Raw genomic sequence first — 142,164 nt, 5'->3', positions numbered from 1 at the left:
GGTATCATTATCCTAACAGTGCAAAAGAAGAAACAGAGGATCAGAGAGGTGGCTCCAAGAGGCAGTAGAGTCCTCAGCGCTTGTTTTACGTTTCTTAGTTTCAAAGCCCCGGGTTTGCCATCACACTCTTGGGCCTCTGGTGGAAATATATGGCTTTGACAGAGACAGGTGAAGCCCTGGTAGCCTCCCATCCCCCAGACCAGCCTCCACCGAGTGCCTTGAGAGCCTGGTCGGGCTGCCCCTCTCCTGGTCCCTGGCTTTAGTGTTTCTGCAGAGGGAAGAGAGGGGATCAGTCAAGTTCATCTGTCATCTCAGGCCAAGGTGAATTGAGGTGGCAGGTGCTGGGGATGTGATGGGTGGGCCTTGGTCAGCCCTCCCGCTGGCCCCCACCATCCATGAAGCCCAAATCTGCTGACTGATATTTCCCGTGTTGGGCAATGAAGTCATGCCCAGTTCTGCCCTGGACTAAGCTGTGGGAACTGTGTTAGTGAGGAGGGTCTGTCCAATATCTTCTAATTACAAAGAGGGATGTGAGGCTTGGAGCCCAGGCAGAGATGAGAGACAAAGTCACAGCTTCCTCTACATCCTAAAGACCCAGGAACAGAACTTCCCAGAAGAAGTAATCTTGACTTCCTGTTACTCCAGCCCACCCGCAAGGCTTGTCAGTTCTAGCTCCAAAACAGGTCTTAAAACTGCTGCGCCTCCCTGGCTTTCTCACTGCCCCCAATGGAATCTCCCACCATCTTCCCCCGGGCTACCCCAGTAGCTTCCTTTCTTTGCCCTGCAAGCCTTTCTATATACAGCATATAAAAGAATCTCCTTCAATCATAAATATGGTCACAGCACTTCCTCGCCTAAGAAACTCATGGCCAACTCCTGTGTTTCGGATAAATGCTAACTTTGATCTGTGCTCTAACCCACGAGGGCTTCTGTGATCTGACTCTACCTGGCCTGGACCTGCTCTGCCCTGGATCACAAGATACCCCCAGGCTCACTTTTCCCAGTTTCTCAAATGCAGCAAGTTCTGTCCTAACCCTGGGCCTTTGCACACCTTCCCTCTCTACTGGAACCCTCCCCTGACCTTTCTCACCAAGGCCAACTTCTGCACAGGCTGCAGGCCTTTGCTTAAATGTCACTTCTTTGCAATACCTTATCACACTGGACCTTTTCCCCTTCCACAGCTATTCTCTGGAACGGTGCCTTGACTGTTTCTCTCAAAGCTCCTTCAATTACACATATGCCTTTATATATGCATTTGTCATTGACATTTTTCATCCCAGCCTCTCTCTGCATGGGACCCTCATCTGTGCTGCTCTCACCTTCAGGAACTTGCAGTCATGAGAGATGCTCCATACACCTTTGTAGAACGAATGAATGAATGAATGAACTGACCCCTGTCTCCTTTTCTGTAATTCAGAGACATCAGACTGCAAGTTGGACACTGAGCAGTGGAAAAAGCCAGGCTAGCCACCCAGAGCTGAGCTCTTTCCGCTCCGGGGCTCACTTGCCAGGTGACCTTGAACAACTCCCTCCCTGTCTTTCGGCTCTGGCTTCTTTTTATTTCTGTATTAAAACCGCTTGATTGAGACATGACTGCTATTCACAAAGTTGCACATTTTTAATGTCTACAACCTGACAAGTTTGGAGATGAGTCTACATCTGTCACTTATCATCACCGTCAACACCATGAACACGTCCGTCACCACTAGGCATCTGCCGCCTGTATTCTTCATGCTTCGGTTTCCTGATCTACGAGCAAGGACACTGGCCCAAGGAAGTGGTTTCCCCTTTTATTGCTGCGTATCTGGCCAAAAGCCCTACCCTCAGAAAAACAAAAAATTCTGCTTACTTTATTTTTACATTTTGTTCATTTAACAAACTGCCAAATGGTTACTGTCTCTCATGAGCAGCTGCCACGATCGGCCTGGGTGGCAGCCTCCAGGCAAGATGCCCTTATCTCAGGGAAGCAGATAATATTAGATCATTGTTCCTCATTTCCAAAGGCCCAAGACTCCAGGCACAGAAAACAACAGAAGCTGCCATTTACTGAGCACTTCCTATCCAGCTGACATTTTGTCCCCACAGCCTTATTTCAGGGTCTCTCAACCTTGATCCTGTTGACCTTTTCAACAGGATGATGCTTTGTGATCTTGTCCTGGGCATTGTGGGATCATCAGCAGCATCGCTGGCCTCTAGATGCCACTAACCCCCATCCCCCTTCCAGTTGTGGCAACCAAATGTGTCTGCAGACACGGCCAGATGTGCTGAGTGAGAGCACCCGCTGTATTTAATCTTCAGTCACACCATCCAAAGGGTATAATTATTTCCATCTTACCTATGAGGAAACAGAGGCTCTGCCAGAGTTAGTGTGGAGCATAAGGTCACGGAGCTCAGGGGACCCACTCACCTCTGCTGCCTTGGATACCTGAAACTGCAGAGGTGAGACTCCTTCAGAGCTTTGCAGCCCCCAAACCCCGAAACTCTAGAGTCCATCCTTTCCTCGCCTCACATGCCCTCAACCCCCGGGACCTCCCGTTGAGGCATCTGTACTTACCGTGTCCTGTAGCCAAGCGTGCACACAGTGGAGGTGGCAGTCCCTCGGGCTCAGGAAAGGGCAGAGGGCTGGCTGGATTGCAGCCAGCATTTGTCACTGACCACAGCCGGCCCTGTCTCCACCCCTCCCTAGCCCCGCCCCAGGCCAGCCCTTTCCTTTCCTGGCAGGTTTCCAGCCAGCAGGCCTGCCTGCAGACGCAGCTGCCTGCTCCAGAGGCTTTGACCACGATGCACACTCGCTGTCCCCCAAGACTTACGCCACCAACCAGGCCACCATTTGCCTGGAATGGCATGGGCACTCCTGAGAGACAAGACCAAAGAGCCTGTCCGTTGTTGGTATTCCAGAGACAGGGAAAGGGACAGCTCCAGCAAACCCTCTCTTTTTCCAGGCACTGTTTCTTGGTTTTCTACAGCGAATTTCTTGTGGATTAGTGGGGGCGTAGGCTTGAGCCTGAGAGCTCCCCACAGGCCTGCGATGCTGACTGGGTCATAGATCCCAACAGCTGGATTCTAGTGGGAATGGGAGGGATTGAGAGTCCTACCATGCCTGCAATGAATGGGTCGCTGTAGCCAAGCCTGTGATTGCACCAATCACTGAATTGGGGCTCTGAAGAATGAAGGGAATTCTCAAAGTCACGCACTTAATTAGGGGCAGAGCGGGGCTGGTGCCCAGGTGGCTGACTCTCAAGCCAGTGCTTGTTGCTGAGAAAGGAGCTGCATTCAGGATTTCTATGGGCTTGGGTGGATTCTCCCTTTCTACTTTGAAATCCGGGTTCCCCAACTCAGCCACACACTCTTAAGAGTATTTCCAAGACAGCGGTGCAGGGTGCTGTCTCAAACCTGGTTATGTTTCAAGGTCCCCATGCCTGGGGGACACGGTGTGTTCTGTATGGCCGTGATCATGGAAGGTTGTGTGGCTGCAGGTGGGGTGTGGAGCTGGTAGAGCAAATCGGAGGTAATACCTGGAAAGTGATCTTGATGTTCAGCAAACACTGCCCATCAACCTTTAAGACATTTCCTCTTCCTTCTTCATGGTTTTGGGACCCAATTATGGGGCTGCTGGATATCCACAGAAATAATAAGAACTAGTATTTATCCACACTTTTAAAAAGACCACGTATTACACCAAGTGCTTTACACACATTATGTCTTTTCATCCTTACAACAATCCTTCAAGGGAGACACTGATCTCAGCCCAGTCTAGAGATGAGCACTGGGTATCTAGAGCCAAGTCCAACTATGACTACCTCTCTAGAAGCATGCACAGTACTACTGGGTATCTAGAGGAAACACAATCACTACCGGGTATCTAAAGCCAGGTATGATCACTGCCACGTATCCAGAAGCAGGTGGGATTGCTACTGTAGGATATCCAGAAGCAGGCAGGATCGCTACTGGGTATCCAGAGGCAAGTCCTGCTACTACTAGGTATCTAGTCCTTAGTTTTTGCTCAGTGCCCTCACAGTTCATTCCTGTTGAATTGGAGAGAATACAGAACCGAGCAGGTCAGGGAATCAGCCCCAAATCCCACAGTTAAAAACAGGAGGCTCTAAGAAGGGAAGCTGAGTCCCCTCTTTTTAGGGTTGGCTTTCTTCCCATTACGCCATGTAACATGAGCAAGAGTCCATTATCTCATTGACCTAGAGATCCCTAAACCATACCTATAGGATGGAAATCAGCACCGCATACCAGTTATAGGTAGGTAATGGAACCCCAAAGATATCTGTGTCCTAATACCTAGGACCTGTGAATGTTATCTTCTATGACAAAAGGGACTTTGCAGATGTCATTAAGTTAAGGATCTTGAAGAGATTGTCGTGGATTATCCAGCTGGGTCCTAATTACAATCGTTAGGATCCTTGCAAGAAAGAGGCAGGAGATTGGAGTCAGAAGAAGGTGATGTGATGGTGGAAGCAGGAGAGGAAAAGTCAACGTGATGTCGGAGCCAGGTGCTGAGGAGTGAGGAAGCTTCTAGAAGCTGGAGAAGGCGAGGAATGGATCCTCCCCTAGAGTCTCCCAGAAAGAGTGGAGCCCTGCCAATATCTTCATTCTAGCCCAGTGAATTTTGTGTTATCTGAGCCACTGTTTGTGATAACTTCTTAGAGCAGCCATCAGAAACTAGGGCAACACCCCCCAAATGGGTTCCAGATGAAACTACTTTGGGAAAGGTGGGCTAACCAAGGTCCTGTGGGCCGTCTCCAGCCTGTGTGTGCTGTCTGTGCTCTGACCACCCAGGAGGGAAAGACATCACGTGCCGTTTCCCAAGCTTACACCGGAAGGAATGTCTTGAGAATTTGGGGGAAAGTCTGAGGTAACTCATGACTCCCACTGCCACATGGAAAGGACTCTGAAGGAATCAGGACTGAGAGGGGTGAGTTTTGACAGGAGAGATTTGGAAGGGGTCTCAGGGGCATGGCATCCCAGTCTATCAGTCTTCTCTGGCTGCTGTAACAAAATACCTCACGCTGGCCTGGGTTAAACACACACTGGCTTAAACAATAGAAATGTATTTTCTTACAGTTCTGGAGGCTGGAAATTAAAGCTCAAGGTGCTGTCAGGGTTGGTCTCCGGTGAAGGCTCTCTGCCTGTCTTGTAGATGGTTGCCTTCACTGTCCTCCCAGGGCCTCTTCCCGGTGAGCCCACACTGGACACACACATACATGCACACACACACACACACACACCAAGAGAGGGAGTGGACAGAGGGAGAGAGTGAGCTCTCTGGTTTCTCTTCCTCTTCTTAAAAGGACACCAGTCTTACCAGATTAGAGTGCCACCTTATAACCTTGTTTAACTTTAATTACTCCCTAAATGTTCAATCTCTACAAACAGTCATAACAAGTCCTATAAGCTAGGACTTCAACATAAGAAATTGCGGGAGATGCAATTCAGTCCATAACACCCAGGGTGCTTGCATAGGGGGAGCCAGTGGCCAGAATATGAGACTTTGGTGTCCTAGAGCCTAGCAGGGCATGGGAAGGGATCAAAGTGGGGAGGTGATTTCTGGGAGAAGGGCTGAGAAACCAATGCTGGCCCCTGTGATGCCTTGCCCTGCTGAGCACAGGTGGTCCTCTGCTTGGCCCTCAGCCTCCTTGCCCTCTGTTCCATGGTACTGGGCCTCATGGGGATTGAGTGAGACCAGTTCAAGGGCCTACAAGATGTCACTCAGGGCCTGGCTGATGCTTCTGCTCTGAAGTGGGGCACTGGTCTTAATCACTAGTAGGGTGACCAACCATTCCAATTTGCCTGGGACTGAGGAATTTCTGATGGTGTGGGATATTCAGTGCTAAAACTGGCAAAGACCTTGGCAAACTGGGATGGTTTGGCTACCTGAGTTATTAGGCTCTTCCCTTGTTCTGGGATCCAGCCTCTAGCTCCTGATCTAGGCCTTGTGTCTTAATAACTTTCCCATTTTTCTAGTCTTCTCAGTCTTTGTGGGGCTGTCAATCTTGCCTTAAACATCTGCTATGATCCTTCTATAATCAACCACCATGCTTCCCTCTGCCCATCATCTGCCTGCCTGCATGAGCTAAAACATACTGGTACTACCTTTCCCCTTCCTTCCTTCCTTCCTTCCTTCCTTCCTTCCTTCCATTCACCCATCCATCCACCCATTTATTCATACATTCTTCCATCCATCCATCCATCCATCCATTCATACATCTACCCACCCATCTATCCATTTTCCATCCATCCATCCATCCATCCATCCATCCATCCATCCATCTATCCATCCATCCATCCATCCATTTATCCTTATAGACTTCCATCCATCCTTCCTTCATTTCATCCCTCCAATATCAATGTTTATTGAGCTCTAACCATGTCCCAGAAAATACCCCTGGCCTCAAGAAAAGAGATCAATATCTCAATAGATGAACTAAAGACAGAGCGTCAATGCTCTGACACATGTCTCCACAGTAAAGACACACAGGGAGGCATAGTCCATTCTCCCGTGGTTGGAGAGAGGAATGGAATAGGAAAAACTTTGTGAAGTTGGTGACCTTGGATCTGGATTTTTGAACCTTGTCTAGGTTTTTATCAGCCCTGGCTGGGTGGAGAGAAGTGAACAGACAGAAGAGCTTACAGCACAGCAGCAGGAGGCTGCATTTTGGGCTGAGAGAACCACAGGAGTGATAGCAGTACAGCCTGAGGGTGTGGTGGGGCACCGGGAGCCTGTCAGAGAGGAGGAGGGGAGGACAGAGAGAAGCCAGATCAGGGCCAGATGAGGGGCTTGGAAGTCCTGCTGGGCTGGGAACCAGGGATGAACTTCATTCTGTAAGAGAAGGAAGGAGGAATTATCTTGGGCTGTCATGGGTATGGTTGCCTGGAGATCAAGACAGGACCAAGTGACACTGTTGTGGTAATCCAGGTGAGAGATGACGGTGGTGTGTGCCAAGGCACCAAGGGTGAGGCTGGAGAGGAGGGGACACATTAAGGAAGGAGAATGGACCTGGTGTCAGCTGAGGGGTAGGTTTTGGAAGCCTGTATGGAGGATGATGAGTTCAGTTTTGGACCTAGTGAGCCTGAAGGGCCTGTGGTGCCTACTGGCAGAGATGACACAGGTGAATGGGTCTAAAGAGAGATTTGGAGGCAAGAACAGAAACAGGAAATAAAGTGAAGGAAGCACCTGGGATCTGGGGGCCTCCTGGGGCAAGGAGAGGACAAGAAAAGAGGATGAAGCATAGAACTCTGAGACCCTCAGCATAAGCCTGAGCAGAGAGAGAGGGAGCTCACAAAGGTGGTGATGGCCGGGAAGGAGGAGGACCAGGGCAGATAACAAGGGAGGACAAGGGATGCCACTGTCAGTGTCAGATGCAGCAGAACATTCAAGTAGATAAGGATAGTCACTGGTCCACAGGAGCCACCAGGGTGATCTAGTTGGGGAGGTAGGAGCAGGATCCCAGGGCCAGCAGGCTGAGAAGTCAAGGGGATGGTCAAGGCAGATTGCTCCTTGATGAGAAGGCTGGGAAGGAGGTGGGGCAGAGGGAGCTGTGGCTTGGAGGGAGGGATTTCCCAGGTTTGGGGGAAGAACTGAAAGGGAGGTTAAAGGTGATTATTAATGGAAGGAGACTCCCCCAGGTAACAGGAGAACAAGAGAATACACAGCTGTGTGTCAAGAAGAGCAACACCTGTTCTTATGAAATTGGAAGAAAAGAGGAATGTTAGCTTGCTAGGGCTGCCATAATTAATCACCACAAACTGGGTGGCTTGAAACAATAGGAATTCACTCACAGTTCTGGAGGCCAGAAGTCTGAATCAAGGTGCTGGTGGAGCCGTGCTCCCATTGAAGTCAATCACCCCAGGAGAGCTAAACACTTGAGCAGGTGGCTCTGAGGATGTGCGAACTTGGCTGGCCCCATTTGGTCTGTTCTCCAGCCCTGTTCAGCATCTCAGCAGCCAGACAGCCAGTCAGGGCTGGTGAGGGCTGACCTCCACCGGCCTGGTGGGGTGGCCTCATTAACTCAGTCTTGATGGGCTTAGGCCTTGGCTTAAAGGAAATTGTGTCCTTTCTAGACCACATGGTTGGCTTCATGCCCAGTTCTTGTCAAATCAGCATTCTTCTTTCAGAATAGCTGTTAACCCTATCTAAGGACCAGGTAGCTCATGGTCGATTTTTTCCATTGACACCAAGAGCAACGAGGAGCTTTCACCTCCATAGGTGAGTTTCATGCCATAGATTATTATGTAACAATGTAGAGTAGAATGCCTTTAAATGGGGGCTCTTACTGTCTTGCCTGCCTGGGCCGCATCACTAGCAGCCCACTGTGTCTGTTTGGGTGACCTGCCCAGCTCTGGCAGGCATACCAGTTGTCACCCTCGTTCCAAAGCACACAGTTGTTACAAAAGATGAATGAGATAACAGCAGTTAACATTTGTAAGGCACTAATGCTGAACCACTAGCTTAAGTGTTTTACATACAGGAGCTCAGCAAACACCCACGATAGGCTTATGAGTTAGGTATTGTCATCTACATTCCATAGGTGAGGGAACTGAGGCACAGAGAGACCACCCAAGTCCCTCACCCAGTGTTATGAGTTGAATTGCTCCGACCCTCCAAATTCATGTGTTGAAGCCCATACCCGGAGTACCCCAGGATAGGACCTTATTTAGAAATACGGTCCTTGCAGATGTAATTAGTTAAAATGAGGTCATAATGGAGTAGAGTGGACCCCTACTCCAGTATTACTGGTGTTCTTTTACAAAGGAGGAATTTGGACACCAGCACTCATGAAGAAAGAACACCACAGGAGGAGGAAAGCAGAGATTGAGATGATGTTCCTACATTTAAGGGACGTTCAAGATTGCCAGAAAACCTTCAGAAGCTGGGGGAGAGGTGTGGAATAGATTCTTCCTCACTGATCTCAGATTCCTGGCCTCCAGAACTGAGAGACAATGTATTTCTGTTGGTTAAACCACACCTTTTGTGGTCCTTCCTTAGAGCAGCACTAGCAAACAAATACACTCAGTAATTGCGGATTTCAGATTTAGATTTAAGCATCCTGGCTCCAAAGTCCAGGTTCTATACTTGGATGTTTGTGGCCTCTTGATACCTCCTGGCAAGCACTCGGCACCATGCCTTGCCCATTGCAGGTGCTCAGAGCACGGGAGCTGTTCATATTAGTTCTGCCTCTTCTTCGAGAATGGCCTGCTCGTAGGCAGTCAGGGATGAAGCAGACCCGTGTGCCCTTCACCTGTTCCATGGAGTCAGAAGCCAAGGACTCCCAGGTCTGTGTCTTCAGCGGATCCCATGTCCATCCTCCCATTTCCACTGCCACAGCTGCAGTGGGTCGCTGTGCCCAGAGGACACCACCATGTACAGGTTAGGAAATTAAGACCCAAACAGGTAAAGCAATTGCCCCACAGTGTACTGTTAGTGAAGAAGTTGAGACCGCAGCCTTGTCTGAATCCAAATTTTACACTGGGGAGGTCCCTCTGGCTTCCTGGCTAGCAGCCTGTGAAACAGTGACATATTAATAATAAGAAATATACATTTAGTCTCTGGTTCGAGTTCCTGAGACAGTGCTTCTAGCACCCTTGTAGATAGGGATACTAAGAGAATTGTTTGTTTAGTATTTGGTCTTTGACCTGATTCCCAAGAGCTTAGTAATTTCCAGAGTGACAAGAGCATCTGATGAAGAGCTCCTGGATCCCTTGCAGTTTCTAGGGTGATAGGAACATCTTTTGTTCTAGTGAAGCAAGTCTTGGTGGGCTCCTGGGTAGGCTCATAAGGAATCTGGTTACCAGGGAAACCAACCATGGAATTAGAGGGTTGAAGCTTTCAGCCCACTCCCCTCCTCATGACCTCCCTAGATGGGGGAGAGGCTGCAGGTTGAGTTGATCACCAGTGGCCAATGATGTAATCAATCATGCCTATGTAATGAAACCTCCATAAAAACCCCAAAAAGGGCAGGGTTTAGGCACTTTGGGACAGCTGAAAGCATGGAGGCTCCTGGAAGGTGGTACACTGGGAGAGGACATGGAAGCTTTGTGCCCAGTACCCCATACCTGGCCCTCTGACTCTCATTTATCTGGCTGTTCATAGGTATGCTTTATTAATAAAATAGACCATTAAGCATCAGTATTTCCCTGAGTTCTGTGAGCCCTCCTAGCTAATGAACTGAACCTGAGGAGGGAGTTGTGGGAACCTCGCTTTATAGCCAGTTGGTCATAAAGTATAGGTGACAGCCTACTACTTGCAACTGGCATCTGAAGTGGGGGCAGTCTAGTGCGACAGAGCCCTAAACGGATGGGATCTGATGTTATCTCCAGGTATAAAGTGTTGGAATTGAATTGAATTGAACTGCAGGACACCCAGTTAGTGTCCGCTGGACAATTTGGTGGTTGGAGAAATTCCATACACATTTTGGTGACCAGAGGTGAACTGTAGTGTTGAGAACTTGGAAAAAGTTTGTTTTCTCCTATCTCAAACACGGCCAAAGCCCACTCTGTAACTAGCTGTTGAATGAAAGAATGAAAAACTGAATAAACCCATGCTGCATTTCTCTACACACCGATTTACTGTAGTCACGCAAACTTGTCACCTTCCACTAGGCTATATCACTGCCACTCACATTGGCTTTCTCTGCCCTTTCCCCCAGTTGCAAAGTACAGAAAGACCTTGTTTTTCTGCTGGAAGATAACTTCTGAACTCACAAACATGCAGGGTTCCTCCGAACGCTCACTGCTGCTATTGAGACATATACCTCTCTAGTGGTGTAACAAGGGCTACACAAATGAGAGCCCCCACAGGTGAGCAGCAATGGGAAAACTGGACTCAGGCACTGCTCTAAAGAGGCAAGATCTCCCGCATGAAGTCTTTTTAATTTTTATTTTTTTTTTTAACGCTCCAAAAGAGCGTTTTGAAATCTGAGGAGCTGAACTAAATATTTGTCCAATCAATTCCAGGGCCATGTCAAAGGGTGGTGATGCAGAACAAATAGTCGGTGACCTTGCTCCTGGCTCAACCTTTTCTATCCATTCATTCATTTATTCATTCGTTCATGCAACAAATACCAGTTGGGCCTCTCTCATATCCAGTTGGCACTGAGGCCAGGTGGGCTGAGGGAATGCAGGGTGAACAGGGCCCCACCTTTGAAATGTCTAATAGGGACGGTGGGGGTGGGGGCAGGCATTCTTATCAGGTCAACCATTCTGATGGTGGGATGACAGTCTGCCTTAGGGAGCCGAGGGGTTTCTGTGAGATCTTGAGAGAGTGCAGATTCTTAGAGGCGGGACGCTATGGGAAACCTGGCAAAACAAGACTTTCTGTGACTGCAGCCACTGGGTACATGAGAGCAAGAGGAGGAACTGAGGCAGAACAGGCAGGAGGTGACCAGATCAGGGAGGGCCTTGACTGTAGATAGAGGCTTTGAACCTTATTTTGTAGGCAATACGGAGCCATCGGCTATTTTTGAGTAGTGGAGGGTTGAGATTAATCAGAATAAGGAGGCTTCACTCTCAGGGCTGAGTCGAAGATGACTTGCTTCCTTTCTTTCTCCTTCATCACATCAGGGCTGCGGTCATTCAACATCACCACCCCCTGCCATGCTGTTGCCATAGTAACCCTAGACCTTGGCCTTCTTTCAGGCTTGTCTTCCACTCTGGAATTCGCTCACCCACCTGCCTCTGTGGGGGCAGAGGAGGGAGCGAGTCAGCCTGGGCCTTACTTTATTTCTTGCCTGATTGTTGAAAAACAGAATCCAACTTCCCAGAAGGCACAGGGGGAAATGAATCACTCTTTGAGCTAGCAGGTTTGCTTTTCAGCCAATAAAATCAAGGGGTAGAAACGAAGGCGTGCATTCCCCTGAGCCCCAGAGGCCTTGGGTGCCCTCAGGCACTTACTGGACAGCTTCTCCTGAGTGAAGCCCAGAGCTGGTATAACTAACTCAAAATGGCCTCGCCAGGCAATTTCCTTTACAGAACATTTCCTCGTCAAGTTCTCCTGACGCTGCACTCATGTCGAGCTCAGGGCTGTGTTTTAGGGGCAGGAAAGGAGAGGAACCCCTTTGGGCTTTCCCATTCCATCTTCCTCTCTTCTGCAAGGACTTTTCCACAATACAAGAGTAGTCTGTCTATTGCTCCAAATATCGGTTTCCTGGTTTCCTGGCAGCGAGCCTATTCCTGTGGTTGCAGCACTATTTGGGCCAGGGAACCCCATGTCACACAATTACTGGAATATTTTGACTCTTAAACAATCATCAACACTGGAGGCAGCTCTCCGGCCTGTTCCCCTGGTCACCTTCTCCTTGGTGAAAATTCTGGGTTTGTGACAGTAAGACATCCCGCTTGCCAGAGCCAAGAGCCTGGGCCAGCTGGGTCTTGTTCTAAAGTCCATGGCTGAGTTTTCAGTATCGGCCCTGGGCCTCCTGGACACTGAGCAAGTGCCCTAGAGTGCACATGGCAAGCAGCCACGATCCCCAAAGCCTAGAAGATTCTTTGAGCTGTTCCTAAAGTAACAGCGCCCAATCTTTCAGTCCAGGACAGACTCTGGGGGAAGATTCCGCCCCCACTAGATCTACCAAGAGAGGAGAGCTGAGAGCTGAACGCTTATTTAGAAAAACTTCCGGAAGCTCAGTTAGGAATTTCAGGCACCACTGTGGTGAGAAGGGCCTATAAATCTTCTGCCTTTTGGGAACTTCCCCTTGTGAGGATTCAGTGTCAATTTTCCTGAGTAGCGAAAGTGGCAACATGAAAAAGGTTTAGAGGCCCCAGATGGCAGTGGGATTTTGTGGAGAGACCCCCAGCTCAGAGCCTGTGGCGGCAGCACTGACTGTCAGGGCTGCTGGAATGAGGGTAATAATAATATAGCTAATGTTTGCATAGCACTGTTGTGAGACTTGACATATACAGTCACTGTTTAATCCTCCCAATAGCCCTATGAGGTCAGTAGTGTTATCATCATCCCAGTTTATAGATGAATATACTGAGGCCCAGAGATGTGAAATGACTTCCCCAGGATCACACAGCTTCTAAGGAGCACAGCTGGGACTTGAACCCAGGAATTCTGGTTTTGAACATGCTGGTAACCTGGACGCCACCGAGTGGGAGTGAAATGGCCTGCCTGGCAGGAGGATCAGCGCTGATAGGAGAGTGTGTGGGAACTGTTGTGCTGGCCCTGAAGGCACAGGGTGAGCTGGGCCGAGGAAAAGGAAAGGAGACGTTCTTCCTGGCTGGGTCGTTCCCAGCTCTTACTGTCCCGGGAACTCCGTGTCCATGGTCAAGGGCTGGAGACGGTGCTGGAACCCAGCTGCCTCTGATGTCCTGGCCACCAAGAAAACCACAGGGTCCGGCCCAGAGAAATGCATTTGCCAGACATCACCGAGGCTCAGAGCAAACAGAACCACATCCCATTCACCTGCCTTGCCCTGTGGAAGGGGTGGTTTATTCTCACAGACTCTGGGTGGGTCCACTCCACATACTCAACCAGTCTGAGCTGGACCACCTGGGTCAGAAATGTGGGGAAACTGAGGGCCAATAGGGCGAGGATTTGCCCGAAGATCCAGAGCACAGAGCCTGGATGCAAAAGCGAGAGCCTCTGGGTCTGCAATGTGCTCTGTGGCCACAGCCACTGTCCTGGGAGAGCCACGGGCCACATCTCCGTAGCCACAGGAGGGGGCAGTGCCTCACTGGGCTCTTCTGACCAGGTCCCTGTGGAAGCCGCCCTGGTGGTGTCTGCCCTTCCGTGGCTTTCTCAGCCCCTGCTCTGGAGCAAGCTACTAGCCCTGCCTGAGGCAGCTGACTGCCCACACCCTGTCCCCTTCCCATAAACCTGGGTAACCTGCTGGAGTGGGACTTGGAGCTCCTCATACCTTGTGTCTGGGACCAGGTCTGCCAGGGGAGTCTGGGGCAAACCCCGGAGGGGCAGGCAGAGGATGCATTTATTGAGTGTCTACCACATACGAGACACTGAACCAGGGTCTTCGTGGCATCGTGTTGTTTACTCGGAACAACCACCCTGTTGTAGAAAGGGCCCGCCCCCTTTCCAGAGGCAGAAACTTGCTCCAAGAGGTTGGATGCTCTGCCAGAGGCTGCACAGCGCCAGGGTGTGGAATGTCCAGGCCCTGCCCATCTCAGTGCCGCTCCCCACTCCCCACGGGCCAGCACCTGCTGTCCTGGACTCCTGGACATTCGGCGTCTTCCTCGTCCCCTACTCTAAACACAGAACTACTCACACCCAGCCCTCCCCTGCCGCATCCTCCTGCTCGGAACAGATGAGCAGCCCTGGGAGGGCTATGGTTTTGTGGGGTCGATGACCTTGCCCAGAAAGAGGACACTCTGGGTGCTGGTGGAAAAGATCACCACAAGGAAGGGCCGGTTGAACCGCAGGACATGGTGATTGGTCTGGGCAGAGAAGAATTTGACCGCAAAGCCGGTGGCTGCTGCAGCCTCGGTGCCAGCCTCATCCACATCCAAGGTGGCCTTGTGGAAACTCTGGGAGGAAAATCACAAGCATTATCTCCAAGCCAGCACGGGAGGGGGCCTGGACAAGACTGCGAGAGTCAGAAACTGCTAGGGAATACATTGCCCTTTATAGCCTGCGAGGTCACTTCTTGGGGATAACACAGTAAGAATTTCATTTGGGAGGATTTTTGAGCTGGAGACCTCCTGCCACACACAGTCACGGCAGCTCTCATTAAATGCTTGCTCTGTGCTCGGGGCTTTGCATGCATCTTATTTGATCTTCATAGCCATCCTATGAGGTCAGCAGTATGATGCCCATTTTAAAAGTGAGGAATATAAATTCAGAAACTAGTACCCCTTCAATAACATAAGAGGAAGAACCAGAATTCAGCTCAAACCCAAGGCTCTACCCCCTCGCGCACTTTTCTTAGCAGAAGTCTTTTTTTTTTTTTTTTTTTTTTTTGAGACGGAGTCTCGCTCTGTCGCCCAGGCTGGAGTGCAGTGGCTGGATCTTAGCTCACTGCAAGCTCCGCCTCCCGGGTTCCCGCCATTCTCCTGCCTCAGCCTCCCGAGCAGCTGGGACTACAGGCGCCCGCCACCTCACCCGGCTAGTTTTTTCTATTTTTTAGTAGAGACGGGGTTTCACCGTGTTAGCCAGGATGGTCTCGATCTCCTGACCTCGTGATCCGCCTGTCTCGGCCTCCCAAAGTGCTGGGATTACAGGCTTGAGCCACCGCGCCCGGCCTTAGCAGAAGTCTTGAGTCTCTTTCTCTCATCTACGAAGTCTCCCTCATACAGATGCACCCAATGCAGCCTCAGCTGTGTCTCTCCTCTCTGTTTCCTCCTTTTTTTTTCTTTATTTATTATTATTATTGTTTTTTGAGATGGAGTCTCATTCACTCTGTCACCCAGGCTGCAGTGCAGTGGCCTGATCTCTGGACACATTGCAACCTCCACCTCCCAGCCTCAAGTGATTCTCCTACCTCAGCCTCCTGAGTAGCTGGGATTACAGGTGCCCACCACCTGCCACCACACCAGGCTAATTTTTGTATTTTTAGTAGAGTTGGAGTTTCACCATTTTGGCCAGACTGGTCTCGAACTCCTGACCTCAAGTGATCTGCTCGCCTCTGCCTCCCAAAGTGCTGGGATTACAGGTGTGAGTTATCACGCCCGGCCCTGCCTCCATTTTCTATCATTGCATGTATCTCTCTATGAAGACGTTGTATCTCTGACTCGTCTGGGAGAGCTGTCTGAGTTGGGGGGCTGATTTGACACTATATCCCAGCACCGAGCACCACGTCCAGGGCTGGCTAATTGGTGGATGCTGATGTCTGTAGATGACTGAACACACTCAGGCTCTGAGACTCCATGGGGCAGCTTGGGAGCCCCATCACCCGGCAACTCCCATGGGCACAAGTGCCCCACCGAGTTCTCTAGGGGTTGATGACTTACTTTGGATGCCTCCAGTTTTCGCTGTTTGGTGATGCCAGATAAGTCAGCCCACTTGGAGAACAGATCCACGAAGCCCAGCCTGGGCAAAATCTGATCTAATACATAGGAGCCAGAAATGGAGAACTTGGGGAAATGCAACTCTAGCTTCTTGTAAAAATTCCTGAAAAGGGGCATTGGGTTAAAACATTAGATTAATGAACAAGCCAGGATCCCTGCTGGGCATAGCCCTCCTTGGTGGCCCTCTTTAGCTGGCTGTATTCCATCTGAGTTCTATCCCCACAAACAGCTTTGGCTCAGACTACCTCCCACAAACGGGTGTTGAAAGGCCAGGTTCCTTTGTCCTCAGGGCCTGCCATCTGTGGGATCTCCTGTCCGTGGTAGCCCCTCTTCAGAGGTTGTTTTCTGTGGGTGTTCAGGTGCCCAGGGAGACAGATGTAAGTCCCGCCAGGTGGCAGTTTTGCCCTTGCCTCTGTTACAGCCCTGTGGGTTTTATTCTTTGTGAACCAGCTAATTTCTTTGTATTGGATTCCCTCTACCATGAAAGTTGTGTGATTTTTCTATTCACATGTGCCCTTGGGCTAGGATGCTTTTCTTATATATGGTTGAAGACTTTTTCCAATCATAGCCAGCATGATGGGAAGCCTTCCTGTTAATTCCTTGGGTGGGTGGATGGAGTTTTTTTGAATCGCGCCATGGCAGCTTAGTCAACCTTCTGGGCCAGAGGGGCTACCTCTTCATTGCACAGAGGTAACCCCCCAAGAGTCAGAGTCACTTGACCCAAGTCTTGTGCAGTGGAAGAGCTATGTCTAGAACCAGGACTCTGAACTCCTACTGTGGTTCTTTTTTCCCTAACGAGGGAGAAGTCATATTTTAAATATAATAGGAGAGTTCATCATTTAACAGAAGCCCATGGAAGGTCTCAGAGCAAGTGAGAATTCTCTCATAATTGGCAATCGCTCCCTATTTTGGGGCACTGTCTTTCATTAGAAAGGTATATTTGATGGATAGTACTGTAGATTCAGCCCCCATAGCACACTGATTACCTCTTCTGCAACAAGTTGTTCCACCTCATTAGCATCTCTGGAGTCAAAACCTCTTCAATCTCCCTCATTTTGCCTTCGTTAGGGAGAATGAAAAACACAGTTGCGTCTCCTTTGTAATCCATCCGTAGCACTGAGCAGGGCAAGTATCTGTCATGAAGATACCAGTGGTGCTCCTGGTCCTGCAGCATCATGGGCACCTGGACTGTTGTATTCTCATCAACATAGAAGTCTTTGGGAGTGGTCCTCGAGGAAATGAATGGTTTCTCCCACAGGGCTGAAGAGAAGATGAAAAGAAGGTACAGGACATCTGTGGGCCACAGAGTCAGTCCTCCAGCCAGGGAAGGCCACCTGGTGTTCCGAGCTACTGAAAGAGTAGCTCCAGATCCTGCCCTATGAGCTCATCAAGGTGTCCCATTTTGACCATTCAAAACCTGACATGCCTGGGGAATGGATCCCTTAGGCCTCATTTAAATTTTAAAATGAGAGATAGCAGAGGATGTTCATTTTCTAATATGTGAATAGGATTGATAGAGAAGAAACCAGGGATGCTGGAAAGAGGGGTTCATTGTTAGGTAAGCATCCTTGAGAAGGAGAGAGGAGATAGCAGAGTGTGAGCAGAGGGGTTGGCCTTCCCTGAGAGGTGGGTCACTACTGCCATGATGAGAGGAGGACGTCTGAGCTTGTGGGTTCAAATGCAGGGAGGTGAGTAGATTTGGAGGTGAGAAGATTTGGAGGTGAGTAGATTTAGAGATGAGAGGATGAGAGATTTCCTGTTTAACTGATTCTATTTTCTCAATGACGAGTGAGACAAGATTTTTAAGTGAAAGTCGTGAGTGGGGAGGACATTTGAGAAGGATGAATCTGTTATTTTAGTAGTTTTGGAGAGTGGAGATATATAAGATATGTAAGTGGGATTGTTGGACAGTGTAGAGAGATCAATGAAGATTTACATTCACAAATATCAAATGAGACCATCAGTCTAGTTGGATGTTTTTCTTCAACCACATTCAGCTGCTGGGTGCAGATGTAGACGAGTTAGACCTTTAGGTTTAAGCAGGTTTGCAGTTTTGGAGGGTAAGTATGATAGAGGGAAGGAAAACCAAGGAAGTTAAGACTTCAGAGTGTTTGCAAGGAAGTGACCACAATGATGGCCATGCAGTGTGAGGAGGGAAGCAAGGACAGCAGGCGATGTGCAATGAGGTGGTGGCAGGTAGGGTGAATGGACTGAGGTCTCCATGCCAGGAATTTTCGTCCAGGGAAAAGCAAGGGATCTGGGATTATAATCAATGTCTTCCTGACAGTGAAACCCGTACTACTGTTTCTCTTCCTTCCTTAGTTAATTTTTTTTTTAAGTTTAAAAGTTTTGTTATTTCAAAGCAAAGTTTCTTTTTTGGAGATGGAGTCTCTTTCTGTCACCCAGGCCAGAGTGCAGTGTCGCAATCTCAGCAACCTCCACTTCCTGGGTTCAAGCGATTCTCCTGCCTCAGCCTCCTGAGTAGCTGGGATTACAGGCATGTGCCATGAAGCCTGGCTAATTTTTTTTTTTTTTGTATTATTAGTAGAGACAGGGTTTTGCCATGCTGGCCAGGCTGGTCTTGAACTCCTGATTTTAAGATATGCCTGCCTTGGCCTCCCAAAGTGCTAGAATTATAGGTGTGAGCCACTACGCCCAGCCTCAAAACAAAGTTTTTTTTAAAAAGTTTTCAATAGTGCATGAAAATTCCACATGCAAATTACATGGAATAACTAATTTGGCTGAATCATTAGGCTGGGAGTTGCTCCCTAGAATTTTATTCCCTGTAAATTCTGGGTTCAAGCTGGTTAGAACTGTGAGATTTCAAAGTAAATTGCTCTCTGAAGGCCCTGGTGGTCAGATATGACGATGGTCAGACTCAGCAGTGCTTTGTGTGCTCCAGTTTGCCCCTGCTTGTTTCCAAGCTCCTTTTCCCAACTCTAACCCCACTAAACAACAGCAGCCCCAGGCTACCACCAGAAACTACGCAGTGATGCTCCCCTCCATGGCGGCACTCTGATGGCTGGATGAGCCTGGCATATAGATTCCCCTACAAGCTCTGACTTGTCCGCTTGCATCGGCAACTTTCTCTCTGTCCTCCCAACTCTTCTTTCCTCTAGACCTTCACTTTCCCAGCCACAGTTGTGTGGGGCCTAATTCCTAGAACAATCTCCTTACCATTGACTTGAGATGGCTCTCCTTCTCTGATGAAACCCTGACTAATCCACACTGTACAAAATTGTTCGCACACTGTGATATCAACTGTGTGGACATATATGTGTGTGAATGGAAGGTGAAGAAAAGATGCTAAAACATTAACATTTGTTGCCTCTGAGTGGTAGGACTAGAGATTATGTCTACTTTCTCCTTTATGGTTTTACGTATTTGTAAAGCTTCAAAATGAGCATTGTTATCATTACATGAATTATAGTTGCTATTTACTGAGTACATAAAATGGTCAGGGGTCAACAAACAAAAAAGTTTATAGAGATATTAACTGTTTTAGGCACTGCAGATCATTCCATCTCTGCAGTAATGAATCAATCTGCCATTGTAGCACAAAATCAGCCACAGACAATACATAAATGAATGGGCCTGGCTGTGTGCCAATAAAACTTTATTTGCAAAACCAGTGGCTGAACACATTTGGCCCAGGAGCTGTAGTTTGTCCATCTCTTTAGATCCTTTTATAAGGAGTATACACATGGGTTAATCATTTGATCCTCAAAGCCAACTTTTGAAGTAGAGATTCGTCTTATCCCTGCTTTGAGCAAACAAGCTGACCTGTTTGCACTGTTGGTAGAGGCTGAGCTCAGATATGAATCCAGCAATTCAACTCATGATCACTGGCTAGAATGCATTTTGTACATTACTTTTATTAAGAAAATAAATAAGAAAATATGTCTAAAGATAGGAAGGAATGGAAACCTCAATACTACAGAGTCTTCAACATACAACATTCTAACATTGCATTTTCTGAGGGCTGCTTAACTCTATCAAACACAACCTTTTTACTTACCCTTTTGTAAAAATATATTTAACCAGTCAACAAATTAGGGGGTTGGAGGTAGGGGTGTGGATTTAGCACACACCAATGATCTGACTCTCACCTTTGAAGTAAATGTAATTCACCAGCACCATCAAGACGTCCTTCTTGAGCTCACTGACCAAATCCACAATCTTCCCTCGAGTTTCCTTCTTGACGTGGTCGTTGATAAGCTGGATTGTGCCCACAGTGTCGTAGAAGTTGGTGTGGAAGAGTTTGGCCTCATAGAAGGCCGTGGTGTCATTCAGGAATTTTGCAAGGAACTTCAGGTTGTGGCTCAGGAACAGAGCACTGCCCACGCGTGTTTCCAGCCCATGACCAGGGAGGCTGATAGTGTGCAGGAGGTGCTGGAAGCCCCTGTGGATGTCGGACTCAGACAGCTCCGTGAGGTTGAAGCCCAGGCCCTCGAGGATCTGACTGCGGCTGTGTGAGCAGGCCCCCAGGGAAAGCATAGCGTAGGCGGCCGAGATGCTCACGGGGGAGAAAAAGATGTTCTTCCCCGGGGTCTCCGAAGCGATCAGGTAGTAGAAGCGGAAGGCAAAGTCAGCATTGGCAGGGGCGATCTTGAGGCTGGGGGAGCCCTCACCTGTCTCCAGAATCTGCTGGTGGGAGCTGTTACTGCAACTCTCACCATCATGCTCAACGTGCAGCTGGCCATGAGAAAGGGCCAGTAGTCCAATCAGCAGGAGGAGCAGGTAGTCGATAAGATGCATCCTCTGCACTCTCAAGCCTATGGGAGGGAAGAGAATGCCCAGGAAATTCCCCCAGCAGAACACCTGGGCCTGCTGAGAAGGCGGGCAGTGGGCCAGCACCCAGAGATCGTGAGTGACACCCTCAACTCCTGCAGATGAGCTTGTGAAAGGCAATGTAACGCCCACCACCTTCCACATGTATGGTGACAGCAACACTATTGGATGGCAATGCTTTAGACATACAAGGCACCCTCCTCGCATCCATCATGTCATTGTGCTTCCCACCTGTGTGAGCTCTGCACAGCACTAGACTCCATTCTCACCCAACAGAGCAGGAAACAAAGACTCCCAAAGTGACTCACCCAAGTCACCTACCTGACAAATATCCTAGCCAGAACCCACATCCCCAGACTCAGGTGCTGCTTCTCCCACACTTCTCTTTCAGATGAGTTGATTTCATTAGCACAGTGATTTTGCACAGAGGATGGCAATCATCAGAGTTTAATTCAGTGTCTGCTCCACAAACATCTGTGGAGTGCTTTATATCGTTTACAAACCACTTTCATGCCATTTAGTTAGACCCTCCCACTCCTGTAGAGATCAGTAGAACTGGTCTTTGTATTGTTACCCTGTACAGATGAGGACATGGATGTTTAATAAGTGTCCTCACTTATTAAAGTGAGGATCAGGACAAAGTTGCGGGGATAGAATTGGTACCCTTTTCATAATGAACATCTGTCCAAGACAGGATGCTCCAGTTTCTCCCCCACATCTGCTCCTGCCCCATTAAATGGTCCCACCAGTATCTGGTTGTCAGGCCAAAAAGCCTCTAGCCTTCTATCCACCCACAATCCATTTAATCCACTTCCATGGCCTGCAGGGTTGGGTTTATTTTATTTTATTTTATTTTTTGAGACAGGGTCTCACTCTGTCACCCAAGCTGGAGTGCAATGGTGTAATCATGGCTCACTGCAGCCTTGACTTCCTGAGCTCCAGTGATCCTCCCACTTCAGCCTTCCAAGTAGCTGTAACCACAGGCGTGCACAGCCACACCCAGCTAAATTTTTGTAGAGTCAGGGTCTCACCATGCTGCCCAAGCTGGTCTCCAACTCCTAGACTTTCCTGTAGGTTCTTCAGCCTCTCCCCCGCTCCACTGCTATGATCCTCAACCAGGGCTCGGAAAACTTTTTCTGCAAAGCGCCAGATAGTAATATCTGTGGTTTTGCAGACCACACAGTCTGTGCTGCCACTACTCAACTCTGCTGTGGCAGCTGGAAACAGTCTCAGACATGCATGAACAGGCGTGGCTGTGTTTCAGTGAAACTTCACTTATGGACACTGAAATGTGAATTTCATATTATTTTCCTATGTCACAAAATGTTGTTCCTCTATTGATTTTTCAACCCTTTGTATATTTACCTTTTATACTTATCACTTATATTTTATATTTATATTTTATATCTTGCATTCTTAGCTCATGGGCGGTGGGCCAGATTTGACCTACAAGCTGTGGTTTGTTGACCCCTGACCTAGACCCTTGCAGAAAGCTTCCTAGTCTTTCTGCTCTCTGTTCTCCACTCAGCAGTTGGAGGGATCATTTAGAAACATACACAGGACCGCATCACTCACAGACACACCTCCCCTCCGGCATGAACTCCCCAAGATCACCTGGATTGGGAGCCAGAAGACCTTGGCCCCCAGTCAGCGCTGCCCTGTACCAGCTGTGTGTCCCTGGGGGAGGCTTTTCTGGGTCTCCAGGCACAGTCACCCACCAGTGCCCATAGATCTGAGGTCGGGGGCTTTCTAGCCTGAGTATTTCTCACCTCTAGCAAGAGTGACCAAGTGTCCCAGCTTGCCTGGGACTTTCCTGGTTTTAGCACTGAAAGTATGTCCTAGAAGAATTTTCAGTCTTGAGCAAAACAGAACAGTTTGTCACCCTCCCTCTAGAGGCTCTCTCGTCTCCATTGTCTCAGAGGGTTACTCACGGCACAGTCTGTCCTGGATTGGACCCCCTGGGTAGCTGTCTCAGCTCTGTCTTGTCAAGCCCAGGAGGACTGGTCAAACCAGGCCTTCTCAGTACCACCCACTGTCTCCCAACCAGGTAATTATTAACAAACAGGCCACGGGCGCAGCACTGCCTAGACAAGGAAAACTCACCAGAAGTTACTTCACCCCCTCCCAAAAGACACCCCACTTCCCACCTGGGGAACCCCAAGAGGGTTCACTTCTTCATGTTTGTACAGTGCATGGAGGTTCGCCTGGTGCTTGGTGCTCCCTGAGGGCCCGGGGAACCCCTTGGAAGGTCTGGTCTCCACCCGGCCCCTCACTGGCTGTGTGAAGTTGAGCTCATTTACTCCCTCTCTGAGCTTCAGTCATCCACCTCCCGCCTACAACATGAGGGGCTGGATCATACGGGGCAGCAAGCTCCAGCGCCTTCATAGACCAGCTAAAGAAGACTCCATGGTGCCACGGTGGGGAATGGTGGGGATGTGGGGAGACAGCCAGCTCTCTACAGGCCAGGCAAGACCCACTTGTGGGCGGGGCCTTGCAGCAGGGCCTCCAGTTTGCAATCCTGGACTCTGTGATTTCTGAGGATAGAGTCCACTGAGATCTCATAGGTCATACCATAAGGACAGTACATCCCAGGGCAAGGGTGGCATGGGGTGGGACCAGGAACCTCCTTTGGCCAGGAATTCAACTTGCATTTTTCTTCTTCAGCCATGGAATTGTTCTCTCCCCAGTAATCAAACCTCTGCACCTTTGCACCTTTATACTCTCCTGGGGCAGCCATTTCTCACACCATGTGGGGAAGGACTGCAGGGAGCAAAGTGGCCCTGGGTGTCCTGACTGAGATGACCATGACCATTCAGGCATCCTCTAGCAGACTTTCTGGGTGTGTTTCCAGCTTGCTGGGCCTTAAGGTAAGTGGAATATATACCACTGAGCAGCACAGTGCGCTGGGATCCCTGAGCGATGGAGACACATGGGATGGCAGAGCAAGCACAAGCACAGCCCTGGAACCAGCTGGCCTGAGGTCCAAAATGGGTCAACACCAGGACAAGAGAGGAAGCTGGTGGGTCAGGCAGAGTGAGAGCTACTGTCTCAGTGGATTCTCGCTTTCCCTCACTCATCTCTGTCTTTCTCTTGCCTACACACTCTAGGAGTACTATGCGTGGCCCATTTATAAATGAGACAATGTAAGCCTGAAGACATTGTTAGCTCAGATTCCAGAGTCAGAGTCTGCACTGGGGCCATTGAACATGAAGCTCATGTTCCTTCCCAGCACCTGCTGCTTCTCCATGTGGACAGACCTTTCCTGCCACCAGAATAGCAGCTCCTACTTTGCTCCCTGCTGTACCATGCACTAGAGCAGAATGTGGTGCAAGAGACATGCTCTATGGATGTTGACTGAGTGAGTCAGTGAGTGAAAGATGGCCATGGACTTTTGGTCTGATGGACGTGAAAATACATCATTCCCCTTACAATGGTCTACAGTCTGGGGTTTTGCTCTTTTAGTCTTGCTTCTTCAGTGAGTTAGGGGCTGATGCTACAGATTCCAGAGGTTAGTATGTACTTGGCTGCAGCCCAGGGGATGGACAGCTTGTCCCTGCCATGAGCACACAGTCACTGCCCTTTAGTTCCTAGTGCCTGCCCCTGGGACGCTCTGGACAGAGGTTGGGCTTTGGCATCAGACAGGCTCCCTCACTGCTGAGATGTGTGACTTCAGGCAAGTCACTCCACCTCTCCGAACCTCAGGTTTTCACCTGCCAAATGAGAGGCAATAATCACTAATCAGAAAAACTGATATGAAGGGCAGAGGCAGCACCCTCAAACCTTCCGAGCCCCACATCAGCCTCAATGGGTGCTACCTTCTTCCCTTCCCATCCCAGCAGTGGTGGACAGCCAGACTGTCTGTGTTGAATCTGGACTCCACCACTACTTAAGTTACCTAATTCTGCCTCAGTGTCCTCATCTGTAAACTGTGGGTAATAATTGCCCCTAAATCTCAGGGTTGTCAAGAAGAGTCAGCAAACTTACATCTGTAAAGTCCTAGAATAGCATCTGCCCATAGTGAGTGCAGTGGAAGCGTGAGTTAGTCCGTCGTATTATTCCAGATGGGTTGTACATTACTCATTTATCCCCAAAGGTGTACACATGGCTGAAACCATGTCGTTAAACTTTTTTGGAGTTGTGGTCCTGATTATCTCAAGAAAGTTTTGAACTCTCCCTGAAATATGCACAGATGCATGTTTTACAATTTAGGGAGATTCTTGAATCCCATGAAGTCTGTGCAGTCCCTGTGGGCTAGGGCAGTTATTTTTTCCTGCAAAGAGCAGGCCCATATAAAAGAAAGGTGGAAAGAACTCTCAGGCATGTAATGGGAGCCACTGACTTGGACCCTGCAGGAGAAGGAGGGAATGACTGCCATTGGTGTGGCTGCAGGCTGGGCTCAGTCGCTAGCTCCAGGCTCAGTCCTGCCTAGCAGTCTGGCTACTTCTTGTCTTAAGGTCTCTGGGAAGGCTTCAGGATTGTTGAACCCTCGCCTATCACATCTTGAAGGCCAAGCGTTTCTTGTTAATCATCTGTAAGGTCCCAGAGGACAATGAATTGTGCCACAGTCATACCTGGGCACATCAGAACAGGCCTGGCCTATAGAAGATGCGTAACAGAAGCCAGTCATTGAATGAATGAATGAATGAATGAATGAAGAATGAATGAATGAATGAAGAGATGCCAAAGGCCCCGCTCAAAGGTGCTGCTCAGGTGTTCCAGTGGCAAGATCCTAAAATCTGCAACACTCTCGGCAAGTACTGGTTTAAGGAAGCGGGGATCAGTTGCCTGACCAGGAAGGCCAGGGTGGATGTGGGGAAGAAGAGGGCTTGACTGTCTCTCTTTGCCCCTAGGAAATACCACTGGGCCAGGTGGGGCAGCTGCTGTGACACCATTGATGTCTCCGGCAGGAAGCCAGTTTTTCCAGCATCCCAGAAGCTGTCTGAACTGTGCTGTAGGCATGAATCGCACTCCCTGACACCCTCCTCTGCTCCACTGCATCCTAAATCATAGCCCAGCCCTTTCTCAATGGCTGTCTTGGTCTCCCATTCCAGCACAGGCTCCACTTATGCTGCCCTCCTGCTAACTGCTCCCAAACCCCTTCCCATTCCCTGGATTCCAAATGGAGCCAGGAATTTAATCTGCCCTTAAAAAGGCTGTCCTTGTTTTGAATTTGATGGGCAATGTAATAATAATGGTCATCATGAAAAATGTGGGAAAATAAAAAAATCTGGAGAAGAAAATAAAATCATTTGCAAACCTGGTGTTCAGCTTATGACTAGATATAATTGGTTTCCTTCCAGTCTTGTAAGAAATGGGTATGTGCTCATACAGAACAGCAACAACAAAGCTCTTCCAGTCTTGGTTTGGATGGAGGCACAAAGACTATAGATGGTATAGTCCAAAGAGAGCTCCATGCAAAAATTCCAGAGTAGGTTGTCAAGAACAGGTTTGATTCTTAATGATTCTTAAATGCTTTACTTATGTGAAAGAGGACTGAAAAGTGGTGAGAGGTGGGGACTGAGAAGGAATTACAAAGAGGAAAGAGGGAAGTGCTTCTCTCATGTTATCTTAAGAGTGCAGGGCTTCAACAAAACACTCATGCAACACAATATGTATCCCTGAAGTTAGAGAGGCTCAGGGGACTGGGGCTTGATGCTTGTCTGGAAATGCTAAAAGGTGTAGGTGGGCTGTTTAGACTCTCTAGGAACTCTACATCTAATTCTCTGTCCCTCTCTTAAACTCATCATTTTCTATCTGGCGTTTAGATACATGGATACACAGGATACCCATATGTCCTAGTTATGTATGGCTGGGAAACAAGCCACCCCAAATTTAGTGGCATAAAACAACAGCAGTTGTTTGTCATTATTATTGCTATCTCTACAGTTCTGGGAGTTGATTGGGCTCAGCTGGGTGGTTTTTGCTCAGGGTGTCTTATGAGGTTGCAGTTGGACAGGAGCTGAGACTAGAGTCGTCTTTAAGGTGGATATGCTTTCAGACCACCACATGTGATGTCCCTGTTGGACTATGGGCTTGTAGGAAGCAAGGAAAGTGTTTTATTCCTTTTTCTTCCTGAATTTGTGTCTTTCCCTCTAACTTTCATAGCTTAGCACATTGCTTAGCATAGAACAAGTCCTATGTTAGGGTCTGTTGAATAAAAAACAATAATTAGACTTCATTCAGGATCATCCTGGTGGATGGGAGGCAAGACTAGATTGCAACTGTGACTCGGATGGACAGAGCAGCATGCGGAGGCTTGCAGGGTGAATTTTAGTGCCAAAATGACTTCAAGAACAAACCAGGAATCCTGAGAGGACACACAGACCCTCTGAAGGAAGTGGACTGCCCCTGCAGAACCGGGAGACACCCCAAATACTGTGAGCACCCAAACTGCGGAAATGGGAAAGGGAGACCCTCCGCTATGAAACACACATTCCTACTGGGGAAAATGGAGGCGTAGTTTGTGGGAGAAGTTTCTGACCTTACCTGGAGTTGAGTCAATTTAGAGAGCCAAGAGAAATACAGGGGTAGAGAAAGCAGTGGGAAAGGCCCTGGGAGCTTGCTGGATCCCCAAGCAGGCTATTCCTGCCTGGCACCACAGGAGCCCTTCGGGAGAGTGGCCAGAGGTGTGGGGGAAAATGCCACAGGGAGAAGGAAGTCTCCAGATGAAATTTGTAACAACTTGAAGAGGGCAAGAAGCTTCCTGGCCAGAAGTCAGGGAAGGGTGCAAATCCAGTGTGCAGACTCCACAGGTAGGGGAAGAACCAAAGCCCTGTTCTTTCATGGTTGGGAGGTGGGTAACCTGGGGCAAGTTCTCAAGCCCTGCTCGCCCACTGCCTGGAAACAGACTCAGGGCTGTTAGCAGGGGCATGGTGGGAGTGAGACTGGCCCTTCAGATTGTTTGGGAGCTGGGTGAGGCCTGTGACTGCTGGCTTTCCCCCACTTTCCTGACCACCTGCATGACTCAGTAGAGGCAGCCGTAATCCTCCTAGGTACACAACTCCATTGACATGGGAACCTCACTCCCATCCCACACAGCAGCCGTAACAAGGTCCACCCAAGGAAAGTCAGAGCTCAGACACACCTAGCCCTGCCCCTCGATGGAGCTTCCCTATCCACCCTAATAGCTGAAAACAGAGAACATATACTCTTGGGAGTTCTAGAACCCCACCACGACCAGTTCCTTTCCATACTACCACAACTGATGCTCTCTGGAAAGCACCAGCTCCTGGCAGAAGGCCAACCAATACAAAAATAGAACATTAAACCACCAAAGCTAAACATCCTCACAGAGTCCATTTCATACCCCTGCCACCTCCACCAAAACAGGCGCTGGTATCCATGACTGAGACCCACAGACGGTTCACATCACAGGACTCTGTGCAGACAACCCCCAGTACCAGCCTGGAGCCGGGCAGACTTGCTGGGTGGCTAGACTCGGAAGAAAGATATCACTGCAGCTTGGCTCGCAGGAAGCCACATCCATAGGAAAAGGGGGAGAGTACTACATCAAGGGAACACAGTGTGGAACAAAAGAATCTGAACAACAGCCTTCAGCCCTAGACCTTCCCTCTGACGGAGCCTACCCAAATGAGAAGGAACCAGAAAACCAACTCTGGTAATATGACAAAACAGGGCTCTTCAACTCCCACCCCCCCACCCCACCACCCCACACTAGCTCACCAGTAATGGATCCAAACTAAGAAGAAATCCCTGATTTATCTAAAAAAGAATTCAGGAGGTTAGTTATTAATCTAATCAGGGAGGCACCAGAGAAAGGTGAAGTCCAATGCAAGGAAATAAAAAAATAATACAAGAAGTGAAGGGAGAAATACTAGAGGAAATAGATGGCATTAAAAAAAAATCAAAACTTCAGGCAACATTGAACACACTGATAGGCAACATTGAATACTGGATAGAAATACAAAATGCTCTGGAAAGTCTTACAATAGAATTGAACAAGTAGAAGAAAGAAATTCAGAGTTCAAAGACAGGTCTTCAAATTAACTCAATCCAACAAAGACAAAGAAAAAAGAATAAGAAAATATGAACAAAGCCTCCAAGAAGTGTGGGATTATGTTAAATGACCAAACCTAACAATAATTGGTGTTCCTGAGGAAGAAGAGAATATTCTCTGGGAATAATCAAGGAAATCTTCCCCAGTCTTGCTAAAGACCTAAATATCCAAATATAAGAAGCACAAAGAACACCTGGGAAATTCATTGCAAAAGATAATCACCTAGGCACATTGTCATCAGGGTTATCTAAAGTTAAGACAAAGAAAAGAATTTTAAGAGCTGTGACACAAAACCACCAGGCAACCTATAAAGGCAAACTCATCAGATTAACAGCAGATTTCTCAGCAGAGAAATCTACAAGCTAAAAGGGATTGGGGCCCTATCTTCAGCCTTCTCGAACAAAACAATTTTCAGCCAAACATGTTTATCTAGTGATATTAAGCATCAGCAAAAAAGGTAAAATACTTAGGAATATACCTAACCAAGGAGGCAAAAGACCTCTATTAGGAAAACTACAAAACACTCCTGAAAGAAATCACAGATGACAAAAACAAATGAAAACACATCTCATGCTTATGGATGGGTAGTATCAATATTGTGAAAATGACCATACTACCAAAAACATTCTACAAATTCAAGGCAATCCCCATCAAAATACCACCATCATTTTTCACAGAACTAGGAAAAACAATTCTAAAATTGACATGGAACTAAAAAAAGTGCCTGCATAGCCAAAGCAAGACTAAACAAAAAGAATAAATCTGGGGGCATCACACTACCTGATTTCAAGCTATACTGTAAGACCATAGTCACCAAAACAGCATGGTACTGGTTTAAAAATAGGCACATAGACCAATGGAACAGAATAGAGAGCCTAGAAATAAATCCAAATACTTACAGCCAACTGATCTTTGACAAAGCCAACAAAAAACATAAACTGGGGGAAAGGACACCCTTTTCAGAAACGGTGCTGGGATAATTAGCTACATGTAGAAGAATGAAACTGGATCCTCGTCTCTCATCTTAATACAAAAATCAAGTCAAGATGGATTAAGGACTTAAATCTAAGACCTGAAACTATAAAAATTCTGGAAGATAATATTGAAAAAACCCTTCTAGACATTGGCTTAGGCAAGAGTTTCATGACCAAGGACCCAAAAACAAATGCAATAAAAACAAAGATAAATAGTTGGGACCTAATTAAACTAAAGAGCTTTTGCATGGCAAAAGGACCCATCAGCAGAGTAAACAGCCCACAGAGTGGGAGAAAATTTTCACAATCTATACATCTGACAAAGAACTAATATCCAGAATCTACAGTGAACTCAAACACATCTGTAAGAACAAAACAAACAATCCCATCAAAAAGTGGGCTAATGATATGAATAGACAATTCTCAAAAGAAGATATACAAATGGCCAAGAAACATATGAAAAAATCCTCAATGTCACTAATGATCAGGGAAATGCAAATCAAAACCACAATGTGTTACCACCTTACTACTGCAAGAATGGCCATAATCATAAAATCAAAAAACAATAGATGTTGGCATGGATGCAGTGAACAGAGACCACATCTGCACAGCTGGTGGAAATGTAAATGAGTACAGCCACTATGGAAAATAGTGTGGAAATTCCTTAAAGAACTAAAAGTAGAACTACCATTTGATCCAGCAATCCCTCTACTGGGTAACTACCCAGAGGAAAAGAAGTCATTATATGAAAAAGATACTTGCACACACATGTTTATAGTAGCACAATTTGCAATTGCAAAATCATGGAAGCAGCCCAAATGCCCATCAGTGAATGGGTGAAGAAACTGTAGTAGGTATTCACAATGGAATACTACTCAGTCATAAAAAGGAATGAATTAACGGCATTTGCAGCGACCTTGATGAGACTGGAGACTTTATCCTAAGTGAGGTAATTCAGGAATGGAAAATCAAACATCGCATGTTCTCATTGATACGTGGGAACTAAGTTATGAGGATATACAGGCATAAGAACGATAAAGTGGACTTTGGGAACTTGGGGGAAGGGTGGGAGGGAGGCGAGGGATAAAAGACTACAAATATGGTACAGTGTATACTGCTCTGGTGATGTGTGTACCAAAATCTCACAAATCACCACTGAAGAACTTACTCATGTAACCAAATACCACCTGTATCCCAATAACCTATGGAAAAAAATAATAAAAATAACTATAATAATAACTACAACAAAACCAGCTCCTGTTTGTTGAGTTTTTGCAATGTACTGGGTCTTGTGTTTGATGATGTATTGACATTAAATCATCCTGGGAATCCCAACAGACATGCTTTATCCTCATTAAAGAGAGGAGGTGGTGGAGGCCCAGGGGGGGCTAAATATCTTCCTTGAGGTCATACAGCTCCAATATGGGAAAACTTAGATTTGAACCCAGAAATTTCTTTTCACCTCCATCTTGACTAGTACTGTTAGAAAGGAAATTTAATCTCAACCAATTGTGCAGCCACCCAGGGGCAGTCCCAACCCACACTTTCCTCTCAAAGAGGATAGGACTCTTTTCTTGGGTTATGTGGGTAGAGTGAGTCCCCTGTGGGCCTGTGACCCTGCAGGAAGCTGTGCATCTCCCAGGGAAATTCTGCTACCCTGAGGCCACACCCACAGTCACGGAGGCTAGGCCACTGCCCCCTAAGAACACAGAGGTGGAAACCAAAGAATTCAGCTGCTTTTTGCCCAAGACCAACATTCCTCAAAATGTGACGCTGGAGTCCTCCATAAGAGAGGTACTCGTTAATTATTTTTGAGACAGAATCTTGCTCTGTCACCCAGGCTGGAGGTCAGTGGCACGATCTTGGCTCACTACAGCCTCAACCTCCTGGCCTCCCACCACAGCCTCCCAAGTAACTGGGACTTCAGGCATGCACCACCACGCCCACCACAGCCTCCCAAGTAACTGGGACTTCAGGCATGCACCACCACGCCCAGCTAATTTTTGTACTTTTTGTAGAGACGAGGGTTTCACTGTGTTACCCAGGCTGGTCCGGAACTCCTGGGCTCAAGCCATCCATCCACCTTGGCCTCCCAAAATGCTAGGAGCCACTGTGCCTGGCCTAGAAGTTGTTATTAAAAGCAAAGAACCACAGGTTTTCCCCCAAGTCTCTTGAATCAGAATCACGGGTGTGGGCGTGCAGGGCGGGTCTTGGTGGGGGGGGGGGCCTGCACTTAATTCTTTCCCCAAGGGAGTCTTCAGAATCACCCACCGTCTCAGGGCAAGCGCTTGGCGGGGCCTGATCGCTGCAGTTTGAACTTTCACCACCAGAGGGCGCACCTCCATTTCTTAACCGCGCTGGCACCACCTCCACCTTTAGGCGCTCCTAAAACCCGCGCCCTGGGACTTTGGGTGGGAAACGGTGGCTTTTGCGTTTGGGAACACAGGGTTAGTCCTCTACTATTCTGAAAGTGTTAACACTAGCTCATCTAGCCAAACACCCCCTCTTACGTGAGGGACAGAACTTGACTAAGGCAAGTTAATGGAGGAGCTGGGCTCAGAAAGATTCGCAACAGCAGGGTCCACACCACACAGGCCCCTTCCTCTCCTGAGCTTAGACTTGTCGAAGGTTGGAGGGGAAAGAGAAATAGCCTCTGGCCCCGTGGGGAGAAGACTTCAGAGGACCCTGCGTTCATTCGTTCATTGATTCATGCACTTGTTCTCAGCTGCTTACTGAGCTCCTGCTGCAGTGAGCAAAATCACCCTGTTTTGGTTGGTGGGAGCCGCCCCTGCAGCTGCACAGTGTGGGCGGGCTCTGAAGAGGAGAGCAGGAGCTGGGATTGACGGCAATGGGGACTCGCTCCAGCTGGGGGAGGGGGCCTTCAGGAAGGGCTTCCTGGAGAAGGAGCGTTTGAGCTGAGCAGAATGACAAGGAGGTACCAAGTGTGGAACAGTGTTCCAGGTAGGGGAATAGCATGGGCAAATGTCCTGCAGAAGTATGGAGCATGGAATGATGATGGCTGTGCTCGGGGGCCGGGGCACATCCAGGACACAGACGTGAGCAACCTTGACCTTAGAGAGCAGCAAGGACATGGTGAGGCAGCCCCAGGTGCGGCCATAGGCCGTAGAGCAAGGGGAGGGAAGGGGAGATAGGGGCAGGCATCGTGGAGGAGGGGGTGTTAGGTTGATCCCGATTTGGTTTGATTTGAGGATGCTGATTCTGGCCATGCAGAGCAGGTATCACCTTAGCCATGAGGATTTTCTAACTGATGCTGAGCTGGTGATTTCAGAAGGCAGAGATATTTCTGAAATGAGGAGGGAGGGAGGGGATGGCGATTTCTGTTCTTCAAGGGCCTGCTTCATCCTCCAAACCCTATCCCTCTGCCCACCATGGCTGTAGCCCAGCCTTGCCGCCCTTCCTACCCCAGGCTTCCTGCATACGCTGCGGTCTCTGTGCAGTGCTAACCAAAGTCCAGACTCAGAGCAAACACCTGACCTTCTGCCCTGTCCTTCTGTACCCCTCAACTCAGGGCCTCCTAGGTCTCAGTGCTTTGGAGCTGTTGTGGATTGTAGCGTAAGGAGAGGAGCAGGTTTTCCGAACTCCTGTGCGGCTATGAAGGACTTGCAGCAGGCCCTTGGAATGCAGTCTGACTCCGTTTCTCGATGCTTGGCTGCTGACAGCTTTTAATCTTGGTTCCTCCCTCTCCCCTTTCTGCCCCACCTCTGGGCCCACTGATGGGATAGCCCAGTGCTTCTCAAACTGTGCTTGGGAATTCTCACCCCAGCCCCACATACTAACCACCATAAAACACCAAGACAGTCAGTCTTCCTTCCGTGATTTCTCAAGCCATGTTCAGAGCACCTTAGGCAACCTGCCCTGCCGTCCTGAGAAGCCTCATAGGGTGAGCATTACATCTTTCTATATCCTCGGGTGCATGTGTGTTGCTGTTGGTCTCAACATCCAGATCAAATTTGAGTGGGAGGTGTCCATCCTGCCTCTGGGTTGCAATCACCTCCCCTCTTCAGGATCTGCCCCGATACCTTGCACAGTCCCTAAGGCCATGGCCTGGGCTGTGCGTCTGTCCATGTATTAGTCCATTCTCAAGCTGCTAACAAAGACATCCCTGAGATTGGCTAATTTATAAAGGAAAGAGGTTTAATGGACTCACAGTTCCACATGGCTGGGGAGGCCTCACCATCATAGCAGAAGGTGAAGGAAGAGCAAAGTCACATCTTACATGGCAGCAGGCAAGAGAGCATGTGCAGAGGAAGCGCTCTTTATAAAACCATCAGATCTCCCGAGACTTACTCACTGTCATGAGAACAGCACAGGAAAAACCCACCCCCATGATTCAATTACCTCCCACCAGGTCTCTCCCATGACACGTGTGGATTATGGGCACTACAATTCAAGATGAGATTTGGGTGGGGACACAGCCAGACCGTACCAGTCCCTCAGGCTGGAGCTAGCAGCATACCTGAATGATAGGCCACTGAGTCTCTGTCCTGGAAAGTGAGATTTGAACGTGAGGCAAACAGTGAGCAAGACTCTTGAGTGCTGAGTTGCGGTTGCAGGAGAGCCTCAAAAGACAGCCCATAGCCCCCTGCGGCTGAGTCCCCAGAGCTGACTTTTCTGTGATCCAGTCCTTCCATGCTCTGTGAGGCTCACCCACAACCTGGCAGCCCTTCCAATATTTTTGTGTGTTTATTTGTTTAAGCAATCCAAAAGGGTCTCTAAGATTATGTTTTTGTAAGTATAACTTACAAAGTTATACTTTGTAACCGAAAGAAGTATAACTAGCACAGGTATTAGCATATTTCACAAGTTGGGCTGATATTCTCCCTCAATTTTGTCCTTAGTATTAGTTTCCACAGCAAACTCATCCTTTATCTTAGTCCATCGTTGTGCTTAGCCTTTTCGTGGATGATTGTAATCCTCAAATTAGTGGCACTCAGTGAGGCCTGATCCCATGGAGTAAACATTTATCCAAGTCTTTTTGGTGGCATCTGGGAAGGGATTTGTCCCTGTGGCGGATGATATATGGCTTCAAGGCCTTTGCTGCTCTTCCCATAAAAGGTGGAGTCTATTTCCCCTTTCTCTGAGTTTAGACATCAGTTGTGGCTTGTCTTAATACTATGGGAGAAGTGATACAACGTGAGGCTTAGCCTTAAGTTCTGCAGCTTCTGCTTTTACATGCTGGAATGCTCCTTTTGGGAAGCCAGCTGCCGTGTATGAAATCTGAGTGATCTGGAACTGCCATGTTGTGAGGAAGCCCAAGCTAACCAAATAGAGAGAGTGGTCTCATGGAAGAACACTTAGGCCCCAGACATGTGAGCAAAACCTCTGTGGCCTTCCAGGCCAGCTCAGCCAGTCATGGTATGAATGCAGCTAAGTGAACGACTCTGGCTGGCACTACATGGAGCCAAAGAACCGCTTGGCTAAGTCCTGAATTCCTAACCTACTGAATCTTCAGCAAATAAAGCCATTGTTGTTTTCAGCCACTGAGATTTGGGGTCATCTGTTACATTGCAATGGATTCTCCAAACAGTACCACACTTAAAAGACTTTTCAAGTCATTGTTCCTTTTCCTTTTTCTTTTTGAAGAACTCCAAAGCATAGCTTGCCTGACAGATACTACATAACCCAACATCACACCTGGATAAATGATGTTCCCACGGACTAGAAGGCTGAGATCTGGAAAGGAGACGTGGGGCCAGTTACTTAATCACTGGTTATTTATTGAGTACCTACTCTGTGGCAGTCACTGTGCAAGGCTCTGGAAATTGAGCATTGAGCAGGACAAAGTTTCTACCCTTGTGGAATGTATATTCTAGACAGAGTGGTGGGCAGTAAACAAATAAACAAATAATAGAATTTCAGCTTGTGCTAAGTGCCAGAAGAAGTCCAGCGGGGAGCAGGAGATAAAGAGTAATTAGGGGCAAAAGGTCAGTGACGTCCACTCTGAGGAAGTGGCATCTGAACCAAGAGCTGCATGGAGGGAGAGGACAAACCATATGAACAAGCATGGCTGAGCATTGTGGGCTCAGGGAAGAGCACAGGTTTCCCAGGCCACACAAGAAGTCAGCAGCAGAAGGAGGTGGCTGGGGCACCTAGGCCACACCAGGAAGTCTCTGGAGAAGAGGTAGCCTCTGCTTCATTCAGATGCCACAGCACCCGTTGCCGTGGAAACCATCTTGCAAAGAAAGTGATGGTCTCTGGCTCAGCAGCACCATAGAAACCACAAGGAGGGAGACGGTGAGGGGGTGGGTGCAGGGGGAGAACTGGGCGGTTGCCAACCTCCAAAAGGTGTGTGGGTGGGAAGACGAAAGGCTTCGGAGACAACTAGCTGAGCATCACACACAGCTGAAATGACGGGTTGCACTGCAGGGATGACTGGGTTGGATAAGCCTGCTGAGAGCTTGATCATAGTAAGTTAAAAAATTTTAAAAAAACAAAGGCAAACAACCTAAGGAACAGCAAGGCTACTCACATGGTGGGCTTGTGGCTCTGATTAGTCAGATGCCAGGCTGGCTGGACAGCGGGAGGGGATGGACCTGCCAATGACGTGCATTCCTGGTGGAAGTCGCTGCCCGCCCTCAGCTGGAGGCTGGAGACAGGCCCCTCCCCACAGGGCCAGATCAGCCCAGCATGGGACACACATTTACTAAAACACGGGGTCCTGGCAGCACTGAGGGAGCCCCTCCCTAGGGGCGGTCCCTGGTGGAGGGAGCTGGAGAGAAACTGAACTGGATCATGGGGGTAGGGGAGTGGCTGCCTGAAGCCACCCACCCCGGCTCAGATGAATGTCCTGGGAACAGGAGTCAGGAGGCCTGGATTCCAGTTCTACGTCTGCCATTGGTCACTAAGTTGTCTTCAGCAAGTCACATTCTCTCTCTGGGCCTCAGTTTCCTCCTCTGTAAATCAAGGTGGCTGGACCAGGAAAGGGTTGTAAACTGGACCATCTGGGGCCAGGTCATTAACATGACAAGGAGGCAGGTCACAGGAGCTCAGAGGAGAGCCTGCTGTCAGCTTCAGGAGGACCAGGATCCCTGACTGTGCCACTGCCATGTACATCACCAGTGCCTGGGGCTGTGTCCACATGGCACAGATGCTCCTTGAATACTTGTTAGAGGTGTAGATGAAACTGTGTGTCCAGTCTAATGACCATGTCAACGGATCTCCTGATTACACCAAAGAAGTTGGAAATTTGGGCATTTTAAATTATAAACTATCCCAATTTTTAACTGTGGACCTCTAATTTCAGTAAGTTAGGGACATTTGTACATACCAAACAGTACAGGTTTGTGTACGTTCAGCTTAAAGATCTTCAAGGCCTTTTCCAACTCTGCATTCTTTGGGGGATGAAAATGTTCATGTCACACTTGATCCCATAAAGGATTTGAGGCAGCTTTGAAGACCTCCCCAGTTTAAATTAAAAAAAATTAAAATTAGGCCGGGCATAGTGGCTCATGCCTGTAATCCCAGCACTTTGGGAGGCCGAGGCAGGTGGATCACCTGAGGTCAGAAGTTCGAGACCAGCCTGGCCAACATGGCAAAACTCTGTCTCTACTAAAAATACAAAAATTAGCCAGACGTGGTGGCGCACACCTATAATCCCAGCTACCTGGAAAGCTGAGGTAGGAGAATTGCTTGAACCCAGGAGGTGGAGGCTGCAGTGAGCCGAGATCATGCCACTGCACTCCCCCCAAAAAAATTAAAATTAAAAAGGCATACCTAAACAATCAGGAGAGATAAATCAAAACAGAATGCTGATCAAAGCAGTTATAAAAGAGAACAAAAGTAGAGGACTTACCCTACCTGACTTCAGGACTGACTACAAAGAACTGGTCAAGGAATTAGAACAGAATGCTGCAGCCAGGAGGCTGTGTGGACTCAGTGTGTAGACAGTGCGTGTTTACAGCTCGAAGGCGTCATGCAGCTCTTTGCCTCCAAGTTTCCAAGAGACCAAGGTCAAAAGCGTCATTCTCACTGTTATGATGAGAAAGGGATACTGGTTCTTCATGTCCCAGCCCCTAACTTGGAAGGAAAATTCTAACTTCAGAACATCCTGTGGCTCCTGCTGGTCGCACACCCACCTTCTCCTGCTTCAGGGCTGGACATGCCTGGGAAGGGCAGAGCCGGGGACCTGGGACTTATTCTTGGCAGCTCTGCCCTTAAATGAGAAGCAAGGGCTCCTTCTAATCCATGCCAGGTTGGCCTCACCATTCAGGATCACCCAGACAGCACCACCTGGCCCTGCCAGGATTACTCGTAGATTGCAGATCCCACCCCGCGGGTGCTGACTCAGCAGACCAGGACGGGGCGGGGTGGGGGGGGGGTGGGGAGGGTGGGCCAGGGATGTTTATTTGACTTGGTCTCTAGGGTGACGGGATGCCCATAGGGTTTGGGGATTTCTGGAGCAGCCAAGAGCAGGCCAGCACAGTTGTGCCATTGGGGGAACTCAGTGAATGTGTCAGGGATGCCAGGACACCCCTCAGGTGTCTCACCAACCTCATGACCAGCTCCCAAGGTGGCAGACGGGGCAAAGAGAAGCTGTGGTTGCCAGGAATGCCTTGGATTTAGATCTAGATTTCGACCTAGACAGCTCTGCTTTTCCATCTCCACGCCATGTCTCTGTAGGTGTTCACACCCGTGTGTAGCTGGTTACAGACAGGCCTGCACACGCTTCTACCTGCAGTTATCTCTCTCTTTCTATGGACATGGGTGATTTATGTTACACAGAGAGCCATGCATGCATAGAGTACTATATGACACATGTGAACACACACACACAGAGGAGGAGAGAGGAGATAGTAACTTATGACTTCATAAAAACAGGGCCCCCACATGCTAACATTGCTGGATTTTCTTCCCGCAGGAGGCCGGCTGGTGAATGGGCCTCAGGAAGTGGCAGTCAGGCCTCTGTAGGAGGCATTTGATTAAGGCCTGCTGGTGTCGTGGGGCATATCATGTTTGGGGCACCTACAGATACAGAGGCACAGGCAGTGATGGCAGACAGAGGCTTGGGGTGCCCCGACATTCAAGGCACACACGTTCTGCAGGTGGCATCACACCATCACACAGGAGTCTTCTTAGACTTGAGTCCTGTCCTTGCAGACGGGCTGGAGGTCCTCCACAGGGGGACAGGGTCATGCGCAAGCCACCTTCTTCAGCAAGCACTTTCTGGAAGCTAATGCTCTTTTCCTCTTGGTAGGCCCTGACCTTCAGGGCTCTCGGCAGACACCCCTGAACCTGGGATCCACACATCCTCTGTTGGTGGAAGAGCAGGCATGGGGAAGCAGGACTTTCGCAGGCTCTGGTGTTTAATCTGATTTGGGGGTCTACCCTGTCCACGTCCCCAGAAGCCTGTGGCAAGAAGTGCTTCCCTTCATATCGCACGACCACGCAGGTGCTCTCAATGCAGAGGCCACTGTGGGAGGGTGACGTGTCAGCGCCTGATTCCTGGGCTACAGTCAAAGCACTGCTTCTTCCTTCCAGTTGGAAACGCTTGTCTCAGTGAGTCATGGCACACGCTCTCTGCCTACTTACCAGTACATGATCAATTCTAGGCCTTGGAGGGGACACCTCTGTCTCTCCTCCCACGCACCCTCTGGCTCCAGGCAGCTGTGCTGTGCAAAATTTGCAGTTGGACAGAACTTCCATCAAGTCAGGCCCTACCACTGCTGTGTGCATGCCCAGGGGCAAGTGATTTCTCCAGCTGGGACTTAGTTTTCACATCTGGAAAATGGGAACCACCCTTCCTACCACAGAAGGTTGCTCTGAGGATTAGCTGGAAGAAGTAACCTAAAAGGGCTTTGTGAATTTTCAAGTTTTGCCCAAATGTACGGCCCGTGGGTACTCTATCTCCAACAGTTGTCACCCGAAGCACTGTGGTTGAAAGATGGTGAAAGTCGGTGCCCATGGTCCCAGGATACCTTCCTTCTTTTCCAGGAGCTGCTACTCTGCCATTCACCAGGTCTCCATTCACTGACTGCAACATTGGGTCCTTGAGGGAGGGAGGACAAGGCTTTGGGTTGCCAGAAGATGGCACAGAAATGCTTCTAAGGCTTCTGCAGATGCTGGCTTCCCTGTGTTTCCTGATTTACTCTCACAGCTGGATGACACTGGGGCTGAGAGGGACCTTAGAGCCATGGTTCTCAGCAGGGGGCAATTTTTGCTCCCTCTGGGGACATTTCTGGTTTTCACAACTGGAGGGGGGTGCTAGTGGCATCCAGGAGATACCAGGAATGCTGCTGGACATCCTAGCATGTACAGGACAGCCCTCCGTGAGAACGGATTATCCAGCCCAAAATGTCAATCATGCTGAGCCTGGAAAACTCCAGTTTACCGATAGATGAACTGAGGCCACAGTGGGGTAGCCTAGCAGTGTGTTGGCTTCCCACCATGGTTTCAGGATGTGGTTATAGGATGGGAAGAAACCTCTGCATGGCTGAGGTTTGAAGCACTGTGCACCATATTCTAAATAGTGTGCTTGTTAAGGAGTTGCATCCCATCACACACTGTCTTGCCCTCACCTTTGTGATGGTCAGAGCTGGGGGAGGCAAGGCCTTTTGGACATCATGAAATTAACTGGTCAATCAACAGACCTCCTTGTCCCTCTGAATGTTCAGGACGCCCTGCTCCTCTGTGCTTTGCACAATCTGTTCGCCCTCCAGCACAATCCCAGCTCTGCTTGCTTCACTCGACCCATGCATCTCCTTGAAGACCCCACTCAGACATCGTCCTTCCGGAAAAACTTTCCTGATTATTGGCCCTGCCCTGGCCTGGGCTCCTCTCCCATGACACACTGTCCTTTATTGCCCTACTGTGTGGAAGCCACAGGTTCTGAAAAGAGGAGGGCAGGAGAATGGAGCTGGGTTTCGAAGAGAAGCAAAGGTACAGATGGAGAGGTGGGGCAAAGCAGGGCAGATTCCCCGGAGCTTGTTCCCCAGGATCTCAGCTTCTCTCTCCATCCCATGCACATACTTCTCACTCCACAAAACTGAGAGTTCTGTAAAAGCCTCAGAAGTTCCATCAACACACAAAGCCTGTGAGTTTGGCTTTATGTCCTTGGAGGTTCTCATACGCATAAAATATCTAGATGTATTTAACCAGGCTATCTTAGAACTGATCACATTACAGTGACCTAAGCACATTATATTTTTAAAAACAACATTTTGGGCATCTCTAATTTCAACAAATGGGGGGTCTCAAACACAGTGCCTGATATTCTACTGGGCATTGTCCATACCTTTTCCTGTCAAACTGCATAACTTCCTTTGAAGGTTAAAGCAGATGATTCGTTTTGTAGATGAAAAAGCTGAGACTTGGGTGAGGTAAGGTGGCCCAGGACACACAGCTGATAGGTGACATGGGAGTGGAATCTGAGCTGGTTTCCACTCTTTCCAAGTCCTCTGGGTCCTAGCATCCACTTCCCAAGGTAAGGGAAGGGAAGTGACTATAGCAACGATGGAATGAAATAAAGTGCAGTGCATGACAGTATCGCTCTCTTCTCCACAACTCTTCCCCACTGCCACCAGCTCCACCATTGCTGACTCATGCTCCCTTTTATTTCCCAGGGGTGGTGTCTCCTTTACTGCTTTGGGAAAAAGAAATAAACAAATTAACTGAAAGAAATGCATCTGCCCAGGCCTGCCACCTTCCACTGGGATATTTCTGGTTCCTTTCATCTTTACTTTGCCTCTGCCCTCATGGTCCTACCCCGGGCTGACCCTCCTCTGCGGGTTCACTTTCATAGCTTCCTGACACATTTCTTGCCTTCCATACTCTCATTGGCTCTAGGCTGCAGGCTGCTTGATGGCAGAGGGCCTGGTTTCAGTGTCTCTCCCCAGTGCATTCCCCAGTAGTGCTCAGGAAGTCAGCTCAATTGACTTCTCCACACTGCAGGTGGATGATGGCTGTAGGTGCATCTCAGCACCACCTCCTGAAAAGCTCTTCTAATGGTCGCCTGGAGCACTGAGCTCAGTAGCACAGAATTCTAGGATTGACTACTAATGTCTGCTACTGGAGCAGAATAAGAGGATGGGAAATTCAGCCTGTTTGCTGGTCCTAGAATAGAGGATCAAAATACTGGGAGGAAAAGGTTGGGTTAGAGAGGATTTTCCTTATAAATCATAAGTCCTCTGAACTGATTCACTGTAAAACAAATAAACATCAAGATGCATTTAGAGGGTCATAATAAACAGTGGAAAATGGGTCATAAAGATTGGTTACAGAGATGTTTCAGTGTTTAATCTTTTGGGGCAGTGGTATGGTCTGGTTATGTGACCCCACCCAAATCTCATCTTGAATTGTAATCCAAATTGTAATCTCCATGTGTTGGGGAAGGGAACTCATGGGAGGTGATTAGATCATGGTGGCGGTCCCCCCATGCTGTCCTCGTGATAGTGAGTTCTCACGAGATCTGATGGTTTTCTTTTTTTTTTTTGAGGCGGAGTCTCGCTCTGTCGCCCAGGCTGGAGTGCAGTGGCGCGATCTCGGCTCACTGCAAGCTCCGCCTCCCGGGTTCCCGCCATTCTCCTGCCTCAGCCTCCCGAGTAGCTGGGACTACAGGCGCCGCCACCACGCCCGGCTAATTTTTTTGTATTTTTAGTGGAGACGGGGTTTCATTGTGTTAGCCAGGATGGTCTCGATCGGGGATTTTCCCCACTTCACTCAGCACTTCTCTCTCCTGCTGCTCTGGTGAAGAGGTGCCCTTCGCCATGATTGTAAGTTTCCTGAGGCCTCCTCAGCCATGTGGATCTGTAAGTCAATTAAGCCTCCTTCCTTTATAAATTACCCAGTCTTGGGTATTTATTCAAAGAAGCATGAAAGGGATGCTTACATTGTAACAAGATGGAGGCCCCTTTGCTGGCCAGAATTACTTTTCCAATGAACTCTGCCTTTGAGGAGGTGCTGATAGTTGCTCAGTTTGGTGCATCCAGTTACATTGTTGCTCACCACTTAGTCTGTGGCATTGAAAGCCTCACACCCCATTATATCCTGACTTCCATCTCTGCTACTGCTCAGCTTGACCAAGTCCCAAGCTAGCCTCAGGTTGCTTATCTGTGAAATAGGAGTAATAATTCTCTTGCAGCACTGTTGGCCAGATTTTCTGAGGTAAGGAAGGAGACATGTTTCATGAGCTTCAAAGAGCCACATACCTGTCAGGACCCATTTATGAACTGGGCAGCAACTGAACGATGTCATCATGAGGTAGGAGCCCCACAGGACTTATTGTTAAAACTGCAACTACTTTTACACCAACCTGATAATATTTCCCAGTCTCTGATGGATGAAGTGAAAAAATCAGCAGGAACCAGCAGGTGGTGCTGAAGGCAACCTCTAGTTGCCCTCACTGCTTATCAGCATAAGATACACCCACCAGCGCCATGATAGGTTACAAATGACGTGTCAGTAACCCAGAAGTTACCACCCCTTTCCATGGTGACAACCTGGAAATTACTGCCCCTTTCCTAGAGAGTTCTAAATAACCCACCTCTCAATTTGCATTAACCTGCCCCTTAATTTGCATGTAATTGAAGTTGGTACATCTGACTACAAAGAGAGTTGCCAACAACCCATGGGTTGCTGACTCTGGGTACACTGCAATGAGTTAGCCCTGATCACAAGAAGGAGTCCCACTCAATAAAATATTGCTAACACCACTGGCTCACCCTTGAATTCTCTCCTGGGTGCAGTCAACAACCTTCCTAGGCTAAGCCCCAATTTGGGGGCTGCCTGTCCTGCATCAATCACATCTCCCTATGAGAAGCATAATTGTGAGTGTTTTGTTGCTGGTTTGTTTTTGTCTTTGTTTCTTCAACCCTCAGAGGCTGTGAGGTTGAGAAACCTTTGGAACTTTTAGCCATAGCCCCACGTTTCTCTCATTTTATTGTCTCATATTTTTACTAGGTAATGACAGCCTTGGTTGGGTTGACTTTTCTAGAAATGATGTTGCAACAAGAGTTGTGGGTTTTTGGAGTTTTCCTCTGTGCTCCCCTGTGTGGTCTGTGCCCCTGCCTCCTGCTCCTGAGCCAGAGGAAGCTCCATCAGCAGCTGCCCCACCTGGGATTCCTTTCATTGTGTCTTGATCTGAAGAGACAACTCTTAGCTCTCACTACATTCCTCAAGGGGTTGCTCACCCCAAAATGGAGAATAACTAGCCAATTCCAAATATTCGGGGGAACTGAGGACCAGCAAGGTCTGTGGTGGTGCAACGCTAAGTAAGGCAGGATGGGATCACAGTTGCGTGAGGCTGAGATGGCTTACTCCCCCCTGCTCTCTCCACCTACATGTCATGGGGCCAGGTTGCTGCCATTTGCTGGGATAATGGCAGGTGGGAAAACAGAAGCAGAAGGTGAAAAAGGGAGTGACAGGACGTAGCCAAAGTGAGCCAGAGAGTGGCTGCCCAGAGAGGGGAGCAGAGCATGGCAGGTCCCCTCTGGGAAGGAGGCATTTGAACAGAGACCTCTGAAGCCAACCAGTATCTCTAGAAAGGGTGTGGTCTTCAGAGGCTACAGAACAAGGTCAGAATCTCAGCTCTGTTTCTAAACAGCCAGTGACAGTTCAAGTCACTCAGATCTCTGAGCCTCAGATTTCTCACTTATATGTGGGGACACCTACCCCACAGGGCTGTGGTAAATGCAATAATCTACAAAATCTGCAATAATCTACGTAATCCACAATAATCTGCCTGGCCCATAGTAGGTGCTCAATTGATGCTCCTCTGCTTGTGTCGTACCTATAAGTTGCATTGAAAGCAAACAGAATCTAGAATAAGGGTGATGGAAGTCCTCTATCCTCTACCTGCTTCTGACCCTGCCTGGAGCAGAGTCCCAAAATAAGTACTCCCTCCTGCAGGCAGAGACAATGGGAATGTGCCTGGAGAATATAGACAGGGATGATAAGGGCTCTCTGGGATTGTGTCCTGAAACCCATCTAAGGAACAGATGGCATATACATAGACAAAAGATAGTACAGGGACAAGCTGAGGTGCTTTGTGAGATACCTGAAGGCCGGTCAACCATGCATCCATTCGGCCCTCGTTAAGTGCTTCTGTGTGCCAGCCGCATGCAGTGCTCTGGGAACACCATGCCAGACATAGCGCTCACTCTGAAGGAACTCACAGACTTTGTGGCCAACATTTGGGAAGGAGTAGGCTGTGCCACTCTATGCACTCCAATGTCTAATGGCTTCCTGTTCCGATTAAGATGATGTCCAGAGTTCTTAATACTGTCCAGGATCCATGGAATGGTCAGCCTCTAAATACTTTCCTGTTTCACTTTCTACCACCGTCCCCTTCACTTACTCCACTCCAGCCCCCACTCCAGAAACCCCACTTTCTTTCTGTTCCCACGTGCTAAACTCAGTCTACCCCATGGCCTTTGCACATCCTATTTCTCCTTCAAGGGGAACTCTTCCAGGCTGGTCCTCCTTGTCACACAAGTCTCTGCTCCAGTGTGACCTCCTCAGGGACTCTCCATGACACCCTATGGAAGGAGCTTTGCCCATTCTCTGCCCAGAGTCACCCCATATCACATTGTCCCATTTAGTTCCTTCAAAGCAATGATCGTCACACAAAATCACGTGTCCATTTACCTGTTTGCTCATTTGCTGTCTTCGCTACTAGCATGTAACCTTCATGAAGGCAGGGACCTGCCTATGTGGGAGCCTCAGGGTCTCTAAAGCAAAGCATGCAAGATGATCCATTGCGGGATAGGAAGAAAATATTAGAACTTTGTTTAACTTTTACTATTCGAATAAAAAAGAGAGACATTAATCTCTACTAATACGTAATAAATGGGTTGAGTCTGGGTCCCTCACTTGGTTCACAGGTCACTCAGGCACCTGTCATGTGCAGGATCTGAGGTATGCTGATGGGAGAGTGAGAGCCCTGTGGTTGGCAGTGAGGGTGGGAAGCAGAGTTGTCCTCAGTCCTTAGTTCAACTTCCAACTATTGGCTCTCATTGCAGTTTCTATGTGCCGAGTAAGTGTATTTACCAAATACATAGAATCTATTACTAGGGGTTAACTAAACTAACCCTCACAATGGACAACCCATGTAAAGAGATTCCTCCATCACCTGGGTGGATGTCTTCTGCCGTCCGCACAAAGGCTAGCATGAGCTTCCTGTGTGGGCTCCCACCCCTGGTTCCGGGCCCTCATCAGCCACATCAGTTCTGATGGCCAAGCCATATCTGACAAGGAGTCAGCTAAAGCGTACTAGAGACCGCAAAGACAACTGAGAAATCATATTTATAGCTATGATCAGTAACTCCGCCAGGTTTTGACTGGGAGACACTGCTTGTTGCCTCTCCAATGGACAGTCCCGCCTTTTTTTTTTTTTTTTTTAACAGAACTCTGGTTTTATATGGGGTAGCCATGTGCCCAGCAAAAAAGCGACATTTCCCAACTTCCCTTGCTACTAAGGGTGATCATGTAACAAATATGGCTAAAGAGAAATAATAGGACATCTCTTAAGGATTTTTGAAAAAGCTTTTTCTTTCTTTTTTCTCACGTAGGCAATGCCCTTCCTCCTCATGGCTTCCTCCTTCTCCCCTTCTGGAATGTAGATGTGATGACAGGCGGTGTGGCAGTTGTCTTGTGCTCCTGAGAGAAAGGACAAGACAGTGATAAAGACTCATCTGTGACATCTTCAAGCTGCTGAAACAATACTGGAATATTGGAACTGTTGTCTTTCTGTTAGGTGAGAAAGCACAACCCCCTAATTTGTTTAAGCGATTGTTTGGTCAGGTTTTGTGTCCCTTGTGGCTGAACACAATTCTAAAAGATTCACTCTTTAGCAAATGTGGTTGTATGAAATATTAGTTATAGTAGTGTGGAACCATCACAATTAGCCAGCTATTTAAGAACTAAGCTTGACTGGGCATGGTGGCTCAAGCCTGTAAACACAGCACTTTGGGAGGCCCAGGCAGGCAGATCACTGGAGGTCAGGTGTTCGAGACCAGCCTGGCCAATACGGTGAAACCCTGTCTCTACTAAAAATACAAAAATTAGCCGGGCATGCTGGTGCATGCCTGTAATCCCAGCTACTTGGGAGGCTGGGGCAGAAGAATTGCTTGAACCTGGGAAGTGGAGTTTGCAGTGAGCTGAGATCATATCACCGCACTCCAGCCTGGGCAACAGAGCTAGACGCCATCTCCAAAAAAACAAAAGAAAAAGAAAAATTAGAACTAAGCTCAACATCTGTAAGTTTTTTTCAGTAGTGTCTAAAATCATGTGTTATTCAATTTGGTATGTTAGAAAATTGTATCAATTTTAATAACACATTAAATATCTCTTTAAGCATTTTTATTAAAATGTAATACACATATGGAAACAAACACATAAGTATAGACCTCCTTAATTATTCACAAACCAAATGCATCCAAGCAGACAAGACCCAGATCAGGAAAGAGAATGTGACCAACTTCCTGGGAGAAACCTCTTTTGAGATTTGATGCTTCATTGTGAAAACAAAAAAGCCACACCCTGTTAGTCACAGAAAAGTGACTGAAATAGTCTGTGAAAAATAATAGCATGCTAAAATAAACTTATTTGTCAGCAAATACAGTTTAATGACGCAGAGAAAACATTGTTAAAGAATCAAAGCAAATATTGCTGGAACGAATTTCTCATGTGGGCTGTTTGCTGTATGGTTGGGTAACAGCACTGATGAATCTAATATGTCTCAATTAGGATGCTTGCTAGAGGCTTCGATTCTGTTTCAGCTTTGAATTATACTTAACTGTTATTTTTCCATGAAACCCTAAAAGAAAGTTGTACTGGAGAGTATGTATTTTTCAACACTGTATTATTTCTAAAGTCAAAACAATATTTTTATGGAAAAATGTGCAGGTACAGACACAGTATTTGTTTAGACTAGAATATACAAAGAATTCTGGGGTGTGGTTCTAGAAATAAAACTGTATATGAAACTCTTTATATTTGCTGTAAGCAAGCTACAAGATATTATCAATGTGTTAAATTTTATAAAGAGAGGTCTTTAAAATTAAATCTTTAGAATTCTTTATAAAAAGATGAAGAGTGATTTTAAATGTCCTGATTTTATGAAAAGAATATCACAAAATGGAATCCTTACAAGAGGAGGAATCATGTGGAAAGCCCTGATACCACACAGAAATTTTCTGCTTATCTTGTGCAAGATAATTGCCAAGTGTGATCCTTAAAAATGAGTTGCATATTTTTTCTTTCACATAACAAATATTTTAAATTTGTTAACTTTTTTTTTCAATTTGAAATGGATGCCATTTCAAAGTGTATTTATTCCCCCCTCCCCAAATTTCCTATCTCTCTGATATAAAAGATAGGCTTTTATTATGAAATTAGAAAGTAAAATATTTCAAAAGACATAAAAAAAAAAACCAGCTTTGGGCTTGGCAGAATTTTTTAAAAGCAAAAAAGTTTTGAAATCTTTTAATCTACTAAAAAATTTTTGCAAGCAAAGTGTTTTAGTGAATTTGAACCTGGGGTAGACTGTTGTGTTTGCTGCTCCTCCTTGGGAAAAGATTATACATTGACCTTGCACAGTGAAATAAGTGCAGAAGTGATGTGATTACTTCTGGAAGTAGGCTTCACGAGCCATGCATGGCTCACCATGCTTTTCTCACCACTGCTACTAGCCACTACAGTTGGTGATATTTGGGAAAGATTTTGGGTTCCAGAGGGAAGATTATGTGGACCAGCAGCCAATCTGTGACTGACCTGTGGCATGAGCAAGAATGAACTGTTGTTCCTTTAAGACCCTGAAATTTGGGGCCATTTGTTATTGCAGCATAGTCTTATCTTTCCTGACTGATACATGACTTGTTGGTTAAAAATATAAAAATACACCAGTTGCCAATTTGTTGATAAATGCAAGCTGATTAAACTCCAAAAAAGTTTAAAAAATAGAATCTCCAAATTAACAACAAAATCCTTTGCCTAGTCAGTGGGTCTCTTATCTTACTATTGGCAGTTATTTCCTAGTCTGCCTGTCGTACTAGCCTGGGAGATCCTTGAGGGCATAGAGATGTCTCTTTAATCTTTGCAGTTCCAGAGTTTACCCCCGATATGGCACAAGTAGTTACTAAATTAAATGTTTACTGAGTAAATGTGTATGTGTAGAGCCTACTTCATCTTAGATCAGCTGTCTTCATTCTTCATAATTCAGTTTATTATATCTGGTATTTGCAAAGCCTTCATTCCAGGAAGTGGTGGGAAAATGGGTGTGGGTAGGTAGAGTCAGGGAATCTGGATTAATGGCTGGCTACAACATTTATTCACTGTGGCTGTGTGATTTTAAATGCATGGTCTAACCTATCTTAATCTCCTCAACTGTGAAATGGGTGAATGTTCATCTCACAGGGTTATTGAGGGGGATTGAATTAGATAACATTATCAGAGGACTTTGTGACTTCCTATATGATGTTATAATTTTATCATCTCTTAAGTACCGTTGGGAGCACACTGGTTGCTTTGCATCTGTTTCTGTTACTGAAACTGGTCTATTTGAAGGCTCTGGAAAAAAGGTCAGGAACTGGGATAGAAGGTTGTATCACGAACAAAATAAAAGAAACAAATACTTCCCTTGTGTTCCTATTTAGCTGAGTGGTGTCATTAAACTTAGTACACACACCTCTCCATTTCTCCCACAAAGCCCCTGATCCCTGATCTTTCCAGAGGTGGAATTGTCAAATGCTGCTGGGAGTGCATGCTGGTCCCTTTGGAAATCAATAGTACTGCCCTTCCCCAGCGTGCCACTGAGCATGTTTTCCCAGGCCTTGCCCTTCAGAGCCTTTCCCACTCCACATCCCCTCTACAGGCCCACCCTGCTTTGTAAAGCAGTTCTTTCCCAGGGCTGAGTCACAGGGTGAGGAGGAGAGGCCTGTGGCTCAAAATGTGGTACCTGAAGCTATTTTTTTACTCTGGCTTAGGAAAAAATTTAATCCTTTAATCTTTGCCAGTGTAGCAAAGAACGCAAATCCTTTAAAAATCGTATGTGCAAATGCAGCAGGAGAATAGGGTCTGGAGGCAGGGAACCTAAGGCCAATTTGTATGCACTAACTTCCTAGAACTGAATCAAAACGAAAACCCCAACTTTCCACGCATAAGTAACAAAAGAATCAGAGGCTACTCCCTTTGCAATCCCTGCTCTGCTCTTTTTCTGAAAAATGTAAAGTATCTCTGATTGATCCTCTCTCACAACAAATCAGACTGGCCACAGGCCTAGTCTTCATTTGCATAGCACTATAACTTTGTAACTCCACTTCAGCCTTTGATTGGTTCCCTCCTGCAACCAATCAGATTTTTGCATAAAGTGTAACTTTGTAACCTCACTTCAGCCTCTGATTGGTCCCCTTCTGCAATTAATCAGACTGGTTGTGGGTCATTACTTCATTTACATGGGGTGTTAATCAAGTAACCAACCAGAAACCTCTAGAGGGTATTCAAACCCCAGAAAATTCTGTAACCAGCACTGTTGCGCTGCTTGCTTGAGCCTGTTCCCATTCTGTGGAGTGTACTTTTGTTTCAGTAAATCTGTGCTTTTGGTGCTTCATTCTTTTGTTCCTTTGTTTGTGCATTTTGTCCAATTCTTTGTTTAAAACACCAAGAACTGGACAACTCATACTCAAGACCCTCCACCAGTAACACAAACAGCTGCTCCATGAACAGCCTCAAAGGAGACAGTGGAGAATACAGACAGTGCAGAGTAGGAGAAGCCTGAGTTTGAATTTCGGTTTTGTGTTTTGTAAGTGGCATGACCTTAAGCAAGTTGCTTAACCTCTGAGCCTCAATGTCCTTCTCCATAAAAGGGGTAAAAATCACCCACTTGGGGATGAGAATTAAATAAGGTAACTCCAGTATTATCACATTTTTCTGCTTTGCTGCATTTCTGTCTTTGCTGGCCAATTCCCTCCTTCAATTATTCATTTTTGTGAAATTTCACAGGGGTTTGTAATTGGGGGACAAGGAAGCAACATACCTACACACTTTACTGTCTGTGTCTGACCCAAACCACAGATGCAAATGAACCAATCGCCAACAGACATTGAAAGAAGTAATATGATTGGCCACTGATCATGATGCACTTCTATTATTTACTGAATAGCTAGTGAAGAAGTTTGCTCTTTGGGAAGTTATTCACAGCTCCCAATTCACAGCATTTGGAGTTGGCCTGTGGGAAAAGCTTTCTTTCTATATATATACCTTCCTTACAACTAGGGAAAGATAATGGTTGCCTTATATTTGAATCCTAATAAATTCTCATAGTTTGGACTCTTTCTCAAATAGTTTATTTTGAACAGCAAAGTTCTAAATAGGGAAGATACATAAGCCTTAAACCAACTCCATCAGTGCTAGTCAGGGATGCTTATAGAGATCATATAAGAGAACTTCAGAAAAGGAGACCAGAAGGCTACATAGATTAGGTGTTAATTTCTTATAGTTCTAGCCCTGTAACTCAAAGTCCTGGATTTTGCTATATGCAAACCTTTTAAAAAACATTATTTGATAAAATATGTAATTATAATTATATGGATAATTAACTAAATGAAATGTGTGACTTTTGTGTTCATTTCTAAAAGGTTATGTTTTTGTGTTGCCATCCCTAAAATTTATATTTTTTTAATTGGTCAAATTGAGCATATACTGTATTTTTCAACTTAAAAGGTATTGGAGGATATTAAAGCCATTTCTAGGGGCTCAACCAAATGGGATAATCTGAAGAGAAACCCCTTATCTGGGGGCTTAATGATGGTCATTCATATATGATGTCTCCTTGGATCCTTGTTTTATACCCCAGGAAGATAATCCCATGTTTTTCAATCTACCATTGTGAAGATAAGAATGAGAGCAGCTAGTAGCCTCAGCAGGATTATTCTGAGGCAAGCAATGGACTAAGGGTTATAATATGGTTATCTTATCTTGCAGGTGGCTAGTACCCAGCAGTAAACATGACCATGCAAGGTGACATCCTGCCTCATGATCTCAACAATTGATGGGAAAAATCACAATTGTTCTTTAATTTTGTCAAACGCCAACATTCTCTTACTGTTGGCGATAAATGGATAGAAAATGAAAAAAAAGTAAAACTAATATTTGTTTAGTACACTGTAATTTAAAACATGAAACATAGAGAATTAAAGTGTTTTATTTATTTTTTTAAAAATACCTTATCAACAACAGAGCAATGCTTGTCTTCTTCTTGTATTCTTCATGATCCAGAGCAAGGAACTTTTTTTTTTTTTTTTTTTTTTAGACGGAGTCTCGCTGTGTCGCCCAGGCTGGAGTGCAGTGGCCGGATCTCAGCTCACTGCAAGCTCTGCCTCCCGGGTTTTTACGCCATTCTCCTGCCTCAGCCTCCCGAGTAGCCGGGACTACAGGCGCCCGCCACCTCGCCCGGCTAGTTTTTTTTGTATTTTTTAGTAGAGACGGGGTTTCACCGTGTTAGCCAGGATGGTCTCGAACTCCTGACCTCGTGATCCGCCTGTCTCGGCCTCCCAAAGTGCTGGGATTACAGGCTTGAGCCACCGCGCCCGGCCCAGAGCAAGGATCTTTAACTTACTCCTTTCTAAGTTTAGATGGGCTTCTAAGATTTTATCTTTCGTTCTTTTGATGTCATGAAATATCTCTGAGAGTCTGGTCTTCACCAAGTTCCTCTGGCTGCATTATCTGTAAAGCCTTTCTAATGGTGAATGTCAACATTTTCATCACCAGCTATCTTTTTCATAACTCCATTTTTGTTCTATTCAGATTTCAGTTCTAGTATTATCACATTTTTCTGCTTTTCTGCATTTCTGTCTTTGCTGGCCAGTTCCTTCCTTCAACTGTCCATTTTTGTGAAATCTCACATGGGTTTGTAATTGGGAGATAGGGAGGCAACATACCTACACACTTTGCTGTCTATGCCTGACCTGAACAACAGATGCAAATGAACCAGTGGTTGACAGGCATTGAAAGAAGTGACATGACTGACCACTGATTGTGATACACTTCCATTATTTACTGAATAGCTAGTGGATAAATTTGTACTTTGGGAAGTTATTCACAGGTAGAACACTGTAGCAACTGAAATCTGAATTGTGTTGTTGGAAGACTGATGTTACTTAGCAAAATCATGTAAGTGAAATTCATTCACATTGAAACTGTGCAAAGGGGGAACGGTCTGTATTTGCTGAGTTTCCAGTGAGAAGTCTGAGCTCTGATTGGTCGAGGATGTTACATCTAGGATCTCTTTTGATATGGTTTGAATCTGTGTCCCTGCCAAATTTATGTTGAAATGTAATCCCTGGTGCTGGAGGTAAGGCCTGGTGGGAGGTGTTTGGATCATGGGTGCAGATCCCTCATGAAAGTCTTAGCACCAACCCCTTTGTGACGAGCTAGTTCTCATGAGATCTGGTTGTTTAAAAGTGTGAGAACTTCCCACTCTCTCTCTCTCACTCCCACTCTCACCATATGGTATGCCAGCTCCCCATCTGTAAGTCCCCTGAGGCCTCCCCAGAAGTCCAGAAGATGCTGGTGCCATGCTTGTACAGCCTGCAGAACTGTGAGCCAATTAAATCTCTTCTGTTTATAAATTACCCAGTCTCAGGTATTTCTTTATAGTAATGCAAGAACAGCCTGACACACTTTTCATGGCAGTGTGGGTCGCTGAGACCCTGGGATAGGAGAATAGGAGAGGAAAGACAAAGATAGCTCTCAACAGCTTGGCCAATACTATTTTCCTCATGAAGTCAAGAAGATTTATGGCAGAGGTTCACATCATACCCTAGTCTCGATGTTCTCAGTCTTACCTAGGTTTAGGTGGATCTTGGAAAGACCATTTCCCTGAGGTGCCTCAGTGGGGGTGGAAAAGTTTTTTCTTTTTAAAAATAGCTTTATTGAGGTGTAATTGCTTTACAAAACACCCCTGCACATGCTTAATTTATATAATTTGATGAGTTTGGACATATGCATCTTGTGACACTGTCACCACAGTCAAGGTAATAAACATGTCCATCATGTCCCAAAGTTTCTTTGGGTCCCTTTAAGATTTTTTTAAAAAGAACATTTAATATGACATCTATACTCTTTACAAATGTTTAAGTGCACAATATCATATTGTTAACTACAGGCAAGGAGGGTAGATTTGGATGCAAAGATAGTCACTGGTTGATGCTGAATTAGAGTCTCCTCATCACTAAATTTTCTAAGTTTTTTTTAAGGTTAAGAATCACTAGCATTTTTATTTTTAAAATATTTTTAATTTTTATTTTAGGTTCAGGGGTACATGTGAAGGTTTGTTATATAGGTAAGTTGTGTGTCACAGAGGTTTGTTGTACAGATGATTTCATCACCCAGGTAATAAGCATAGTACCTAATAGGTATTCTTTCTGATCTTCTCCCTCCTTCCACCCTTCATCCTCAAATCGGCCCCAGTGTCTGTTGTTCCTTTCCTAGTATCCACGTGTTCTCATTATTTAGCTCCCACTTATAAGTGAGAACACGCAGAATTTGGTTTTCTGTTCCTGCCTTAGTTTGCTTAGGATAATGGCCTCCAGCTTCAGGTTGCTGCAAAAGACATGTTGTTGTTCTTTTTTATAGTTGCATAGTATTCCAGTATGCCATGGTGTATATGTACCACATTTTCTTTATTTAGTCTACCACTGTTGGGCATTTAGGTTGATTCCGTGTCTTTGCTATTGTAAACAGTGTTGCAATGAACATTCACATGCATGTGTCTTTATGGCAGAATGATTTATATTCCTTTGGGTATATATTCAATAATGGGATTGCTGGGTCAAATGGTAATTTCATTTTATGTTCTTTGAGGAATCACCACACTGCTTTCCACAATGACTGAACTAATTTACACTCCCACCAGCAGTGTACAAGCATTCCCTTTTCTCCACAATTTCACCAGCATCTATTATTTTTTGACTTTTCATGAATGGCCATTCTGACTTACGTGAGATGGTATCTCATTATGATTTTGAGTTGCATTTTTATAATGATAAGTGATATTCAGTATTTTTTCATATGCTTGTTGGCCACATGTATGTGTATGTCTTCTTTTGAAAAGTGTCTGTTCACATCATTTGCCCACTTTTTAATGGGGTTGTTTGTTTTTTGCTTGTAAGTTTAAGTTCCTTATAGATGCTGGGTATTAGACCATTGTAGGATGCATAGTTTGCAAATAGTTTCTCCCATCCTGTAGGTTGTCTGTTTACTTTGTTGATAATTTCTTTAGCTGTGTAGAAGCTCTTTAGTTTACTTTGATCCTATTGGTCCATGTTTGTTTTTGTTGCAATTGCTTTTGGAGTCTTTCTTATTAAATCTTTGCCAAGTCCTGTGTCCAGAATTGTATTTCCTAGATTGTCTTCTAGTCTTTTTATGGTTTTACATTTTACATTTAAGTCTTTAATCCATCTTACATTGATTTTTATATGTGGTATAAGGTAGGGGTCCAGTTTCAATCTTCTGCTTATAGCTAGTCAATTATCCCAGCACCATTTATTGAGTGGCAAGTCCTTTCCCCATCGCTTATTTTTTTCAGCTTTGTCTGATCAGATAGTCATAGGTGTGTGGCATTATTTCTCTATATTTTGTTCCATTGGTCTATGTGTCTGTTTTCATACCAGCATCATGCTGTTTTGGTGCCACTACTGTATTAGTCCATTTTCATGCTGCTGATAAAGACATACCTGAGACTTGGTAATTTATAAAGGAAAAGAGGTTTAATGGACTCACAGTTCTATGTGCCTGGGGAGGCCTCACAATCATGGTGGAAGGCAAAAGCTATGTCTTACATGGCCATGGGGAGAATGAGAGAATGAGAGCCAAGTGAAAGGGGAAACCACTTATAAAACTATCAGATCTCGTGAGACTTATTGACTACCACGAGAACAATATGGGGGAAAACACCCCCATGATTCAATTATCTCCCACTAGGTCCCTCCAAAAACATGTGGGAATTATGGGAGCTATAATTCAAGATGAAATTTGGGTGAGGACACAGTCAAATCATATCAAATGCCATGCTGTTTTGGTTACTGTAGCACTGTAGTATCATTTAAAGTTAGGTAACGTGACGCCTCCAGATTTGTTCTTTTTGCTTAGGATGCTTTGGCTATTTGAGTCCTTTTTGGTTCCACACAAATTTTAAAATAGTTGTTTTTTCTAATTCTGTGAATAATTTCATTTGTAGCTTGATAGGAATAACACTGAATCTGTAAATTGCTTTGGGCAGCATGACCATTTTAATCATATGGATTCCTCCTATCCATGAGCATGAAATGTTTTTTCATTTGCTTGAGACATCTCTGATTGCTTTGAGCAGTTTTTGTAATTCTTGTTGTAGAGATCTTTTACCTACCTAGTTAGCTATATTCCTAGGTATTTTATTTCTTTTGTGGCAATTGTGAATAGGACTGCATTCCTGATTTGGCTCTCAGATTGGATGTTGTTGGTTTATAGGAATGCTACTGATTTTTGTATGTTGACTTTGTATCCTGAAACTTTGCTGAAGTAATTTATTTAGATCAAGGAGCTTTTGGGCAAAGACTATGAGGTTTTTTAGTTATAGAATCATGTGGTCTGCAAACAGGGATAGTTTGACTTCCTCTCTTCCTATTTGAATGCCTATTCCCATTTCTTTCTCTTGCCTGATTGTTCTGGCAAGGACTTCCAATACTATGTTGAATAGGAGTGGTGAGAGAGGGCATCCTTGTCTTGTGCTGGTTTTCAAAGGGAATGCTTCCAGCTTTTGTCAATTCAGTATGATGTTCTTTTCTAAGTTTTCACAAAGTCCCCATATTTCCCAGGGGAGCTCCCATAAGGAAAAGAGAGGACCCACCTCAAGGCAGCAGAGACTATTCTGAAAAGAGAGATTCTAGTAAGGTGAAGGGAGGGAGAGTGTCATGGCTTAAGTTTGGTCATGTCCAGGTCAGGGCTCAGAGGCCCTGGGGCTCTACTACCACCAGGCAGCCTGAAACAATATTTCCCTGGAGGATTTATGTTTCAGTTGGAGGTAGAAACTCAGGATGGAGAGATGCAGCAGAAACAGAGTGGCTTTGGCTAAGCTAAGTCTTGCCTTGTGGGCCATAGGGGCTTGGAGTGGGAGTGCCTGGGTGAAGAACACCTTTCCCAAAGGCCCTTTCCTTTGCAGCCTGAGATGGAGACTTGGAGAGATCACAGAAAACAGGGAATAATTTAGAGAGGAGAAAAAAACTTCCAGGAAACTTCATGATGCAAATGATCCTCTTCACTATTGTCAAATTTAATTACATATATTTCATTTGTTTGATGCTTTCCTTAAGTAAGTTTCTTTGGATGGTAAGAAGCCAACTGTGGCCCAAGGGGGGGTCTCCTAGAACAAATGAATAGTGATGCAATCCAGCCCTCTTCCTTCATCTTCTCCTTCTCACAACCTTTTATACTTTTTTCATTGTTTTGTTTTTCTCTATTGCTACCAACTGATTTTTATCCCATTCTTAGTCCACATGGCAGGATGAAGCCATCAAGAGCTCCAAATTTATATCTTTTTCATTTCAGAGAGCAGTCACACTAAGCATCCCTTAACTTGGAGTCCAAATTCCTCAAGAAGGAGGCTAAATTGACCCATCTTGGGTCAATCACTTAGATCAATCACATACAGAGGTTGGGGATACATTGTACCATGGTAGCAGCTGCCATAGTAAAGATCCAGTGGATGGAAAATTGGAAGTTTTCTATTAAGGGAGTCATCAGCCAACAAAAACAATAGGTATCAACTATCACTGCTTAATTTTTAAAATTCAGTGAACTTGCGGTATTTTATGAAATAACAACTTTTAATATCTGTTCGTAAGGGGTCAGTATATGCACATTCCTCAGCTTCTTAGTGTAATATCTACATTTTCTCATAAAATAAAAGCAGAAAAATAATATCTACGGAAACTCCATGTCCATGTGTGTCTCCTCATTCAAACCCCTGATTTTCTCTTTTCCATGAATGAGTATGTGTAATACACTGTTCTGCTGGCAACAACAATATTCTTTTGCCTGGTGTCATCTAGAGAAAGAGACCATGCCAATGATCTGTTGTGTTTCACAGACCTTTATGAATATGCTAAATTGTGTATCTACACATACACAGAATCGTGCCCTTTCATGGTTTAAAATGTGAATTATTCCTCAATAAAGCTGTTGAAGAAAAAGTTTGTGAGGCCAGGCACGGTGGCTCATGCCTGTAATCCCAGCACTTTGGGAGGCCGAGGCGGGCTGATCATGAGGTCAGGAGATCGAGACCATCCTGGCTAACACGGTGAAACCCCATCTCTACTAAAAATACAAAAATTAGCCAGGCGCGGTGGCAGGCGCCTGTAGTCCTAGCTATAGGGGAGGCTGAGGCAGGAGAGTGGTGTGAACCTGGGAGGCAGAGCTTGCAGTGAGCCCAGATCATGGCCACTGCACTCCAGCCTGGGCGACAAAACGAGACTCCATCTCAAAAAAAAAAAAAAAAAAAAAAAGTTTGTGTAATCATCCTCCCAACAAATATTTCTTGATCATCCACCTCAAGTCAAGCACTGTTCTAAGCCCTGGAAGAACAGCAAGGAAACATCTTTCCCTGGGGAGATTACATTCTAGTACGCGGAAGAGACAGACGATAAGCAGATAAACAAATATGGTGATAAGTGCTAGGGGGAAAAATAAGGCAGGAACAGGGGGTAGAGGTAGGGGATTATGTGCTATTTGTTACATACCATAGGTCATCATGGGAGACATCTCTGAAGCTAGCATTCGGGCAGAGGCCTGAGAAAGTGAGGGGGTGGCCTGGACTCCCCAGGTTCCAGACCTAGGAGCAGCTCCAGGGGGGTCATACTCCAGCCAGGGCTTCTACACGGTGACCCACAGCTTCCTCAGAGGCCAGCCAGTCAGGTGCCATGGCAGGATGGGTGGGGTGTTCCCTCCAACCCTCCACAGCTTGCCCTGTAATCAGAGAGCACCTCTGCTTTGTTTGTGCTTGTTTTACTGGGGCTCCATGTAAAATTATCTTTGAAAAAATGGTTGCGCTGCAAAATCAAACATTGAAAAGAACAGAACTGGGTTTTGGGATGGGGGTAGGAGAGGGGAGGTGGCATTTTTAGAAAATATTATGCTAACATGTGAGTGAGACTAGGATGAAGGCATAACAGGTGTTAGGAACTGAGATGTGTCTCCTCCAAATAAAAGAGGGGTTGAGTTCCTAATCCCCAGCATCTCCGAATGTGATCGTATTTGGAAATAGATTCTTTACAGAGGTAAAGTTAAAATGAAGTCATTGTGACTGCTATCTTTCCAAAGAGGGGAAATTTGAACACAGAGACAGAAGTGCACAGAGGGAGATGACATGAATACAGCCACTTGATGGCAGAGGCAGATATTGGACGGATGCAGCCACCATTTGAGGAACACCAGGCATTGTCGTCACCACCATAGGCTGGAAAGAGGCAAGGAAGGGTTCTACCCAGAGTCTCGGAGGGAGTGCGGCCCTGCCCACACCTTGCTCTCGGACTTCCACCCTCCAGAACTGAGAGACAGGTGTCTGTTGTGTTAGCCTACCAGCCTGTGCTCCTCGCAACACACTGATGCTGCAGGGGACACGTGATCCCAGAGCTCGGAGTGCTTAGTTCTGTGAGCAGGTGAGGGTGGAGTATGGCACAGGACACTGAACCTGAAGAAGGGCCACCTGTCGGGTGAGTATTGCAACAGCTGGTGACAGTGCTGAGGGCCTGCCCAAACCAGGACCTCACAATCAGCTTGGGAGGTGTGGTCACCTCAAGGACAGGTGGCATCAGGACCTGGTGCTGAGGGAGAGGGAGGGGTTAGGGTGATGACCAAGGATCTGGGTGGCATCCACTAAGATCATAAACCCAGGCACAGGAGTGGTAGTAAGGACTGGGGACAGGGGAGTCTACCTGGGACTACTCGGGCTGAGGGCATTTGGGGAGGCACCCAGATGGCAGCTGGGCCTACAGGGCCAGGAGAAGAGTTCTTCCCATGTCTGGCTCCTCAACCTTCAGGACTCAGAACGAACATCTCCTCAGAGAAAGTTTTCTGCAACATGGGAAGTTGCCTCCAAGTTACTCTCTGTCCAATCACCCTGTCTGTTCCCGTAACATTTGCCATCATCATTCATTACTCGCTTCTAGCCTGTGACTATTGCTTGTTCTAGCCTTTCTCACCATTCTAGTCTGTGCATCCCACATTGTTTGCTGCTGGGTCTCCACTGCCCAGTGGAATGCAGCACAGTCAGTGCTTAATTGGTATTCGCGGAAGGAAGAATAAATGGAGAAAGCCCATATAGCCAGCTGGGCTCTCTGGAAGCAGAGGCTGGGATGGCGTTTGGGGTATGAGATGTTTGTCAGGGATCCCCACCTAAGGGTAGAGCAGGCAGAGAAGCTGAGCTGCAAGGCCAGGCGGCAAAGCTTTGGCCTACTCACTCCTCAGCATGAGAGTGCTGCTCAGTTGAGTTCCCTGTTTGGCTCAAATGGCTGGACTTTGAATCTCATCTTGCTCAGCCCCTGGGTGATGCCTGTCCCGGGAAGGGCAGACCCTGAAGGAGCAGGCGGCCCAACCACACTCCCCGTGGCTGAAGGCGGTTCATCTCCACTCCTTCCAAACCCAAGCTGGACACACAGATCCACAGGGTCATGGACTGAAACCAGGATAGAGAACAAATGATGAGTCCACAAACAGCCTGTGGTCCTTATCACAGGAAGCACACAGGACAAGCACTGTGGGAAAGAGAGAAGGGTGTGGCCTCTTCTAACTCTGAAAAAAATCCAGGGAGGCTTTTGTGAGGTGGTGGAGTTTGAGTAGAAGAGTTTGTTTTGTGTGGATATAGGAAGCTGGAATGGAGGCAGCCCTGGGGTGGAGAGCCGCCTCTTGATATTTATGAGAAGGGATGTGCAAAGCTTAGCTGCAGTGTGGACGTTCCTGGAAAGGTAGGTGGAGGCCCACAGATCCACATAGAGTGGGTCCTGGATGATGGGCCGCAGACAGCCTATCTGAGGACAGACTTTGTGAGAAAAGAAGCTCTTTCCCAGCAAGGCCATTGCATTCTCTTTTAAGACACAGCAGGGAAGCAGAGTAAAACAGGGTCTGCTTAGGAAACTGGAACAGGGCAGCCCAAGGCAGGGCATGCAGATGGGAGGCTGGGCTTCTGCAGAACATCATGTTATGCAACTGTTCTAGAATCAAAGTCCCATTTAAAGAAAAGAGAAGCAGAGTTCAAGAGAATTTTGGCATAGGGCATCTCTTTAGAAACCACTGGGAAGGATGTTAAGGAAACAGGATCACAAGTCACCCACAAGGTGACAGAAAAATCTGTCTTCTACCACAGTCACCCAGAGACAAAGCAGAGCTTCCATCTTCTAAGAAAACCCCTGATGGTCATTGCTGTCCTTCCAGGGTGGGAGATAGAGCTGCTGGCACATTTTATCCTTCTGATCAGAGATGGAATAACGGGGAAGGCCATCGGAGGTGGCACCACCAACCTGGAGATGATGTGGCCAGGCTCAATGCCACCTGTCTCCAGTGGGTCTCCCTGGGCGGGAGCAATGGGGTTGGATCTCATGTGAGGTGGCATTTCAGGTCCCAGAGGGGCTTCTGCTTGCTGGTACTCCCCCGAGTTACACCTGCCTACTTCTCCCTACCCTCTCACCTCCTTGCAACTAGGGAAAGATAATGGTTGCCTCCCAGGCCTAAGCCTCACACACCAGAGATTCTGGAGACTGTGGGCCCTCTGGACTGTCACTTAATCTTTTACTAGATTAACAGTTCCATTGAGGAATTATGTGCATGTTTTTTTTTTCTTTTATTAAATTTCTGGGTTTGGAGACTGTCTTAGTCCATTTTCTGCTGCTATTCAGGATACCTGAGAAGGTAATTTAAAAATAAAAAAGATTTCTTTCTTACAGCCAGGGGCTGGGAAGTCCAAGATCAGGTAGCCGCATCTGATCAGCTTCTTGTGAGGGCCTCATCCTGCGTCACAACTTGGCAGAAGACATCACAGGGCGAGAGGGGTACACTGAAAACCAAACTGACTTCTATTAAAAAGCCCACTCCTGTAATAACCCATTAATTCATTAATCCGTGAATGGACAAATCCATTCATGAGGGCAGAGCCCTCATAACCCAATCACCTCTTAAAGGCCCCAACTCTGTTACATTAGGGATTGTTTTAACATGAGTTTCAGAGGGAATGAATATTTAAACCACAGCAGGGACCTAATTATCTAGATCAGCCAACTGGCACAGTGAAGCTATAGATGAATCACAGACATTTCTCCCACTGGATTCCAGGTGGAGGAGGTGAAGCCATTGCACTTCCCCCAGGAGAGGCCTGCACGTGTGGCAGCTTGGGGGAACTTGGGTTAGGCTTGTGTCCTCAGCACCTGCCACAGTGCCAGGTGCAGAGAGGGCAGTCAGTAAGAACCTGTACATGGAGGAATGAATTAATGAATTGGAGAGGCAGGCCAAGAGAAGAGATTCCATCCAGAGTAACTGTCTAGAGCAATTTTCTATTCCCTGTCTCACTGTCAGAATGACCTGTTATCTCCTCCTACTATATCTTTGTCTATCAAAGGTGACCTTCAAAGCCTTTTTTCTCACTCAGGAATAGAATAGACGACCAAGAAGAGTTCAAAGCTGGAAGTCCTGAAGGTTAAAATGTGTTTGAATTTTAAGAGGATGAAAGAGAATACAATAAATAACTTTCTCTTTGGGGCCACATGAAAACTATGGTTCAAAAAAGAAATAATTTAATAATTATTTAATTATTAATTATTATTTAATATTATTAGGGTAAGGATTTGTTCAGTGTCTGCACCATCATCACAACCACCATCATCATCAACTCCATCACCACCACAACTATTATCACCACTGTCACCACCACCACCTCCATCATCACCATCAGCAGCACCACCATCACCAGCCTCTCCATCACCACCACTGTCATCACCATAACTATAATCACCACCATCACTACCACCACCCCAGTTATTATCAATACTGTCACCATCACCACCATCACCACCACCTCCATCACTACCACCTCAATCACCACCATCATTTCCATCATTACCATAACCATCACCACCTCCATCATCACCATCACTAGCACCTCCATCACCACCATTACCACCACCTCGATCACCACCATCACTGCCATCTCCATCCCCACAACTATTATCACCACACCAGCACCACCACCACCTCCATCACCACCATCACTTCCATCACCACCATCATCTCTATGATCACCACCTCCAGCTCCATCATCACCATCACCAGCACCACCACCTCCATCACCACCACAACTATTATCCCCACCGTCACTCCCACTACCTCCATCACCACCGTCATCATCCTTTTCATCACCACCACTGTAACCACCATAACTATAATCACCACCATCACCACCACCACCACCACCACCCCAATTATTATCACCACCATCACCACCACCACTACCATCACCACCACCTCCATCAACACCACCATCACTATGACAACTATCACCATCATCATCACCACCACCCTCACCACCACCTGCATCACCACCTCCAGCTCCATCATTACTATAACCACCACCACCTCCATCATCACCATCACCATCACCATCACCATCACCACCACCATCACCACCAACTCTATCAACATCACCATCACCACAACAACTATTACTTCAATCACCACCACCTTCGTCATCACCACCACAGTGCCATCATCACCATCATCACCACCTCCACCACCATTCTCACCACCACCATCACCATCACAACTATTATCTCCACCATCATCACTATGAGCAGCACCATCACCACCACCTTCATTACCACCACAATCAGCACCACCATCACCACCAAAACTATTATCACCATTGCAACTACCACCACTCTCACCACTACCCCCACCACCATCACCACCAGAATTAATATCACCATTACAACCACCACCACTCTCACCACCACCATCACCATCACAACTATTATCTCCACCATCACAACCATGAGCAGCACCAACACCACCACCTTCATTACCACCACCAACACCAGCACCACCAGAATTAATATCACCATTACAACCACCACCACTCTCATCACCACCAACACCACCAGAACTATTATCACCTTTACAACCACCACCACTCTCACCACCACCACACCATCACCACCAGAACTAATATTACCACCACTACCAGCACCATCACCCTGTCCTCACGGAAAAAGTGACATGTAAACTAGACTTTGAAGCTGAGTCAGAATTTCCCAGGTGGACAAGAAGCAGGTATTACAAACCCAAGGCCCACAATGTGTAAAGACAAGAAGGGCTTGTTTGGGGTGGAAAAGGCTAAGAATGTTGGCCCTTCCCTAATGCAAAGGTAAGAGAGTCTGAACAGGTGGGTGGACTGAGGGCTTGGGGAGTGGTAGACGTTCCATTACAATCACAACGTTTTTTCACTGCTGCTGTTTAGCAAACTTCGATTTTCTGTCACAGGCAAAGGAGTTTAGAGAGGGAAATAACACCTCTTCATTCATATGTTTGTTTGTTAATTTGTTCAACAGGCATTTATTGAGTGCCTTTTATGTGCAAGGTTCAAGGTTCAAGGGATATAGCTAAGAACAAAACCACAAAAATCTGTTTAAATAATCTCATTAACCCTCACGATAAACCTAGAATGTCTATTCTGGTATTGTTAGCAAATAAGGCTTCTAAGCCCTAACTTCATGTTCACATTCTTCATGGTGGTCTCCTATGGGGTGTACGATGTCCATTTTACAGAAAAAAACTGAGGTGTGAAGAGGTCAAACATACTATCCAGACACATCCAGCTAATCAGGAATATAGCCAGGATTCAAAGCCAAGCTGCTCTGACATCAAAACTTGTGACCTTTCCCTTTCAAAGTGCTGTCTGTGATAAATGCATGAAGCTGTAACTTCAGACATCGGCCACTGGTGAGTCACGAGCATTGGGATATTTTTGACATTTAATTTGATATGCTTGCCAGAGGCATGCTTTCATGCTGCTTTCTTTTCCCTCCTGCTTAAATGCAGGGAACAATGACAAAGTTGTCTCTTGCCAGTATTTTCCCATTTCCCTGTAAGGGTTCGCCAGGCTCGCCAGGAAGTTTGCTGAGCACAACTGCCCTTGACTTTCCCCAGCCAGAGGCCGCAGAGGCTTTGAACACATTCAAAGGGCCATTTCTTCCCCACACATTCCAATGCAGCCTTTCAGCCTGAACTGTCTCGGGGAGACTGGAGGTGTCACAAGCTGGGAGGATCACTGGATAATTAGGGAGACTCCCAGGTGCCTGGCAGAGAGTCCTCACCGACCCCGTGCCGGATGTCTGGCTGGCATTTGAGGGGACCGAACATGGCAAGAAGCAAAACAGCAGCACCAGAAACCAGTTTCTTCATCTGAAACTGAGCAGGCTCCACTCCAGAACAGAACCCACAGACCCAGGCACTGGGCCTTCTTCTTAAGTCTGGGAAATGATTCATCCCCAGGAGAAAAAACAGCAAACGCTTCCAGTACTGGAAAAGGGGATGTGGAGAGAAGTTTTAAAACATATCAGCCCAATATGTGTGAAAGTATGGGGTGCAGGCATCCCCAGGTGTCAAGTGTCCAGATCCGCAGACACACTGGAACGATGGTGATCAGTATCACTCCCTCGACTCCAGTGTCAGTCCTAAGGGAAGAGACTATGCTGGTGCACAGTTGGTGCCAAACCCATGTTTGCAAATGAATAAGGTGAGCGAAGTTATAGAGAGCGCTAACCAGAAATCTAGGAGGTACCTCTTGTAGGGAAGAACCCAGGAAAGCCGCCATGCTTGCTTTGGGAGACAGAGGTGAGTAGCGAGAATATGCTGCTCGCAAAAAGCCTCCAAAACACACATTTGAAACTCTCCACTGTGCTTCCTGCTGTGACAGGCAGTGCCTGGGTGCAAGGCTGTGCTACACATGGTCCCACCCTCTGATGCCTGTGATGGAGTGAGGAAGTGACACTCACACACATTTATGCTGAGAGCTGTGGAGTTATGTGTGGTCCTTGGCTTCTGGGACGCAGAGAGCCATGTGTTGTACCCCCAAAGGGCAATTTCATTGACATTATGGTCAGCAAGTTCATTGCTCCTCCCCCGAGCCTTTTTCCTCCCCCGTGTTATCCCTATTTACTAGCTTAACGCGTGTGTGTGCAATAGCTACGGTGACACATAGTTTTTCCTTCCTGCCCTTCCTATAGAAACTGCCCCTCCCTAGGTGCCTGCCTGTGGGAGCTGTCGTTTTCTCACCTGTTCTGCCCTGACCCCTGTGTCCTGAAGTGTTTGACCTAAACAGGGGCACCTGAACCAGGTGGGGATGGTCTGAGCCTTGGAATTAGGACCTGCGGTCAGAGAGTGCAAGGGCAATAGGTCTTGGGAACAGAAACTGTAAGGTACAAGCTTTGGAAGATGTCGGGGGTGATAGTTCCAGCCAGGCGTGTCAGCGTAGCTAAGAATTCTCACCCTCTGTAGTTCCAGATAACAGCTGGCTACAAGAGAAAGGTACTTCTGGTTTGGAAGGCAGAAGTCAAGCAGGAACGCTCTGAGGTTGGTGTGGGGTGCTAGGCGCTGCTCCCCTTCACCTGCTGGTGCACCTGGTGGTTGTGAAAAGCATCCATGCCAAAGGCTCCTCCAGCCCTCACCAGGCCTCCTCCTCTAGTTCTCCAGGTCTCAGGTCAGGTGAGGAGCACCGGCCCCTTCCTCGGGTCCCTGTGTCAGCCAGGCTGGAGTGAGAGCCTTCAGGCTTTGACCAGGCCTCCCTCTGCCCCATCTCATACCCAGGTTTTCTTCTCCCTGCCCACCTGGCTGACCTGCAGAGATTCTGGGCTGACCACCAGACCCAGGATGACAGCCTTCCACAGACCTCTCCCCAGCTCCTACCATTGGGGGACCTAATCCCTGCAGTAACCTCCATCTCCTATCACTCTTTGCAGTGTTGCTGCCCTGGTGGAAGCCCAGCTCGTGGTGGAGGAAGCCAGCTTGCAGAGAGAGCGAGAGCAGAGCCAGCACACACATTGGAGCAAAGGCAAGGGCAAATGGAAAGTTCTGGCGGCATCACGTCAAGGCTCCCATCCGAGGCCTCCCTGAACCCCACTCTCTCCAGGTGTAACCTGCTTGCTGAGCACCACCTTGGATGCTGCGGGCTGGTACATTCCCCACTTGCAAAACTCTGCGGGACTGGGTTCCTCTCTTTTCTTTCCAAATATCTCAGGAAGTGGATGTTTTTTTCCAAATTCTGCAGATGAGTAAAAAGAGTCTTCGGGAGGTGCAATAGCTTTCCAGGGATGAGGTAACTGGGAGCAGAGCTGGTGTTCAAACCCGGTCTGCTCAACTCAAAATCCACAGCATTTCCCTGCCCTGAAATGACCCACATCTGCACTGCTTGCCCACATCTGCACTGCTTGCCCACATCTGCACTGCTGGTCTTTGGCTGTTCGAGTATCAGCTCCCTGAGCACAGAACCTGGCTGTCCCTGCCGTCCCCAGCTCCTGGAGCAGGGCCCAAGTGGAGCAGCATTTGCTGTCTGTGCAGAGGCAGACCCTGGGATATGGGGACGTGAGCGAGGCTCTGTAAGGCAGGTGTCCCCATCCACGGCGATGCTGAGTGGGTGGCACCCTGCTCCTTCACTGCCTCTAGACATGGGGGTGGGGGGATGGGAGGACACAGGTGGATTTGAGTGCCTCTTGCAGGGGAAGGTGATGTAGAAACTCTGGGTTCCTCCCGTTCTATGGCCACCTTCTCCAGGAAGCCTTCCTGACTACCCAGACAGCACTGAGTCTTCCTGACACTCTGACTCTTTTAAATTCTCACCACGCAGCATCCCCTTGTGATTCTGCTTTTCTTTCAGTCTGTGGCTTGTCACTCCCAATCATCTGCCTCTCCCACAGAAACATGTTGCATAGTTTCAGGATCCCCCAGGCATGTCACCTTCAGCCCAACATTGGTAACCTTGGCTGTGCTGGCCCTTGGGGACCATCACTCCAGCCTTAGCAGACCCTGACCCAGGTGTCCAACTCAGCCACTGAGTCAGGTGCAGCAGCAGGTGTGTGGCTGGTGGCTTTGGCCTTCTTTTCTGGCCAGAGTGCACCATGTCTCCAGCCACAGTGGGTTTCCTCGGTCCATGGAAGCTGGCCTCTGCCTCGGGGCTCTGATTCATTCCCTGTTCTCCCACTGGGCTGCAATCCTGTCTTGACATCCAGCCTAATCTTTGCCCACCTCCACACTCTCCCCAGCTCAGCTGCACTCCGACCAGTGGCTGCAGAAGCCCTGAGTCAAATAACTACGGACTCAAAGCCCCACTACCTGCCACTCTGGCCACCAACTGCCACCACCTCAGAATTCCTTTGCCCTGCACTTCCTCTGAGCCCTTAGATCTGGGACATGGCCCAGACCAAGTCCCTGGAATAGACCCACTGGCTCAGAGAGCATCTAGCCCCAGCTGCCGGACACCTACATGGACCCAATTGCACCCCACCCCCAATGCCCAAAACAAGCCCTTTCGAGCCACCTCCAAGGGCCCACCCAGGTCCCCACCCGACCCCAGCCCTGCTCAGTTTGCCCGCTTCTTGCATTGAGTTCTGAGGTTGTTCTCCCACCTCTGCCAGCCATAGGAGGTGAGTCACAGCCACCAGGGGCTGGCAGAGAGTACCCGCCCAGTAGCTGTGGCGTCCAGCTCTGTCACGTGCCTGCAGCACACAAGTCCCATCTGGCCTGGCATGCCCAAGGCTGTCAGCGTGTGCCAGGTGGGAGACAGCTGTGGCTGGGAGAGGGGGTGGGTGTGGATGCACTTGTGGAAATGCCTTGCTTGCCATGCCTGCAGCCCTTTGGGGTTGCCTCCAAAAACAACCATCTCTGTCATCAGAGCCATCACAAAATAACAATTAAAGTTATATGAGGATAAGAATAATAGTGATTGATAATAATAAAACAAGTCAGCCGCCACGGAGTGCCTAAGCTGCACAGTCCAGGCACAGTCCCAGAGCTTTGCACAAATTATCTCAGCCTCTCAACAGTGGGGAGGTGAGTATTATTGCCCTCATTGCACAGGTGAGTAGGCTGAGGCACAGATGTGCTGAGATGTGGGGTGGCCTTGGGAGTCTAGGCCTGCACCATGCTGCCCTGCTCAAACCCATACTCCTTCTCGGACTGTGAGTCCCCCAGGGAGCCACTGGAGCAACCTCCAGGCTATTCATTCAAGGAGGGAAAGCATTTTTGGTCTTGGGAAGTGATGCAGAGGGCCTGACCAGGGTTGAAGTCCCACTGGTCAGGTTATTCTGGCATTTGGAAACACCACTGGAAGACAATAGCAGTTGTATGGTGTTTAGGTTTTCATCCCAGCAGCACAGATTTCAAGCTGAGCACCCAGTAATTTTTAAAAAATTCATCCCAGAGTGAAGGCAAATGAAAGCCATTGGTCTAGCCCTTGGGGACCTCGGCAAAATTCCAAAGTCACAGAGCAGCCTGTGCATGGGCGGTTACAGTTTACACCGCGCCTTTTACAGTCACTACTTTAGTTTACCTTCCCAATGGATTTCTCAAACATTTCCTCAGTTTTATGGGTGAGGAAATCAAGATCCTGAAAGATGAAGTAACTTGAGGAGGGTTGCACGGCCGGGAAACAGTAGCCATGGAGCCCTGAATCCAGATTTTCTGTCTCTACATAGAATTCTCTATCGTCTTTTCCCGCTCTCAGGTCCTCCCTCCCTGCTTCAGATTCCTGAATCTCTACTGTTTCTTGGTTTGCACTGCTTAAAGGTATCTGATATCAGCCACTTGCATCTTGGTATTCTCTCTCAAAGTAATTGTCCTTCATTTTGTCTTGGATTATAAAGGCAGTTCTCTGTAAGAGGACTGTCTGGCATCAGCAAACAAGCCGTGGCAGCTCAGAGCATGCCCTTGCAAATAAGGGTGACCTGCTTACGAGCCCACACTTGGTTTCTATCAGCTTGCTTTCGCTTATCCTGGAAGGAGAGCTGAAAACCTGGATGACTGGAGGGAAACGTCCCTTCTTCCACCTGCATGGGGAGCCGTGGGATGGCTGCTTCCAGAGCTACACTCGGTATCACTCCTCATTCTCATGCTTGTGGCTTGAGCTGGTAATGGAACCCATTTGGGAATGCATGGAACATTCTTGGAGAATAGATGTGTGGGCTTGTGTATTTCTTCACTACATCTTCTCTGTGACTTGGCCCTTTCCTCGGTCTTAAGTAGACAACCACTCTGTTTTCCCAAATTTCTGAAAGCTCAGAAATGAGCTTTTCCCATCCTTAACTGTATAAAAGCACACAAAATACCCAGTAGTTAGATGTGAACAGATAACCCTATTTGGGTAACTGCTGACTATCCATCCAAATTCCTTCTGAATTTCAAGGATCTCAGCCATCCTTAACATTTGGTTTTTGCTGTCTGATCCATTATTGATGGCACATGTTTCATTTGACTGGCAAGAATTGTCCTCCTGGGCCCCATCAGTGTTAGGCACCCGACACCCTCACTCCTGATGCTGGAGGATGAGAATGGTGAGCAGAGTGTGACTTGGATGAGCAGAATCAGCTCCCTGTCATCATGTTTATCATTAGTAATGATAAATTAGTAGTAATTAATTACTATTTTATTAACTACTATTATAACTATTGCTATGATTACTACTAATTAGTTTTAATTGATCCTCTCCACACGGGCCACTGCATTTGATAACACTGCTAACAATCTGATGAAATGAACGAAGCAGGTACTTCAGTAGTCCCATTGGACAGATGGAAATAGTGAGGCACAGAGAAGTGAGGTGACCCGGGTGAGGTGGCCCAGTCTGCTATGGCTGTAGGACCTGTTCTCCACCTCAATGTCACAATGCCCCCCTGAGATGGGACCCAGTGGGGGATGGAGCTGCTGCTTTTTTTGTTTGGGGGCCTTGATTTGATTTAATATCCGCCTCTCGTGGGTGCAAGTGATGTTGAACTCATCCCTCCACAGAATTCTTGTTTTGTTTTGTTTTTTGAGATGGAGTATCACTGTCACCCAGGCTGGAGTGCCGTGGCACAATCTCAGCTCACCAAAACCTCTGCCTCCTGGGCTCAAGCAATTCTCATGCCTCAGCCTCCCGAGTAGCTAGGACCACAGGTGCGAGCCACCACCCCCAGCTAATTTTTGTATTTTTAATACAGATGGGGTTTTACCATATTGGCCAGGCTGGTCTCAAACTCCTGACCTCAAGTGATCCACCTGCCTTGGCCTCCCAAAGTGCTAGGAGTACAGGCGTGACCCCCCAGTGTCTGTCCCTTCCCTGGTCTGTGAGCTTATGAGGACTTGGGTTATTTCTCTCCCCCCTGCACCTGGCTTGCTGCCTGGTACATTATAGACACTCAATCCACTTTTCAACTCAAGTTCTGCCTCTTTGGAAGGAAGTAGGAAAGGAGGATGAGGGAAAGGCAGGTGAGAGAGGTGGGTGGGACACCTTCCAAAGGAGAAGTCGAATGACTCAGAGATGGAAAACTGAAGGTGGTGTCGGCCCCTGTTCTGGGCTGCACGAACCATCCCGACAAACACTAGAGTGAGCCATTCCAGGAGCCAGCATTTAACAGCCACAGCCTTATATGGGGGCATGCAGACAGCCCCAGAATTTCCTTGGTTTCTCCCAAATTTTCTCCACTAGTGGTATCCACATTTTTTTTTCTGCTTTTATATTAAGAATTTCTTATGAAGCTGCACATCCATTTAATAACCATGTGACATTTGACAGATGACTCACTATCCCAAACCTCAGCTTTCTAATCTGTATAGTGAGGCAATGATCCCTCGCAGACTTGTAAGAATTACACGTGTGTGTGTGTATATAAATATATATATGTGTATATATATGTGCGTGTGTGTGTGTGTGTACATGAGGTGTACACAGAAGTACACGTACTGCTGAAATCAAATTGGTGGGCTACCTGAAAGTGCAGAAAAACATTAAATTATGCACGTTTTTGCAGTTTGCGATTTGCCTTCCATAAATATTTTTCTGAAATGCTCTTTTTAAATTTCAATAGTTTTGGGGGTACAGGTGGTTTTTGGTTACACGGGTTAAGTTCTTTAGTGGTGATTTCTGAGTTTTAGTGCACCCATCACCTGGGCAGTGTACACTGTACTCTATATGTAGTCTTTTATCCCTCACCACCCCCTCCCAACCTTCTCCTCTGAGTCCCCAAAGTCCATTATATCATTCTTATACCTGTGTTCACAGCTTAGCTCCCACTTACAAGCAAGAACATACAATATTTGGTTTTCCATTCCTGAGTTACTTTAGTTAGAATAATGGCCTCTACCTCCATCCAAATTGCTGCAAAGGACATTATTTCATTCCTTTTTATGACTGAGCAGTATTCCATGGTGTATATATACCACATTTTCTTTATTGACTCATTGTTTGATGGGCACTTAGGTTGGTTCCATATCTTCGGAATTACGAATTGTGCTGCTATAAACATGGGCATGCATGTATCTTTCTCGTATAATGACTTCTTTTCCTCTGGGTGGATACCCCGTAGTGGGATTGCTGGATCAAATGGTAGCTCTACTTTTAGTTCTTTAAGGAATCTCCATATGTTTTCCATAGTGGTTGAAGTAATTTACATTCCCATCAGCAGTGTAAAAGTGTTCCCTTTTCACCACATCCACGCCAACATTTATTTTTATTTTTATTTTTGACTTTTTAATTATGGCCATCTTGCAGGAGTAAGGTGGAATCTTATTGTGGTTTTCATTTACATTTCCCTGATGGTTAGTGATGTTGAGCAAATGCTCTTTTTTTTTAACATCCTCTGTTGTTCTGCTCTTCTACCAGCATCTAGATCTGGCTAGAATGACATTTAGCACAGACTTGGGTCTATATTATTTTAAGTGAAATTGATTGACAGCATGACTTCCAACAGTTTGGCTTTCTCAGGCAACCACAGATCCAGTGCAGTCTCCTGTTGCCCATTGTACAGGTGGGTACACTGAGAACCAGAGGAAGGGATGGCTTCTCCAGCCACCAGGTGCATTATGGGTCACCTATGTCTGGTACCCAGACCACAGGCCCAGGCCCTCAGACTTCCCAGAGCTTGGGAGTGGGGTGGGGTTGGATGGATAGGCTGCCTGCTCCCAGGCTGCACCTGGGAGGTGAGACAGGGCCATGTGAACATCTATGCCAGGTGGCTGGCATTCTACAGCAGTGCCAGGGTGCCCACAGCCATTCCTGTCCTGCCCCAGGGAAGGAATCTGGGGTGGAAGATTCTGCTCAAAGATCACAGGGATCAGGGCTGTGGAGCCGGGAGGGGATGGCGTGTGTCACTCTGGTTTCTGGTGCACTCACCTTTATGAGGTTTACTGGGTGCCAAACACTCAGGTCCTAGCAGGCCAGGCCCTCATCAGTGAATCTACAGAGCATCCTGGGTGTACCAAGCACAATGCCCCTTGCTATTTGGGATGGGAGAGAAAAAGTAGGCCTGAGTTTCCCAAGGGGTGAGGAAGGGAACTCCCAGACGCTTTGCTCTCTGAGTGAGACACTTGGCAGGGCCAATTAGCCAGGCTGATCCTGGGAAAGGGGTGGAGGTGGCAGAGGCAGGCTCAGCAGGTCATTGGGCAGAAGTCCACCCAGTTTGTAGACAAGGCTTGAGGGGCTGGGGAGCCTAGAGGAGCACACTTGGAACCTGGAGGCTGCAGGACCAGGACGGAAAGAGGACTAGGAGACTGGGATCATCAACACCTGGGGAAGGCCAAGGAAGACCGACCTGAGGGGAAAGGAGGAACTGGGGAGGTGAGGTTAGTCCAAGGGTGAGTGTGTGTGTGTGTGTGTGTGTGTGTGTGTGTGTGTGTGTGTGTGTGTTGTCTGCCTGTTTCTCTGTCTTAGAGAAGAGAACCAAGGGCCAAGGTGATCACTCAGATAGACATTTTTCATCCTTCTCATGCCTAGCTCTAGGGATGAATTACCAGTCTTGCCAAGAGTTCCATGGGTCCATGCTGGCTGCCAAGATACTGTGGCCATGCTTTCATTTATCATCTACCAGAAAGCTATCCATGGAACAAGGGATTCAGAACCAGAAGATCTGATTTTTGAGTCCTGAATCTGCTAACTGTCCAGCTATAGGAAACTCAGTTTTCTCATGTGTAAAAATGGGTCTAGCGGCACCTAAACTTACAAAGTTGGTGTGAAAAATACATAATGTCTATGAATAACCGTATCTACTAATATGTGTCTGGAAGTACCCTGTTCTGCAAAGACAAAAACAAAGAAAATAAGATGGGGAAAATCAAAGCTGGCCCCACCCACAATGTGTCAATGCATATTTACCCCAATTTTTTACCTTTTTGCTAATTGAGAAACAGATGTGGTTACTTATTGATATATAAGAACTCTTCATTGTTAAGAACATTAGCTCTCGATCTTGTACACGTGTTCCGATTTGTGATTCCAAATTTTACATATTCTGTAGAGTTTTAACACATTGCATAAAGATGGTATACCCATATTTGCCATCTTTTCTTTTCTTTTTTTTCTTTCTTTTTTTTTTTTTTTTTTCTTTTTTTGAGATGGAGTCTCGCTCTGTCACCCAGGCTGGAGTGCAGTGGCACGATCTTGGCTCTCTGCAAGTTCCTTTTCCTGGGTTCGTTCTCCTGCCTGAGACCTCCAAGTAGATGGAGTAGGTGGCGCCCACCACCATGCCTGGCTAATTTTTTGTATTTTTAGTAGAGACAGGGTTTCTCCATGTTAGCCAGGATGATCTCGATCTCCTGACTTCATGATCTGCCGGCCTCGGCCTCCAAAAGTGGTTGTTTCCACTTTAGGTCTATTACATAAAGCTGCTATGGACATTGCAGTACACATCTTTGTAAACCCAGAAGCACTCATTTCTGTTGGGCATATACCCTGAGGTACAATGAAGGGGTCAAAGGGTAAGCGTATGTTTACCTTTTATAGATCCTGCCAAGCAATTTTCCAACCAACACATTGGTGTCGGTTTGCACACCCACCCGCAGTGTAAGAGTTCCACTTGCTCCACGTCTTGGTGTTGCCAGTCTTTTTAATCTGAGCTATTCCAGTGGGTGTGTAGTGAGTTCTTCCTGTAGTTTTGTTTTGCATATTTCTGATGATTAATGATGTTGAGCACCTTTTCAGATGCTTATTGGGCATTTGGATATCTTCTTTTGTGATCTATTTGTTCATGTCTTTGCTTAGTTTTTACGTTGTTGTCTTTTTTCAGTTGATTTGTAGAAATGCTTAAAAACAGGCGTGAGCCTTTTATCAGACACAGACATTACACATACCACTCCAAGACTGTGACTTGCCTTTGTACTCTCTTAGGTACTTTTAGAGGAACAAGGCTCTTAATGTTAATGAACTTCCATTTATCATTTTTTAAAAATGGTTAATACTTTCTGCCTATCTCACGGTCACGAAGATCTTCTACTATCATTTGATACAAATTCTAGAAGAAAATATATCAATATTTGTGGGTTTTGAGGTTGAAAAATATTAAAGACCAATAGTTTCATATAGTTCAATCTAATACCTTTCACATTTAGGTCTGTGACTTCTCAAATTAATTTTTGTATGTTGAGTAAAATGGTCACTGTTTATTTTTTTTCCTGTATGGACATCCACCGGTTTTTTGTTTGTTTGCTTTGTTTTGTTTTCACCACTCATTGAAAGGATCATCCTTTCCTTTGAATTGCAGCGATGCCCTTGTCACATATCAGGTGACTTCCTGTGTGGCTCTTTTGGATTCTCTAGTCCATTCCATTGGTCAACTTGTCTGTCTCTGTGCCAATAACTTAATGCTGTAGCTTTATAGCTATCTTGATACCTGGTGGCTGAATGCTTTAAAAGACCTGGGAATCATCAGGTGGGAATCACTTGCTTTGGAGTGGGATTCTCAACCTCTAGTACTTATTAAATTCCCTGGAGAGAAGTTCTTAAAAGTACCCTCACCCAGGATTTATCCCGCCTCAACTAACTCAAAATATCTAGAGGAATGTTCTGAAAATAGGTATTTTTAAAGCTCCTAGATGATTCTAATGCACTCCCAGGATGGAAACAACTGCTTTAGAAATAGGTTATTCTCATTTTACCATTAAAGAACCAGAAGCCCAATTTCTGGAGGCTTTTACAATTTCTGGAGGCATTAGATTGTTCACTCACTTTCTCCAGGATGCAAAATCCTTGATATACTTCTCTTGCCCTCAGTTTTCTCCTAGAGAACACCTACTTACCCTTCAAAACCCAGCTTAAGAGTGCCCCATCTACGATGTAGTCCAGAGCACCCCAGCTAGGATCAGGTGCCTCCTGCATGTTCTCACCTCCCAAACTTACCTCTACCTTGGCCCTTACCTAGTGTGACTTGTATCTCTGTGTTCTCCTGTGTTCCCATCAGACCAGAGCTCTTGGAGTTAGAATGTGGCATGGTCATTAACATGTTTCTGGCATCTGGGAGATTCAAAGAATGAGGGTGAGGACCAGAAATTCCTAGCTCCCCTCTCACCCCTATACAAGGCAATAATGTAAAAAATATTCATGCCACCCCTCAGCCTCCAGCCAGTGTCTTGGGCCCATTAACTTATAACAATAATCTCCCCAGGCTGGACAATCCCCTTCATCCTCCTAGCCCCCGATGAACACCAGGCATAAATCCATGGGACCTGAATCTTAACTACAGGCAGTCAGGGCAGCCTCAAGTCTAGGCTGAGGTCCCTTAATGGGCACGTGGAGAGGGCTGCATCTTTCCCATGCCTATCTCCTTCACTGCTCTCCACAGACATGCACCTCCTCCAGGGCTCTTTTTCCCAGGCAGGATGGGCCCACCAAGGTATAGCGCCTGGCTGGCCTGCAGCCCACCTGTGGCTACCCTCTTCCCGTGGCCTACTGGCCTTTGGCACTGTCTGAATTCAGGCATCCCCAGTGCTGCTCACGTCACTCAGTGGGCATCCCCACCCTGGCCTCTCCCTGCATGTCTCCCGTGGGAATTTGCCCTGGAGCAGAGTGTGTCTGGGGCAGGCAGGGAGGCGTGGTCCTCAGACTCACACAGGCCTCACCCTGTCATTAGAGGGCAGGGTTTTCCCTCCCAAACCAGGGGTACAGACCTGGATTCCGGGTCAGTGTCCAGCTTGCTGGCTCTGATCTTCCACCACTATAGACTCTACAGTAACAATAGGACCACCTGCACTCTTTGGTCTCAACCTGTCCTTCTATCTCCTCTGCAGCCCCTTGGTGACCAGAGCTGGCCAGTGTGAAGTCTCCTGTCTCACCGTTCACATAGTGTCTCTGACCCACGCATCCCAGCAGGCAGGCCTTGCTCCCTGGGCGAGGGAAGGTGGTGGCTCAGGGGCTTCTTCGGGGGTACTCTCTGATCTGGGCAGCTCCGGAACCCACATCCCCATAGCCTTGTTTGTCTAGGCCCTGAGTGCATAGAGTTTGTGGCTGAACCAGGCCTGGGAATGAACTAGTGTTGCCTCTTTCCAAGAAAGTTTCTCTGGGTCGCCTGCTCTGAATAGCGCTGGGAATGAGAGTCATGTCTTTGTCAAAAGCAGCAACCCAAAGGAAGGAAAAACACCACCCACGGCTCTTCTGAGGCCTCTGAGGTGCTTCGGTCAGATATGACCTACTGTGAAGCACCACTAAATGGGGAAGAAATACATGAATGTTTTTTCTGCTCACTGGAGCTCACTAGATAAAGCAGAATTGAAGATAGGCATGTTGAACTTATTGCTCTTCCATCCCAGGATCAGTGGGTTTGGAAGGTTCCCAGACATCATCAATGCTTTTCTCTCCAAGAGATAAAACTGAAGATAAGAATTTTATTTTATTTTAAGCCTTTGAAAAATTAATCCTAAAGTAGTATCTGTTTTTTAAAGACAATTTGGAAAATATAGAAAAGTAAGGGGGAGGCAGAGACAACAGAGCCCAGCCATAGTCTCATCACTCCAGCACAATAAATATACAATAGGAAAACAATTTGTAATTTCCATGATCGTGAACTTTGGGGTGAATTTTTAATTCCTGTTCTTCCTAATGGAACTTATGAATTTAGTTGTCTATTTGTCTCTCCTCGAACTTTTTCCCCAAAGGACTCCACGTGAGCTAAGGTAACAGAGGTGACAATTTGGAACACATGAAAAAATAGCAAAAGAAAATGGTGAGGGATATATGGGAATGACCCCAAGAAACCCAGTTATCAACCTGTTCCTATGGTCAGCAATGATGATATTTGGGTTGAATATTCAGTATTAGGACTCCAGGCTGATCTACTTGTAGACTATTCTGACTTCTATGCCCAGAGAGAGATTGGGAAATAGAGTCGTTGCAAAAGGTGTCTACTGGAGTTCATTAGGGAAGCCACAGCCCAGTGGGCGTGGCCGGTACAATATCATGCTGCTGCCTCCACGGGTGAGGAGAACTCCTGGGGAGGTGGTGTGGCCATCCCAAAGCCTCCATCACCTGCCCACTCACGCCAGCTCATTTTATTGACCTTAGTCTTCCAAGAGACCATGGAAGTATAAATAATAAAGCAAGAAAGGCAGATGCATTTGGCTGGCTCAGTGGACTTCTGAATGTACTGTGAGTATAAGACCTTCCCTTTCAAAAGACCGAGTGCTTCTTGTCTATTCCACGTGAAGCTTTCTTCAGAATGAGGGAGGATATAGCACTATCCACAGGAGGGGGTATGAAAGGAAAATTCTAGAGGATCTCCAAAATCCAGGTAAACCCCTCTTGAGGAATTTGTTGAACGTCTTTGGCAGAGTGTTATGGATGTCTACTGCCAAGTGCTTTTCTAGAGGAAAAAGCTTCATGAATGTGGGGATGGGAGAGGTCTTGGGACATAAGTGGTGCCTCCAACTTGGGTCCACCCTTGCTGCATGATGCTGGCCATAGTCAGCCTTGTATGTGAGCTGTTTGGGAATCTTTCTCTCTCTCTGAGGACAGAGGCTAGATCTATCAACTCATTGATTCGTGGAGAAAGTGAGGCCAAGGAGCCTGTTCAATGCATTTCTGCAGAATTGCCTTCACCAGCTGGATTCTCACCACTGATGCACATTGCAACCATGATGTCTTCCTTTGTCCACTCTGAGCCTCATTTCCCTCTTTATGGCACAGATAATCCTGAAGTCGATGATCTCTCAGCCTTTCCAACCCACATATCCCCTCCCCTTAGAATGCAGTCACAGAAGGGGAGGAGGACCAGGTCAGGCAAACAGCTGGAAAGTTCTCGAGGGTTTGGAGAAGGCTGTGGGGCTTGCTGGGCTGAGAGTCAGTCTGCAACATCAATATGGACCATTTTCTGGGCATTGCTGTAGTGTCCCAATGCCTGACACAGAGTGAGGACTCAAACATATTTCTTCAAGAATGAAGGCAGAAATCTACAGGGCAAATTAAGAAGTGGAATGGGGACATGTGCTCCACTCTTTGTTTTCCAGGAAGGAGGAAAAAGTATATTGCTGTGGTCATCAGAGTTTGTTTACAGGGCTTCTCTTACTTCTAACAGGGGAGAGAAGATATATCTTACCACCACTTAGTTCTAAATGTGCTTTTAAAAATAGTAATTTAATTTCTACTGTATATTGAGTGATTTCTTCTAAAAACAATATGAGTCCTTTAAAACAGGTGAGCCACAGAGCAGGCCTGGAGTGGCTCTTCAAGATGGGGCTCTGGTGAGGGTCTTCTGTTGGGAGGCTAAGGCACATCTTTAGCAAGGATTCCCCAGATTTCTCAGTCCAAGGGAGGGCACTGAGTTTACCCAAGTGCTACACACTCCAAGGGGTGCTTTGAAAAGGTTCCGAGGAAAGGTGGCATTTCAGAGGGCCTGGGGTTCCTGGGGCAGGAAGGGGTTTCTGGGGCAGGAAGGGGTGCCTGGTGCATGCAGCCAAGTATAGGAAGCTTCTCCCCAATGAGCAGGGAACACATTGGTTGCCTGAAGCTCACTCTGTTGGTTCTCAAGACTTGGGAACTTGTCCAAAGTATTCTAAACATTTTGGTCTCATTGGCTTGAAGAAGGATATTACACCAACTCTTTCTAGCCAGTCAGTTTCACCCCAGGGAAGAGAGGGAGGGTGGTCAACTATCAGGAGAGGAGTGACCTGCCCAAGGACAGGGGGAGGTCTCTCTAAAGGAAACTGTGGTTCCAAACCACTGTGTGCTGAGTAGACCTTCTGTAGCCTGTGTGTGTTCTCCCTGTTTAGGTATTGTTTCTTCAAACTGTGGTGATAATGGGGGAAGCACTTTGTAAATTTTGAAATATTATTATTGTTGAGTCTGCTGTCATCGTTCACTGTTGCTTCAGTTGGCTCATTGGGACGGTGTGGGAGGTGGAAGCAGTGCCCTCCCACTGCTACACGCCCTTTCGTGTAGACTTAAGCCGCCTGTGCTACCTGTGCAGATGCTTCCCACCTGGTTTGAATCTGTCTTTAGGATGAATGACTTCCGGGTCAGTGAGGCACTATTTTATCTAGTCATAAGAGGAGGAAATTATTTTTCCAAATTAATAGGGAGCATGGGAGTAAGATGGTCAGAGACTTGAAATACTGACTATAGCCTTATGTGTCCTATGTGTACCCCATGGGGTTTGGTTTCTATCTTGTTCTCTTTTTTTCTTGGTTTTGTTTTAGCTTTATCTCTTTATTTATTTTGAGTGACAGCCAAACACACACAGATACACGCGCGCGCACACACACACACACACACACACACTCCAAACTAAAAGCCAACAAACAATTGCTCAACTCAGGAGAGCAACATATCAATTGATTGGGAAATAACCAGTTGCTCAGCTATTTTAATTGATGGAATTAAAAATTAGCCTACTCAGGTATCTAACCCAACTGACAAATTTGGGTCAGTTTAAAGCCCGTGATGATAGATGGAAAGGCCCAGAATTGGGCTGGTGTGGGCTGTTTGGGGGAGAAAGGCCAGATGTTGACACTCAGGGAGCCAGGGCAGGAGGTCTGGTGGGGACTGTTGTGACACAGGCATGCAAAGGTGGGAAGGTGCTGAGACCTGGCCAGGCCAGGGTGTGGACTGTGTCCCTTGGGGGGGCGGTGGTGGCAGTGCCACCTGATCACCAGCATCTCATGGGGGAAGAAACCAAATTATCACCACCTTCCCCTTATTTAATAGATGAAGATACTGTAAGCCTGAAGGGTGAGGAGACTTGCCTTGAAACGCCTAACAAACATACAAGTTGGGGAGAACCGCTATCCAGACCTGGAATTCCATAATCTGTTCTCGTTTCTGAAGCTTGGCGATGTAGAGAAAACTTTAGGGCACAGCGACTGAACATCACGGTAAAGCTGTGCGTGCCACAAAGCGTTCCCGGGATGGCGCTTTTTGCAGGTTCCTTCCCTGCTCCGGCCCTGCCCTGCCCAGCCTCGTCCCAAGGCTCCTGCCAGGCTGCTGAACGTCCTCCATGTCAAATGGCTGTGAAACCTGCTGCTGAGAATGTTTTCTCAGCTCCTTGAGGGACATGACTTAACTTCTCCACTCCTAGGCACTGGGCACTTGCGCCCACTGTGAATAGCAGAAGCTTCTGTTTTTAATCCAGGCAGCCTTTGTAAACAATGCAGCCCCCTAAACCCTGAGCTGGAATCCTTCCCATTTTCTATTTTCTTTTGTTTATCTGAAGCATCCTTGGGAATTTTACTAATTTCTCTTCTACAGTCTGTTTTCAGACAGCCCATAGAGCCCTTGTTTATCACCGGCTGTTATTAAGTTTTACCAAAAAGTAGTTTTTGGGGGTGGAAGGTGCTTAGAGAGCACCTAGGTTCAGAGAGGGAAAGTGCTTCCTGGAATGTCACACAGCTACGAAGGCATGAGAGCAGAGCACAGAACTCCTGCCTACTTCGTAGTCCTGGCATTTAAAAAAAAAAAAATGTATCTGCCCATATTTGTGAGGATGTTTTTGGCTTCAAGGAAATGACGATGTAACTCAATGTCACTGGGGGTCCAGAGGCAGGGTGCGCTCTGGGGCCAGCTTTTTCCATGGCCCCAGCTCCGGTTTCTCCTAAGAGCCCTTGGATGCATCCTCTTTGTGCTCTGGCTTTGCTTTCGAGTCACTTCCCCCATGGAGCAAAGTTGCTGTTAGTCCCTGCCTGCCGTACCTTCCTGCCCAAGATATCCCAGGAAAGAGACAGGGCAGCACCCCAACATTCCAACAGTCTTGAAATCCTCCCTCATTGTACCTCTTAAGCCACATGCCCCTCCCTAAACAAGTATCAGGGCAGAAATTCCCACCTGCAATGATTGGATTAGGTCTGGCTCCTGAAGCAACCAGTAGCAGGAGAGTTGAGATGCCCCTGCACCAATCAGGCCCTCCATTGGAGTAGGGAGGAGCTTCTGTCCCTGAGGCACATGGGCTGCCTGAGAGAAGAGTGTATTACTGAAAATAAGAAAAAGAAAGAGAAGATGAGGAGGAGAGGATAAGAGGAGAAGAAGGGAAGAAGGGGGAAGAGGAGGAGAAGGAGGAGGATGATCTATTGGGAAGCTGGGAGAATGGATGCTGAGGGAGCAATGAGCATTATTCACTAGAATTTTCCAATACTATACTACAAACTCCTTGAAGACCTTTGTTGTGATCAAGGCTCTATCCATAGTGCTTGGCATAGAAGGATTTGGACATGAAGAACATGGGAACTGGGAACACTCCCAGGTACAGGCCCTGCCTAGTGTTCATTCATCTGCTTGTTCAGTCAACCAGAAAGAGCCAGGCATGGGAATTTAGCTGCGCAGACCCTGTTGGTGGCTGACCCAGTTCCCCTTTGCTGGTACTGCTGTGAGGGTTGGCTGCTGACAGCTCACAGCGGCCTTCCCCTCTCCAGAAAATTGTCCTTGGCTGATAAGACCTAATTGACCCAGTTATGCACCATGACCTGCATCCAGAGGACAGATCACAGCCACTAACTGACTGATTCTGTCCAAAAGGCCAGCCTGGAGAGCCCTTCCACTGTGGACCAGGCCAAGGCTAGATGTCACCTTGGCTCCTTCCCTTTTCCATCCCATTTCCGTCACTTCCCTATAGGCTCCTGCTGAGACAACTGCCTCAATACATAACATGCAGCTAAATCCCCATCTCAGGTTCTGCTTCTAGGGAACCCATCTAAGACAACCATGAATAGCCTTTACTGTGGACAGGCTGACTCTTTCCCATGAATTACAGACACACAAGATATAAATCACAGGAAGAAAGCAGACTAAATGACATAACAGATGACCAAGTAAAGAAATCTGCCTTCATTTTACGTATGAATTGGTATAACCATCACTGACAGTAGTATGTCCAACCAGAGAAATCAATAATTAGGCCAACATGCTTTTGGCATCTCTCTGCAGCATTAGGACTGGAGATTAAGGGCAAAGAGTAACTAAAAGTCTTGTCTCCCAGAAGCTCACAGTGCCGTTGGAAGATGTCAAAGCTGAGAGGTGGGTGAAAGGAGCAGCAGTCCAGCGCCAGGCAGACCTGGCTGTTCCTCTCCCATGGTGCCATCCCCTTCCCTCCCTGGGAAGGGCGTAGGGAAGAAGGTTTCCTGGAGACCTAAGTCCTTCTGGTATGAGTATCCACCACCTAGAGAACATATGCGCTTAAACAAAGGGCTTGATCTCTGCAAATTAGTCATGATTCTTTTGGCTGAAGGGGAAAAAATTCACCTCAAACCAGCCAACTCTAAAAGGGAAATTTATTGGCTTTTATAACTTGGAAACATGGAAGTGGGTAGTAAATTGAGGTAAAGCTTAGTCCAGGGTCTCTGAAGATGTCATCGGATGTGTCAGTCCATTTCTGTCTTTCCACCTCCCTCTATTGCTCTCCTCTCCTACATGTGGAAACCATGGCCACATTCAGCTTCAGGGCTACTTCACAAAGTTAGCTGCCTCAAAGTTTAGGGGCTTTTACATTCCCTTAGAAAGACACTGACTGGTCTGATTTTGGTCCACACTCTCGTCTTTAACCAGCCAGTGTGGCAAAGGAATGAAGTATTATGACGGTAGGTCTGGGTCACATGCCTACACTACGGGGTATCCTCACTGTGGTCCAATGGAGGGGAGGAGAGCTGTTCCTCAAAGGAATTGAGACACTGTTTCCATAAAGAGGGTACAAAAACAAAAGATGTCTTCTACATTCAGTCCTCCTATTTACAAAATGTAGAAAGTCATTTCTAGTCCCCAGGGTGACTACAAAGGTTAAACGCTATGAACGGGTCAAAGCACTCACAAACTGCGATGTACAACACATACTAGTCACTGTATTTCTTCTTTCATCTGGTCTTCCTCTGGGTAACTTGTGGGCGATGGGGTTATCGTGTTCTTTTTTTCTGCTAACCTCAGGTCTACTACTCAACAAGATAGTCTTCAAGGAAAATGAACCCCACACTGGGCCTGGCTATTTTTCTGGCTGTTCTCCTCACTGTGAAAGGTCTTCTGAAGCCGAGCTTCTCACCAAGGAATTATAAAGCTTTGAGCCAGGCCCAAGGGTGGAAGGAAAGGAAGACAGCCAAGGAGCTTACAAGGCAGAACATGGATTTTGGCTTTAAGCTTCTCAAGAAGCTGGCCTCCAACAACCCTGGCAGGAATATCATGCTATCCCCCTTGAGTATCTCTACAGCTTTCTCCTTGCTGTGCCTGGGTGCCCAGGACAGCACCCTGGATGAGATCAAGCAGGGGTTCAACTTCAGAAAGATCCCAGAAAAAGATCTTCATGAGGGCTTCCATTACATCATCCACGAGCTGAACCAGAAGACCCAGGACCTCAAAGTGAGCATCGGGAACACGCTGTTCATTGACCGGGGGCTGCAGCCCCAGCGTAAGTTTTTGGAAGATGCCGAGAACTTTTACGGTGCAGAAACCATCCTTACCAACTTTCAGAATTTGAAAATTACTCAGAAGCAGATCAATGACTTTATCAGTAATAAAACCTATGGGAAAATTAACAACCTGATAGAGAATATAGACCCTGGCACTGTGATGCTTCTTACAAATTATATTTTCTTCCGAGGTAAGGTTTTTGGCATGTTGGTGTGGAAAGAATAGGATGACCATTAGACTTGGGTTAAAAATCTGGGTTGGCCACTGTTTGCTCTTTGACCTTGAATTCATATGTCATTTATCTCTCAGAACCTCACTTTTCCTATCTGTAAAATGGGTATCATGATACATAACTCATCATACAATTATCAAGATTTAAAGTGAAAATGTATGTGAAATGAGCTTTATGAAGTCTGTCATTTTCATGATTAGTGATTATCCTAACACAACATTGGTTATAGAGGTCGGAATTACATTTCGTTCCCATCTCTTAGATGAGAAAAAACATTCAGAGAGAGATTAACTGACTTACTCCAAGTTACAAAGCCCATCATTGAGTCAGGACTGGAACCCATTTCTCCTGGCTCTAGCACCGTGTGCTTTCCAGCACTTTAAGCAGACACCTGAGATGGTGATTGTGTTGATTATGGTGATGGTGATCACTTGGTGGGTCTTCTTACATATAATATATATGAATTCTCCTTATCAGACTTTATGTATTTCCCAGATCTGATGGAGAGAGACAGAAAAAAAAGACGGAAGAATGTTTCCAAATTTCAGCTTTATCCCCCAACACCACACAGAACACATATACACAGACAGGTTGGCCAAAATAGGTGAGAATCAGAGGCCAACACCCATCAGTCCAGACAAAATCACTGCTGGAGTGTCGGGAACATGGTACTAAATATAAAAAATTGAGGGTTCTCAAAATCCACAGGCAGATTGATGGCTAAAGAAGAAAAAAGGTGACCACTGGCAGTCTAAAACCTCAATGTGCCTAAACCAGAGAAGGAAAAGGGAGAATATGGAATTTCCTGAAATCCCTATGTCCCCTAGATAACAATAGGAATAACAGTGAAAATAACGATGCTGATGACAACTAGCACCTACTCAACCTCACTATACACAGGCACTGAGCTGTGCTGCCTTATCCCGCTACATGTCAAGGCATCCCTATGAGGTAGCTGTCAATATCCTCATTCTACAAATAAGAACACTGAAGTCCAGGGAGATTGAGACACTTATCCAAGGTTAACCCTTGATAACCTTTTGGACAGGTAGATAGAACAGTGAGGCCAGGATTTGAACTCAGGGAGTTGGCCCTACAATGAGGACTCTCGGGTGGCAAGTTTGAAAGACCCAGGTCTGAGTTTATGCCCAATAGGTCAAGGCATCTTCAGAGTCCAGGCACCCAGGCCTCAGTGTTCCCTGCTCTTTGGCAAGCTCCCAACGGCAGCCTGTTTCACCAGTTTTCTTAGTTCCACATGACAGCAGCTCCTTCAGGACTGACTCAGATTAGAATCAAGCATTTCTACTCACATCAGACTCAATTAGCCATCATTAATTGTAATGCAGTCCCCTCTGTTAGGACATACTCAGTGGGCTTTCTCAGGCTTAGGGGAACCTGAGCTTATGGTAGTCTGCTTTTCCCCTCTTAATTTAGCAGTCTAGTCCTGACTTCTTTGGGAACTAATAATTGCACCTGAGCCCATCTCATCAGAAATCTCCAGGACGTGGAATGAGGGCAAGGACTTCCCTGATACCCCAGAACATCCCCTTTCACCCTGAATCTGTGTGGACAGAGACTAGTGGTTAGTTGGATTTAGTCACCTTTTTTCCCATGGGATAATCATGTCATTTTGTCTTTCTTCAAACTAAGCCAGGTGGCAACATGAGTTTGATCCAAATGTAACTAAAGAGGAAGATTTCTTTCTGGAGAAAAACAGTTCAGTCAAGGTGCCCATGATGTTCCATAGTGGCATGTACCAAGTTGGCTATGATGATAAGCTCTCTTGCACCATCCTGGAAATACCCTACCATAAAAATATCACAGCCATCTTCCTCCTTCCTGATGAGGGCAAGCTGAAGCACTTGGAGAAAGGCTTGCAGGTGGACACTTTCTCCAGATGGAAAACGTTACTGTCACGCAGGTAAAGTGGGTGCCTAGCCCTCGCAGCTTTTTCCTTCTCCTGTCTTCCCTCTTATTTCTTCTCTCTGAGCTCTTACCTCATGGCCAAGTCCTCTTCTGGGCTCTATAATAAACTTATATCATGGTGAGAAGTATACTGGGGAACAAATCACAGGAATAGAGTGAAGTGCTTGACTCTTTGAGGGAGATTCATCAAGACTGTGAAAGCACAGTAGATGGAGTCTCAGTGGAGGGTGGTGGTCAGGGAGGACTTCACAGAGGATATAGTATTTGAGCCAAGTCTTCAAGGTTGGGTGGCAGTCTGTATGAAAGGGGGAGGAGCAAAGGAAACGGCAAGGACAAACACGGGCTGTAAAAGAGAGCTGTGAGTTGTGAGGAGAATGATGTTGTCAACTGTGGTGTCACAACAGTTGAAGCTGTAGGGTGGCTGCTCCTCCACTGAAGAAGATGTTTCCAGTGGGAAGGGCAGGTGAAGCTGTGCAGATCTCGAGGGATGGCAGCGCTCTTGGAATGCCCTGGCACTTAGCTCCCCCCTTCCAGAAATGTGACTTTATTGAAAGCATTCAGAACCAGAATTTTCCTTTCTCGAGCCTGCAGCTCACTCTAGATATCACAGATGCATTCTGCGATGCCTCCAAGGCTATGTTCCGTGTGAAAGGAGTCACATCAGTTCAGTTCAGTTACCATCCACAGGTTCCCCCATGTTGTCTCAACATGGGGACATCCCAAAGGGACTGACATGTTTCAGCCTGCACTCTACAGAGTTTTAGAGTTCATAGGGATGTCTTGGGAGATCTCCCTAAGGAATTCGGGGCTGTAGAAGGTGAAGAGAAGGTGAGAAATGGGAGGAATGCCAGGTCTTCCACTCTTGGCTTTGTGAGACATGGACTCCAGAATATGACATTTCCTGTAGGACTCAAATTACAGTGGCTTGAGACCCTGCAGTTGATTTGCTGGAACTTGCCATCCTGACTGCGCTCCAGTCCCATCTCCAAGCCATGTCTGATGATTTCCCCATGGGGCTACAGCTCAGGTGCTGCACTGGAGGCTTCACGTTCCCCTCACCAAGGCCCTCTGCAGCCCCCGGTGCTGTGACCACCATCAGGCCACCATCAACCACACAGAGATGTTCCCTGGGCACGGCCACCATCTCTCTGGCTTCAGGCTTCATCTCCTTTTGCACCTTTACTCGAGAGTGGAATAGAACCTTCGAGATTTTCTGTAGGCTGGTGCCAGACTTCCTGGAGGTTTGGGAATAACAGAACCAAAGCTCTCGCAGGAACCCAGGATAACTTAGAGTGCAGTTACTTAGAAGTGGCATCTTGTAGAGTCCAAGTGTAGGCTGTTCTCAGTGTCTCTTCCAGGGCACCTCCTTCCATTTATCTAGTGGCTGCTCTGCCTCCCCATCCCTCTGGGACTGCTTCCCGCATCTCCATGACTTGAGGCCAGGCCTCCTCACCAGGAGGGCCGTGGAGAGGAAGGTCCCTCTCACCCAGGAATGTCTTGCCTACCCAGTCACTTCTGGCCTTGGAATGACAGGCAGGGAAATGTCTACCTTCCCAAGAAGAAACTCCAAATCCTCTTGCAGGACAGGGGGCTTTGCCCACGGTCCCCAAGGAATTACATTTGGTTAGAACATGATAGGCAAATATTCCTACTGTCTGAGCTCATTATTTCTGGGAGATAAGTGGTCAAGTTGCTTTGATTTACAGGTAAGAAGCGCAGTCCAGACATCTCAGTGGTCCGCTGTGGGGTGGACGGGATATCCCTATGTGTTCTTCCTGCAGTCCCCTCCAGACGGGAGAAGACCCTGAGCAGAAAAATCACCTTTTCCCTAAAAGAAGTAACCAAGTCAACAGACACACACCAGTTTACATGTGGGTAGAACATATCAGAATTTAGGCTTCGGATGACGTCCACCTGGCCTCTGTGCAGGAGGCAGACACCTGCTTTGGATTTGCAGAATTTGAGGCCAGGTGCTGCTCCTCTGATTTCGCCAGAGGAAAAGCTCTATTTCCCAGGGTCCACCTTTAGGAGCAGAAAACTGCTGGTGGTTTTGAAATAGCCATTGTCCTGTTCAGAAGTGTTGAGGGTCCACTCTCAGCCTGGGCACCCCACACATTTCCGTACATATTGGTATATGCACTCACCTGCCAGCAGCAGCTGCATTTAATGCCTTCCCATGTTGGCACAAATGAAAGCAAATCTCCCCATTAATGCACTGGACCTAGGGCCCTTCGCTACTCAGGAACTTCACCCTAGAAATCCTCTCCTCACTTTCCTACATCAGCATATGTTTTTCTCTCTTCTGAATCATTTCCGTCAGATACAAAGATGCTCTTATCTTCCATCTCATCATGAAACCTCGTAGGGGGCCAGGGATAACTTACAGCTCATGGAAGTGGCTTCTATGCAAGAAGACAAAGCAGGTGTCTGCCTTCTGTGCAAGCGACCTGTACGGCTTGTGCTGGCCTGCAGGAAATCCCAATGCTCTTGTTTTTCCCAACATAAAAGTTTCTCTTGACCCTTGTTTTTCCCCAGTTATTCCCCCATTTCGTCACTCCGCCTTTGCAGGTGAACACCGTGAAGCAGTTGCCTCTGTTCACAGCCCCTAGTTCCTCTCATCCTTTCCTAAATCCACTCCAGTCCAGCTTCTGCACCTACTTCTCACAGACAGCTCCATTCCCAGGGTCTCAAGGGTGTCTGTGTTGCAGAGTGCAGTCAGTCTCAGGCCTCGCTGTTAGGCTGGTTGGTGTCCCCACCTCCTTAAGGTGCTCTTCATTTGGCTTCAAGCTCTCCACTCTCACGGCACCTCCCACCTTTCCCCTCCTCAATCTCCTTTGCTGGAGACTCCTCTCCTCCTCCAGGTCTCAGAAGTGAGTGTCTTAGGGCTCAATTCCCAGCCTTCTTTTCTGTCTATACTTACTCCTGAGTGAGTGCACAGGCTCAGACCTTTAAACACCATCTCTATTACCACGACTGCCATGCTTCTAGCCCCAGCCCCTGTTCTCCCCCAAACTCCAGAGTCATGGATCTTTCTGTTTACCCAGAATCTCCCCTGTATGTGTAATTGGAGCTTAGAGTCAACACATCTAGAATGGTGTCCTGATCTGTCCCCAGGGAGCCTCCCCAAGCCTGCCCATCTCAGTCAATGGTGACTCCATCTTATTAGTTGTTCAAGCCAAAAACCTTGGAGTCACCCTGACCCCTCTCAAATGCCTCATTCCGTCTGTCAGGAAACCCCTTTAGCCTACAGCAAACTACATCTGGAATTTGGTATCTTTCCACTGTCTCTATGGCTCCCAACATCCGACGACCACACTAGCTTCCAAATGGTCTCCCAGCATCAGTTTTGCGCATCCCTACTTCACACACACCACCAGCACCAAGAGTATATTCTTAACAGAGGCGACAGAATGATCTTTTTAAATCCTAAGCAAGACTATGTCACTCCTCTCTTCAAAACCCTACAGTGACTGCCCATTTTATTCAGGAAAAAAAAAAATCCTAATTTGTCTAATTCCCTTGCATGCCTCAAGGTTTGCTCAAACCTTGGACTGATCCCTGATTTCTGCAAGTTGACCTATTTATTTTTTTCCATAGCACTTACTGCCTTCTGCATACTACCGGTACATGTATGTAGGTTTAGGTGGTACTTTTTGCTATGTTGATTCTATCCCCCGTCTTCCCTGCTAGAACACACAGTCAGGGGCAGGGATCTTTGCCTGTTCTGTTCATAGATGCATCTCCAGCACCTAGAACAGCACCTGGTATACAGTGGGCATTTAATAAATGTTTGTTGAGTGAATGAATTAGTGGAAAGGTGAATTTGGGAGTCGTCGGGTCTGTGGATGATACTCAAAGCTTGAGACTGAATGCCCTTCATGGGGAGGGAGTGAAGGTGGAAAAGAGAAGGGGACCAAGGTCTGAGTCTTGGAGCAGCAGCGTAGCTGGTAGAGACAGGTGGGCTGGAGCCAGACAGGAGCAGGAGTGGTGGGGAAGGAGGAGAAGCCTCAAGGGTGGACTTGGAACGCTTCACCCTGGGGAAAGAGATTACTGGCAGGTGCGGCTCACTGAGAGTTGACTCTGGGATGCGGGGCTGGATGTCAACGGTGACTCTGGAAAGAGTTACTTCCATAGAAAGTTGAGGTCAAAGAGCCGACTGCAGTGGACTGAGGCAATCGTGGGAGGGAGTGGAGATAGCTAGCAGAGACAACCTCTGCTACAAAGGGAAGTAAAGAAATGAGCTGGAAGCTGGAAAGGCAATTCAGGGCCAAGACAGATGTCTTGGCATTAGTTTTTGAGGATAGGGTGCAGCCTTCGCCAGAGGAGGATCAAAGGGGCACTGTTGAAGGATGATGCAGGAGAGAGAGGACACATAGGCAGGAATGAGGTCCTTGGGTAGGTGGGAAAATAAGGTGCAGGGCCAGGTGAGCAGGAGTCCAGGGTCTGCAGGTACCTCAGGAGACCCTGGCCCCAGGCTCCGGGCAGGAGGCTGATCGCAGTTCAGCCACAGAGGATGTGAAGTTGCTAGTTGGAGGGCAGGAGGATGGACACCTGCTAAGTGCTGACTGTCTGCTGAGCACCTTGCCTGCATTTGCCTTAGCACCCCTAGTGTCCCACGGGAGAGATGATGATCAGCTTCCTTCTCACGTAAGTGACTTAGAGAAGGAAGGTCATTTGCCCCAAGTCACAGAGCTCATGAGAGGCAGAGTGGATTGGAACCCAGTTCTGTCTGGCTCCAGATTCTGGATGCCCTGTTCCCTTCAGCGTCAGATATTCCAGGGTCAGGATGGGCTCAGGGCTCAGGCATGGCAGTGACTACAGTGGGGACATCGTCAGTGACTGCGGCTGAAGGGGCTCTGAGACAGGGGGACTTGAGACTTGAGAACACTCCCTGTAGAGGGCTCTGGGGCAGGTGTGCTGGGAGGCAGGGACACTGTTCAGATTGCTTACAGTGTTTTGAAACCAGGGTCCCAGGGTTAAGGAATCCCTCCTCATTCTGTGGATGGAGAGAGATTGGAGACCTTTGGGGCTGGGAGGATACATTTCATTCGTCATGTATCCTGAGGCCTGCCCTGCAACACGACAGGACTTGACCACTCACCCTTGTCGTGTCAATTCCCCAGGGTCGTAGATGTGTCTGTGCCCAGACTCCACATGACGGGCACCTTCGACCTGAAGAAGACTCTCTCCTACATGGGTATCTCCAAAATCTTTGAGGAGCATGGTGATCTCACCAAGATCGCCCCTTGTCGCAACCTGAAAGTCAGCGAGGTAAGCCTGCCTAGCCTGGACTCCACTCCCTGCAGCACAGGGGCCTTCGCCCAGCCCCGGGCCAGAGCTGGGGTCACAGTGGCTGTCAGAGCCAGGACTCCACCCACCGGTTGGAGTGGCCATGAATCCAGCTGTGACCCTTACCAATCCCGTGATACTGGGCAAACCACATAACCTCCCCCAGCCTCATGCTTCCAGTCTTTAAAACTGCTACTATTTTGGAAATCTATTCAATGTAGCAAACATTGATCAAGGCCTGGAACAGTTATCAGGCCTAGAACTGGTCTAGATCTAACCCAGACTCTCTCTCAAAGGCAACATGCCTTTCTTTCTTTCTTTCTTTCTTTCTTTCTTTCTTTCTTTCTTTCTTTCTTTCTTTCTTTCTTTCTTTCTTTCTTTCTTTCCTTCCTTCCTTCCTTCTTTCTTTCTCTTTCTTTCTGTCTTTCTTCCTCTCTTTCTCTCTTTCTTTCTTCTTTCTTTTTTTTTTTTTTGACAGAGTCTTGCTCTGTTGCCCAGGCTGGAGTGCAATGGTACATCTTGGCTCACTGCAACCTCCACCTCCCAGGTTCAAGCAATTCTCCTGCCTCAGCCTCCTAAGTAGCTGGGATTACAGGCACCTGCCCCATGCCCAACTAATTTTTTTTTGTATTTTTAGTAGAGACGGGGTTTCACCATGTTGGCCAGGTTGGTCTCAAACTCCTGACCTCAGGTCATCCACCCATCTTGGCCTCCCAAAGTGCTGGGATTACAGGCGTGAGCCACCGCGCCCAAGGCCACACGTTTTGTATGAGTTGGCGTAAGCATGTGCTGCATAGGAAAATATGACCAAGCAAAGGGGCCTGTGGCCTCTGGCAAAGGTGAGCACCTGATTGCCTGGGACCAAAAGAGAGCAGCATATAAGTAGGGTCACCAAATTTAGCAAATTTCATACAGAGTACCCAGTTAAATTTGAATTTTAGACCGGGCACGGTGGCTCAAGCCTGTAATCCCAGCACTTTGGGAGGCCGAGACGGGTGGATCACGAGATCAAGAGATCGAGACCATCCTGCCTAACACAGTGAAACCCTGTCTCTACTGAAAAATACAAAAAACTAGCCGGGCGAGGTGGCGGGCACCTGTAGTCCCAGCTACTCAGGAGGCTGAGGCAGGAGAATGGCGTAAACCCGGGAGGCTGAGCTTGCAGTGAGCTGAGATCCGGCCACTGCACTCCAGCCTGGATGACAGAGCGAGACTCCGTCTCAAAAAAAAAAAAAAAATTGAATTTTAGATAAATGATGAATAATTTTTTTAGTGCCAGTATGTTCTGAATATTGCACGGGACATACTTACACTAAAATATATTCATTGTTTATCTTGAATTCAAATTTCACTGGATGTCCTGTATTTCACCTGGCAACCCTACTTTGGGGTTAAAAAGGCATTGAAGGAGGGGAAAGATTTCAACGAGCAGAGATGGGTGCGGGAATGGGTGCAGCAGTGTGGCCAAGGCTGGGGGTTTTTGGATATCATGGAGTAGTGGGTGGTGGGGATTAGGTGCTTAATGGAGATGAAGTGGGAGGTTCAAGCCAGTCTGGGAAGGATCCAGCTTGCCAAGCTGAGCCTGCTGCTCTGAATCAGATGGCACAGATTCCACTGTATTTTTCATGTTGACATAAGGAACACAGTTACTAGAATTTTCTCACTTTTGAGCTTTCCTGCCACAGACTTCCCACAAACATTCAACACCAGCTCTGAAGGTCTTGTTGAGTTTAATGGCTTGTTTCGTTCTGTAGTTACGTTTGCTGATAGCTGTGATTCTAACACAGGATACTGTCCTGTTTTCTGCAAGGAAAATTGTGAGAATTTTGCAGACTAGAAAGAAATGTGCAAGGATTTCACACATACCCATCAGCTTCCCAGTACTGATCACCTGTTTACAGATGTTGATACCTTTGGAGTGGATTTGGGATGCAAGTCATCTCAGAGCTAATCCAGAATCTTCCTCCCTCTTAACCATCCACCAGGTGGATGAAAGGAGGTGCTGGAGGCTTCAGGGTGGGGATACCACCACCTCACTTTCACCCAGCTACAGCCCAGTAGACCTTTTCTGCCATGGCTGTGGTTGATGCTTCCCTGTAACCCATGAGAAAGAGAAGCAAACCCCACTCCATCTCTCCCCACATCGACCCCCATAACTGATGCTCTCCCTGCACCATCTTTTCCTTCACGCGGCATCTGCTTGTCGAATATTCTCCAGCATTAATGGCAAAAGAGCCAGAAACCCTGGAGTAAACCAAGTTACTGCTGTGCTGGACAGCTTGGACCAAGTTGTCTCCCTCTCTAATCCTCTCTGGGCCTCCGGCCACCATGGTCGCTGAGCAGCTTGGCAGTCCCTGACTTTGCCCTTGGCTTCCACAGGCTGTGCACAAGGCTGAGCTGAAGATGGATGAGAGGGGTACGGAGGGGGCCGCTGGCACCGGAGCACAGACTCTGCCCATGGAGACACCACTCGTTGTCAAGATAGACAGACCCTATCTGCTGCTGATTTACAGCCAGAAAATACCTTCCGTGCTCTTCCTGGGAAAGATTGTTAACCCTATTGGAAAATAAAGGAGAATTCCTGCTTGCCGCAGACCCCGAACATGGCTTGGGGTTGAACGTGTTCCGTCTTCCTGAGATGGAAGTGACAGGCACGGTTCAGCTTAGCCCCTCCCCGTCACCATCTCCCTAGACTGCCCGAAAGAGCAAAATTGCAAGTTCTAGGAAGTCCTCTGCCCCATTCCCTCCCTGCCCATTCAAATGCTGGGATTCGATGCCCCACCCACTCGGTGGCATTCTCCTCTCCCCTCCAGCAGGCAGAGGGACTCTGTGATTTAATAAACAAACGTTTCTCCCCACAGCCCTGCCCCAGGTTAACTGGCTATTGGTGGATAATTTGGGGAAGGTATGGGCCACCGCAAGTATCTGGAGACTGGAGGGAGAGACTGGGTTCAAATCCTAGAATGAGGTATCTTTGGGAAAGCCACAGACCCTCTCTGGGCCTGCCTTATTTCTGAAGTGAAGGTCCCGCCACTCCCTTTGGGGCTCCGAGGAAGCTAGTTCAGTGCTTTAAAAAAGTTGTTCCCGCCTCTGTGAGCCCTCTGCCAATTATCTGTCCCAGTGTGTCCATGTGGGAGCTCTGGGCTTAGCCAGCATCCAGGTGGATGGGGAAACAGGGACAGGGCCAGTCCAGCCCCTCGGGCAACATTAGAAGGACGAAGTCTAGAGTAGCAGCTAGAATTTGCCGCCAGCTTTATCCATTTCAGGCACAAAAAAAACGTCCTGGCACCCTCCCTCCCCTGTCCCTTCCTTATCTTGTTGTCAAAGGTAGATCCTGCGGTTTAAACCTGTTAGCAAGTTCAATTGAAGAGTGAGTGGTTCCAGAAAATGCGGCCCTGCAGGGCCGCCTGTGGCCACTAGAGGGCACCAGGTGCTCGCAGGGCCGTGCACAGGTCCCCGGCCTGGGGCAAGCTCATTTCAGGCATCTGGTTCCTTCTTCTCCTGCAGGGAATTCCCAGGGCTTCCGGTGTTTGGAGAGGAGAGGATACTTGCTGGCTTGGCACTGAGAAGCCTCGGCTGTTACTACTTATCATTTCCCGGGCCTGTTTAGCAGTTTGCAGCTCAAAGTGTCCTTTGTGTTCTGGTCACAAGTGCTCTCAGAGCAGCCAGAGTGGGCGTCCCTATGACAGACGTGGAAACTGAGGCTCAGAGAAGTGAAGTGGCTTCCTCGTGGCCTCAGGGTTAGCCACATGCAGCAAGCGCCCCATCTTCTGGTTTGGGGCAGGAAGGGAGGAGTCCCCAGAGGCTGGTGGAGAAGGCTGCCTGGTGGGGGGCCGGGGCTAGTGGACGGTGGTAAAGCCTGAGCCTGGGAGCCCAGAGTGCTCAGCCCCTTTTCCAGAGGGTGGGGGTGAGGGAGAAGGTTGAGACCCCGCACAGGGACACAGACCTGGGGAAAAGGCTGGGAATCTCAGCCGAGCCCTTTGCCGATATAATTTCCCTTGCCCCAGCCTGAAGGGTGGGTGTGGAAAGACACAGAAACCCTCAGCTACGGTGTCAGGTGCACAACATATGACACTGGGGACGTGACACAGCCAGGCAAGCCACTGAGTGGCCGGGTGACCTGGGCATGTCACTAAACCTTTCTGAGCCTTAGCTGCTTCATTTATTGAGAGAGGATCATAATATCTACCTCAGCGGCTAAGCTGGAGTCTAATACCCTCTATCTACCTACCTACCTCTGAGGATCACATGAGGTTGCATGGCCATCGTGCCTGGCACGTGGGTTTGCAGTAGAGAGCCCCTGCTGCGGTCCTCCACCAGCCCCCCTCCAGTGTCTGCGATGACCAGCTGTTTCCCAAGGCATTTGCTTCCACCGTCTCCTCTAATGGAATTCCCTCCTCCAGCCTAACAAACTCCTACTCACCCTTTAATACCCAGGCCATTAGGACCTCTTTGTGAACTCTTCTCTACCTTTCTAACATCTTCCAAGCAGCCTTCCAAAACCCTCATCTCCATGCATGACGATGGCAAGTGGGTCTGAATGTTCCCTCCAGCCCCCATGGGCTGCAGTCAATCCTTCATTAAATGATGACTTCCGGGCTGCAATCTCTGAGCTCGTTGTTGATATATGTAGACCGGTTCCTCCCTTCCTGGGGCTAATAATCAGTGAGGGAAGCCATCATGAATACAATAAACACACATTTGTCATGAGCTGCAGTGGGCACAGTGAAGGAGATGTTGCAGAGCTTGCAAAGGATGTCACAGAAGGATTACATCCAGTCGGACGGTCACGTGTCACAGAAGGATCACATCCAATCCGGGGGTCACGTGTCACAGAAGGGTCACGTCCAGTCCGGTGGCCCAAGAAAGGCTTCCTCAGGATGTAACATTTAGGGAGAGCTCCAAATGCTGGGAACTCATCTGTTTTTAAACTGTAGTTAGGAATTAAAACTGCATATAGAAGTGTTTTTTCCAGCATAGTTAATAATATGTTAGATACTGATTGGTATTTCTAAGTAAACCAATAGAAATCAGGCGTAAGCTCGAGTTCTTTATTCATCTTCCTTTTAACTAATTCTGTTTTTAAAATGACAGTTGCATACCTTAAATATTTTTAAATATGTTCTGCTTTCATAGCCACATTTGTATTATTCACTGTAAAAATAAATTCTATTTTGAAAAAGAAAAAAAGAGGAAGAAATGAGGGTGGGAGCCCAGGGAGACCCCACCAAGCAGCGGGAACAGTGTGTGCAAAGGCCCTGAGGTCGGGAGTGGCATGGGTGAGGAGCTGAAATGAGATGAGTAAGCAAGAAGGGGTGGGAGCGGGGCCGAGAGGTAGGTGAGAAATCGTGGGCCACAGAGGGATGCTGGTCTTTAACTGAAGAACTATGGTGGGCTGCAGCAGGTGTGCAGTTTGAGAGAGGCTCAGGCAAGTCCATGTGTTGTGTATCCCTCTGCCTGCAGACTAGGTGCCCTTGTATCCCCCATGCCCAGGCCGGTACATGCCACAGAGCACACACCCAACACGTACTTGCTGGAAAGAAAAACTGCCCTGCCAATCACCCGTGTCCAGACACAGTCAGCCCCCTCCAAAGCTCCCCTCTCCTCTGGGAGGGGAGTCACATGCCTTAGCCTGGCAGTGACTGGGATGTGGCCGTGCCTGCTCCTTCTTGTAGGTCCGTGTGCCATCTCCCTACATCTTCCAACTTTCCTAAATGCTCTCCTTGCTCCTCATCCTCTCCCACTCCCACCACTTCCCTCCAGCGTGTTACTCAGTCTTTCAGGGAAGGTCAACCACTACTCCTTCTCAGAAGCCTTCTCAGGTCACATATTTGTGGGCCGACCGAACTTGTGAATAAATGAGTGAATGAATGAGTGGATTTTGATTTTGACATAACCAGCACTTCCTAGATGCCTATCAAAACCTGGCACGACATGAGTGCTTTCCCCATCTCACTGGCCCACAAGCCTTCCAGTTGGTGTGACCGTCCCATTTTACTGATGAGAAAACTGAGGCTCAGGAAGATCACATCACTTGCACAAGGTCCCACAGCAAGACAGCCACAGAGATAGGAGCAAATACAAATCCCCTGAGCACTTGTGGCTTTTATTTGTCCAATCAGTTCATCCATCCATCCATTCAACAAATATTCACTGAGTGTCCTCTCTGTGTGGGGACAGAGAGGGGCTTTTAGGGGCTTGTGAATAAAATATAGAAAGATCGTTGCCCTTGCAGAGGTCTCAGGTTACTCGGGAGAGGAAGGCAATTAACAATAGGTGTGATCAAGAAACAAGGACATACAAACCTGGCCAATATGGGGAAACTCCGTCTTTACTAAAAATACAAAAATTAGCCAGGCATGGTGGCATGCACCTATAATCCCAGCTACTTGGGAGGCCGAGGCAGGAGAATCACTTGAACCTGGGATGCTGAGGTTGTAGTGAGCCGAGATGGCAGCACTGCACCCCAGAACAAGACTCCGTTAAAAAGGAAAAGAGGAGAGGACAGGAGAGGAGAGGAGAGAAGAGGACAGGAGAGGAGAGGAGAGGAGAAGACATTAAGTGGAGTGGGTAAGGGTGACTAGAGGTGCCAGTGGCCCTGGCAGGGGTCACAGCCAGCCTCCCCAGGAGGCTGAGACAGTGGGTTTTATGGTTCTCCTCTCCAAAACCTCTGCTGCGCAGTCCTCTGGAGCCTTTAGCCTGGGAAATGCCCATGCAAATGAAGGGGACCAGCCCCTCCACACCTGTGGGCTTTTCTCATCAGGTGGGATGAGAGACTGAGAAAAAAAATAAAACACAGAGACAAAGTATAGAGAAAGAAAAGTGGGCCCAGGGGACTGGCACTCAGTATACGAAGGACCTGCACTGGCACCGGTCTCTGAGTTCCCTCAGTATTTATTGATTACCATTTTCACTATCTCAGCAAGAGGAATGCGGTGGGAGAGGAGGGTGATAGTGGGGAGAAGGTCAGCAAGAAAACATGTGAGCAAAGGAGTCTGTGTCACAAATAAGTTCAAGGAAGGTACTATGCCTGGATGTGCACGTAGGCCAGATTTATGCTTCTCTCACCCAAACATCAGTGGAGTAAAGAATAACAGAGCAGCATTGCTGCCACCATGTCTCGCCTCCCACCACAGAGCAGTTTTTCTCCTATCTCAGAGTTGAACAAATGTACACGGATTTTATACCGAGACATTCAGTACCCAGGGGCAGGCAGGAGACTGGCCTTCCTCTATCTCAACTGCAAGAGGCTTTCCTCTTTTACTAATCCTCCTCAGCACAGACCCTTCACGGGTGTTGGGCTGGGGAACGCTCAGGTCTTTCCCATCCCACGAGGCCATATTTCAGACTATCACATGGGGAGAAACCTTGGCCAATACCCGGCTTTCCAGGGCAGAGGTCTCTGCAGATTTCCTCAGTGCATTGTATCCCTGATTTATCAAGACTGGAGAAGGGCGATGACTTTTACCAAGCATACTGCCTGTAAACATTTTGTTAACAAGGCACATCCTGCACAGCCCTAGATCCCTTAAACCTTGATTCCATACAACACATGTTCTTGTGAGCTCAAGGTTGGGGCAAAGTTACAGATTAACAGCATCTCAGAGCAAAGCAATTGTTCAGGGTACAGGTCAAAATGGAGTTTCTTATGTCTTCCTTTTCTACATAGACACAGTAACAGTCTGATCTCTCTTTCTTTTCCCTACAGCAAAGGTGGACTTGATGCATAAAAGAGGGATTCACCCTAACCAAGAATGAGGGTGCCCAGAGTCAGAGGACCAGGATAGAGAGGCTGCCTTGGTGTGGTCCAGCTTGAGCTACACGACACAGAAAGCCTCTGTGCAGCCTCCGAGCAGGGGCTTCTTTGCCTCTTCCAGCATAGGCTGGGTGACAGGAGTCTGGTTTGCTGTCTTCCCCCACCCTGCCTGCAGCATTGCCTGCCTGGACTGAGGTCATTCATGTGGGTGCATGACAGGAGTGATAGACTGGTGTGTTGGCAAGGATGATCACAGATGGGAAGTCCTAGTTCCTGGCCCTGCTTTTCCCAGACACTGACTGTGGCTGGAGCAAACACCTTCTTCCTCTTGGGCTTCCACTGCCCATTCATGCAATGATGAGGTTGCCCTGGATGCCCCCAGACGACTTGTCTATTTTGGGCAATACTTTGATGTTCATATTGGAAATGCTAGAACTGGCTCCAAAGTCTTATGTATAGTGGTTCTCCCATGCATTTGTTTAGTCAATAAATACTTACTGGGAATCTACTATGTGCCAGGCTGTGTTCCAGGGAGGGAGAAGCCAGGATCGACAGGAGGGACAGGGACCCTGTTCAAGCAGAGCTGAGGTCACATGGCCTGCTTCCTCCCCATTTCCTAGTGTCCCCTTCAGAACCAGCCAGGAGCACGTTCCCTGACCCACTGAGTCACCATGTCAGTGCTCAGGTGTTCCCACAAGGGTGCAAAGCCAAGGTGACCTTTCTCGTTGGGAAACCAGCTCTCCATTAGTGCTCAGTTTCTCAAATTTTATTTACTCCCAAACCACGTTCATGATTAGGACTGAATTCCCATCTCTTTTGTACATTATTTGCTCAAGACTTATCCTTAAATCAATTCATGTTAGGAAAAGAAAATTTGTTAAAATAGAAAAATTAATATTGCAGTCATACATAGAAACTAGCACAACTTGCCACAAGTAGAAAGTAAAAGTGCACACAACAAAACTAATTCGGTGATTAAATTCTACCAAGACTGTCACAGATCGCAGGCTCCCAGCCTATGGTTTGCTCCCCCTTGTTAGAAAGGAAAGTCAGCAAGTCTAAGATGGTGGTAAAGATGGGCTGGCATCAAGCCGAGACTCACTCCAGGGGGAACTCAGAATGATCAAAAGAGAACTGGAAGAGGGAGGACTTTGCCACTGAGTGATTCCACGTCGTGAGCAGAAACCACCTGAGATTGTTTACCTTGTAAACAGAGCAGTCATCTCCCTGATCCCTGGAGACCTTGACCAAGGTTGGAAGGTTTTCCTGATTATGTCCTTGACTGATTGGCTTTTCTTTCTTCTTTTTAAATTTTGGAATAATTTTAGCTTCACAGAAAAGATATGAAGAGAGTCCACTGAGTTTCCACGCACCTTCGACAGCTTTACCTAATGCTAACATCTTCCATGACTGTGAGACGTCGGTCACAACTAAGGAACGAATGTTGGTAGCTTACTATTCACCAAACTACAGAATTTATTTGAATTTCATCATCTTTTTAAATGCATACTTTTTTTTTTCTGTTCCAACATCCAATCCAGGCTACACGTCACATATGGATCTATCTCCCTTCCCCATCTCCACCCTCAGTTTGGTTCAGATTCCTAAAAGTCAGGGGATCACACTGGGCAGGCTAGGAAATGAACAAAGTTGCAGCAGAAAGGGTGGCAGGGACCTGCACTTCCTGAGACAGATCCATGGTGGGGACTGTGGATCTCAGCTGGGGAGGCTTCTTGACAATCCAAAGGGTACCCTCTAGCTAAGATGGCACTCCAAGAGTAGCCTTGAGGCACCCAATCTGCTCCACTGTTAGGAGAAATATTGAGTGAAATATTCAAACAAGTACTGAAATAGAAAAGTATAAAGATGTAGCCAGATTTTTAAAATAGTATGAATATCTCCAACAAACCAAAAATGGAGCAGAAGCATAAGAATGTGTGAGGCAGGCAAGAGATCCTGTAGCCAGGGTCCTAAGAGGATCCCAGAAAGGCCTGGACATAGCAGGAGATGCTCCATGAAGGAGTATGGACTTGGGACAAGGTTCCATCTTGATGGACCCATGGAGATCTACTCCTGGGTGGTTGCTACTCCAGCAGGCTTGGTTTTGTGAATTTGGGGAGAAATGGGTCTTTACTTTCAAGGAGGCCCTGAGGCCCCAGAAACTGAGGACCTCAGAGCTAGAGGAAACCCTGAAGAGCTTCTCTCTGGGGCAAGGACAGAGGGTGGAGTGAGGGGTGGGAAGAGGAAGCATCCAGCCCTCTCCACTCTCAAGTCTTCTCGTCTTTCCCTGGAAAATCTGATTAGGTAGTTCTGCATGGGACTTGGGAATTTGCATTTTAATAAGAGCCCAATTAAGCTTGGTAAGTTCCATACTTCTTCAGGTTGCCTCTCTGTGTTTTACCAACTATGAGTCTTTACAAAAGTCCCTGGGTGTGGGTGAGCCAATAGTGCCTGGCCCTCAGGGTTCCCAACATCCCTCCCACTTGCTCCTTCCCATGTAATCTGCTACCTCTCTCCGTATTACTTACTGATCATAGTCCCAACCCTGGAGGATGCCACACAAAGTCCAGACTGTCTAATCAGGGAGACTGACATATGGGAAGGTAAACTGCTCTGGTTTGCTCCAGGTGTTTGTAAAGGGAGGGGCAGACTTTCTGTGGCATCTAGAGAAGACTTTGTGCAGTGGGTGATTTTGAGCTGGAGCTGGCAGGATGGAAAGGAGTGTTTCAGGCAAAGAGAGTGAGATGGGTAGTTCAAGCCAACTGAGATATATGTGTAATCATAGAGAGTAGAGGACGAAACAGCAGGGTGGCATTCATTTCAATATATTGTATTTTGATTTTTATTTAGGTATAGTTTACATAAAGTACACAAATATCACAAATATTTCTGCCCACTATTTCTTCAAAATTTTCTGTTCTCCACTGTCCCTCACTTTTTTTTTGCCTAGAACTCCAGTTACATGTATGTTAGTCCATTGATGTTGTCCCACAAGTCACTGGGACTCCTTTTTTATTACTATTATTTTCCAGCTTGCTGTCTTCAGTTTGAATAGTTCCTATTGATATATTTTCAAGATCACAGATCTTTTCTTCCACAGTACTAAATTTGTTGTTAAACCCAGCCAGTTAATTTTTCATTTCAGATATTAAGTTTTTCATCTCTAGAAGTTTGATTTTTCTCACATTCCAGTAAAATTTTTATTATTTAAGCATCTTTTAAGTAGCTGTTTTAAAGTCCTTGTCTGCAAATTCCTTAATCTCTATTATGTCTGAGCCTGTTTCTATTGCTTAATTTTTCTGCTGGTCATGGATCACATTTTCCTAGTCCTAGAATGTCTAGCAATTTTTGATTGGATGCTGGACATCATAACATTATAATTTTGTTGTCTTCCTTTACAGTGTTTGAAATTTGTTTTAACAGGCAATAAGTTACTTACAGATCTGCTTGAGCTTGTCAAGGCATGTTTTTAAGCTTTGTTAGGGTAGGTCTAGTGCAGCTTTAATTCAAAGTTAGGTTAGCCCTAATGCCAAGATGTGACACTTTTGGGTCTCTACTGAATGCTCCAGGTCTCTCCACTTTGGGTGGTCATAACCTTAATATATCCTCATGCCTTGTGAACTCTGGAAATTATTTTGTTTATACCTTCACAGTAGGTTTATTTTTTCTTCTGTGTGTGTGAGTGTGTTTGCGTGTGTGTGTGTGTGTGTGTGTGTGTTGACCAGCCATGTGGAATTTCACTTTACGCATGCAGAGCTTAGTACTTAGCTTTGGACTTAAAGAGACCCCTGTGCACGTTTCTAAAGCTCTCCTCTAGTCCTTCACTGCACAAATTGTAGCTTCCTCAGTTTTCTCAAACTCTAATGTCTGTCTCCTAAGCTCAGCAAGCCTCCCATGCCCTCTTTGGGTTTTCTTCCACATGTCCAGAAAGTGTTCTTAGGCAGAAAATTGGGACAATTATAGAGCTTATCTCATTTTTTACCTCCCCTGCCTGTTCTCTAATGTCTGAATATATTTTTCGAGTATCTCAATAGTGTCATAAATTTTGTCCAGTTTTCTATCTGTTTACAACTGTTTGCAACCAATATCAGTTACTTTGTTTTAGCCAAAAGTGTAAGTCAACTCAAACTTTAGATATACACCTGTGTAACTTTACCTTAAGTAGCTACAGGACTTTTCATCATCCTGAGTTACCCCGTCTTCAGTTTGCTGTCTTACCAGTCAGGATTACTCTTGCTTATTACCTTGCTTATTACCCTTGCTTATTACCAGTCGGGATTACTCTTCAGAGGTAAACAGACTATTTCATTTTATTTCAATTCATTTATTCTTTTCGCAACCACGTACTGGACCATGAGTATTGGCCAAAGAGTGGGTATACAAGTAGACAAAATCAAGGTAGACAAGATCCCTGATTTATGAATTGTTCAGTCACACAAATAAATGTGAAACTATGACAGTGATAAGTGTTTCACTGAGAAGTTAATGGTACTATAAAAATAGTTGCTAGAAGAAATTTTTCGTATTTGAGTGATCAAAGAGAGTTTCCTTGAGGGAATGATATGAACTAGGGCCTAAATAATGAGTAAAAGTTAATTAGGGGAAAAGTCAGATGAAGAGAGTTGGAAGGATATTCCAGAAGTAGGAAAAAACAAATATCACATATGAGCATAAAAATTAATGGGCAGAAAGGCGTTACACGGATGTCAAGGGCAAGGGGCTTCATGATCTGCGATGAAGTTGGAGGGGCCAGCAGAGCCCAGGCTGTGCAAGTTAAGACTTCAGTGTTCACTTTGGGAAACGGGAAGCTAAATAGTAAGTGACACAGTCAGGTTTGAGTTTTAAAAGACTATTCTAGCTGTCACGTGCAGAGTGAATTGGAGGAGCAGGACAGGGTATGCGGAGAGAGCTGTTAGGAAGCTTTGTGGTAGCCCAGGCAAGACACAATGACAGCACAAATAGCCTGCTAGAGTGAAGGCAGAGAAAAGTGGATGGAGTTGCGCAACATTTAGGAGGTAAAGTTGACAAAACTGGGGATAAATTGACATGAACAAGAAGGAAGTGCAAGGATGCCTCCTAGGTTCAACTAACTAGGTGAATGGTGGACCCAGTGACAGAAATGTTGAAAAGGGGTTTCGGTTGTGGCTGTTGCTGGGAGATGGTTCTTGGGGAGGAGTCTGAGTTCGTTGTGGTTCATGTTGCATGGAAGGTTTATTTGCAACATCAGGAGGAGATATCAAGTAGGCAGTTAGACATATAGAGATCAAAGGAAAGGATTGAGCTGGAGAATAAAAATAATATATCATTTGCATGTCTAGCTGGAGAATAAAAATAATGTATCATTTGCATGTCTTAGTAATGAAGTCGTGGGTGTCGTGGCATGAGATCAGCTGGAGGGAGAGGAGAGATTAAAGTGAGGAGAGAGCTACAACCAAGAAAGCGAGTGCCAGGGCTCGCCAACTGTGCAAGGACAGGGCAGGAGAAGAGGAACCCGCAAAGGTGGGTAAGGAGGAGGTGCAGAGAGATTGGGACTGTGTTGTCACTGAGCCAGAGGGAAGGACTGGATCAGAGCAAGGTCTTCTGTGTCAAATGCAGCTGGGAAGTCAAGGAAGATGAGAACCTAGATATACTATTTGGCTTTTAGTAGCATCTGGGTCACATTTTTGTGAATACAGAAGCCAGGCTGGAGTGGACCAGTGAGTGAGTAGGAGGTAAGGCCACAGAGGCCATGAGTACACAGCTCTTGAAAATTGGGGCCACAAGGGGAGGAGCAGTGGCCTCCCTTGGAAATAGGGCAGCAGTTAGAAGCAAGTGAGAGGGTGAAAGGAGTGTTTTCGTTGTTGTGTTGTTGCTTTCTTTGTCTTAACAAGCAAGACTTGAACAGTTTCCCAGCTACCAGTAAGAATCAGGTTGACACGGAGTGTTTAAGTACAGAAAAGAGAGGTGGAAGGGTCCTGAGATGGAGAGAAGAGATACTTTCCAAGGCCCAGGAAGGGGGTCTGGACATCAAAGGAGGGCAGATCCTCTGCTTTGTTGGTAGAGTGGAGGTGTAGGGGAGAGAGAGGGGTGACTGGGCAAGTAGGGATAGGCAGAGAGGATGCCCTTTGAGGGAAGCTGAGACAATTCCTTTTCATAGGATCTCTCTTTTATGTGACATAGGAGGCAAGGCTGTCTGCTGAGTGTGTGTGTGTGTGTGTGCACATGTGGGCACACATGCATATGTAGCAGGGTGGGCATCCACTCCACCCTGGAAAAAAAGGTTAAGGACACGGAAAAGGTGAAGGTTTCCCCTGAAAATGGGAGAGTGAGCTGATGAGTTACCTGTTGCCAGGTGGATAAAGGTGGTTGGGAACCCGCAGTGGACAAGGCTGCCTTGCAGAACCTCTCTTCCAGCAGCATTTGGCAGGGAAGGAGCAGACAGGTAGGTTCTACTACACATGGAGCCTTGTCACTGGGCCGGGACATGAAGACAAAGGCCTAGGGGTGAAGCACATTAGATTAAAATAAAGCCCTTGACACCCAAGCTGGATAAAGAGGCAAATGAAGATAAGGGATGGGGTGAAATTTAGGAATGCAAACAGCTGGGTCCTCAAAGGTGAAGCTGGGGTGGTAAGTCAGGGCCCAATAAATAAGGCTCTTGAATGCCAGGGCCTTGAGCATTTTTCCTGAGCTCAATGGGGAGCCACTGAAGAATTCAAGGTGAGGTGAATGATACACCAGATCAGCATCTGGAAAGGTCACCCTGTCTGCAGGGTGGAGTGCTTGGAGATGGGAGTGGGTGAGAGACAATGGAAGGTGGAATGCAGGCTGTGGTAGCTGGGAGGGAGATGCCCAGAAGAGGCAAGCCATGGGGACGGCAGAGTGTCCCTGTCACCCCAAAGAGCAGAGTCCACTGGTCAAACGCTCACATAAACCCAGGCCACAGCCAAAAGAGGGGCAAGGGCCTTGGCAGGGCTGGGAGAGAGAAGGGATGGCCACAGGAGGACAGGAGTTCAGGGTGGGGAGAAGCGAAGTGGGGAGTGCGGTGGATTTTAAGAGCTGCCTGAATGAGCTTTGGCCACGGTTTTCCTGAATGAGCTTTGGCCATGGTTTTCCCCCAAGAGAGCAATGACCTGGGGGCCCTCAGACATAGATCCCAGACTCAGAAGAGAGGGAGGGACCTTTTGAGATTACCTCTTCCTGAAGTCTTGTGAAAAGCAGAGACTTACCTGAAGTCACATGGAGGCCAGTACCATTGATGAGTCAGGACACTTACTAGCCAACTCACCGACTTCGGGTGGGTCTCCCCTACTCAAGCCCAAAAGAAACAAGACTTGAGGCATGGAGGCCATGTCTAATAGGCCATCTCTGCTGATGGGGATGGGGAATTCTTTGGGGGGCACAACCCAGTGTCAGTGGGGGCCCCCTGAAAGCCACCTGCCCCACCCCCAGCGTCCACAGAAAGGGGCATAGACCCCTGGTGCTTGTGGCATCCTGGCACCTGACAGCACCTCCCCTCCATGTGGCGGATGTCCTCTTCCTTCAACCTGGTCCTCTTTCCCATGGTCATGAATAGCCAGGGACACTCCTATCCCTTCATCCTGGTTCCAAGGGAGGAACACAAAATCATAGGAGCCACAAAAGAGATGCAGCTTTGGTCTCCTGCCCACCATGGGCTGAACGCCGCGCTGGGCATTCTGCAGACATTATCTCGCCCTTCCTCAGAGCTGCCCTCCTTACAGATAGGGGTCAACGCAATTCAGAAGGTGAAGCAATGCAAAGACAATGCTGTTCTCTAAACAGAAAGTACTGCTCTGAGGTTAGGAGGGGAACCATGATCTTGCTTAGGCTCTGACTTCTGAGTGGCCGTCAAGATCAAGGGCTGCCACTTCATCATTGAGGCTAGAGGGCCTGCAGACCCCAAGTAAACACAGTAGACCCCAGCTTATAGCAGGGAAGCCTGCCGATGCCACACTCTTACACGGCTTCCTGAAGAGCCCCAATCTGTCACAGAGCTCATCAAATACGAGAAACTCGGGGTTTCAGTCCCATATTCCAGGAGGCCTCCTTCGTTTTTTTTTTTTTTTTTTTTTTTTTTGAGATGGAGTTTCACAGACTAGCGTGCAGTGGCCTGATCTCGACTCACTGCAACCTCCACCTCCCGGGTTCAGGTGATTCCCCTGCCTCAGCCTCCTGAGTAGCTGAGACTACAGGTGCCCACCACCATGCCTGGCTAACTTTTGCATTTTTAGTAGAGATGGGGTTTTGCCATGTTGGCCAGGCTGCTCTTGAACTCCTGACCTCAGGTGATCTGCCCGCCTCGAAAGTGCTGGGATTACAGGCCTGAGCCACCGCGCCCGGCCACCACTCCAGTTCTGAGGCTGGTATAAATGCTTCTCCATCTCAGGGCAGTGCACCAAGTGTCTACTGAGCCCTTACATTGGGCACTTTTCCGTGCTGGCAGGGGAAGCGGGAAGGAGGACAGGAAGCAGGTGTGTAGAGCAGTGAGGAACACAGACAGGTGCCAGGATAGTCTTGAGAATTCTCTGCTGCTGAGGTTCTCTGCAGCCATCCCCCAGTGGGTTCCAGGGCCCAGAACCAAGCACATCCCTGCATGGGGCCCCCTCTCTCTGCAGCCCGTCTCTCCCACTCCCCAGCCCTTCCTGCCAGCTTCTCTGGTGCTGAGATCTGTGTCACAGAACCTTTTCTGTTTCTTAAAGCTGCCTGGCTCTGGGTTCCCTCTGGGCCCTTGCACAGGTGGTCCTCCTAGCCTGAATCTCTCTCTTCTCTGCTTTTCCCCTTTATCTTGCTAACATTTTTCAAGTCTCCATCAGCTGCCACTTCCTCTGGAAGCCTTTCTCATTATGGAATAGGTGTGCTCAATGCCTGTACTTACTCATCCCACACACACTTCTTGTGCCTAGTGGTGTTTGCTAATTGCCTGTCTTCCCAGTGGGCTCCTTAAGGACCAGGACCTGTCTCTCTGTCCCTCACTGTAGCCCCAACACCTGCTACAGCACCTGCATAATAAGTGTACATGTTCAACCCAGTGGACCAAATGCATGAATTACATATTCAAAGAACCTAGAGATTATCTAAAGGCATGAGTGTGGTCAGTGGTAATCCATTTGGTAATAGAAGTCGAGTAAATTCAGAAGTGGCAGAAGAGAGAAGGGAGAGAGTGATAAAAGTCACAACAGGAAAGGGGGGCCAGAGAGGGCCTCTCAAGCCAGAAATAGCTAAGCAGAGTCTTCCAGAGTGAGAAACAAGGGCTTTTCCATGAGCAAAGGAAGGTGGCGTCCAGGAGGGGCATTTGTAGGAGAGTATGCTGTGCCTGAGCAGGGGCTGGGTGAGTGAGAGGAGGAGGGAAGGAGGTGGACCCTGGGCTGTTTGCTATTGGTGTTGACTACAGAGACTGCAGATAAATATACTGGCTGGCAGTGGGGCCGAAGAGAGGGGAAGCAGTGAACTCTTAACGCCATGTGTCACAGGGTTCCCAGCGAGCCCTTTAAGAGCCAGGACCCTGGCTATCTGTCCACAATTGTAGCCCCAACACTTCCATCTCCCAGCAGATCATCTCTGTGCAGAGTCAGATTGGTGAAGTTTCTTAAGAAAACCGTTTTGAGGAAACATGACCAGAGGAGGGAGATGAGTCCAGAAGCCTTCAGGATTGTACAGTGGGAGGAGATAAGGCAGGTTAGGACCAAGGGAAGAGCAAAGAGATGGAGAGAAGCTGGGGCTTGCAATGTCTTGGGGAGGAAGAACAGTGTGGGGAAGGAGGGTGGCCGAAGAGTGCAGAGTGACCATCAGTCTCCTGACTTGGAAGATGACAGCATGGGTAAAATGGCCTTCTTGGAGAAAGGGAGAGATGGGGCACTCAGGGTAGGGGCAGCTCCGGAGGTCAGTTCAGAACATGTTGGCAAAGAGTCCAGTAGGTGGATGGATGGATGTGAGCATAACTTAGAAAGAAAACTCCACCTTAGTCAAACAGGCAAACACAAAACTACAAAAGAGAAATCGTCCAATCACATAAGTGGAAATGGAGAGAAATGAACAGTTTTGCAAAAGAATTACTCATTCAGTAAAAGGGTTCTTTATAAAGTTCCATCTAAGTTAAATTATATCTGGTATAATAAAATGTGATTCATTTACGTATTTCATTTCCACAGAGAAATTGTTCGGAATGTGGCTGTCACGTTATGCTTGGTCTGACATAGACAAGTGACTGTGTGTGGCAGTCTTTTTGTCACTTTCGGCAAAGGTTCTCTTGTCTTTTCCTTCTTCATTTCTGGCAAACTAATTGTTCACTTGTTGACTGAATTCTTGCTCCAGTGGGTAAAGTCTTTCCTTCACAATCGGGAGTAACACTTCATGCCGGTGCTCCTAGGAGAAGAGTGGGTGGCAGCCATTCACACCGTAGTATAAATGACTAAAGAACAAAGTTTGATGAAGGGCAAGAGGGGTTATGAAGGCACTGTGCTTGTGAAAAGGATAATGGGGAGAAGGACATCCAGGTCATGGGGGAGAAATTGTACAATTGGTGAGGAGAGAAAAGGCTTCAGACAGATGAGACCTATTGGAGCACACACCTGCTTTACCTTCCCCTCTGGCTGAGCACAAACCCCACCTAGTCTTGCATTGGATTCATACACCTTCCTTCTCTAAAATGACCATTTACTGTTGTATCTCAGGGTCAACCCATAGGGTTGGAGCTCCTCTGTAAAGGTGTGTTAAAGTGAATGAGATCTTTCTGATGAAACTGAACAGGTGAGGGTGTTGTCGGCAGGGCTGCGGAGACCTGCGAGCATTACTTCATAGAGTTGCCCAAAACAAATGCTCTCTGACTTCAACAAAACAGCAGTAAAAGTAATGTATTGAGCACTCACCATGTGCCGGGTCCTGTGCTGCACAATGTATGTGCCTTATCACACTCAGTCCTCTGAACAGCTCTGTAAGGTAACTATCTGTTTTACAAAGGCGAAACAGAAGTCCAGAGGGGTTACTTGTCCACCATGAATGTCAGGGTTGGATGCAAGCCCAGCCCTGTTGGGGTTTGAAATTGCTATCAGGTCATTTAGTCTGAAGTCTCCTTGGTGCCAAAGTCTTGTCAGCTGAGGCTTGAAGGGGAAGCAGACAGATGTGGCTGGAGCTGCAGCTCATCAGCAACTGACCGCCAGTGCTCAGGGCACCTGGAGGACCACAGAAAAAAGGACAGCCTTTTGCTCCAGGTTTCCACTTTTTGAGAGATATGAACACATTAGTAAATGTCGGTTTCTGGGAACAGGCAGCCAGGGTGAGAAAATAATCAGATCTACACAAAATGGATAAAGAATGTGTGGAGGGACCTCCAAAGGGTGAGAAACCACTTCTGGCTGCTAAGAGGGGGACTTTGCAATCTGGTCTCACACTCTCAATTCTTAAAAAATAAGTCCATGAAGCAGAAAAAAGCATGGGATTTGGAATTTGGGACCTGACTTTGAAGCCCACACAGAACACAGACAAGTCAACCGTGTGGTTTGGGGTAAGTTACGCAGACTCTCTGTGGCCTGTTTACTCATTTGCAAGTAAAACAGTAATGATAATACCTACATCATGGGACTATTGCGAGGCTCAAAGGAGATAACGTGAGAGTGCTCTGCTAGCCGGCCTATTTGTCTTCATTCTGCTGCTGATGGCGTGGGGTGTTGAAGTGTCTCTGATTCAGGGCCTGGACCCTCAGTTTACCCCCTCAATGGTTCTTACTTCTCTTGCAGACGTATTTGGTTCCAAAATGGCATCTTCCGTTTATGGAGTACTCTTTGCTGTTGGCCTCTGTGCTCCAATCTACTGTGTGTCCCCGGTCAATGCCCCCAGCGGATACCCCCACCCATCCTCCACAAAGAGCACCCCTGCCTCACTGGTGTATTCCCTCAACACCGACTTTGCCTTCCGCCTGTACCGCAGGCTGGTTTTGGAGACCCCAAGTCAGAATGTCTTCTTCTCCCCCATGAGTGTCTCCACTTCCCTGGCCATGCTCTCCCTTGGGGCCCACTCAGTCACCAAGACCCAGATTCTCGAGGGCCTGGGCTTCAACCTCACACACACACCAGAGTCTGCCATCCACCGGGGCTTCCAGCACTTGGTTCATTCACTGACTGTTCCAAGCAAAGACCTGGCCTTGAAGATGGGAAGTGCCCTCTTCGTCAAGAAGGAGCTGCAGCTGCAGGCAAATTTCTTGGGCAATGTCAAGAGGCTGTATGAAGCAGAAGTCTTTTCTACAGATTTCTCCAACCCCTCCATTGCCCAGGCGAAGATCAACTGCCACGTGAAGAAGAAGACCCAAGGGAAGGTTGTAGACATAATCCAAGGCCTTGACCTTCTGACAGCCATGGTGCTGGTGAACCACATTTTCTTTAAAGGTAAGGATTTGAGAAGTTGATTTTTATTTATTTATTTTATGATGATGCTGATGATTTTTGCTTAGTGAAATACACAAGGCAGACAAAGCCTAGACTGCAGGGTGGAGAAATGGGAGGGCCTGAGCTCTAATTAGCTTTGCAGTTAGCTGATTGCAGGACCTGGGATAGCTCATGTTTATCAGTTACAGTGGGAGACTCATTTAGTTCTCTTTGGGTAGACAGATAAAGTGTCTCGAGGTGTGTTTACATTTGACTCAGTGGGAAACCCACAGGAAAAATCTGGAAACTACTTGAGAGAAAGGATCTCTTGCCACCAGCAGCTGTCCCACTGCCCCTTGAAAGTTTTAAAGAAGGAACATGGAACTCTCTGACAACCCAGTTTAAGAAGCAAATCCAAGAGTGTGAACACTTTCATAGGTGTAGAAATGTAGACAAGTTGATGTGACTGTCATTCATATCTCACATATATATGAAGTCTCCTTCATATATAACTGCATATACATTTTTTTATATATATATATGTTAGAGATTTACAGTTTTCACTGTGTTGTAGGGAATGCACATCAGCTTTTAAATCAAACAACTTGGATTTGAATTTCACCTCTGCCCCACACTTGCTCTATGATCCTCAGCATGTGTCTCTAAAAGATTTACCATGTGTTGAGTGCCTGACCTGTACCAGTCTCTGTGCTGACTGGATAGTTTGATGATAAAGCCAACTTTATAAGGTTGTACTTGAGATAGAAGTGCCTGGCGTCTCCAGGCAGAGTTTTCAAGGATGTCACCATATCATCCCTCCCCTCCTCCGTCCCTCTCCTCCCCTTCCTTCCTCCCTCCCTTCATCCACCTGTTCACTCATTTATCCATGGACTGGTTTATCTGTCCATCCATCCAGGCATGCACCTAGCCAACCAGCCACACATCTATCCATTAACGTACTCATCTATCCATCTACCCATTCACAAAGCTATCCATCCACTTGTCCATCCATCAGTTCATCCATCCATCCACCTAGCTAGCCAACCACCTGTCCATTAATCTATCCATCTATCTACCCACCCTATATCCACCCATTCACCAAACTATCCACCCATTTATGCATATGTCATTCATCCATGAATCCATGCATGCATCCATCTATCCACCCAGACAGCCAAACATGTATCCATTAACCTGTTCATCCCTCCACCCTCCATCTACCCATCCAGCAAACTATCCGCCCATTTATCCATCCATCAGTTCATCCATCCATCCATTTATCCATCCATGCATCCATTCATCCACCTAGCTAGCCATCTAGCTAGCCAACCACCTATCCGTTAATCTGTTCATCTATCTATCCATCCATCAGTTCATCCATCCATCCATCCATCCATCCATCTATCCACCCAGCCATCCAACCATCTATCCATTAGCTATTCATCTATCCATCCACCCTCCATCTGCCAAGCTATCCACCCATTTATCCATCCAACCTGCAAAGAGGAAAGAGAAGGAAAGAAAACTGGTATGCTTTGAGCCCTTACTAAGTTACCTTCACTTTGTGTTGTTCTATTTAACTTAATTCTGTTTTTAATTGAAATACAATTCATATGTCATAAAATTCACCATTTTATTGATTTTCAGTATATTCACAAGTTTGGGCAACTACTCCGCTGTGTAATTCCAGAGCATTTTTTTTTTGTCACCTCAAAAAGAAACCTCATACCCATTAGCAGTAATTCCCCATTTCATTTTGCTGTCTTCGCCTCACTAATTGCACTTTGACATAAAGACCTCATTTCTCTCTTTGTGCTAGCCAAGTGGGAGAAGCCCTTTTACCCCGCATATACAAGAAAGAACTTCCCATTTCTGGTGGGCAAGCAGATCACTGTGCGTGTCCCCATGATGCACCAGAAGGAGCAGTTTGCTTTTGGGATGGATACAGAGCTGAACTGCTTTGTGCTCCAGATGGACTACAAGGGAGATGCCATGGCCTTCTTTGTCCTCCCTAACAAGGGCAAGATGAGGCAACTGGAACAGGCCTTGTCAGCCAGAACACTGAGAAAGTGGAGCCACTCACTCCAGAAACGGTGGGTGTCTGTGTCAATCTGCTGGGCCCTGAGGCAGGGGACGCACACATTCAAAGATGGGGGAGAGATTGTGCTAACAGCTGTTGGATAATCACTTCTGAACAATGAGCACCAAATGTATGCAGGACAGAGAGCCTGGGGCTGTCTATACATGTTCACACTTGAAGTTCACTATCACCTGATGAGGAGTCTTAATACCACTCATTTCACAGATGAGGAAATGGAGGCTCCAAGGTGGTAAGTGAATTGTCCAAGGTCATGTAGCTGTTACATGCTAGCAGAGCTGGCTCTAGAAGCCAATCTGATATTGAAATCCATGGAACGATCCCATAAAAGCAAGCAAACAAAAGCATTGGTGATCACATATAAGAAAGAGGATAACAATATTACCAAATCCAAAGGTTGGTGAAAAGATAAAGTAACCTACTATTTACAAAGTGCTTAGGAGAATTCCTAGAAGATGGTAAGTGTTCAGTAAATGTTAGCTAATAATGTTATTATTAGTCCCATAATTATTATGGTGAGTATAAAAATATGGAGAATATCAAAAAGATTAATCATGAGATAAAAAAGAAATGTCAAAGTTTTATGTTCTGTCTCTTAGCAATATACTGTTGGCATCGTAGAATGATTTCAGCAGCATTCCCTGGTGCTCATAGTCTGGGAAGAGAGAAGGAAGGCTGCAGTGTAACTGGAATTAAAGAAAGAGACTGGGCAATGCCCTAGGGGAGGGCAGGAAAGGTGCTGAGGAGCTTCTGAGCAGAGAGAGGTCACTTTCAGCTGGGACTGAGGGACAGCTTCAAGGAGGCGGTGGGGTTTGGCTGCACATACAGGTAGCATATGAGCACACAGAGGCTTGGCAAGGGCAGCTTTGGTAGACGACGCACTGGCAAGAACTCAAAGTCAAGGACGAAGAGATGCTGCAGGGTGTGTCAGCGACTTCTCTTCTCTGGCTGCATCTGGGGCTGGGGATAAGAAGAGGAGGTGGCACAGAAGCTCAGGGAGGAAAGCATGGAGCACAGAGCAGCAGATGGAGCACAGAGAAAACAGGGAAAGGGGATAGTGGCAGGGAAGAGAGAGGTGTCCCTGGCATGAGGGGTCACAAGATACCTGTCAGATGAGGACTGAAATGTGTCCACCCAATATTTTTGTGCTTTCCTTGCTGTGAGTCACTAAGTACATAACCTTGGGCAAAGCACTAAAACTAAGCTTTACCATCTTTAAAATGGGGACAGTGTTGTTGAATGTGCCTGGGACAATGTCTGGCATATAATAAACGTTCAGGCTGGACTCACGCCATAATCCTAGCACTTTGGGAGTCTGAGGCAGGTGAATTGCCTGAGCTCAGGAGTTCAAGACCAGCCTGGGCAACACGGTGAAACCCTGTCTCAACTAAAGTACAAAAAAATTAGCCAGACGTGGCCACGTGTACCTGTAATCCCAGCTACTTGGGAGGCTGAGGCAGGAGAAAAGCTTGAACCCGGGAGGCGGAGGTTGTAGTGAACCAAGACCATGCCGTTGCACTCCAGCCTGATCGACAGAGTGAGACTCCTTCTAAAAAAAAATGTTCAGTACGTGCAGGCTGTTTTCTCTTGGTTCAGAGGGAAAAAAATATTGTGCTAAATTATCAGGTGGTGCTGTTCCATATAGTAGCCACTAAGCCACCTGCAGTTATTTACACTTAAATTATCTGAAATTCAGTAAAATTAAAATTTTAGTTTCTCATTTGCACAAGCCACTGTTCAAGTTGCTCAATAGCCACACATGGCTAGTGGCTACCATACTGGAGAGCACAGGTCGAGGATCTTCCTAGTATCACAGGCAGTTCTGCTGGACTTTGCTGCTCTAGGGCATTAGCAGGGCCTGCATCAGGAAGTGCTGGTGAGGAGGTACTCTGGACAGTGAGTGAGTGGTTAATGAGCTTCCATTGCTACTTGACGTCTCCTGTTGGTTTCTGCCATAGACTCCCTTGCCGACCACCTTCTCACCTCTGCACCCACTTCACTGGGGGCCCGTCTGTCTCCTTGCATGTTTTTAGTGCTGGACCTGCTCAGTTGGGAGACTGACTTCAAGAGCAACCTGGGGTTCTTGGCTAGGATGTGTTGACTTTTTTAGCAGCAAGTAGCAATGGCTGGAGGAAGAACGGAGTCTCCCAAAATGGCATCTAGGAGCAGAGATGCAGACATCATGGGCTTGTGACCTCATTGTTTCCTTTTCCCTACTGCACAGGTGGATAGAGGTGTTCGTCCCCAAATTTTCCATTTCTGCCTCTTACAATCTGGAAACCATCCTCCCGAAGATGGGCATCCAAAATGTCTTTGACGAAAACGCTGATTTTTCTGGAATTACAAAGAGAGACTCCCTGCAGCTTTCTAAAGTGAGTTGAATGGGAATATTTGCCAAAAAGTCCAAGCAGGAAGCACCTGCAGAATTAATCAAGTGCTCTTATGTCATTGATAAGGAAACAGAGGCCTGAAAGGTGAAATGAGGTTCTTCTGAGGCCAGAAGAACCGAATCTTGCGACCTACGGCCACCATCCCTCCGGCACACAGCGTGTGTTATCCCTCTTCACTCAAATGTTCCGAAGGCGTCCTCAGCAGGCAGCTGCTCCCCTATGCCTGCTGCAGGCGAGCAGGTGCTCCCTTGGGATCTGACCTCACCTTCTTCCTCCCTGGAGTTTAGGCCCTCACACAGGCATCACAATATGGCTGCCCATAGGCCATTTACACCCTGCAGGTGTGTTGTCTGGCCTTCAGTGTGTAAGGAAAGAGAGAGAGAGAGAGAGGAGAGAAAGAGAGAGAGAGAGGCAGAGAGAGAGACAGAGACAGAGACAGAGGAGAGAGAGAGGAGACAGAGACAGAGAGAGATGGGGGGAGAGAGAGAGAGAGAGAGAAGAGAGAGAGAAAGACAGAGAGAGAGAGGAGAGAGAGAGACAGACAGAGAGAGGAGAGACAGAGACAGAGAGAGAGACAGAGGAGAGAGACAGAGGAGAGAGAGAGACAGAGAGAGAGAGGAGAGAGAGAGGAGTTTTAAAACGTAGTATATTGGATCTAAAATCCAGATTTCTGATCCTCTTGAAACAAATCACTGACCCTAATTCCCACATGGCAACAGTGAGTCTATGTGTCCACATGGCAGCCATCACCGGAGCTGAGTTGTGAGTGACCCTTTTAGTCAGACAGGACCCTCCAGGTAATGTGGGCACCCCATGCTCTGACAAGAAGTCTCCCTCAGTTAATTGGGGTTACCTGCCTAACCCCTACACACATATGGGTTACTGATCCCTGACCTAAACTTTTATTTTGATAATGGATTACAATAGTCAGAAGTGATCCTGGGGCCACTGAAGGGGACCTTTGTCACTGGTCTAAAGAAAATGCTGAGAGGCCCCACTGGAATATGATGAGCATAATGGACTTTTTCTCGAGGAAAATGCATCTGTGAGCCTATGAAAAACAATGCCTGTAGTCACAGGAGCTCAAGTCTCCCTGAAGCTTAGAAATCCAGGAACTCCAGGTTAAGAATCTCTTCCCTAGAAGACAAAGAAGGGATCTAACCTTAGTCATATCAAACCCATGTCTGCCATGCGAGAACTGCAGCAATCACCACTGCTGCAAGTCCATGAGCATTTGCTTTGTATGATCTCCCTTAATTTACACAATAACCTTATGGGACACACGCAATTATTATTACCTTTTATAGATCGGGAAACTGAAGCACGTGGCGTCTAAATAATTTTGCAACCATAAGTGGCAGAACTGAGATTCACTCCTATCTTCCTGCTCTGTGTTTGTAACCATCTCACTCCCGGTGTAAGGACCAATGGGCCATAGTCAACGCCCACTGCAATGTACTGAGCAAACCCAATGCCAGGCATTTGAACCTTGAATCCTTTCAAGGTAGACATCACCATTCCAGGGCAAAACACTCAGTTTAGTTTACTCAGTTAACTAAAAGTGTCTCTACTGGGGCCACTGATGTTTGTTTTTCCCTTTGCAGGCAACCCACAAGGCTGTGCTGGATGTCAGTGAAGAGGGCACTGAGGCTGCAGCAGCTACCGCCACCAAGTTCATAGTCCGATCGAAGGACGGTCCCTCTTACTTCACTGTCTCCTTCAATAGGACCTTCTTGATAATGATTACAAATAAAGCCACAGACAGTATTCTCTTTCTAGGGAAAGTGGAAAATCCCACTAAATCTTAGGTGGCAAATGGCCTGTTGACTGATGGCACTTTGCTAATGCACAAGAAATAAAAAACCACATCCCTCTTTCTGTTCTGAGGGTGCACTTGACCCCAGTGGAGCTGCATTCACTGGCAGGGATGCCACTTCCAAGGCTCAATCACCAAACCATCAACAGGGACCCCAGTCACAAGCCAATGCCCGTTAACCCCAGTCAGTGCCCTTTTCCACAAAGTCTCCCAGGTAACTAGCTTCGCGGGATGTTGCTGGGTTACCATATTTCCATTCCTTGGGGCTCCTGGGAATGGAAATATGCCAAACCAGGTCAGGCACTTCTATTGCAGAATTACAACAACACATTCAATAAAACTAAAATATAAATTCAGCTGTCAACAGGGTCCTAATCTGAAAATGATTTACTGGTGAACTCTCAGTGGCTGGGCTGCCGTCCCATGACATCTTAGAGGCTGCATGATTTGTTTTCCTTCATTTATTCAGCAAAAACTTACTGCGCACTTAATATACGCTAGGAGTAAATCAGACAAAATTCCTGGCATGTTAGGCCTAAATGGGGGAGACAGACCCCCTACAGCAACAACGAAACCAAACCTATAAACATGGTCGTAACAGCTTATAAGTGCCATGAAGGCATTGAATAGGATGACTGAGAGTGAGGGGAGGACAACAGAGGGGTGTGAGCATAAAGGCTGTGAGCCAGGAATGAGCGGCATGTTGGAGGGACAGAGCAAGGACCTTGTAGCATCATGTGGGGCAGATGGAAGAAATGAAGACACAGAGGCTCAAGGAGGTCAGCTGGTGGAGGCCGTTGTTGGCCAAGGAGAGAGCCTGCGTTTGTGGGGAGCACCAGGACATGGGGTGACGAGGGCCAATGCATGGGCTGTGAAGGTCTCCCTGGGTGCCGTGGAACAGTTTTCCATTTCCTCAAGCCTGGCTGTCTCCCTGACTCTGATGATGTCGTGTATGCACATGCAGCCTTCTGGGTGCTCAGCCCCTTCCCTGCGGGTCTGTAACGGCAATGGTCCTGCTCCCATACTCTGAGTCCTGAGAGCAGCACAACGAGCAATGGGCCACGGTGGCACCACAGCAAAGGCAGCTCATGTCCTTTGAGTCAGACTCACCATCCCTCCCTCCCTCATTGCCTGACAGGCTGTGCTGGCACCTCTGCATCACCCTCATTACCAAGGGCATCTCTGGCGGCCTCCACGGAGCCCTTGCTCCAGTCAGATCCAAAGGCTCCTCTTCTGGGGACCCCCGTGCCCCACCCACCTTGGATGTGCCAAGGGCCTCATGTTGGCTTTCTCATGCTGTTTTACAAGGAAAGAAATATAACAGAAAGGAGTTACGCTGGAGAGCTGGCAGAAGTCCCAGGGGAACCTAACCCCCGCTCCTCACGCTCCCACTTTATTTCACAAACAGAACAAGCTGCCACTGCACTCCAGCCTGGGCAACACAGCAAGGCCCTGTCTCAAAACAACAAAAACAAACAAACAAAAAACAAAAACAAAATAGCTGAGACTTAAAGAGTAAAAACAGCTAACCTAGGCCATAGGGCCCTCCTGTGCTGACTTAGAACAAGGACTATTGGCCAGTTATGAAGAGCTCCCGCAACAGCCCCTGGAGCAAACTTTATTTTATACACAGTGCTCTTCCCTCAGGCTCTCCATTGTAAAGGTCACAGTGGAGAAGCCAGGCATCCTTCCCAGGAAGGAGCATACCTGCTCAGACATGGCTCCAGCCTCCTGCAGCGTAGGCAAGAAGATGTCCCACAGTAGCACAAAGGAGATAGTAGGTGTGAAGAAGTGACTAACAACACCTGTTGTTCACAACTAGTTCTTTCTGGAAACTATAGGGAACCCCAAGTAGTCAGCAGTGGGTGACAGCTGTAAGTATCCTTCCGACAGCCTTGCTGCTGGTGACACTTTACAGTGAAAGCAAGCTTAGGTGGCATCCTGGTGCCCACTCAGACTTGCATTGGCAAGCAGATATAAGAACAGCCATGGGGCATTTTCTGTCAACTTGCTGAGGTCCCAGCTCTGTTTTTTGAAATGCCAATCCTTTGCATTTGTTTTTAAATGTACCTCACATTTTGTTTTGAAATCATTTCCATTGTGTATGGTAAGGTGACAGACAGAGACACCTGCCTTTGAAAGAAGAGTTTATTACTTGAACACCCAAGAGGAGGGGTCCTGCCCCACCACACAGGGCCACACGGGGAAGCACTGGGGCTAGTCCAGAGACACAAGAGCGAGAGGAACACTTGGCCAGAGACTTTAGTACTGAAGTATGGGGAGTGGTTAGGTGGGACATCCCTATTGGGCAGGAAGTGAAGTATAGAGGTTGGGGCTTGTGGTTGGAGGATTTGTAAAATGGTTCTTACATGCCCATGAAAACACAAAGAGGGCATGAACATAATCAACTGTGGCCATTAGTTTGGGCCATCATTTCAAGACGCAAAATCATCAGTCACAGAATATCAAGCATGAGTATTACAGCATCTTATGAAAGTTTCACTCAAGGTAGGAGTGGCAAATGCAGACCCATAGGCACCCGCACCTCCACCCCATTTAGAGAATCAGGTTCAACCTCCTGGGAGACTTTATGTTTTACAAGTGCCTTGATTGGAGCCACTGTGCCAACCTCAATCACTTATTTTAGGATGAGCTTTACTTGTACTATTAAATAATGCTACTTTTCAACAACAATGTTTTATTGTTTTTAATTATGAATAAGATGCACGCTCTTTGTAGGAAATTTGGAGAATATGAAAATCTACAAAGAAGAACTTAAAAGTCACCTCGATTTTATCATAAAGAGATTCTCTCATAAATAAATACTCATTTAATTCTAAGCTTGCTCTTCTTACTTGGGAGTCATGGGTGATCATGAGCCAATGATTCTGCTTCACAGGTTTCTTCAAGTAACAAGAAGAAAGATTTTTCTCTGTTTGTGAAATTTCCTTCCAATTTTTTTTTCCCATCACTCAAGCTGGAGTGCAGTGGCACAATCTCGGCTCACTGCAACCTCTTCTGCTTCCCAGGTTCAAGGGACTATCCAGCCTTAGCATCCCAAGTAGCTGAAATTACAGGCACCCGCCACCCTGTCCGACTAATTTTTGTATTTTTAGTAGAGACGGGGTTTCAACATGTTGTCCAGGCTGGTCTCAAACTCCTGGCCTCAAGTGATCCACCTGCCTTGGCATCCCAAAGTGCTGGGATTACAGGCATGAGCCACCCACCCAGCCCCTTCCAATCTTTGTATTCATATACAGATTATATTTTATTTGCAGTATCAACAAAATACTGGAATGGTTTGGTGTGGCGGTGAAGGCTTGGACTGGGGGATGGGATCCAAGTTCTGAGTGTGGCCCCATCCGTCCACTTGGTAAGCAAGTGACTTAACCTCACAGAGCCTCAGTTTCCCATCTACAAAGTACAGATGACTGTGCCTCTCTCACATTCTTGCGGTGAGGGTGACCAATAAAGAACACAGCCTAAAAAAAAAAAAAAAGAGGGGGAAAAATGGCAGAGAGAAGGCAAGACTAGGTTGCAGCTCCCACTTGGACAGAGCACTGTGTGGACCTTTGGAAAAAATTTCAAAGGTTCAAGACTGGTATCTTGAACCTTTGTTCCAGAACTAATGCGGGAATAAACCAGGAAAGCCAAAAGAACCCACAGACCCTCTGAAGGAAGCAGGTTGCTTCTGCAGGACCCAAGAGACAGTCCAAATATTGTGAGTGTCCAAGCTGTGAAAGTGGGAAAGGGGGATTGTCTGCCACTGAACACACACCCTCACTGGGGCACCAGAAGGTCTAGATCACGGGAGAAGGATCTGACCTTACCTGGAGCTGAGTCAATTTAGAGAGCCAAGCAAAATATAGGCATAGAGGAAGCAGCATGTAAAGCCCTGTGGATTTTCCACCCTTGGAAAACTATTTCAGACTTGTCTCATGGGTGTTCTTGGGGAGGGCTGTCAGAGATACTGGGAAAAGACCACAGGGAGAAGGAAACCCCCAGTTGAACTTTGTAACAATTCCAACTGAACAGGAAGTCTCCTGGCCAGAACTCAAAGGAGGGCATGAATCCGGTGTGCAGACTCCACAGGCCGAGAGGTGTGAAAGCCCTACTTGTTCTCACAGGTGGGAGGCTGGTAGCCCGGGGCAAGTTCTAAGCCCTTCCTGCCCACTGCCTGTAAATAAACTTGGTACTGTTTGGGGGGACATGGTAGGAGTGAGACTGGTCTTTTGGGTTGCGTGGGAGCTGGGTGAGGCCTGTAACTGCCGGCTTTCCCCTACTTCCCTGACAACCTGCATGACACAGCAGAGGCAGTCATAATTCTCCTGGGAACAACTCCATTGACCTGGGAACCACACCCCATTCCCCACAGCAGCCACAGCAAGCCGTACCCAAGGAGCGTTTGAGCTCAGACACACACAGCCCTGCCCCCCTCTTCTGATGGTCCTTCCCTACCCGCTCTGGTAGCTGAAGACAAACGGCATATACTTTTGGGAGTTCTAGGGTCTACCCACAGCCTGGTTCTCCAGGCTGATGCTCTCTCAAAAGTGTCACCTTCTGGCAGGAGGCCAACCAGCACAAAAATAGTGCATTAAACAACAAAAACTAAGGAGCCTCACAGAATCAATTTCACCCCTCTGCCATCTCCACCAGAGCAGGTGCTGGTATCCATGGCTGAGAGACTTGCAGATGGCTCACATCACAGGACTCTATGCAGAAAATCCCCAGTACCAGCCCAGAGCCTGGTAGACCGGCTGGGTGACTAGATCCTGATAACAATCACCACAGCTTGGCTCTCAGGAAGCCACATCCCTAGGAAAAGGGGGAGAGTACTACATCAAGGGAGCACTCTATGGGATAAAAGAATCTGAACAGCAGCCTTGAGCCCTAGATCTTCCCTCTGACATAGACTATTCAAATGAGAAGGAACCAGGAAAACAATGCTGGTAACATGCCAAAAAAGGCTGTTAACACCCTCAGAAAAATCACACTAGCTCACCACCAAACAAAAAAATCCCTGATTTACCTGAAAAAAAAATGCAGAAGGTCAGTTATTAAGCTAATCAAGGAGCCACCAGAGAAAGATAAAGTCCAATTTAAGGAAATTTTAAAAATACATAAGAAATGAGGGGAGAAATCTTCAGTAAAGGAATAGCATAAATAAAAAACAATCAACTCTTTAGGAAATAAAGGAGAGCACTGAGAGAAATGCAAAATGTTCTGGAAAGTTTCAGGAATAGAATCAAAGAAGCAGAAGAAAGAACTTCAGAGCTCAAAGACAGTTTTCAAATGAACCCAATCCAACAAAGACAAAGAAAAAAGAATAAGAAAAAATAAACAAAGCCTCCAAGAAGTTTGAGATTATGTTAAGTGACAAAACCTCAGAATAATTGGAATTCCTGAGGAAGAAGAGAAATCTAAAAGTTTGGAAAACATATTTAGGGGAATAATTGTGGAAAACTTCCCTGGCCTTGCTAGCAACCTAGACATCCAAATACAAGATGCTCAGAGAACACCCAGGAAATTCATCACAAAAAGATCATCATCACCTAGACACATTGCCATCAGGCTATCTAAAGCCAAGATGTAGGAAAAAATCTTAAGAGCTGTGAAGCAAAAGCACCAGGTAACGTATACAGGAAAACCTATCAGATTAACAGCAGATTTCTCAGCAGAAACCCTACAGACTAGAAGGAATTGGGGCTCTGTCTTCAACCTCCTTAAACAAAACAATTATCAGCCAAGAATTTTGTATCTAGCAAAACTAAGCTTCATAAATGAAGGAAAGATAGTCTTTTTCAGACAAACAAATGCTGAGAGAATTCACCACTACCAATCCAGCACTACATGAACTGCTAAAAGGAGCTCCAAATCTTGAAACAAATTCTGGAAACACATAAAAACAGACACTCTTTAAAGCATAAATCCCACAGGACCCATACAAGAAAAAAAAACAACAAGGTATACAGGCAACAAATAGCACGATGAATGCAATACTATCTCACATGTCAATACTAATGGTGAATGGAAATGGCCTAAATGCTCCACTTAAAAGATATGGAATAGCAAAATGGATAAGAATTCACCAACCAAGAATCTGCTGCCTTCAAGAGACTCACCTAACACACAAGGACTCACATAAATGTAAGGTAAAGGGATGGAAACAGACATTCTATACAAATAGACACTAAAAGCAAACAGAAGTGGCTATACTTATACTAGACAAAACAAACTTTAAAGCAACAGCAGTTAAAAAAGATAAAGAGGGACATTATATAATGATAAAAGGCCTTGTCCAACAGGAAAATGTTACAGTCCTAAATATATATACACCCAACACTGGAGCTCCCAAATTTATAAAACAATTACTACTAGATCTCAGAAATGAGGTAGACAGCAACACAATAATAGTGAGGGACTTCAATATTCCACTGACAGCACTACACAGGTCATCAAGACAGAAAGTCAACCAAGAAACAATGGATTTAAAATATATCCTGGAACAAATGGACTTAATGGATATTTACAGAACATTCTACCCAATAACCACAGAATATACATTCTATTCATCAGCACATGGAATATTCTCCAAGATAAACCATATGATAGGCCACAAAACAAGTCTCAATACATTTAAGAAAATTGAAATTATATCAAGTACTCTCTCAAACGGCAGTGGAGTAAAACTGGAAATCAACTCTAAAAGGAACCTTCAAAATCATGCAAATACATGAAAATGAAATGACCTGCTCCTGAAGGATCACTGGATCAACAATGAAATCAAGACGGAAATTTAAATGTTCTTTGAACTGAACTATAACACTAACACACCCTATCAAAACCTCTGGGATACAGCAAAGGCAGTGCTAAGATAAAAGTTCACAGCCCTAAATGCCTACATCAAAAAGTCTGAAAGAGCATAAATAATCTAAGGTCACAAACCAAGCCAAAACCCAGCAGAAAAAAGGAAATAACCAAGATCGGAGCAGAACTGAATGAAATTGAAACAACAACAACAACATACAAAAGATAAATGAAACAAAAAAGCTGGTTCTTAGAAAAATAAATAAAAATAATAGACCATTAGCAAGATTAACCAAGAAAAGAGAAAATCCAAATAAGCTCAATTAGAAATGAAATGAAAGATATTACAACTGACACCACAGAAATACAAAAGATCATTCAAGGCTACTATTAACACCTTTATGTGCATAAACTAGAAAACCTGGAGGAGATGGATAAATTCCTGAAAAGATCCAATCCTAGCTTAAATCAGGAAGGATTAGATACCCTGAACAGACTAATAACAAGCAGTGAGATTGAAATGGTAATTTTTAAAATTACCAACAAAAAAACGTCCAGAACCAGATGGATTCACAGCTGAATTCTACCAGACATTTAATGAAGAATTGATAAAAATCCTATTGACACTATTCAACAAGATAGAGAAAGAGGTAATCCTCACTAAATCATTCTATTAAGCCAGTATCACCCTAATACCAAAACCAGGAAAGGACATAACAACAACAACAACAACAAAACTACAGACCAATATCCCTGGTGAATATAGATGCAAAAATCCTTAACAAAATGCCAGCTGACTGAATCCAACAACATATTAAAAAAAAATAATCCACCATGATCAAGTGGGCTTCACACCAGGGATGCAGGGATGGTTGTCAATAAATGTAATACACCACATAAACAGAATTCAAAACAAAAATCACATGATCATCTCAATAAATGCAGAAAAAGCATTTGACAAAATCCAGCATCGCTTTATGATTAACACCCTCAGCAAAATTGGCATATAAGGGACACACCTTGATGTAATAAAACCATCTATGACAAACCCACAGCTAACATAATACTGAATGGGTAAAAGTTGAAAGCATTCCCTCTGAGAACTGGAACAAGACAAGGATGCCCACACTCACCACCTCTATTCAATATAGTACTAGAAGTCCTCAAAGGAGCCATCAGACAAGAGAAAGAAATAAAGGGTATCCAAATCAGTAAAGAGGAAGTCAAACTGTCACTGTTTGTTGATGATATGATCGTATACCTAGAAAACCCTAAAGACTCCTCCAAAACTCTCCTAGAACTGATAAATTAATTCAGCAAAGTTTCAGGATATAAAATTAATGTACACAAATCAATAATTCTGCTATACACCAACAGTGACCAAGCTGGGGATCAAATGAAGAACTCAACCTCTTTTACAACAGCTGCAAAAAAATAAAATACTTAGGAATATACCTAACCAAGGAGGTTAAAGATCTCTACAAAGAAAATGACAAAATACTGCTGAAAACTCATAGATGACACAAATAAATAGAAACACATCTCATGCTCATAGATGGGCAGAATCAATATTGTGAAAATGACCATATCACAAAAAGCATTCTACAAATTCAGAACCAATTCCCATCAAAATCCCACCATCATTCTTCACAGAACTGGAAAAAATTACTAAAATTCCTATGGATCCAAAAAAGAACCTGCATAGCCAAAGTCAGACTAAAATGAGGCTTCACATTACCTAACTTCACACTATACTGTAAGGCCATAGTCACCAAAACAGCATGGTACTGGTATAAAAATAGACACATAGACCAATGGAACAGAAGAGAGAACCCAGAAATAAACCCATATATTTACAGCCAAGTGATTGTAGACAAAGCAAACAAAAACATAAAGTGAGGAAAAGACACCCCATTCAACAAACGGTGCTGAGACAATTGGCAAGCCACATGTAGGAGAATGAAACTGGATTCTCATCGCTCACCTTATACAAAAACCAACTCAAGATGGATCGTGGACTTAAATCTAAGACCTGAAACTATAAAAATTCTAGAAGATAACACTGGAAAACCTCACCTAGACATTGGCTTAAACAAGGATTTCATGACCAAGAACCCAAAAGCAAATGGAATAAAAACAAAGGTAAACAGGTGGGACTTAATTAAACTAAAGAGCTTTGGCACAGCAAAGGGAACAGTCAGCAGAGTAATTAGATAACTCACATAATGGGAGAAAATCTTCACAATCTATACATCTACCAAAGGACTAATATCCAGAATCTACAAAGAATTATAACAAATTAGCAAGAAAAAACAAACAATCCCATCAAAAAGTGGGCTAAGGATATGAATAGACAATTCTCAAAAGAAGATATACAAATGGCCAACAAACATATGAAAAAGCGTTCAACATCGCTAATGATCAGGGAAATGCAAATCAAAACCACCACGTGATATCACCTTACTCCTGCAAGAATGGCCATAATCAAAAAATAATAGACGTTGGCGCGGATGTGGTGAAAAGGGAACATTTCTGCACTGCTGGTGGGAATGTAAACTGGAACAACCCCTATGGAAAACAGTGTGGAGATTCCTTAAATAACTAAAAGTAGAACTACCATTTCATCCAGCGATCGCAGTACTGGGTATCTACCCAGAGGAAAAGAAGTCATTTTACGAAAAAGATACTTGCATACACATTTATAGCAGCACAATTTGCAATTGCAAGATTTTGGAACCAACCCAAATACCCATCAATCAACAAGTGGATAAAAAACCTGTGATGTGTATATATATGATGGAATACTACTCAGCCATAAAAAGGAATGAATTAATGGCATTCACAGCAGCCTGGGTGGAACTTGAGACTATTATTCTAAGTGAAGTAACTCAGGAATGGAAAACCAAACATTGTATGTTCTCACTCATAAGTGGAGCTAAGCTACGAGGATCAGAAGACACAAGAATGATACAATGGACTTCAGGGACTCAGGAGAAAGGGGTGGGAAGGGGGTAAGGGATAAAAGACTACATACTGGGTTCAGTGTGTATTGCTTGGGTGATGGGTGCGTCAAAATCTCACAAATACCCACTAAAGAACTTACTCATGTAACCAAATACCACCTATTCCCCCAAAACCTATGGAAATAAAAAAGTTGGGAAAAAAAGAATAGAGCCTGGATCACACAACCACGGACACAGGCACCAGCCGCAACCACACCACCGCCTGCTGCCGGCATCAGAATATTCTCAAATTGAGCCTGGGCTTAAGTCACAATCCACCATTTGTTTGTGGGACAGGCAGTCAGGGCAGATATTTTGGAAAAAAAAGAACCCTTCCTGTTTGCTGTGCATTATCTTCATACCAGTTCCCAGAACTGACCTGACAAATATTGACCAGGTTGCTGCGATCCTCAAACACCATTTTCCTGTGGGTAGAGGTGATGCACTGCTGAAGACCCGGGCCCCCACTCAGTGCCTTCGCTCTGTGAGTACTTTGCCTGTGCCCAAAATGAGGGCAGGGGCAGCAACTGCCTCACTCCCTTTCTCTCTCTCTCTCTCTCTCTATCTCTCTCTCTCTCTCTCTGTGTGTGTGTGTGTGTGTGTGTGTGTGTGTGTGTGTGTGTGTGTGTTCCTGGCTTTGGTGGTAAGGATAGGAGAAGTAAGTCCCTGAAGAAGGAATGCAACCATGTACTCCCTCTGAGTCTTAAAGGAGGGACTTCAGGTTTTCAACCGCCTTTTATGGAACACTTGGCCCTCAAGAATTTTGAGAGAAGAACCCCGAATATTCCTGGCAGTTAGGCAAGCAAATGAAACAATACAACCTAAAGCACGATGGCAATGATGCTGTAGCAAATTTACTAGAAGCCGTCCTCTGAAAAGGGTGCTTAGGAGCTCTGGTCTGGAGTCTGCGCCTTGCTCCTGCTCTCACCAGGTGGCTTGTCCTAATACTGCATCTGTTGCCCCCTGTGTAGAGTAGGGCTGATAATCCCTGTGCTTTGAGGTTCTCATAAGGATTAAATTAAATAAGACAAAGCCAGTGTTTCTCAACAAGGGCACTACCAGTACCTGGGCAGGACCACTCTTCATTGAATGTGACTCTTCTGAGTGTTTCAAGAGCTTTCGGGAGCCCGGCTGTTCCCCAGCTAAACTCCAGCAGCACTCCTCCACCAGGCATTAAGCTGATCCAAAATGTCACCCCTACCTCCTTTACACACACCCCTCCCCATGCCTTTGTCAGGAGCCAGTGTTACATTGCATGTAATATTCTATCACTTCATAAACCCTTAATAAGTGAGAATACTATACTTTTTGAATATAGTTCTTAATTTTCCTCTGGTATCTTTCTGGAAGAGGAATTAAGAAATGAACTGGGCCTCATTACCCCCAGGCTTGATAGAAAGGGAAAAAAACTGCTATTGAGTACTTTCGGCATGCCTAGAGCTTTGTACATTGACTGTCATATAATCTCGAAATGGCCCCACAGCCAGGAGGTGGCAATATCATTTGCATTTTGCAAAGGGAGACACTGAGTTTCAGAGAGCTGCTTTTGTACGGTATCAGGCAGTGAGTTACTGCACAGCCTTGATTCCAAGGCCCCTTCATTTACAATTCAATCCCCTTTGGGAAATAGATCCTTTGCAAGTCAGGGGGTCCTTGGGGTGCAGTGGGGTAGAAAATGGTGCTGAGTTCAATGGGATAAAAATAATAAACCAGAAATAGTTTCATCAGAGTCGCTTTATTTTACCCAGGGGTAGAACAATTTTTAAATTGATTTGCATCTTCCAAATTTTCAATCAAAAGAAAACTGAAGTGTATGGAAGCTGTCATTAAGTGAACCCACACTGTGCTGCAGGAAGGGAGGACATAGCCTTGGGGACGTTCCCACAGGACTTTGACCAGCAAATGCATTTCAACATAGCAGATAATGAGACAACATTTGTCCCTCCTGACAGCTGGCCTTTGTGGTTTGGCAGACTATTCAGGGCACCAGGGGCTACAAACCATTTGCAAAAATATAACCTCTCTTGCACTGTCACAGCATTTGCAGTTGATCCAGAAGTCATTGGTTTGGGCAAAAAAGAATATTAAAGTGCCAGTTAAGGCACAAATGTTATCAGGACAAACTAATGAGGAGTGATAGAGGTGGTCAGCAGTGCACAGCTGCTGTGCAATGAATGGAGAAGTGGAAGAGTTGGATTTGAAGGGAGAAGAGAAGGCTGCCTTCCTTACTGAGGACATCAAGGTTTGGGAGCGTCCCAGTAGCAATGTGGTCATGAGTCTTCTGCAAGAACCTGAGGATGTGTGTAGGGTGGGTGGGGGGATAGGACTGAAAGGGAAAGGAGAGCATGGAACATGGGGCAGGGTGAGCAGAGACAACACTGTTTGCACTGCAGTTTCCCTCCAGCTCAGGCTGCATTCCCGGCCCTAAAACAAGGGGTCTTCCTGCTCCTGTACCACTTTGATCCCCTGGAATTGGACTAAAGGCTCTTCTGGCACATTTTATAACTTAAAGCACAAGAGATATCACATGAGTTTGCAACGGCTCTCTTAATAAATACTACATGCCGGGCAGCTTAAACAACAGACATTTTTGGCTCACAGTTCTGGAGGTCCAAGATCAGGGGGTTGGCAGGGTTGGTACCTTCTGAGGCTGTGAAGGAGAATCTGCTCCAGGCCCCTTTCCTAGCTTTGCCTCTCTCCCAGTTTGCTGGCCATCTTTCACGTTCCTTGGCTTGTAGAAGCACCACCCTGCTCTCTGCCTTCATCTTCACACGGCATTCTCCCTGTGTGCTGTCTGTGTCCAAATTTCTCCTTCTTGTAAGGACATCAGTCCTATTGGATTAGGAGCCTGCTCGAATGACCTCATCTTAACCGGTTACATCTCCAATGACCCTATTTCCAAACAAGATCATATCTGGAGATACTAGGTGTCTAGACTTCAGCATATGAATTTCGGGCAGAAAAAATTCAGCCCATAACAGATATCATCCCCACAGCCCTGCAGCAATAAAAAAAAATAGAGGTTTCAGCCTCTGCATGTGACAAGAGGCATCCCAGATATTAGAGGCTGGACGGAGACATGGAGACAGAGTTCCTGTCTCTCGTCATTCCTCTAGGCTCCATCAATCCTGCTACTTTGCTACCCACTCCTGGGCTGTCCTCATCCACACATCCAGATGGTTGATCCTCACATCCCCACTCCAGCTAATGAACGACTGGAAAGGGGGAGGGCACTCTTCTTTCTCTTGAGGTCTGACCAAGGCTTTGCACATCATCCTTTCCTTTCCAATGGGCAGGATCATAGTCAATAGCCATACTGGATGTGAGGGAGGCCTAACATCACTGGCAGCGTGGCCAGGACATTTGCTCCAAGCATGTTCTTCTCAATTTGTCATCACATATATATTTGCGTATTTAGCTATTGAGTGCCACCTAAGCTAGTGTCAGTTAAACCCTAAACTCTAGGAAATCTGAAATTTTGTTTACTTCTTTCTCCCACTAAGTAATGAGGACCTAGTGCACTTCTTGGACCAGGCAGATGCTTGAAAGTTAATGGATGATTGAAAGAATGACTGGAAAGAAGAAAGAAAAGAGAAGGAAGGAAGGAAGGAAGGAAGGAAGGAAGGAAGGAAGGAAGGAAGGAAGGGAGGGAGGGAGGGAGGGAGGGAGGGAGGGAGGGAGGGAGGGAGGGAGGGAGGGAGGAAGGAAGGAAGGAAGGAAAGAAGAAAGGAAGGAAGGAAGGAAAAGAGGGAGGGAGGCTAGACTATGGAAGTTGTTTTGCTGTGGTGGTGGTGGTTGTTTTTAAAACAGATTCTCACTCTGTTATCCAGGCTGGAGTGCAGTGGTGCAATCACAGCTCACTGTAGCCTCCACCCTCTGGGCCCAAGTGATTCTCCCACCTCAGCTTCCAGAGTAACTGGGACTGCAGGCACATTCCACCACACCCAGCTAATTTTTAAAAACTTTTTGTAGAGGGGGGTCTCCATATGTTTCCCTGCCTGGTCTTAAACTCCTGGGCTCAAGCGATCCTCCCAAACTGCTGAGATTACATGGTGTGAGCCACCATGCCTGGCCAGGAGTTGCCGTTGTTGTTGTTATTGTTGTTTTATAGCCCAGAGACTTTTACTCAACAAAATCTTAGAAACCTATGTGTAAACAGATAAAGGGTTGCTACCTTCACTGAAGCCTTAGAAGAAAGTGTCCAGAATCCTAATTGTCCACCGCCTTATCTTCTTTAGTGCCCCTCATGGCAGCCCTGTGGGCACATTGTGAAGGTGAGATTTGTGATATGAGCAATAGAGAATTGTGACATTATTTATGGAGAAAAGTGACATGTTCATCCTCTTGTTTTCAGAGAATGGGGCCAGCTTGGCTTTGGCTACTGGGAACAGGGATCCTGGCCTCTGTCCACTGTCAATCCCTTCCTGCCCATGGAGATAAAAGTCTGCAGGGGCCTCAACCCCCTGGGCATCAGCTCTCAGAGCCAGCCCCCGCCTACCGCAGAATCACACCCACCATTACCAAGTTTGCTTTGCGTTTGTACAAAGAGCTGGCAGCAGACGACCCTGGAAACATCTTCTTCTCGCCGGTGAGCATCTCCACCACCCTGGCCCTACTCTCTCTTGGGGCCCAAGCTGACACCTCAGCTCTGATCCTGGAGGGCCTAGGATTCAACCTCACAGAAACCCCAGAAGCCAACATCCACCAGGGCTTCCGGAGCCTCCTCCACACCCTTGCCCTGCCCAGCCCCAAACTCGAACTAAAAGTAGGAAACTCCCTGTTCCTAGACAAGCGACTAAAGCCTCGGCAGCACTATTTGGACAGCATCAAGGAGCTTTATGGAGCTTTTGCCTTTTCTGCCAACTTCACAGATTCTGTTACAACTGGGAGGCAGATTAATGACTATGTGAGAAGGCAAACATACGGGCAAGTCGTGGACTGCCTCCCAGAGTTCAGCCAGGACACGCTCATGGTTCTTGCCAATTACATCTTCTTCAAAGGTGAGGCTTGCTCAGACAGAATTATTGCCACTGCCTCTGCAAGTAAATGCTCTTACAGCAGAGAGCCAGCTAACAGGTTCTTTGCTAACCACTTGGGGAAATCTATGAATAAGATAGAGCTTTCCCACCCTTGCGTGGCCACAGTCCATGTGGGTTGGAAATAAGTACAGACGCAAGCAAAATAACTCAGTGGGATGGTGATGTTCTCCTTGCGTAGGCATTGGGTCCCACAGAGTTCCCAAAAGAGACACCCATCCAGACTTGAGAAGCTTCCTGGAAAAACAGCCACCCAAGCTAAGACATGACAGTGAGTTTTATCCATTCAGGTGAAGAAGCTTGGCAGAGGTGGGGCAAAGAGGGTTCAGGTTGCAAAAACCCAGCATATCTAAAGGTCCAGGGAAAAGAGATATCGTTGCATTTTCAAAGAACTGAAACAAATTTAATTGGGATAGAACATCAAACACAATAGCAGAATAATAGCAAGGAGCCAAGAGTTGCAATGTAGAGGGAAACAGAGCCACGTTGAGGGTTCCCAACTTTATTCAGGGAACCTTAGAATTGCCAAAGAGTTTTAAGTGTGAAGTGATAAAATTACATATTTTTAGGAAGATCAGACTGGCTACAGTTTGGAAAGTGGTTTGGAAGGGAGAAAGGGGGAGAAAGGAGAGACAAGTTGGGAGGTTTTCAAAGTGGTCCAAAGTAAGTAGAATGGTGGGCTTGAATAATGTTGCGGTTTTGGAGGCTGAATCAGCAATACTTGGTCACTGATTGGGTGTGGGTATGTAGGACAGGATGATCCAGTTCTCTTGTTATCAAGACCAGTGCTTGCAAGGGGTGTTTGTGGGGACAGATTTATAAGAAGTAAGAGAGAAGATACTACACATGTGAATGTAACCATGACCCCAAAATTCTGCATTTCTAACTACATCTTAATGGGCTTTTGCCTAATGTAAGACGTTTTATTAATTGAATTCTTTTTCCTTTTTCAGTTTGAAGATTAGGGAGTTGGGGTGGGTGGGTGAAGGAAGGAGTTCTAGAGCATCTCTGTAGAAGGTTGTTGTCCAGAGGCAGTTTGGTTGAGAGGAATTAATTCAGTGTGTGCAAAAGCAACCTGAGCTGCACAGTCAGTCCTCCCAGCTCTGCAAATCAGTATGTTTAAATACATTCACAAAGACTCAGTTTGATCATCCCTTATATAGGAATAATAATACTTATTTCTTATTAATTTTTATGATAATTTAAAGAGATAATGTCTAGCACATGGAAGGTGCTTAGTAGATGGAAAAATACTGTTCAGCTTCTTAGAAGCTAAGTTCCTCTGAAATGGAACAAAATCATAGGCTGTTAGGGCTCAAACACTGGTGACTTGTCCTAGAGGCCTGACTCAGGCCTAAATTCTGGTCTCCTGGCTCTGTATCCATTCCACTTTTTTGCCATATACTTGCATAGCCAAGAGGAAGTGTGGTTTTGTGTGTGTATATACCCAGAGGTGATCTCTTGAAAAGAGTTCTCATGGCCTTATGGGATTTGTGTCCTAAGCCAAGTGGAAGCACCCTTTCAGTCGCTACCAGACCCAGAAGCAGGAAAGTTTCTTTGTGGACGACAGGACCTCTCTCCAGGTCCCCATGATGCACCAAAAGGAAATGCACAGATTCCTCTATGACCAGGAGTTAGCTTGCACCGTCCTCCAGATAGAATACAGAGGAAATGCCCTGGCGCTTCTGGTCCTCCCTGACCCGGGAAAAATGAAGCAGGTGGAGGCCGCTCTGCAGCCAGAGACCCTGAGAAAATGGGGCCAATTGCTCCTGCCCAGGTAAGTGTCACAGCAGAAGGGTGCTAGCTGACCTTGCTCAAGAACCCCAGTAGGTCTTGATCAACTCCAGCTGCAAAAGCCCAACATCTTGATTAGGCTCACCATCTTGTCCTTTACTAACTGTGTGATCTTGACAACTTTCTCACCTTGTTTGGGCCTTTACTGTAAAACAGGACATGATACCTGCCTCATTGTGTTGCTCAGTGGATTCATTGAGTTTCTACCCATAGAGAACATAGAACTCAGACTGGTATGTGGAGCATAAGAAGTGCTCACCAGGCATTGACTGTTATTATACTTTCCTGGTGTCTGTCTGGTCCCCATCTCCTTTCCTCTTGCTTTCCTCTCACCACAGCACCCCCACTTAACAATTCACTACCAGAAGGTGGTTAAGTGCAGCCAAAAAATCAGATCAAAGACAGTGAAAAATAATCATGGCTGGGTGCAGCAGCTCAGACCTATAATCCCAGTGCTTTGGGAGGCCAAGGTGGGAGGATTACTTGAGGCCAGGAGTTTGAGACTAGCTTGGGCAATATAGCAAGACCGTGCTGCAATACAAAATGAAATATATATATATATATATAAACGGCATCACTATGCCATTTAACAAACATGAGGAACCTGAAGCGGAGATGAGTGAGAGACGATGGCTGCTTTTATTAGGGGATGCCAGGAGGTGGATTTAGGACCTAGTTCAGAAGCTGAGCCAACAGAACTTACTGATGTATCAGATATGGAAGTGGGAAGATGTTGAGATATATATATATAAGGCTGGGCATGTTGGTGCATGCCTATAATCCCAACTACCCGGGAGGCCAAGGAAAAAGGATCACCTGAGCCCAGGAATTCGAGGTTACAGTGAGCTATGATTGTGCCACTGCACTCCAGTCTGCACAACAAAGCTAGATCCTATCTCTAATAAAAAATTATTATTATCATTATATTGTTAAAGGGTGCTTCTATTTTAATTGAAACATGTTTAGAAAATTAAATATCAAGAACATTGTAAACATTAAAATTCCTGTTTTATGTGATCTCTAAACTATTTCCCATCTCACTCACTTTTTGGTTTGTAGTTTCATCACAACTTCAGCTTTTTCTAGTTTCCCTAGATCCCTTTCACCAGCTAGTACTTTCTTGGGGGTGCATCTTCTTTTATGGGGTACTCTGAGATGAAATCTGGTACTGAGTTCTACTCACTGTTTGCTGCATAACAAGCCACCCCAAAACTGAATGACTTAAGACAATCACTTCCTTGGTTCTATGGATTAACTGGACTCAGCTGAGCAGTTTTCATGTGTTGGGGTAGATGGTAGCTGGAGCTGAAGCCAGTGAACTCTTTTCACTTATGTGTCTGGTGCCTGTGCTGGGCTGACTGGAGGAGACTAAGGCTGGGAGGCATCTCTCTCTGCAGGTAGTGTCTCCATGAGGCTAGCTCAGGTTCAGTAACTCAGCATAGCTAATACTGGTATATGGCAGCTAGGGTCTCCAAGACAGAATATTTCAAAGGCAGGAAATGAAAGCTACCACTCTGGTAAGGCCTAGGCCCGAAAATCAGCACAGTGGCACTTCTGCCACATTGTATTGGTGGCAGAGCCAATGGGTGGGTGGTGCAGAGCCCACCCAGATTCAAGGGGAGGGCGCATAGATGCCACCTTTTGATGATCTTGAATCCACCACAACCTGGTAGGCACCAGCCACCCCACATATCCAAAGGTGGCTTCTCTCAGCACCCCATTCACACTGAGGTACCAAGGATGGAGAATGTGTTCTGTGTTTGGGCAGAGATTAAAGCACCAAATAGGAGGCACAGGCCAAGGGGAGAGGCCAGGATTTAAGGGATTATTCCTGTTGTCTATGAAGCTCCACGGCTCTAGTCAGTTGCTAATTTCAGCCCCATAGTCCCTGGCTCCTTTGGGTTGAGACTTCTCCTTGCCCCCATCAGAGAAGGGACTGCCATAGACTCTTCTAGACCAGTAGATTTTCCCTCAGGGAGGGTTTGGTTTGACTTCTTCCCACTTTGACATTCTAAAAGCAAAACTGACCCAAATTACTCCTCTAAATCTCAGATATTCCTTGTGCCAGAGAGTTACAATATCATAGTAACCATTTGTATGGGCTTTTAGATATAAGAATTTCAGACTCTGCCAAGTTTCATTCCATTCAGACCTGAGGCAGGTTAGCTTGCCAAGGGGAACTGCACTTCCTGGCACACCATTCGTGTATGTATTCATTCACAGTTGTTGAACACCCACTGTGTTTTGGGCTCTCTGTCAGACCCTTGCCCCACTAGACTCTACTCCACCCCCCAGCCCACTGGCCTGGGGCTTGCTTCCCACCCACGTGCTGCTTATGGGAAACTTGTCAAGTAGCCCTAGATGTCCTCCTACTTCAACTAGGCATCCAGACCCTCATATTGCTCAGGAGTCAAACCAGCCATGATTCTCTAACTTGAATTCAATTTTCTGAGGCAGAGGTATTCAAGTTGATCATGAACTAGTCATGCTTTCAGGTGCCTGGGTAGCTGTCAAATCATAATTACAAAGAACAATAGCACCGGAGAGAAAGGGCAGATTTGCTGTGGATCTAAAGAAATTTCTGAATTTAACCCAGGGAAACATGGCAATCAGATGGTAAAGATGCTCCAAACACAGGAGCGAGAGTTCATTTGTGCCCTATGCCCAACACACATGATCTCCCATCAGATCCTCGCAACAGCCCCAAGGAGGGGGCATCACTATGTCATTTAACAAACATGAGGAACCTGAAGCGGAAACAGGTGAGAGACGATGGCTGCTTGTATTAGGGTATGCCAGGAGGTGGATTTAGGACCTAGTTCAGAAGCTGAGCCAACAGAACTTGCTGATGTATCAGATATGGAAGTGGGAAGATGTTGACAGTATTTACCTCATGTGGTCATGATGTGGATTCCATCAGTTCAGACTTGAAAAAACATAGCCAATATCTGACACCTAGAAAGCCCTCTATAAATGTGATGAAGATGACAAAGACATGTAGCTGTGCCTGGAGTCTTCTCAGATCCAGCCACAAGATATTCCAGGAGGTCCAAAGAGAAGGGAACTATTGGTATGGGTAGTGGAATGGTCTGCCATAGTGAACAGTGTCATGGGAAGATTGGTTGCCTCTCATGCTGGGAAATGCCTCTCTCCCCCATGGCTCAGGCTGCCAACATACAGAGCAAGAGTGGCACATATAACAAAAGAGCACCATTTCTCTGTGTGTTTCTCTCTCCAGTCTGTTGGATTTGCACTTGCCAAGGTTTTCAATTTCTGGAACGTATAACCTGGAAGACATACTTCCCCAAATTGGTCTTACTGACATACTTAACTTAGAAGCTGACTTCTCAGGAGTCACTGGGCAGCTCAACAAAACCATCTCCAGGGTAAGGTGGTGAATATGGATGTGTGTGGGCAGGTGGGGGCAGGGAGGAGGTTTCTCCTTTGGCATGTGGGACATTTAAAAGTCAAGTTCTCTGTTCTTTGTCTTATGCAGACTATTTAATACCACAGTTTTTTGTTTTTTTGTGTTTTTTTTGTTTGTTTTTTTGAGATGGAGTCTCACTCTGTCGCCCAGGCTGGAGTGCAGTGGCCAGATCTCAGCTCGCTGCAAGCTCCGCCTCCTGGGTTCACGCCATTCTCCTGCCTCAGCCTCCTGAGTAGTTGGGACTACAGGCGCCCGCCACCACGCACGGCTAGTTTTTTGTATGTATTAGTAGAGACAGGGTTTCACTGGGTTAGCCAGGATGGTCTTGATCTCCTGACCTCGTGATCTGCCCGTCTCGGCCTCCCAAAGTGCTGGGATTACAGGCTTGAGCCACCGCGCCCAGCCAATACCACAGTCTTTAAGGCTTCTTTTCATGGGCTTCTCCTTCTCTCTCTCCCCTTCCTTAGTTTCCTTCTATTCTTCAGGACAAGAATACAGGGTTCTAAATAGAATTGATGGTCATTTGGGGTCAACCATGCAGCCAGAATTTCCCCAGGTGTTGGATAGCTTTATTTTGATTCCTGATACCTCCTTCCAGGGCAGCAGTGAAACTCTACCTGCCTTTGTTGTAGCTCTAGAGGGTAGTGAGGTATGAACTAGAGGTGCATCAGTCAGCTTTGCTGCAGTAAGAAAACAATCCCAGAATCTCAGTGCCTTACTGCAACAAATGCTTATTTCCTGGTCGTATTACCTGTCAGAAGCAGGTCACTACCATCAGCCACAGGGCTGCTGCACGCATCTCCCTTCCAGGATGTAGGTTAAAGAAGCCCCTGTTTGGGGCAAACCATTTTCATACAAGGGGAGGAAAGCAAAAGAAGATGTGTACATGGCTCTAAACACTTGTCCCCCACACAGCCTGTGCCATGGCCACTCACGTGCCATCAGCTGAAGCAAGTCCCACAGTCCCGATCATCTCCCCCTGCAGGCGGCTCTGCCAGTCTTGTGGAACTGTCAAGGACCGATAACCCTCTAAAGGGAAGAGAGAGTTCATATTTGGAAATAACAATGCATTCGTCATGGAAGAGAAGACACAAAGGCCTTTCCCTGAGCTTCAGCTGTCCACTTCGTTTTAGGATAGACTTGTCCATTACCTTTTGAGTCTTCATTAGAAACTTCATGAGGAAGTTATTCTGTCTTTTATTTGGGAAAGATCAGCTGAGGAGACATGGTCTTGTGTGCACGTACACATGTGTGTGCATGCGTGTGCATGTGTGCATATGTATGCGTGCATATTTGCATGTGTGTGCATGTATGTGTGTGTACGTTGGAGAGTTAACAAAAAGGGAAAAGAAGTAGTTTAGCTTTTTTTTTTTCTTTTTCTGAGAAAGAGTTTCACTCTTGTCGCCCAGGCTGGAGTGCAATGGTGCAATCTCAGCTGATTGCAACCTCCATCTCCCAGGTTCAAGCGATTCTCCTGCCTCAGTCTCCCAAGTAGCTGGGATTACAGCCCGCAACCATGCCTGGCTAGTTTTTTGCATTTTTAGTAGAGATGGGGTTTCACCATATTGGCCAGGCTTGTCTCGAACTCCTGACCTCAGGTGATCCACCCACCTCGGCCTCCCAAAGTGCTGGGATTACAGGCGTGAGCCACCGCACCCAGCCTAGCTTTTTAAAGAAAAAAAAAAATTTTTTTCACATTGACCTTAAATGCTAGATCTATCTTTTAATATAGCTTTTTAGTTAATTGAAAGGGATCATCAAGGCCAATGTTTTATCCACTTTTTTCAAAGCCTCAAAATCCTTTCTTCCTAGGAAGTAGTGTGAAAATGAGGCTTAAAAAAGGGAAGTTTTTGGCACAGAGGTTGGCAGAAGGTTTGGCACATCAGACATGCTGAGCACTTTCTGAACATCATTGACTTAAGCTGAGTGAGCCATTTTACAGATGAGAAACCGAGACTTAGAGAGATTATGCGGAGCTTGTAGCAGAAAATGACAATAAGGCCTGTGCCACAGGTACACCCAGAGGCTGGAGAGATGCTCCTAAAAGTTGTTTTTGGGTTTTGCAACCTGGTACCTGCTTAGCAGCACTCTAGTTCAGGTCCTTTTGTCTCCCCATTAAAGAGTGATGGGTGATGTCGGTGTAAACCCTTGGGATGAGCAGTGTCTTCTACTTGAAGGCCCCTGAACTGATACTGTCTTCATCCCCTCTTGTCCTCTAGGTGTCACACAAGGCGATGGTGGACATGAGTGAGAAGGGGACCGAGGCCGGGGCTGCTTCAGGCCTCCTCTCCCAGCCCCCATCTCTGAACACCATGTCAGACTCACATGCCCACTTCAACAGGCCTTTCCTCTTGCTCCTTTGGGAGGTGACCACCCAGAGCTTACTCTTCCTGGGAAAAGTTGTCAACCCAGTTGCAGGGTAACTGTGGTGGGAGGCCAGGGGTTATCTTATCTCGCCCTAGACCAAACAGATAGGGCAGCACCAGCCTGCATCCTGGGGCTGCTATGTGGACCAGTTAATCAGTGTGCCAAGATTCTAATAAAGTTGACCTTGGGTTCTGTGAACACTAAAGAGCAATGCTTACAAGGGAGGGCCAGCTTCTAGCCATTCACTCACAATTGTCCCAAATCTGGTGTTAACTGTGCTCAGAAAGTTGAAAATGAGAACAACCCTCGTGTTATGGCCTCCCAGGAGACGTCCACCGCTGCTGCCGCCATTGTAGATACTTGCTGCGCGTCCTTTGGGTAAGGGTCAGAGTGAAAAACACAGAGGGCATCAGCAGGAGTAAGCAAGTTTCTCCCTTCATAATGGCCAATATGTGCTGTACAGACAAGAGAGATTGTCCTAAAATGTCATCGCCCAGACATCAGGGACTAGATCCCCTCAAGAGGAGGTTGGACCTGCGTCAGGGCTCCAAACTACACCCCATGTAGAAAACCAGGTGTGTGGATGGGCCGACGTAATCACGGGTCAACCTGGAGGGAGGTCGAGTTCAAGCAGCAAGAATGGAGCATCAGAGCCCAGGGCAACACAAAGACCAAAGAAAGCAGGAGAGCAAACATGGCCGGGAGGGATGATGGACATCGGGCAGGGTCAGTGGGGTGAATTGGGGGCCATATTCAGTTGCAATGGAGCCTCCATTAGAGATCGAAAGTCCTACTCCCCCATGTGAGCCCCTCCAAGAGACATTCATTTGAAACTAGTGGGGAAGCAGAAAGAGATGCCCAGCTGCCTGTGTGTACCACTTGGATGATAATACCCATCACTACAATGAACTCCGTGCCCAGACACACCGGAGGGTAGGATATAGGTGGTGAGTATCTAGGAGGGAGCCATCCAAAAAAGTGCTACAGTGGTGGAAACTCCTGACCTACTCCAAGGAGGTGAGGCTCAGATCCTGAAGACCAGGTAAGCTTTAAATAAAGAGAAAAAGGTAGGACAGTCTGGGAGAGGCCAGAGGAGAGATGGGATCGGCAAAAGCAATGGGTAAAGAGAGGAAAAGGTATGTTCCAGTAAAATGAGAGAAAACCAGCTTTGCAGCCATGGAAAGTTCAGGTAGGGTCATGGTGGAAGGCAGTGTTAGAGAGGTGTTCAGAGATAAAAGGCTGGAGGCTTTAGGTCCCCGTGGAGTGGGTG

At 46.8% G+C, this 142,164-nt stretch overlaps 5 protein-coding genes and 1 long non-coding RNA gene across 15 annotated transcripts in view; 3 read left to right on the top strand and 3 right to left on the bottom strand.

The window, feature by feature from the left end:
* The window catches only part of SERPINA5 (serpin family A member 5), a 17,795-nt gene extending 9,872 nt beyond the window's left edge, over positions 1-7,923 (bottom strand). The window contains exons 1-2 of one of the 5 annotated variants that reach the window (XM_065549316.2): positions 7,789-7,923; positions 3,516-3,612 (exon numbers count right to left, since the gene is read on the bottom strand). The gene's annotated coding sequence lies outside the window, so the exon portion shown is untranslated. Of the gene's footprint in view, positions 1-2,335; positions 2,432-2,554; positions 2,617-3,515; positions 3,613-7,788 lie in introns of those variants that run through there. The other 4 variants (XM_065549315.2, XM_005562118.5, XM_045396922.3 and 1 more) reach the window with 4 other exon arrangements.
* A 6,052-nt stretch (positions 7,924-13,975) lies between these two features.
* Positions 13,976-22,736, bottom strand: SERPINA4 (serpin family A member 4). 5 transcript variants are annotated; one of them, XM_015454180.4, is made up of 5 exons: positions 22,372-22,736; positions 20,076-20,741; positions 16,953-17,226; positions 15,910-16,069; positions 13,976-14,487 (listed from the first exon to the last, which is right to left on the bottom strand). In XM_015454180.4, the coding sequence occupies exons 2-5, from the start codon at positions 20,722-20,724 to the stop codon at positions 14,287-14,289; spliced, it is 1,284 nt and encodes a 427-aa protein (XP_015309666.3). In that variant the 5' UTR covers positions 20,725-20,741; positions 22,372-22,736; the 3' UTR covers positions 13,976-14,286. The 5 variants fall into 5 exon arrangements, with proteins under 5 accessions (XP_015309666.3, XP_005562183.3, XP_005562178.3 ...); XM_005562126.5 differs by having other exon boundaries at positions 22,527-22,736; XM_005562121.5 differs by having other exon boundaries at positions 22,689-22,736.
* Positions 22,737-45,397: 22,661 nt separating this feature from the next.
* On the bottom strand, positions 45,398-128,799 carry LOC135972045 (uncharacterized). The gene is made up of 3 exons (XR_010588617.1): positions 128,650-128,799; positions 61,669-61,780; positions 45,398-46,359 (listed from the first exon to the last, which is right to left on the bottom strand). It is a non-coding gene; the product is annotated as an uncharacterized lncRNA (long non-coding RNA).
* SERPINA12 (serpin family A member 12) lies at positions 78,205-94,903 on the top strand. Its single transcript, XM_065549309.2, has 5 exons — positions 78,205-78,370; positions 84,122-84,788; positions 86,481-86,751; positions 91,880-92,027; positions 94,425-94,903. The coding sequence occupies exons 2-5, from the start codon at positions 84,155-84,157 to the stop codon at positions 94,614-94,616; spliced, it is 1,245 nt and encodes a 414-aa protein (XP_065405381.1). The 5' UTR covers positions 78,205-78,370; positions 84,122-84,154; the 3' UTR covers positions 94,617-94,903.
* On the top strand, positions 105,239-118,782 carry SERPINA9 (serpin family A member 9). The gene is made up of 5 exons (XM_005562114.4): positions 105,239-105,300; positions 111,534-112,178; positions 113,977-114,250; positions 116,480-116,627; positions 118,250-118,782. The coding sequence occupies exons 2-5, from the start codon at positions 111,551-111,553 to the stop codon at positions 118,451-118,453; spliced, it is 1,254 nt and encodes a 417-aa protein (XP_005562171.3). The 5' UTR covers positions 105,239-105,300; positions 111,534-111,550; the 3' UTR covers positions 118,454-118,782.
* Positions 128,687-141,092, top strand: SERPINA11 (serpin family A member 11). 2 transcript variants are annotated; one of them, XM_005562116.5, is made up of 5 exons: positions 128,687-128,754; positions 132,625-133,270; positions 134,810-135,083; positions 138,339-138,486; positions 140,747-141,092. In XM_005562116.5, exons 2-5 carry the CDS (start codon positions 132,628-132,630, stop codon positions 140,948-140,950), a joined length of 1,269 nt encoding a protein of 422 aa, XP_005562173.2. In that variant the 5' UTR covers positions 128,687-128,754; positions 132,625-132,627; the 3' UTR covers positions 140,951-141,092. The 2 variants fall into 2 exon arrangements, 1 of the variants encoding a protein (XP_005562173.2); XR_012416089.1 differs by lacking the exon at positions 134,810-135,083.
* The last annotated feature ends 1,072 nt before the right edge of the window (positions 141,093-142,164 follow it).

The sequence above is a fragment of the Macaca fascicularis genome, chromosome 7, assembly GCF_037993035.2.
Source record: "Macaca fascicularis isolate 582-1 chromosome 7, T2T-MFA8v1.1".
Classification (NCBI taxonomy): Eukaryota; Metazoa; Chordata; class Mammalia; order Primates; family Cercopithecidae; genus Macaca; species Macaca fascicularis.
This window is presented reverse-complemented; position numbering and strand designations above follow the sequence as displayed.

What these genes read in the sequence shown, in the direction of transcription:
- SERPINA4 (XM_015454180.4), bottom strand. Translation starts at nt 20,724, where the DNA reads ATGCATCTTATCGACTACCTGCTCCTCCTGCTGATTGGACTACTGGCC. An exon ending in GAATTACATTTACTTCAAAG is followed by an intron (nt 17,227 to 20,075) that starts GTGAGAGTCAGA and finishes TCTTCTCTTCAG; the next exon opens with CCCTGTGGGAGAAACCATTC. An exon ending in AACAACTTGTTGCAGAAGAG is followed by an intron (nt 16,070 to 16,952) that starts GTAATCAGTGTG and finishes GCCCCTTTTCAG; the next exon opens with GAATTTTTACAAGAAGCTAG.
- SERPINA12 (XM_065549309.2), top strand. Translation starts at nt 84,155, where the DNA reads ATGAACCCCACACTGGGCCTGGCTATTTTTCTGGCTGTTCTCCTCACT. An exon ending in AAATTATATTTTCTTCCGAG is followed by an intron (nt 84,789 to 86,480) that starts GTAAGGTTTTTG and finishes CTTCAAACTAAG; the next exon opens with CCAGGTGGCAACATGAGTTT. An exon ending in GCAACCTGAAAGTCAGCGAG is followed by an intron (nt 92,028 to 94,424) that starts GTAAGCCTGCCT and finishes TGGCTTCCACAG; the next exon opens with GCTGTGCACAAGGCTGAGCT.
- SERPINA9 (XM_005562114.4), top strand. Translation starts at nt 111,551, where the DNA reads ATGGCATCTTCCGTTTATGGAGTACTCTTTGCTGTTGGCCTCTGTGCT. An exon ending in AGCCACTCACTCCAGAAACG is followed by an intron (nt 114,251 to 116,479) that starts GTGGGTGTCTGT and finishes CCTACTGCACAG; the next exon opens with GTGGATAGAGGTGTTCGTCC. An exon ending in ACTCCCTGCAGCTTTCTAAA is followed by an intron (nt 116,628 to 118,249) that starts GTGAGTTGAATG and finishes TTCCCTTTGCAG; the next exon opens with GCAACCCACAAGGCTGTGCT.
- SERPINA11 (XM_005562116.5), top strand. Translation starts at nt 132,628, where the DNA reads ATGGGGCCAGCTTGGCTTTGGCTACTGGGAACAGGGATCCTGGCCTCT. An exon ending in GGCCAATTGCTCCTGCCCAG is followed by an intron (nt 135,084 to 138,338) that starts GTAAGTGTCACA and finishes TTCTCTCTCCAG; the next exon opens with TCTGTTGGATTTGCACTTGC. An exon ending in TCAACAAAACCATCTCCAGG is followed by an intron (nt 138,487 to 140,746) that starts GTAAGGTGGTGA and finishes CTTGTCCTCTAG; the next exon opens with GTGTCACACAAGGCGATGGT.